Source organism: Pristis pectinata, chromosome 13, assembly GCF_009764475.1.
Source record: "Pristis pectinata isolate sPriPec2 chromosome 13, sPriPec2.1.pri, whole genome shotgun sequence".
Classification (NCBI taxonomy): Eukaryota; Metazoa; Chordata; class Chondrichthyes; order Rhinopristiformes; family Pristidae; genus Pristis; species Pristis pectinata.
The window spans coordinates 30,697,857-30,842,035 of record NC_067417.1 but is presented as its reverse complement, the minus strand read 5'-3'; the positions used below and the strand labels follow the sequence as shown (position 1 = coordinate 30,842,035).

At 40.8% G+C, this 144,179-nt stretch overlaps 1 protein-coding gene across 2 annotated transcripts; it reads left to right on the top strand.

Annotated features, from left to right (window-relative positions):
- Positions 1 to 27,156: 27,156 nt before the first annotated feature.
- On the top strand, positions 27,157 to 141,641 carry si:ch211-212o1.2 (uncharacterized protein LOC492735 homolog). Of its 2 annotated transcripts, none has more exons than XM_052028772.1 (6): positions 27,157 to 27,466; positions 45,899 to 46,018; positions 87,550 to 87,641; positions 102,919 to 103,063; positions 129,156 to 129,368; positions 139,498 to 141,641. In XM_052028772.1, exons 1-6 carry the CDS (start codon positions 27,304 to 27,306, stop codon positions 139,617 to 139,619), a joined length of 855 nt encoding a protein of 284 aa, XP_051884732.1. In that variant the 5' UTR covers positions 27,157 to 27,303; the 3' UTR covers positions 139,620 to 141,641. The 2 variants fall into 2 exon arrangements, with proteins under 2 accessions (XP_051884732.1, XP_051884734.1); XM_052028774.1 differs by lacking the exon at positions 139,498 to 141,641 and adding an exon at positions 131,516 to 131,727.
- Positions 141,642 to 144,179: the final 2,538 nt, after the last annotated feature.

Below are 144,179 nucleotides of genomic sequence, written 5' to 3'. Positions count from 1 at the left end.
ATATAATTTGGTAACGAAAGGCATAATTATTAGGAGAACAGGGCAAGCAGCCTTGTGGAACCAAGGTAGAGATTAACACATTCAGTTTTGGATGAAAGTTTTTGAGAAGGTTCCACCGACAACAGGGGCTTTCTCATCCAAGAGAATTAATTCTTCTACTTTCTGCAGCACATAATTTGTACAGTAAAGAATACAGTGGCTAATTTTGAGATTTTTGCCATCCCTTTGCACCTCTGAATCCTCATTTTCACCTATCAATGACTGCATTTTGTTGTAGAAGTAAGATACCAAGATGATATTTCATTTGGGCAGAAAATATTTTCTGTATTGAACATAAAGTACAACAGGAAGTCTGTAAATCCAGATCTACATAGGTAATGACTGCTTATAAGGATATGGGCTGGCTTTTTAACTACCAAAGCAAATTTCCAGGGAACAAGGGGGAAAAGAATGCAATAAACTTCTTTGTCACTTCTTTTCGTGGTGGGAATTCTACAACTGTTAGAGAAAACAATTTTAAATCACTTTTTGCCCCAACTTAAAGAGACTGTATTCTTTGACAACAAAGGATGTCTGTTTTTTCCCCTATAAGAATTGAAGCACTATAGAATAACAACAATTTACACTCATGTAACATCTTTATAAAATGTCCCAAGGAGTCTGATAGGAATATAATCAGATGTAAATTGTTGCCAAACTAAGAAGAAAATGTAGGAATGTGTGCCTAAAGCTTGATCAATGAGGTGGGTTTTAAGGAAAACTGTTCTATTTATTTATTTAATCTCAACTAATTGTCAGCTGATTTTGAGTGATGTCCTTAGGTTATGTACGAAAGTAGACAAACTGCTAATAGATTCTGCACCAAACCCAGATTTTATTCCTAGAGCCTTCACATTTGCATGCCAAGACACAGACATAAATTGGATGACTAAATCTCGCACACACACATGCACACAACATGAAAAACCACCTGTTTATACCTTTTTTTCAATATACTTGTCATTTGGCTCAACAATCACTGGCTGCCAATCAAGCGCCATTCTCTAACTGCAAGAACAGCACATCGCAGTGATTTTAATCCTGAGCCCCCTAATATCAGTAGCCTGTTTGTTGGAGGCCCCAGCCAGTTTGTTTCCATAACAATGAAATTCTACATTCCTGACGCATCTAAATTCTGTCTCTCAGGTGAGGAAGCAGTGCCTCTACACTGTACGGCATTCCAACCAGAATAACCTTGGTTGTAATTACAGCTAGCACTTTCTTTTTGTGCCAGTGACAAATCCACAGCCCATTTAGTCCTAAGCATGTCTGCAACTCTTAACTGTTTATTGAGGTCAAATAGCCCAGCTTTCTTATATGACAAACTAACTTACTCTCTCCACATGTTCCAACAGTGTCTTATGGGGAGTTCCAGACCCTTGTCCCAGACAGCTGAGGACACACCACCAATAGTGTGGTGAACAAAGGGAGGCCGGGGGGAGGGGTGGGGGGGGGGGGAAGGCGGGAGTGCACAAAGCCGATTGAGCAATGCAAAGTTCTTGGAGGACTGTGGAGATTACAGGCACAGGAAGGGGGCCTGGCCTTGGAGAGATTTGAATGCAAAAATGAGACTTTAAAATGAAGGCATTGCTGGACCAGGAACCATTTTAGTTCACCGAGCACAGCAGTGACAGGTGAGCAGGGGTAGATGCAATTTTGGATGAGTATAATTTTGAGGCCAGCCAGGAGATTTGGGAATGATCAACTCTAGAGTTAAAAACTGAGGCAGGGATCAGCTGAACAATGTTACAGAGGTGCAATTAGGAGCAGAATGTTTGTGGGTTGATGCTCATTTCAAAATCAAATTGGAGACTGAGGCTGTGAATGGTTTAATTTGAACCTGAAGCGGTTGCTAGGAAAAAGGATGACATTTTATCCAGGCAATGGAGTTTGTTGCAAGAAGCAATCAGAAGAAAGTGTGGTTCATCTAGATATCTCTGGGGCAGCGGATCATGTAAATAGAAGTGATGTTTTTTATTTGGTGATATTGCCAAGCAGTAACACGCAGATGAAAAGTAAAAGGGAATCAAGGATGGGTCCCTGGGAGATGCCAGAGGTGTAAAGTGAACCCTTTGCAGGAGGTTCTCCAGTTATGGCTAAATAAGTAAAAGTGTCATCGGGCATGGGCCAGCCCACTCGGCTCGACAACAAGGGTGAGGCATCAGAGAGGTTGGTCCAATTAATACTCTGTTGCTTATATCAGTGCCCCCCTTACTTGAAAGCATTACAAATATGGCATTATTTGTCCGCTTGGCTTGCTGAATGGTCTGACTGTGGGGATGGATTGGAGAAACAGCTCAAGTGCTTGACTTTGGTCTCTTAACATGTAACTTTATTTCCTGGGAAGTCACATGCACGCATTTCGTTCACCGATGTGTTTTCTCTGCTACGAAGGAAGAATCTGCAGTAAGTGTCAAAGTAGGCGATGGTTCATGTTTGTGGGCACTTGTTTTTATTTCTTGGCATCCACCAGAGGGAGACCAGGGTGAAATCTGCTGTCTTACAAATTTTGATTGGGGTTGTGGGAGTGAGGTTGCTGTGCACCTACATCGAAGATATCTTGTGAACAATCCTATGTGTTATGTCTCAAAAGTAGCTGTGGTTTTTGTTTGTGTCACTTGTGAAATTAGCTTACAGAAATTATGATCCTATCTCGAGAGAATGCAGCATGGTGGAGCAGCAGTTAGTGCTGCTGCCTCACAGCTCCAGGGACCTGGCTTTGATCCTGATGTCGGGTGGTGTCTGTAGAATTTGCACGTTCTCCCCATGACCGCATGGGTTTCCCCCCGAGACTAGGTTTCCTTCCACATTCCAAACGTATACTGTAAATTACCTCTTGATATAACTAAGTTGCAGAAGAATCAAAGGGGAGTTGATGGGCACATGAGAGAGAATATGTTAAGGACTGCGGGAAAATAAGTGTTGGGGAATGGGACTTAGGAGCTGGCATAGACCTGATGGGCCAAATGGTCTCCTGTGTTGTAATAATGCAAGTGAGGCAAGCTGCTATTTCTGTCTTTCTGGCAAGGAAAATTTTATGCAGACTGATTCATTTCCTGGTCAAATACGTTTACATATGTTACAATTTTCCATTGAGAAATAGGTTAATTCCCTCTCCAAGGTTACTTCAGAGAGGGGAAGGAATCAACCATGTATTGTGGACCATTCCCAAGAGGAATTGCATGCATGGTATCTTTACCACTACAGGCAAGTCATCTATAGATCTGAAATGAAAACAGAAATTGCTGGAAACACTCAGCAGGTCAGGCAGCATCTGTGGAAAGTGAAACAGAGTTATGCATTAGGCCGAAGACCCTTCATCAGAACTGAAGAGTTTTAAGTTGCATAAAAGGTGGGGGAAGAGGGGGTTAGGGAATACCACTTCAGTTAAAGGTCTTTTGTGTTGAGGCTAGAGCAAGGGGACCATAAAATAAGAGGCAATTTGGGAATGTCACCCTCCCTGAATGTAGCATAATTAACTATTTGGATGATTGACCTTTGCCAGTATTGATTTTGTGGAGTTATGCATGCATAAACCTGTGAATTTTTGGTGTTTGATTTAGAAATGCTATCATTTGCAAGCACATGATATAGGTTCATAAAAGTTAGACTGTGGAAGATTTGTAAAGATCGACAAAATTTAACAGCTCCACATGATCGGGCGACAGAACACATGCAGGTATCTTTTAATGCAAAATCTGCCTTGTGCAAGAGGAGCCTGTATTTGTGCCTTTAATGTAAAGATATCTCAAGACACATCACAGGAGCATTAATACAGTGGGGTAATAGTTCAGGAAACACTGCCATTTACATCAAGAGCCTAAGGAGGATTTAAATATTAAGCACCAGAATTCTGTGGTGACAAACTGGTAATTATTTAGTCACAGAGAAATGCTGAAAGTGGAGTGGAGCAGCTTTGTCAATGAACGACTGGGATAATGCTGGAAATTAGCAGCGAGGCTCTATTTTGTATTCCATAAGGGACAGGGTCAATTTTACAGTCTCAGTTTTTCCTTAATAAGCAGGGACTTTGGTGCTGTCATTCTAGTTCTGATTTATATATCTGCTATCCCAACTAGTAGAAAATGACCATGACAAGTACTTCACTGAATTCACAGAATTCTCACGTCCTTGCAAATTGTGTGATGAAAAAGTGAAATAACTTTAAAATTTGCTGCAACAGACAAAATAAATAAAAGATCGAAAACTTCCCAAATAAGTTACTTGACTGAAGCCTGATGATTTATTATATTAATTATAGCAAAACAAAAGCATTTCTTCAGCCTGGTCAATAATCTGACTATCAGTGGATTCTCTATTTTTCTAGTCATTATTGTTGGCATCCCTAGCACTCACCACCTGGATTCTGAGGGACTTCCTGTGGCTTTTCCTGATGGCTATGTGGGAAAAGGTTGAAGATTTGAGATCAGTGGCTCGTGGCCAATATGTTAGACACATTGCCTGAGTGATGGTGAGCAAAGTCACCATTTTCAACCTTCACTGCAGAAGAATCTTCATGAGTAAGCTGCCACAAAAGGCAAGTTAAAAGTGTTTCAAGATGACGTGATGGGAACCATAAAGATTCAGAGATTCCCTCATGGCCGATCCCTTGTTAACCACTTATGAAATAACTCAGAACCTTCACATCGTCACAAGCTCATTGCTCCTCAGTGGAGGCTGAACTGAAATTTTTGCGATTCAAAATCCTCGCTTGAGCCTGTTTGCCTCTGCTGGCAAACAGGTCCTCACCAGCTGCTGGTCCCTGCAAGGGCAGTGAGTGCGTTTTGGTTCAAGCAGCAAGCCCACCTTTCTTCCTGATTTCTTTGAGAGTTAATTTTATCTTGCTTTACCCCAAATTTAAAAAGTAGTAAACAGCTGTTTGTTTTTTTAAAGTGTACACATGTTGCTACACTTAATTTTCATGCAAAATTAACAGATAGATAAAAGAGATATTATCTCTACTATTAATATGAAGCAGGTTAAACTGGGAACCAGTGATATCTCAATATCATGAGGAAATGACTGATTTAGAGTTGGTAACCCTTATCTATGTAACACAGTATTTTCCACCTTTTAACTTTGGTTTGAAAATAAATTCATGACTCTAGATGTGTTTGCTTAATCTTTATTTTCATATCTCAAGACTTATGTGATTAGTCCAGTTACATTAATGAAAAATATATCTTCATTCTTTCCCTTTAATTAAAAGCCACAAATTACATTCTAATTTTACATTTTTATGTCAAAGTTGTTGATATTTATTCATTACTTGGGTAAAACAGGGATCTCCTGCCATCTTAATTAAACAATGGCTGAGATGTGTATCGCTCACTGAACAAGGTGTGCATGCAAAGTGAAAGTTATGTAAAGATCACTTACAGAATTTCAACACCAATTCTGACTAAAAGCCAAGCAGGTTCTCCAGGTCAAGTTGCGTGACTACAAAATTAATTCATGTTACATACATCAGGTGTGCATTTTTATTGATGTAGGAATTAAAATAAAGTAGTGGTGACACAGTTCCAGGACATGAAAAGGCATTTCACAGCCAATGAAGTACTTTGAAGTGCAGTCATTGTTCCAATGCATGGCAGTCAATTTAAAGGAAACAAGGTTCCATAAACAACAGTGAGATAAATGACAACACAATGTTTTAATACCGTTGTTTGAATGATTAATGTTGGCTGAAACACTTGAAAAACCCTCCAGCAAATAGTTCAATGCCATGTTTTAGATTCATCTGCGAGTTAAGAAATGACCCCAGTTTAATCCCTCATTTGAAAAATTGATCTTCCAACAATACAGAACTACATTGAAATGTCAGTCCCAATTATGTGCTAAAAGTCCTTGAGTGGGATTTGAACCCTCTATGTTCTACCTCAAGCAAGAGTCTTACTACTGAGCCAAGGCTGATAAAGAATAAGGTTTTCATGTTGGGTCGTAAGTCAGTAATTGTACCTTTTTCTCTATGCTGCATTTATTAAAGATTGGAGATTATTCCATGAATGTGAATCAGGTGCTCTATTTAAACTGTGCTGAAGGAGATTGGGGTAGGCAATTTGATGGCATCTTGGTGTCCTGTACTGGTCATGTGGAAGCATATTTAGTTCACTTGTTGAGTGATTTTCGGAGTATTGCACATCCTTGTAATAAAAGACTGTTGGTGGCGCTATATTCCAGTTAGCTTTATTTCTGAATGGACAAGAGAAGTCATATTTCACTACAGGCAGCAAAGCACCAAAATCTGCACTTCTAATTCACAATACTGTTTTGATTTTTAATAAAGTGCCTCCAGTGTCAATGTTAAACTTTTTGATAATGGGTTCCTATATTTTAATGAACTATTGGCATGTTAGGTCCCAAGAGCAGATCCTGAGCATCCAGAACTACATGATCTAGGGATCATAATGTACCACATTGTCAGTGTGAATATGCATGTTGGAGGTAATAGTATAAATTCCAGCAGTTGAAGGCAGCATTATGAATTGAGCTGCACAATGCAGGGGAGAGAGTTTGCCCATGGATTCTCTGTTACAGTTCACCAGGATCCCATTGTCTCTGATTGTGATCTGCCCCACATATTGAGGATAGTGTGTAAAATGTTGCTTCACGTCAAGTCAGTGAGCATGCTAATTGCCTTGGCAAAGATTTCGATAGGGCACCTGGTAGAGGAGGGGGGATAGCAGTTTCCCAATTTCCATCTTTATCTGTGTATCTGTGGACACCTGAAGTTGCCATCAGGACAGAGCGATGTCAGCAAAAGCTGACAGTCTCATCACTGTTACAGTTGCAGATTCTGCCCCTTTGATGTTCCTTTTTGCAGGGGGAAATCCTTAATTTAAAATTAAATGATTGTTGTATCTGTAAAATGATTGGGCCCTGTTTCAAATGTGCTGGCTCAGTACATATTTGAGCTGTTTATATTTTATAATTGGGAAAAGAATAATTCTTAGTGACATTATTTAAAGAGAGTCTTTCTTAATTCAGCACCTTGAGGTGATTACTCAGGATTTTTTCCAACATTCTTCACTGGAAATGGTTTGCACCAGGTCAGAAATAATGTTAAAAAATGTGGCATTGCTGATTAATATTGTGTAAAGTTTATGCAGCACACAGATTTTTTTTCGAGTGTTTTGGGCTTTTTTAAAAAGCAGCTTGCAGATGGCACACATGATGTATTGTACTCTGTTGTAATTTCTCCCCCTCCCATACATCAGACAGACTGTTGAAAACAGCAGATGGGCGAAGTGGTCAGCAGGAGGGTGGTGACTATGTCAGTGCTGGAAACTGCTCCATCCCCAATAAGGTAAAGTGGAGGAGCAACATATTTTCAATAGATTGTCTATACAATACAATTACAATGGAAGACAAAATAAAATTGTGCTTTGGACTTAATTGACATGTGTACTGTGGAACATGGAAAACGGTTGTAGATCTTTAAAATGGTCAGCATATTACACTGCAGAAACTGAAGGCAAATACACAATGGAGTAAAGTTCATTTTGCCAAGTAGACGAAGCAGTGACAGTGAATCTGCAATCCGCTTTTCTGCAGTGAATCAATTGAAAAGAGGAATTGGTTGTCAATTCATCTGCGCTTGTTTAGTGCCTGAGATGAATTTTGCCCCGTTAACACAAAAGCCATTCATTAATAACACAATTCATCGCATTTATGTCAGCAGTTCAAGACTTCAAACCTATTGTTTGAATGTAATATAATTCTATAAGTTGTAAAGCAAATGGTGAAGAAAATAACAGTGTTACAAAGTCCCTTACACCTCAGAGAGAGCATACCCTTACTGAAAGTGTACTCACCCCTCCCCCAGCTCCATCATATCTCGCAGTCTGATATCTTCGTACAGTCAGCAATCCGGTGACCGCTACACAAAACTGAAGAAATAAATGTCTCATTGTCTTATAAATATTGTAAATAGCATCAACAATTGCACAGTAATCAGTTCATGTCACCAAATGATGGCTCCATTCACCACCCTTTTTTCATTTGTGAATGTCATGCTTGATTAAATCTCCTAAATGGGAGGGAGAGAAACCAGAGAAACCAGACTATAATTATTGAAAACCATTCTTTAGGACAGTCGGTTACTCAAATGCTAAGACAGATTACAAGCTGTAAAAATGATTCAGGAGGTTAATCTGAAGGCAAGAGTTCCTGACCTCCCTATTCTGTCTCCTTGATTACCTCAGCCAGAGTTCCCTAATGAGAATCATTTTAAGTTCACAACAATAATCAGGGATCTTGGCTTCCAGTTCCTTTTATTACAGGAGTGTTGCAAAAATGTTATTGTAAGACAGAATAAAATAGCTAGATGTTAGATTTTAAATTATTAAATACTTTAGTACACGTTTTTATAAATCATATAATGCTTTGAAACAAATATGATGAGGTTCAAGGTTAAATTTCATAGTTGGCAACAAATTCTGGCAAAATAGAGCCAGATTACAGACAGAAATGTTGATGTCCCAGCTTCTGTGGTTGTAATGATCAGTGGAAGTACTGACTGTCAATACTCCATGAAACTGACAGAAAGCTCAGGATATCATGCCTGCTTAATTGAAGATGGAAATCCCAAAGATGGTGTCAGTGACTCGACACTCCTCCACAGCTGTACTGTTTGCATTCTTCACCATAACCAGTGAAGATCGCTTGAAATGACAAAAAAATAAGCAATTTGCGGCCTGATGCCGCTATCAAGTGCTTTGAAAACCTTATGGTTTTTCTACATGAGATCTAAATGAGGATTAAATGATATAAGCATATTTTTTGCTATGAAGTAGTTTTATTTATGTGTTGTAATTCACACACACACATACTTAAATGCATTGTTTTTAAATAAAAATGTTAAATTTTATTACATTTTGGCTTCTATGGTAATCATAAGTTTCAATGTTTTTCTTTTTAAGACTTTGTAAAATGTTTCAAAAAATTAATTAAGAATTACACTTTTTGCTTCCTGGGATGCTGCCTGTGAGAATTCTTGAATTTAATTGGCTTCTTTGACATTTTTCTAACATTGCCGCTGCAGGAAGCCAAGGATGTTTTTGAACTGACAGATTGTTCTGGCAGACATCAAAAGTGGAGAGGTTCTGATTAGATATTTGAGGGGAGATTTTCCCCAGATCAATGGCAAAAGCTATTGCTTCTTGTGACGACAAATTCTGAGCCTTTAAGATGACAACATCCTTCTCTTACGTGATGAACCCCTTAAAACAGAAAATGGCTTTTCTTTGTCTTACTTAAAGTGATGATTTACGCTCTAGCTATCATTGCCCCCTCCTTAAAATAAAGTAGGATTGCTATAATGGTCCCCATCTTCGTTTTCACTTTACAGTGTGGAGGCTTAGGACTGCAAAGTGCAGGTTGAGTCTGAGTGCCAATTCTGAGACACTGGCACTGTGCTGGTAGAATCCTCAATGGCATCCAAAGGAGCAGCACAGATTTCCTCATATCTCTTACCACTGAGTCTCTCCACAAAATCATAAGTGGAAAACAGTTTCTTTTTATTTGATTTAATTCAGTTGATTTAAATTGTATTTAAACATGCAGAGGTGTTTTACTATTTTAAATATTTAAATAGAAATTTGATTGTTGTAACCATGCTGAGTGTTTATGGATGGTTATGAATTTCAAAGACATTTACAAACATTTGGGAGGGGTCTCAACTGTTGTCAAGGCCACTCTGGGAGCAGAACCTGGGCTGCACTCATTAGCTGGGCCCAGCCTTCTGGCAGGAGACTGCACCCGAGCGACATGCTGCAAGAAAGTGGTCACATCAAAGTAGGTGAACCATCAGCTCAAGTGGTCTGCTGATCAGTGGTAAATCCTTTTCATCTTGTTCTAAACTTGAATTATCTGAAGGATGCTGAACGAAGATCAGAAAATTACCTGTCATTTTTATAGAGTATCCCATCAATATATTGTATCCACAGTTTTACTTAGACTAATGCAACACCAATGTAGAAACTAATTACCTTGTGTTACCTATGTAGCAGATTTAAAGCATAAGTTAACGGTTAGGCTATGAGTTAAACATATAGGCTTCTACATTGACTCATGATTAATAAGTCGTAATGAATAACTTGAGCCATGGTGCTGACTTAAACAGTAAACACAAATAATCAGACACAATCTTATGCCTTGTCGATATAGCAATCATCATAATTACAATGACTTTGGTGAAACTGGGTCACTACAATGACTGCACTGGTATCATCAGGTATGCTTATTTTGGCCACATGAAAGAGCTAATATTTGTCTTTTGCCAATGTTGACAGTAATAAAATGGTTGAGTTTATACAGGCAATATCAGCACAATCTGGGCAAACTTAAAAGTATAACATAGAGGCTTCTGCAGTTCACCAAGAAAGTGTCCTGCAACACAAAAAAACATGAATAATATCTAATGTTTGAGTGTAGAAGCAAACAAGCAGGAGCACAAAGATAGGTTATTACTTAAGGATTTGTAAAAGGGAGACATAGCAGGTGTAATAAAACCAGAAAGAGTAAAGTTTGCTGAGGACACTTTACAGTATAACATTTAACACCCATTATCTTTTTTTCCTATTCAACTCCTATTCAATGAGTTAATCATTTAAAATATATAGGATAATTGAACCCTTATTTTGATTGCCACTTCAGAAATGAGGCATTCTGTTGTGTTCCACTGTCAGTGAGTTTTCATTGTTGAACGTTACAAGCTCCACTCTCGCTTTGTTTGGAGAAAAGAACATGAAAAGTTGTAATTAGTCACTTTCTGCTCTTTACAGAATAGTAATTGTTTCAGTAAAATTTTTGGTGTTAACTAATGATTAATCTGTGTGCTTGATGTTCTTTCTCTGGCATTAGTATCAATTGAGTTCAATTATCTTATTAGTGTGAATAAATGCAAATGAGTGTGCCTGATATTCTTTCTGGGATGAAGAGGAATTGTTGTGATGACTAACTTAGTTTATACCTTGCTAGAATTGAAAACAGAAACTGAATCACTGGGGGAAAAATCAGGTGATTGAGCTCCTACATGTGACTGTAAACAAAGGAAATGTTATTCTGGCTTGAATAAAGCAAGCACCTTTAACTGTGATGGCCCTGATTTCTATGAGCAGATTCAAGTGCTTCACATCTTGTTTGGTATTGCTTGAATTGAATTTCTTTCAAATATAAGCTCAGTTACCCGAGTAAGATGCAAAAGGTTTCTGCTATGGTTATCTTCTATCATCTAAGAACAAGGCTAGCAGTCTAACAACAATGGCCAACATTAATTTTGGATATGCCAGAATTTCTGTTAACTGAACATCAAGAAGACCATAGCCATTGTTTATACCTCATATCCAAACCTCCTGCCTTTCCTTTGGGTCCATTCACTCTCTGCTTGCTTACACAGGCCGAACCAAGCTGTTCAATTTACAACTGAGCAACAAACCAGTTACTGAATCAAAAGGACCAAATAAAGTCTGTGTCTGCTATATTTTTTTCTTTTTTGTTCACGTTGGCTGCAATCTCAAGGAAAGCCAACCAGCCTTCTCTTCATCACATATTCCCCTTGCTTGATGAAGGAATGGTCTTCCCTTCCAAATCTTTGTCCACACACATAAAGATTTTGGTGATTCCCAACTCTATTTAAAACAATAACTCTGTAAATACTTTAACTAAGCTGACTGATAATGTGGTCAGCGTTATCTGTTTTCCACATTTTTGATTAAGTAATCCTAGGTTCCACCATTTTGCCATCTGCTGGTGACCTCATAATGCTGATAGGATCTTATTAACAAACTAGTTCAGCAGGCAACAAGCTTTTCAGTCTGTGACTTCATGCACTAAAGTCTTTTCATGTCAACCAACCTTTATACATTAATCCTTCAGCTGATTTTTATATTTCTCCTTTAAATGATAAAGGCATCTGCAGCCATGGACATCTGTAATTATGAAACAAGTGCAGCTACTGGTTTTTTAAGGTATATTCTATTCTTGAAAACATCTTTGTGGGTGTGAGAAATTATCCAATGAAGGTTCAGGATAGTTCCAGTGAATTGAGTAATTGACTGAAAGTGTTGCTGTTTATTATCTGCAGCATGTTACTGCAAGCTTTGCAAGTTATCAGGGTTAGTGAAGATATTCTGGAGGTCATCCTTGGGGATCTCCTGCGGATGTAAAAGTCTTTATCTAAAGCAGCAAGTCCAAGGGAGTTGGGACTCACGCATGACACTGATTTAAAATATATTAGCCAATAAGAAAGCTGGAAAAGACACAAAGCTGTAATCTTTACACAAAATAATTATTTTGTTTTTAATTTGCTTTGGTTTCCCATGGGGTTAAGACTAATGTTCATATCTGGAAGAAAGATTAGAACACAGGTCCCAATAGAAGAATGTCATTATTTGGTAAACTTGTTAATTCTTGGCGTATATTGAGACATGCTCATAAGTGTTTGCACATCTACCCCTTTGTTATCAGTGCTGTTAGTTCAAGACCAGTTTCTAGTTTAGTTTGAATCTATCAGTGAATGCTCTGTGGAACCACTCATTTCACAAATCAGGTTTCCTTTTGTCTCTTTGTTAAGTTTTAATGGTCATGAAATTAACTTATTTTGTATTCCACTGTTCAACGGGGTTGATCAGAGTGATAGCTTGACATAAAATCTGTTGAATTATTTTTATGTATTTTGTCGATATTTTAGAAAGTATACAAGTTACTGATTTTGATTTTGTTTGTTGCAAATGTGCATTATCATCTTGTGTTAGTGAGCAGTGATTGTTAGAAGCAGAGAACTGTAGAAGTCTAAGCTGAGATGTGCTTCACTCTGGATAATAGTTGAAGGTTAGCTTTCTGTTTATGAGTGACATTTAATTGTCTTTAGATGCTCTAAAGATGCAAGTCAGGGCTTGCAAGAACAATCTAACCATCTCTCTTCTGTTTTCATTTCTCAAGCATACAAGTGCAGCCTTTCAAGAGGTTCACAAATCGGCCAATGGCAGACATTTAAGGGGATTTTCCAGAGTACAGAATAGATACGTTCCAATGAGGAGAACATTTCCAAGGGGAGGACATCTGTGGTCAGTTCCAAGGGGAAGTTAAAGGTAACATGAAACTTAAGAAAAAACATATAATTGAGCAAAAGTGGGCAGCAGGGCAGATCTGATGATTGGACACAATACAAATAAACAGCAAAAAGTGCCCAAGAAATGTAAAAATAAAAAAACCAAAAAACTTAGTGTATGAGATAACATTAGTTAGAAGTGTAAGAACATAGTTTCTGCAGATATTTTAAAAAGAAAGGAGTTAATAAAATAAATGTTGGTCCAATAGAATGTAAATCTGGGGAATGAGAAATAATGAGATTACAGATGAATTAATCAGACATTTTGCATTAACCTTCACAGTCGAGGATACAAGTAACATCCCAGAAACAGCTATAAATCAGGAATTGGGGGGAACTCAGGAAAATTACAATCCTCAGGGAAGTGTTCTGTGCAAAGTATTGGAGCTGTTGCCTGACAAGTCTCCAGCTCCTGATGGACTTCAACCTGGGATCTTAAAAGAAGTGGCTCATGCGATAGCTGATGCATTGGTTTTAATTTTTCAAAATTCCTTAGATTTCGGAAAGGTTCCATTAGACTTCTTATACTTATCAATAGATTTCCAGCTTTCTTATTTCAAATAGGGAGGGAGACAAAAAGTAGGGAACTACAGACCTATTAGCTTAATATCTGTCATCTGGAAAATGCTAGAAGCTATTGTTAAAAAAGTGATTATGGGGAACTTAGAAAAAAATTAAGCTGGTAATCAGGCAAGGTCAACGTGGTTTTGTGAAAAGGAAATCACGTTTGACTAATTTATTGGAGTTCTTTAAAGACCTAATGCGTGCTGTGGGAAAGGGGAACTGGTGGGTATATATACTTGGACTTGCAGAAAATATTTGATAAAGTGTGGCATCAAAGGTTATTATGGAAAATAAGTTTTATGGTCTCGCAGATAACATAGTGCTTTGGGTAGAAGACTAGCTAGCTAACAGGAAACAGAAATATAAACAGGTCTTTTTTCTAGTCGGCTGGGTATAATGAATGGTGTGCCACAGGGATCACACTGAGGTGTCAACTTTTTACAATTTACACAAATGATTTCTACATCGGCACTTGAGGTGTGATTACTAAATTTGCTTATGACACAAACAATGTAAGTTGTGAAGAGGATATGAGGAGACTTCAAGGGGATATAGATGTTAACTGGGTGGACAAAGATCTGGTTAATGGAGTATAATGTGGAAAAATTTAAATTGTTTATTTCAGCAGGAAAAGAAAGCCCATGTAAACGATGACTGATTGCAGAGCTCTGAGATGCAGAGGGATCTGGATGTCTAGTGCATGATTTGAAAAGGCTGGGTATCAAGTAATTAGGGAAGCTAACAGAACATTATTGTTTATTTTTAGCAGAATTGAATACAAGAGCAGGAGAATTAGACCAGTTATATAAGGCATTGGTGAAACTGGAGTATTGTGTACAGTATTGGTCTTCTTACTTAAGGAAGGATGTAAATACGTTGGAAACAGTTTGCAGAAGGAGGATACCTGGAATAGGTGGGTAGCCATCTCAGGAAAGATTAGAAAGACCAGGCTTATATGCACTGAAGTTTAGAAGAATAAGGGGGAAATTGATACAAACATATTGAATCCTTGACAGGGTGAATATGGAGGGGATGTGTGAGAATCCAGAACCAAGGAATCAGGGGTTATTCAAAAATAAAGGAGGCAGTTTTTTGTTTTGTCTTAGAGCATCGTGAGTCTTTGGAACTCTCTTCCTCAAAGGGTGGTGGAAGCAGAGCCTTAGAATATTGTTAAGGCTCAGTTAGGTAGATCTTGATAAGCTAGAGGAGGAAAAGTTGCTGTGGGCACATGGAAATGCAGAGCAGAGGTTAGATTCGGATCAATCGTGATCTTATTTAATGGTCGTGCAGGATTGAGGGGTTGAGTGGCCTATTCCTGATCCCAATTTGTAGGTAATGATATATCTTTCAAGGGAGTCATCATTCATTTCTGCATAATGGTAGAGCTCATGCCCTGAAGCATGCTTTCTCTTTGAAGTTTGTACTAAACTTCCATTGAGTGAGAAAAATTCCTTATGTAGAATACAATCCTTTTATTCACTCTTTGAAAGGGAGAATAAGACTACACCTGTGCGAATCTCCACAGCATCCAGTGATCCTGTGATCTCTGTCTTGGAGGCCAATGTCAGAACACCTTCAACCAGGTGAACCCTCACAAGGTGTCAGGCCCCAACCATGTACCTGACCAGGTACTGAAAACCTGTGCTGACCAACTGGCTGAGTGTTCAAGGACACCTTCAACTTCTCACTGCTGCCGTCTGAGGTTCCCACCTGCTTCAAAAGGGCAGCAGTCATACCGGTGCCCAAGAAGAGCAGGGTGAGCTGCCTCAATGACTATTGACTGGTAGCACTCACACCTACTGTGACGAAGTGCTTTGAGAGGTTGCTTATGGCTAGAATTAACTCCTGCCTGAACAGGGACCTGGACCTGCTGCAATTTGCCTACTGCTGCAACACGTCTACAGCGGACACAATCTCACTGGCTCTCCACTCTGCTTTGGAGCACCAAGACAACAGCAAAACATATGTCAGGCTGTTGTTTATTGATTGCAGCTCAGCATTCAACACCATCATCCTCTCAGTATTAATCAACAAGCTTCAAAACCTGGGACTCTGTACCTCCCTCTGCAACTGGATCCTTGACTTCCTTATAAGGAGACCACAGTTAGTGTGGATTGATAACAACATCTCCTCCTCACTGACAATCAACACATGATGTGTGCTTAGCTCACTGCTCTACTCTCTCTACAGTCATGATTGTGTGGCCAAGCATAGCTCAAACACCGTCCATATATTCACCAATGACATTACTGTTATAGGTAGAATCTCAGATGGCGAGGAGGAGGCGTACAGGAGTGAGATAGATCGGCTGGTTGAGTGGTGTTGCAACAACAACCTCGCACTCAACGTCAGCAAGACCAAGGAATTGATTGTGGGCATTCAGAAGGGGAAGTCGGGAGAACACACATGAGTCCTCATTGAGGTGTCAGCAGTGGAAAGGGTGAGCAGCTTCAAGTTCCTGGACGTCAACGTCTTGGAGGATCTATCCTGGGCCCAACATATTGATGCAATCAAGAAGAAGGCATGCCAGCGGCTCTACTTCGTTAGGAGTTTGAGGAGAATTGGTATGGCACCAAACACTCTTGCAAATTTCTATACATGTACAGTGGAGAGCATTCTGACTGGTTGCATCACAGCCTGTATTGGAGGCTCCAATGCACAAGATTGCAAGAGGCTGCAGAGGGTTTAGACTCAGCCAGGTCCATCACGGGCACAACCCTCCCCACCATCAAGGGCATCTTCAAGAGGCGGTGCCTCAAGAAGGCAGCATTCATCATTAAGGACCCTCACCATCCAGGACATTCCCTCTTCTCATTACTACTATCGGGGAGGAGGTACAGGAGGCTGAAGACCCACACTCAGCGATTTACGAACAGCTTCTTCCCTTCCCCCATCAGATTTCTGAACGGTCCATGAACACTACCTCGTTATTCCTTTATTTTGCACTATTTATTTTGTAATTTACAGTAATTTTATGTCTTTGCACTGTACAGCTGCCGCAAAACTACACATTTCACGACGTATAATTCAGTGATAATAAACCTGATTCTGATTCTGACCAACTTGGCTTTGCATAACTAACACTACAAACTAGAATTTACAGTCTCCCATTCAAATCCTTTATTAACACCTTGGAAAGTTCACAGCAGTCCATGTTGTACAATGTTTATTTATAAATTAAACAATGTATTATCAAGACTTGGCAACATACTACACAGCATAAGGCAGTGTTTATTATTAACAATCATTGGGCTTGCTCACTTAAGAGCTAGTTTCTCAGCTTATTTCCTTTGGAAAACAACTATCTTCACAAAATCTGTTTTCACGATACACAAGGTTGGTTCATGTGCAGAGCTTCTTGGAACCCAGCAAGTTTACTATAGGACTGCCAGCTGCTGTGCAAGATTCACACATTGGCAACCAGCAGCACTAGAATGGGCCTTGCACAATGTGAATGCAGCATTAAAGTCTCTCGGAAAGTGGTTTTATATTGTGCGGGTTCCCCTGGTCTAAATGCTGCAGGAGCCACTGCATGCCAAATGTAAAACTGCCAGGACTTGTTAAGAGTGACAGTTCATGGTGCCAGTATAAAGAGATGTGGCAGCATTCAATAACTTAGTCACTCAATAAATATTTAATTAAGGTTGTGCCTGCTGTATTATTATGCAATAATGATTTTGCCATGGCATTCATATACTCAACAAACAAAATGCAGTGCATTAATAGGCAGAAAAAGGTCACTGGACTGTCCTATAAAGCAAGAATGAAGGTAGAGTATAACTTTGTCTATGCACTTGAGCAAGTGACTGCACCTGATTGTACAGCACATTAATTATGCCAGGGAGATATGAAAGGTTATCTTCACATTTTGTAATGAAGGTGTCCATAACAATGGAACCACACAGGTATGGCTATAGTACTGATAGTATTTCCTCAAACAATCATGATAACTGTTCAAATGGGAGTTAGACCCAAAGTGCAGGACCCTCATTCGAATTGGATTTTCAATATTTTTCCATAATTTGTGATGCTTCAATGGAGATCTGATTCAGTGCAGTGGATGCTGCATCTCTAGCTCTAAACAATGAGAAATGCGGGTTACACAATGGAGTCAATGGAAACAAAATGTCAGAAGCAGAGCACAACATGCATTTGCTGCTCATGTCATTCATCAGGCCCATGAGACTGAGGACAAATTTCTTGTCCTGGATCCTGGGGTTTTTAGTGGCAGGCACAGTAGTGTAGCGGTTAGCGTAATGCTTTACAGTGCCAGCGACCTGGGTTCAATTCCGGCCACTGTCTGTAAGGAGTTTGCACGTTCTCCCTGTGACTGCGTGGGTTTCCACCAGGTGCTCTGGTTTCCACCACATTCCAAAGGCGTACGGGTTAGGAAGTTGTGGGCGTGCGATGTTGGCGCCGGAAAGCGTGGCGACACTTTCGGGCTGCCCCCAGAACACTCTACGCAAAAAGATGCATTTCACTGTGTGTTTCGATGTACATGTGACTAATAAAGATATCTTATGTCTCTAATTGGTATTGTTGCCTTCCAAATGTGGTAATCTAACATACCAGTCAAACGTATTGTAAGTTGTTAATGCTCCAATGTTATGGGTATCCATGCCGTGAGTTTCAGCAGTGGTTGTCATTCTCCCTGTTGATTCAGCCATGGTTCTGTAGGCCAGCAGTTGTTGCGTTGTTTTCTATTCAAGTGAACAGTTCTGCCCTACAGGTTTGCAATCTCTGGAAAACAAATAACCCCGTGGCCAGTGCTCAGTTCTCCTGGTTCAGACATAGAATGCCACCACATCATTTCCTCCTTGTTCCAAACAACCACTGAAGTAGCATTATCTGCTCTGTGAAAACAAGCTTTCTGGCAAACAGTGTTGCATCCTTTCCCTCATGTTTTTCTCAATGATTTTGCAGTTTCGAAAAGGTTCACAGATTTTTTTCTTGTTTATTTAAAGCTACACCTGTTTACTTTCCTCACTCAGTTAAAAACTTCATTTGAAACAGGAGTTCTATCAGTGTGGTTCAGCCATCACATGACCAGCCAGTTGATAACCTCACATCATAGGAAGGAATCTGGAGGAAGTGGACCAGGCACTTACTGGAATAATGCATTTAATTAAAAGACAAGATAACACAAATTAGGGTTTTATTTGTTGGAATCTAAAGGATAAGGGTGATCTGGTTGAAAATTTCAAAGTGTCAAGGCAAATGATAAGGTAAGTAAAGGGAAACTATTTAAGTTGGATGGAGAGTCTGGGACTAGAAGACATGGTCTAAAAATTAGAACCGGACCACTGAGGAGCAAAGCTTGGAAACAAACACTTCACTGTACTGAAGGTGCCAGAAGTTTGGAAACTGCAAATGGCAGTCGATGCTCGGTCAGTTGCTAATTGTGATTCTGAGGTAGATGTTAATTCTGAGACTTATTTTTTGTTAGCTACAATCATTAACAAAAGTAAGTGCTCTCCACCCCAACATGCACCTGGTAAACCCATGTTGGGTGTCCCAAAGAAATATTAAGATGCATCAAATTTCCCAAAACATAGATTAAATCACATTATTTCTCTATCCCATTGCTTGTTTTTTCAAATTTTCAACACTTTCAGCTCTGTTTTTGACTTCAACCATTAACAAAGTCCAATGTTTAAAACCCTGATTCTGCTGACCTCCAAGCCACTGACTTGCTGAATTCTCCCCTTTAGTAAATCATTAGTAGAGTTTCTGAAGTTCTCTCCCATTCTCCAGATGATGTAGCAAGTCTCATTTGACATGTGCCCTGAAGACCAGGAAGAATTTGCTTATTTGAAACAAAAAGGGCAGCGTGGTAATGCAGCAGTTAGTGCTGTTGCCACATAGCTCCAGCTTTCTGTGTTCCGTCCTGACCACAGGTACTGTCTGTCTAGGGCTGTGACTACATGGGTTTCATCCGGGTGCTCTGATCCTCCCATGTCCCAGCCAAGTGTTGCTTAGATAATCGATTTCTATGAATTAGCCCCAGTGTAAGTGGGTTCCATGTGGGAATTCATAAGAGATGAAGGGGGAGGGTGAGGAAATGGGATGGATGGATTCGCTCTGAGAGCTGGCACAGATTTGATGGGCTGAATGGCCTTCACCTTTAAAACATGTGAGAAATGTATGAGATTTGGCTGGCTTCAGCCAGGAGGAAGAAGGAGCAATTGGTCTCAGTCCTAGGTGCAAGAGAGGGCAACCGGGAAAGAGTTCTGATCCTAATCCTTGCTGGCAACTGCTCCTGGAAGCTGAATCATGTCGATACTGTAGATGCCTCAGTTAAATATCCTGCCAAACCTCACTATCAGTCCCAAAACAGGAAGAGTAAGGTACTGCAAGTTGTTTCTCAGCTACTCACTGGATAATGTACTGGCCAGTTTACTTACAGGAAGGCAGGGAGGAAACAAGTGTTGGTGGAGGGTGGAGTGTGACGAGGAGGAGGTGGAAGTGGGGGTAGTGGTGGTGCAGTTTTCCATTTAGTAAATTCCAAAGGAACAATTCTCCTGCCAATTTAACAGCATGACCTAACTACTGTACTACTTTGGAATCTGTTTCCTAGCTTCATGTTGCCAGGTTGACTGGCCTTCACCACCAGACCAGAGGTGAAAGACTTTGGAGAGGAATGAAGAAATTATAGGTTGGTGAACGGAGGGAACGTTGATGAGGGGTGTAGGGAGATTGGGCTAGAGTGAGTTGTGGAGAGAAGGGAGCAAGATCTAAAGCGCTGGAGAAATAAAGGGAAAAAGTCCAGGAGTTATTGGAGGACATGTTACCGGAATAGATCCAGGGTGGGTGCGGGCAATGGCATGGATGGGTTTGATGACTGGACAGACATACAGATTTGTTTGGAGGGCCTGGGGAAGGCCCTCTTCCTCCACCTGACCCAGAGGCAGAACTGGAACAACTCTTATGTTTTCCATCAGCAGACTTCACCTGCCTTTAGGTGTTTGGCTCCTTGGGGCCCAGGAAACCCATTTGGTCATGCAACTTCAATGAAATATTTAAATAAGAGGGTCTCCTGAGAGCATATTTGTCACCTGACCCAGCTCCATTAAAACCAGAACTAATTGTTTTCAGCTAGGTTTGGGTTAACATATTATTTATTCATTTACTTTCTGACTCAAACACGCATTTTGGAGAGTTAACGTTCCTCCTCTGTCTCAGCCAGAAGTTCACGTCTTCAGGAGGGAAGGAGAAGAAAATCTCTATTTTATGAATATTAGTTCATGCTTTATATGGCGCAGCTGTGTAAATGGGGTTTCTGTCAAAAACTAATGGATGAAAAGATGGATATGCAAATTCATCAACTGCAGGAAAATGTCTCGAGCTAACAATTGTTCAGGAATTCTCAAAATTTCCCAATAAAGCTTTGTTGGTAGATTGACAAAAAACCTGTGAAACTATTGAAATAATGAGGAATAGAAATTTATCTGCTGGTAATTAGCTGTCCTGGGTAGAACCGATGTGGTCGTAATGCATTTGAGGACAGACCTCTGCATTAGTGCTGATGGTAATAGTCATCAGCTTTTGTTGCAGTGGGGAATGTTCTGAGGATTCAACAGAACCAGGTGGGGATCATGGAGTTCACCTTTGGCCTGTTAGTGTGTGACAGCATGGAGGATAGGGTGGGGGGCAGTTGGGGGAGGGAGGGGGGAATAGCTCTTCCTGTTAACAATGTGGAGGAACACCTCTGTTTTGCAAAAGCTGTGTTTATTGGAACTGGAATCTAACACAACTACAGGGATGAATGTGAGGTTTAGGTTGCTGTTGTATTTAAGAGAGACACAAGAGACTGCAGATGCTGGAACCCAGAGCAATAAACAATCTGCTGGAAGAACTCAGCGGGTCGAGCAGCATCTGTGGGAGGAAAGGAATTGTTGATGTTTTGGGTTGACATCCTGATGCAGGGTTTCAACCTAAAACTTCAACAATTCCTTTCCTCCCACAGATGCTGCTTGACCTGCTGAGTTCTTCCAATAAGTTCTTTGTTGCTGTTGTATTCGAGGTGTCTTGAAAGAATGACAAGGTATGAAGCTCATAGCACTGATTGCAGAATATCAGATCAGGGCAGCACTGGTTTGTGACTTTGTTAGAGATCCCTGTAAGCATCGAGTATTTTGTGATTGGTTCCTGAACTTGTGTTTCTGTGTTTATTTCTTCCTCTTTCACACATGCAGCTACAGATAATCCGAGCCTCCCAATTAATGACCTTTAACAACAGACAGCAACTGGAGATTTCAAAATTAAATGTTTATTTTCTGTATGAAGAAGAAAACAAATTAAATGAGAAAGACATTGGTGTGGATTTTCCTCTTTCTTTACATTGATGAATCTCTGACAAACAGCATGATAAGTTTACATTGACAAAACTCATGATAAATACTCGCATTGAAATTTACAGGGGGACAACACAGCAGAAACATAAGAACTGAAAATCAAGCTGTGCAATTGGGAAGTCCATGTGGTTGTAAATTCTTAGTGATGCCTACTTACATACACAATGAAGAATTAACCTGAAGATCCTTGATGATAATGGCATGACATCAGAAACTTGCCATGGGGTGAACAGGGAGTTCTTGGTGGCTCCAGACAATATCCTTTCTCTATATTTAACATTTTGTGCTTTTTCTGCTAATTAGGGCAGAAGAAAATGGCTGGCAAGAAAGCATAAAAAGAAAGGAACAGAGGTGAAACCAAGCTTGGAGGAGGAAAGAGAGCAAACTGGTCCAGCAGTCTAACAGAAGTCACTGGAAAGCAGGGATCAGGAGAATTTTAAGCTGGTCGTAATTTAGCTCCAGGGTTTCAAGATAACACAGAGGGAGCAGAAAATCTGTGAGGAGTCAACAGAGTAAGTTAAACAGTCTGAGACTGATTGTTTCCAGTAGTTGAACTGGAAAAAAAGTGCAATTAAGAGAATCAGTCAGTGTACAGACAGAGATTAGGTGTTACATGACTGGAGGCACTGGTTTCTACTGATCTATGAACAAATTCTTCTGTTCCTTGTGGGCCAAACAATGGAATATTAGTGCTCTGATTTCCAGTGTAGGTGGAAAGTAATTTAATTACAACAGGAGTGCCATTACAAGATAAGTTAATTAGTATATTGGAATTTTTCACTATATTCTTCTACATTTAAATGAACCGCATATAGGTTCCATTCTATATTAATACTTCATATACATGTGAAAAACCTTCAAGCTACTGCAACACAATGGAGTGTGTTGGTGATTATAATGCAATTGATTGGATTTGCAGACATACCTAGCCTTGAATCATTGTCATGAGATGAGCGTAGCGGGGTTTAAAAATTAAACCAGAATCCTTGTCTACCATGGCTCAATGAGTATATGTACTACATAATGTGTTACTGCTCTACAGAGAAGGAAGGTCAAATATTCAATTCCAAGCTTGCCTTGAGACTAACAGGTCTCAACCTAGCTGGTAATAGCCTTGCACAACTAATCTTGATAGCATAGAAGGATTTAAAAAAAAGACCAAAGTTACCTTTTCAGGTTGTTACCCAGTGCATGTGCATTGGCATTATCTGAAATCTTATTGTTAAAAGCTCCAAATTTAAAATCTCTGCCTTGTATTTAAAGCCTTTCAAGACTTCAGTTTTTCCTTTCACCAGTATTCATTTTTGTTTTGTGAAGTGCCTTGGGATATTTCTTTTTCAATATATTGAGGGCATTGTCCAGATGTAGTATGTTGTTTTGATTTCTGCCAGTTTGAATTTTCCACCTTATGTTTCTGTGAGTGAAGATATTTTCCATCCTCCAGATGTGGCATTCTCTCAAAAGGGCTAATTGTACATTCCAGATACTTGTTGCTGCATTGGGTGAAAGGGTTTGACTGTGCCCTGTTATATAAAATGTGACACTTCAAAGATAATGAGAAGCATGCTGGAATTTCTGAGATTGGAGGTGGATTTTCATTAAGGGCTGTTGCCTGCTCTTAAAGTTGTCCTGCACGATGTGAAAAATGGCTGGGGGCAGTATGGCTCAGTTAAACAACCAGGCAGATACAGGGAGTCCTGCTCCAAATGATCACCACATTTGGAGGAAAATATAAGATATCATCCTGTAGCAATGCACTTTTGGAGATGATGATGGCCTGAGCCTGGGGAACAGATGAAAATAACATTTTCTGTCCTACTTACAATTTCTAAGCGTTTAACCAGCATTTAAATCGGTTATTTTCTGAAACCCATTGATTTCCACTATAAATGTGGTATTCTGTCATAAGGAGAAAATGTGTTCAATTCACTAAATGCTTGGGCATGCACATTTTCCTTCATGGTGATTTTAATGCAACCATTTCAAAGTGAAGATTATATTTCCCATGCATGAAATTGTCTGCTGCACAATTTCTGTTATTCTTTAAAATACTTCTTAACCCTCCTCTGCTCATGCCTCTAATATCTGCACATTCATGGAGTATAGTCCATCAGTGGAGTCACAGTGTGAGATGGGCAAGCATGGTCATATTGATGCAATAAATTATGCCATGTGTTTATTGGAATCCTACTTCTTAGTAAAAGTGGAGGTTTTCTTCACAAGTTTCTCGCTCATGCCTAATTGCCCTTGCATCACTTGCTAAGTCATTTTAAAGGGCAGCTGAGAATCAACCACTTGTCTGTGATTTTGAGTCATGTCTGTGGTGTCGAGTTGTATGTCGATCAGACTGGACAAGGGCAGCAGATTCCATCTCCAAACGACAACAGTAAACGACAGTTTTTATGACGAATCCAGTGCATGGTCATCATTATCAATACTAGATTTTACTTTATTTCATATTTATTCAATTGAATTAGTAAATTTCACAGTTGCCAGTGTGGGCTTTGATCTTATGTCTCTGTTTCAACAGTCCAGGTTTCTGAATTGCTAATTTCGGTTGCACAACTGCTCTGCTATTGTACCCACACGCTGCTGATTGGTGAAAGGGAGTGGCAGGATTTGAGCTTGCTTCTTCTCCTGTCTAAAACCTCAGCCAAAAGTTAGGCCAGTCAAACAGTATACCTGGCTATGGGATGCTTTTCATTTTATCATTTGCTCTCTCAACGTTACTATTCACCAGGACTGAGATCTCCTCTCATTTTTATAGCTCTAGGCCTGGTCTATTCAATCTCTCCTCATTTGAAGACCCAACATTCTAGGAATCAGTCTGGTAAATCTTTGCTGCACTCCCTCTGAAGTATATCCTTTTTTTGTAGATAAAGCTATCATAATTGTACACAATATTCCAAGGCGTGGACTCAATAAGGCCCTTTGTAATTTCAGCCATTCTGCCATTCAGCCACTCTTGCACTCAGATCCTCTTGGAATAAAGGCAAACATACCATTTGCCTTTCTCTTTGCTTGCTGAAGCTACATGTTAACTTTCAGAGGCCTATGTAATCATATTCCTCTGAGCATAAGCATTTCCCAGTGCCTCACCATTTTGTCCAATTGATGGGCTCTGGTTTGGGCATGTTCTGTGTGAGAGTGACCAAAATGATTTTCTTTAAAACATAGCTTTAAATTTGGGCTTCCAATTGCCAAAAACAGTGTTTTGGAGTAGGTATTCCCCATTGTAGATCACAAGAAAATTTCTGTTTAACTTTGGAAGTCCAAAACAATGGTGAGAATTGTAGAATGAAAATATTAAAGGACTGTAAATTAATCTCAAAGTACATATTTAATATGCCAACAGATTGATAATGATCACACACTTCTCTCTATTTTAATGTGCTCTGCTGTAACTATTTGCACACATTTGATTCCATTGTAAGTTACATTGGAACTTTTAAGACTGGACCTGTGTCAAATCCATTCTTAGAATAAACATGCTGTGGTAACAATTCAGTGAAGATACAGGCTGACTTGCTAAAGCTTTTTCCTCCCTTCTCCTTGGACCTTACAGAAGGAATCTTCACTCTCTCTCCCATCCCCCAGATCCCCATTCACTCACTGATGGAAACAATCTTTTAGTTTCCACGGAGACACAAGAGACTGCAGATGCTGGAATCTGGAGCAACAAACAATCTGCTGGAGGAACTCAGCGGGTCGAGGGATGGGGTCATGGAAGGAACATTCTGATGCAGGGTTTTGATTTGAAACATCGACAGTTCCTTTCCTCCCACAGATGCTGCTTGATCCGCTGAGTTCCTCCGACAGATTGCTCGTTGGTTGAGTTTCCATGTTTCAATTCCCCATTTATGTATGTGTTTCTCACATGATGCTACATCTACTCATCACACTGCTGCTACCCCTGGTTCTGCAGACAATTTTGCCGCCCATAGTTCCTTACACGACCACATCCCTCAGACCCTCATCCTGTTGGTTCCCTCTCCTCATTCCTCTGATCCCCAGTCCTTGGGTTTTCTATCCCTTCATCCCTGTCCTCAAGTTTCAGATGATTCCCCTCCTCCTGACCACTTCACTCCATTCCATTATTGGGCAGCTGGGGAGAACACAGTTACACGTGTGTTTTGGGGAATGTCTGGGTGGCATTGTTGCAGAGAGAAGATTACAGTGTGTATTGATAAGATAAAATAAGATAAGGTTTCTTTATTAGTCACATGTACATGGAGCAACACAGTGAAATGCATTTTTTGCGTAGAAATGTTCAGGGGGCAGCCCACAAGTGTCGCCACGCTCCCGGCGGCAACATAGCATGTCCACAACTTCCTAACCCGTACGTCTTTGGAACATGGGAGGAAACTGGAGCACCTGGAAGAAACTCACACAGTCAGGGGGAGAACGTACAAACTCCTTACAGACAGCGGATGGAATTGAACCCGGGTCGCTGGTGCTGTAATAGCGTTATGCTAACCGCTGCACTACTGTGCCTGAATGGAATCTGATCCTGTACTGGCACAACTGAGGCACCACTTCCTCAAGCAACACCTTGAGATAGAAAGTGTCCTTCTGTGAGCTTTTTTGATTCCATTTACATCAGAGCCTGAAACAAAGTGACCATTTAATGTCTGAAACATGAACTCTATTTCTCTGTCCACAGATGCTGTCTGATCTGCTGAGTTTTCCCAGCATTTTCTGTTTTTTTTTAATGAGATAGTCATTTAATGCGCTGCTCCCCCCAAATTTGAAAACCCATTCAGCAAAACTAACAGGTTGGGGGCAGGAACTCTCGTGGACACAGGCAGTTTAATCACCTGGGCACATTTACCTTTGTTACATTCTGACCTTTGGCAGGTGGGACGAAGTTTGTTGTTACTTCATTGTTGGTGTGCGTGTAACTTCTCGCTGCATCCTGTGCTCGGGCAGTGAGCGGGGTGGAGCGCATTCAGCCTGTGCTGGAGCAGGCAGCACGCCTTTCATTGCACGTACGGGGCTGCACGTCCTTCCGTGCCGAGAGGCTGGGACTCCGCTCGCCTCTCGCCGGCCCGCCCGCAGCATATCCCGGCGTGGGCTCGCAGGCAGCTGCAGGGAGTGGGCTCTTGTCCTCCGGCTGCTGCGGGCTGATCACATTGAGCCCCGGGCTGCCCCGAGCTGGGTCCCGGCTCCAGGCATCAGATCCCCGGGAGCCCGAGCCCTCGCTGCCGGCTTTTCCTCTTCTGCGAGAGGCGGGAGATGGCGGCCGCCTTGCTGTCGGAGGCGGAGATGGAACAGCGGTCCATGGCCGAGGAGGACCCGAACGGCAACGAGCACGGCGCAGGGGCCAGGAGCAGCACGGTGCCGCGCTGGGGACCGCAGCACGCTGGCGCCAGGGAGCTGGCTCAGCTCTACTCGCCGGGTAAGCCGCGCCAAGGTGCCAACGGACACTGTCTGGGCGCATCTAATTATAGCTGGGTGAACCACGCGTCTCAGTACCACTGACATCTCTGATGTAGCGGGGAAGGCCAGGGAAACCACAACAACGCAGAGAAAGTACAGTAACAAATACTCTGAGGTTTATGCCATAGGACGAGGCCATTTGTCTCTCCGTCTCAAAACCCATCCCAGTGACCCTATTTTTCCCTCAGGTAATGTTCCCTGCTTCAATCATTTTGTCAAACTTTCCCTGAAAAGTTGAACCAGTCTGTCCCTCAACCATTTCTTGTTGCAAGGTATTTATACTCCAACTGTGTATGTAGTTTAGTGCTCTGATTTGCCTTTGACTTTGCACGATCTGTCTGGTTGGCACGTAACCGAAAGCTTTTCACTGTATTTGGATACATGTGACAATAATAAACCAATACTAATACCATTTCCATTATCGTATTGTTGGGACTGTGGATCCCTTGCTTCAGTTAACCCAGTGTATAGCCTGGGTGACACGACTGCAGAGGGTGTCCTGGTGTGTCAATGGTATCACACTGCCTCTGAATCTGCTTTTTCTAAAAAAAATTGCTGACAATACTCAACAGAGCAGGCAGCTTCTGTGGAGAGAGAAACAAAGTTAATGTTTAAGGTGGCTGACCATTTATTTTCTGTTTTTGTTTCAGATTTGCAGCGGCTGCAGTGTTTTGCTTTTCATTTACTGTTCCCACTTCAGAGCCTTGCACGCACAATCCAGGCAGACACTCCAGTGTACAACTGAGTGAGTGCTACCCGGATAGAGATCCACCTTTCAAATGAGATCCTAAATTAAGGCCTGTCTGTTGTCTCGGGTGTGTGAAATGTCCTATGCTGCTCTCTCAAAGAAAAGCAGGGGTGCTGCCCAGAACCCTGGCCAATACTTACTAATCATGCAGCAAGCACCACCAAAGCAAATCATTCAGTCATTATCACATGGAAGTTGGCCAAACACAAGCGAGAACAGCTGTTGGGTTGTATTCCACTCGGGTGGTCTACAACCCAACAGCATGAACATTGAACCTGCTTCCCCTCTGTCCCTTTCTCTCTCCCTCTGATCTATCCAGGTCCTCGCACACAGCCCCTTCTTTCCAACACCCCTCCCCCCCCCAGCCCCTGATTACCCAGTTTCTTTCTCTTCTCCTACCTAATCCATGTGCCATCACCCCCACACTCCTCCCACTGGGTCTCCCCCATACTGTTCCGATCTGTCCACCATCCTTCTCTTACTTGCTTTCATTCTTCACCTTTCTTTCTCATGAGATTCCATAATCTGCAGCCCTTCATTGTCTCCACTTATTACCTCCCAGCCTCTGTCGCTGCCTCCACCCTTCCCTCCCCAACCTGATCATCTGCCAGTCAACCCGTCCGCACCTGGATCTACTTATCACATGCCAGCTCTTGTCCCACCCCTCCCCCTCACCTCTTTATACTGGCTATCTCCCCTCTATTCCTTCTGTCCCGATGAAGGGTTTTGACTCAAGATATCGACTGTTTCCCTTCACAGATGCTGCCTGACCTGCTGAGTTCCTTCAGGAGCTCATTTTTTTGCTCCAGATTTCAACATCTGCAGTCTCCCGTGCCTGTAGTCTGTAGGTGCTTGATGCATAAAAATTGCATTATTTCCTGCAATGCATTGATGATGATACTTGAAAAGTATTTTTCGTACTTGATATGTAATTTCATTTAAAAGATAAAACAGTTCTCAACACCAATAAAGAACCTTAATTTATTCACTACAAGGAGTATTTGTCTTGCACTAAATTTAGACACAATGTTTAAACAAAACTGTTTTAATTTTAGGCTCTTTAATTAAAGTTTGCAGCTCCTATTTAACTTTGCAGTCAAAGTTGTGATCATTGCTATAAGTGTATGCCTTTCAAAAATATCCTCTGTATTTGTGCTGACAAAATTACATCGAAAAGCATAGAAAGGTTGTCTTTGGTATTTAGCTTCTTTGATTGCTAATTTAAAACCTTGAATATTTCATGCACATATAACATATAAGAAAGAACTGTCACCTTTATAAACATTGAATAATGTATAAAGAATTCTAATAGAAAGCCAATTTTGGTAAGAATAGCACACGATCTGGCAATATAAATTTCTAACTTAATATTTTATACAGCAAGCATCTTCATAGCTGCAATGTGATAATGGCTTTTGTGATGTAGGTTAAATGATAAATAATGATAAATGATAAATTAATTCTGGGGAATATCCCTTGCATTTCCTCAATAAATATATGAGCTGGCAGGCATTCATTTGAAAGTTGGGACCTGCAACAGGACAGGGCTCACTCAGTGATGTGCGGGAGTGTCTTCATAAGTTTTGTGCTCAAGACTCTGAAGTCTTACTAACTTAATGGCCCTTGTTCATGATATGTTTCTCTATATCTCAGCTTCCCTTCCTATATGTATGTGAAATACATTCATTCCATTGATATTATGTTGATGCAATCTGATTGGTTTGCACTCCTTCGATTTTCCCCGTTTTATCAGTGGTGGGGAGTGGATTAGAGCCTTTTTAGTTTTGTAAAATGCTTCCTCCAGTGTGAAAGTGGAAAATGTACCAACACAAGACTCTGTAGAGAATTACAATAAATTTAGTGGTTTGTACAACAAATATTCCTAATAACTGATTGGTAGAGGTAAGGCTTGGAGATACTTCAGGCTTTTTGAAGTCAGCACTGCAGCTGAGTCACTTTCTTGAATTGAACATGCAGATCACTCCCTTATTGTGGCCTGTGACATCCCTGAACTGGCATATCAAATATTCTGGCATTCAAATGTGACTGAATATCCAAAATGGCACAAAGTTATTAGATTTGACTTTGACTATACATTTAAATGAGAGCTGCAAACTTTATTTAATTAATGAGCCTAAAATTAAAACAGTTTCATTTAAATTCATTATCTAAATTTGGTGTGAGACAAATACTACTTGTAATGAATAAACTTCATCAGGAATAAGAATTGTTTTGCCTTTTAAGTAAGATTAGATCAATGGTATTTTAAATATAGTTGGAGGTGCCACTAACTAATTACAGGGTAGTAATTCATTGTTCATTGTGGAACTGAGGTCACAGACTTTAGGTTTAATCAGTGATGAATTAGATGATTTCTGCTGGATGACTACTGGGGCCAATGATTGGCCTCAGCATCCTTCAGTTAAAGGGAGGAAAACCACCAGAGGTTCTTGTTGATGACTGCAATTCTATAACCCCTGTCAGTGGAGTGGATGTGAAGCAGAGAAAGGACCAGGTATGCTGTGATGCCTCTAAGATTAAATAACTTTTGTGGAGCAATTACTCATCAAGTTCTCTAGTAGTAGTTGTGTAGTGAACTGGGAGAAGCAAAAACATGTTTTAAAAAAACAGGCTAATTTAGGGGAAATATTATTTGGGAAATTCAACTGCAGACCCTGAAGATGATCAAAATGAGATCCAGGAGATCACAGTGGCAATGTGTTACATCACCCACCATCTCACCTTTCATACACCGTGGTATCAGTCACAGCAATCAGCTGAATGTGTGTAGAGTCCAAACAAACTGTAGGAACTGGCAACTTGTTTTAATCATTCACCACCTTCTACAAAAGGAAGCATTTGCTGCTTAACTTATTTCTCTGTTTACACAGCTTAGGCACATTACCAGCCCTCTCAACTAGTTTTGCCTTCCTTGTTTAATTCAGATCATTTGTCAATACAATTACAGTTTAACCTGTTCATCATTTTCAATAATTAAATTATTTCCAAATCTGTGCTATTCCAGAGCAAATAATTTCAGCCTCTGATGTCTATTGGATAGTTCTCATGTGAACTTTTAGCAGGGTCTCTGTTGCGCTCTATGTGAGGGGAGCAAAGCTGAACACAGTATTTCTAATGAGGCTGTACTTGGGGGCTAACCAATGATTGCCATTAAAAAAAACACTTACCCCTGGCAACTCTCCCAGACTGAGACTGTGGTGATCACGGGAAGGATTCTTCTTGTTGAGGTTCTCTGAAGAAAGAACCTTCAGATATGTAAGGAGCATTAGAGGAGAAAGCCATAAACAAGCCTGCCTGCAGAGGGTATAAAAAATAGACAGCTGGCTAATTTAATGAGAACTGGTAAGCTATCAAATTTTTTAAAACACTGGTGTGTGAGAGACATACCAAAATATTCAGAAGCTAAGATGTTAAAAGAAAGCAGAACTTAAGTATCGTTAATAACATAAAATCCAGTAGATGTCCGGCTGAAATGTAAATGACCGCCCAATTCCAATTTTGGGAGTCTCGACAACAACCAGGCCTGGGCTGATAAGTGGCAAGGAATATCCATGTGACAGAAGTGTCGGGCAATGGCCTTTTATAACAAGAAAGAATTGAAGCACCTGCCCTTGACATTCAGTGGCATCACCATCTACATCCTGGATGATATCATTGACTAGAAATTCAATTACACCAGCCACCTAAATACAAAAGCAGGTCAGAGACTAGGTAATCTTGAAGGCTTTCCACCATCTACAGGTTAGAAATGTCATAGGATACTCTTCATTTGGTATTGGTTTATTATTGTCACTTGTACTGAGGTACAGTGAAAAACTTGTCTTGCATACCGTTCGTACAGATCAATTCATTACACTGTGCAGATACATTGAGTTAGTACAGAGGGCATTGAGGTAGCACAGGTAAAAAAAACAATAACAGAGTAAAGTATCACAGCTACAGGGAAGTGCATTGCAGGTAGACAATAAGGTGCATTTGCTTAGATGAGTGCAACTTCAACAACTTTCAAGAACCTTGACACCATCCAAGACTAAGTAGCTCATGCTTAGTATCCCTTCAACCATTTTAAATATTCATTCCCTTCATCACCAATGCACTGGGTCTGCAATGTGTGTAGTATCTACAAAATGCACTGCAATTACTCACTCGGGCTACTCTGAAAGCTGCTTCCAAACCTGTGACCTCTCCACCAAGGACAAGGGCACCAGGTGCATTGGAATGTCCCCACCTGCAGGTTCCTCTCCAGGTTGCACACCATCCCAATTTGAAATTATTTTACCACTGTTACTGGGTCTAATTCCTGGAACTCTGTATCCAATGGCACTATGGAAGTACTTTCCCCAGTAGGACTACACTGGCAGTTCACCACCATCTTCACATGGTGGTGAAGATCTTCACTGATGCAAGATCCTAAAAAGTGAAATTAGAAAAAAGTGATTGTAGAGTCACCAGTCCGACAGTGGAAGAAGGGAGGGGTGAGATGTGCAGTGTCTGAGCCATGGTGCAGAGTTGTATGTAGCACTGTTGATGATGTGACCCAAAGTTTGTGAAAACCTACTGATATTTGAACCGGAGAATAAGTCACCCTTGCACTTAATTGAGTCCGCACTAAAGTTCTGTTAGTAGTAGGAGTTCTTGTAGATGCAGAAATCACACAATCTCAATTTCTCTGTTGATGTTGGCTTTGTCAGACTTGATCCACATCAGCTCACTGCAGTAGCTCAGCTTCAGCTATTGTTTCCCACCTTGTTTACAGACTCTTTTAGTGGCACAGATGTCTTTTTCAAACTTCTATGAACTGGTTCTCTCATACTGTTCAACAAATTAAGGCACTTCCTCTGAATTGTCTGCCTTTGAGGTTTCTGAATAGCCCTATTGTTCTGAGATTGCCAATTTACTGTCAAACTAACACATCTACGTTCTGCTACCTTCTACATTCCCTGGGACAGCTCACTTTAGTACAATCCCCTGACCAATTTATTATCTTAGTTTTCCATTGGCTCATCCCATCCCATCCCATCCCATCCCATCCCATCATCACCTACCAGCTTCTGTCCTACTGCCACCCCATCTCCTGCCTCACCTGGTTCCATTTACCTATTATCCCCTCCCCTTCTGGTCCCCCCATCACCTACTAGCCTCTATCCCACCCCCCTTTGTTCTGTTACATACTGGCAACCTTTACTGTTCCCTCTTAGTCCTGATGCAGGGTCTCCACCTGAAACGTCAACCTACACCTTTTTGCTTGCACAGATGCTGCTTGACCCACTGAGTTCTTCCAGCGTTCTGTTTTTGTTATATTACCTTGTGCTCCAGGTCTGTTTCTCAACCTCATGGTTGCTTTTCAATGCTTCTATTCTCAATACCTTCAGTCAGAGTATTTCATGCCACTTTGATGCATGTCTACTTCACCTGTTGACCTGCAGTGATGTGTATACATGCCTAGTCTTTACTGTCTGCCCCCCAGCCTTCTCTTTGCTCTTTATGTCTTTGATGTTGGACCCTATGTTGGATCCACTCTCATTGCATACTTCTGAAGATATCATGTTTCTATTTATTGCCATGTTGCATCACCACATCTCTGGGCCCAATGCCACAAGAATTTTCTTGTTTCCTTAGTGCACAACTTCTGCATATTCCAGCCAAACCATTGTCCTACTTCCTCCAAAGGAGATCTCACACTTAGTTGTTTGTCTTCTTTTCAGCCCGAGTCTCATGTTGCCAGTCAGAAGGACTGCTGTCAAACTCCAGCCGTGTTGGTGCATCACTACCTGTGCCTCAATTATCACCCCCGTCCTTATGGAGTGAGCTATCTGTACTCACTGCACTCTCATCCCACCTTGCACTTTCTCTCACTGTCCCTGGTCATTACTTAGTAGTTACTGAACTACCATTTTCTTTAGTTATCTTTTTCCAGCTGCATCCTGTAACCCTGGTTTGTCTGTGTTTGCTAATTGACAAATCCAGTGGTCTGCTCAGGTGGGGCCAGTGCACCCAGAAGTTTGTGTGTCTCCTAGATTTTTTTGCACCCCAATGCTATCATCCTTTTAATGATGCCGTCATTCAATCCAAGATACTCCAATCTATGCTCATGAGGCAACTGACACCTCCATCTCTCCCAGAGGCTCAATAGTTCACTTCCCGTCTAACTTGGAGGGTCCCTATTGCAAAAGAGCCCAACATCATTTTGCTCTGACCTGTTGAACACTTACATGTTCTGGCCTGTGACAGATTGTTTCGCCTTAGTATCCATGCACAAATTTATAGTTGCTTTCCGATTAACAAATTGGTGTTAAATATATTGTCCCTACCACCCTCCTTGGTGTGCAGTAGATACCGTTAAGTATTTCCACCTCCTCAACATCTGATTCTACTGTTGTATATTACCCCTTTTTGAACTGTAGCATCAATTTGTCCCCAAAACACATCCAAATCATATGTGAACTATCATCTTTGATAACTGTTGCCATCATCAGTTATTCAAGCCCCTTGTGAAATATGCTCCACTCTGTGACATTTGTTGCACTTGGCCATCTTGGCCTTCTGAGGTGTAGTGCCTCGTGTAACATCCATGCCAAGGACTCTCATCATTTGCACTCAGGTGACCTACTGGTTTCCTCATCTAATGTACGTGACTTGGCCACAAGGAAGATCATACTACCAGTATCATCTCTGTTGGCTTTTCCCCTGCTTACATCTTAGAATTGTGCCCAGAATGAACCAGCCTCATGTTTTTAACTGCCATCTCTGTACTGGTGGCCCTGCTACTTGCTCCCTCAAACGTTAGATTCACTGTATTAAATAATATTGCTTGAATTCTCTGATCAGCCAGCATGTGCACTAAGTGATCCTGCAATGGCCAATCTGAAAAGGTCTGGAGAATGCAGCATCCTGCCTTGTCTTACGGCTGACCAGGCATTACCAGTCATTTCTTCTGGTTCCTGGCTCATGTGCCAAACTTGTAGCTCTTGAAAATCTCCAAAGACACAGGACCAAGTTGTCCCTCGAGGGTTTCACTCTGTGCTTATGTGAGACTCATCTGTATGTGGTGCGAGTGGACTCACCAACCTCTCAAATGTCTCTGACCCTACCACCAGCAACAGCACCACCATGTTTCACTGTTCTGTGCCCTCCCCCAGGACCTAAATATATGGTTTGCCTTCATGAACATCAACAGACAGGGTAGTTAGTGTCTGCTGATGCCTCTCAGGCTCCCCGACACATGTGACATGTCTGCTGTCTGCCAGCATCACTGCTCTGCTTAGTGGACCCTGTCTCTATTTTCTTCACATTAGATCACTGTCCTGTTACTCAAGCAGCAACATTGCAAAGTCAGTGCCAGTGTAGTGACAGAAGGTTATTTTGTGCTGTTTGTAGAAGCAAATAAACAGAGATAGAGCTGCAGACAGAGCATTCTTTTTAATTAAGCTGCAGTGTCAGGGTACAACAATATATCAAAAGTCTTAAGATAAAGTACAGCCTGGTTCCTAAAGCTATGCTTTGCTGATCATGCACATTCAAAGACTTCTGTATGACTGTACAAGGCTCAATTGGTTTTAACTTTGTGCCAAGCATGATGTATACATTTGGCATGCATCTCATTCTCTAACGAGGTGTTATATTGCTCATGAAGAATAGTTACTTAGGTTAAGTACCAATGATTGCCAAACGCCTGTGAAACTGTACACCAACACTAATCAGCACCCTAAAAAGTAGAGAATAATCAATGAAACACAAGAAAATTTCATTTTGACAAAGTACAAACTTGCATATATTCAGGCATTCAACAACTGAGTTTACTCTATAATAAAGCAAGTTGGAATGTCTAGGACTTCAGATAGTCCTTCAAATGGGCTGCAGCATTTGCTTACCTTGATTCAATGCACATACTTGCACTGCAGCAGATTGATAACCTTTAACCTTTATATTTGTAAACTGATTAAGTCACTCAGTTGAAAATTTTTCAGTCCAATTCTATACACAAGAAATCGAATTTGATGTATTTATGTTTGAATTAGAATTTAAAATCGACATGTTAAATATGATACATTCAAATACATACTTTTGAAGGCAGTATTTTTTTTAAAGATTTACAATTTGCTCCAGTGAATGTGTTGTACACGAACCACTGTTTATATTATCAGTTTCTGTGTTAGGTAATTAACCCTAGGATAAAGTATATATCTAACATTTTAGTTCCAAAGTCTGACAGTGGAGTTTTTTATTTTATCTAACAAGGACAGTGAATTGAATGGTTCACTGTATTCTTCCCAGATGTAAAGGAGAGTAGAATCACGTGGTGACCCATGTTTGTTTTCAGTAGAGTGTAAAGGATCCCTAGCACAATCAATTACTTTTCATTAAATACTGGGTAAGTAAAACTGAGAGAAAAATTTGGTGTCTAAACGAATTTGACCGAATTTATTCTATAGTTGTTTTAAAATTACATGCACTGTATGCAGATTGATTATTATAATCTCTGCCCTTCAGTAGTCAAAGTAAAATTATTAAACAACTTTTAGTCAAAGTTTTATTTCAATAGAACAGTGGTCGGGACTGAGGAGTTGCAATCTGAAAGCCATCTCGATGTAGCATGAAACAAAATGTGGGGAACCCTGGATGTTGAGAGATATTGAGGGTTAGATAAAGAGGAAAAAAAGAAGCATATAGGATGTATTAGGAACTAATGATGGGGGAGGCCCAAAAAGACTATAAAAAGTGTAGGAAATTATGAAGGCAAAGAGGGTTCATGAAATATCACTGGCAGACATGATTGAGGTAAATCTGAGGTGTTTTATAAGTATATTAAAGACAAAAGTTTAACTGAAGGAAGAGTAGTGCCCATTAGAGACAACAGAGGCAATCTGTGTGTGGAGCCAGAAGGTATAGATGAACTCCTAAATGAATATTTTCATGAATATTCACAGATGGAAACATATTTTATAGTTGGAGAACTCACCGAAGGGAAGATGAAATTCTAGTACAAGTCTCCATAAGTAAAGAGGAGGTACCTGATGCCTTAGCAGACTTAAAGGTGGATGAATCCCCAGGGCCAGATGAGGTTTATCCCAGGCTGCTATGGGAGGCAAGGGAAGAGATTGCTGGGACTCTGGCTGTGATCTTTATATCTTTGCTGTCAACAAGTGGGGTACCAGATCACTGGAGGATGGCAAATGTCCCCCTTTTCAAGAAGGACAGCAGGGAAGAACCTGGCAATTTTTGACCTGTGAGCCTGCCACCAGTAGTAGGAAAGTTATTGGAAAAAATTCTGAGGGACAGGCTTAATGATCATTTCGAGAAGCAGGGACTAAACAGAGACAATAGGCATGGTGTTGTCAAGGGCAGATCTTGTCTGACCAATCTGATTTTTTTTTGAGGAGGTAACAAAGTATATTGATGAGGGAGGTGTAGTAGATGTGGTTTACATAGACTTCAGTAAGACTTCTGACAAGGTCCCACATAGGAAACTGGTCCAAAAGGTTAGAGCCCGTGGGATCCAGGGAAGTAGCAAGTTGAATCTAAAATTGTCTTGGCAAAAGGAGACAGAGGTTGATTTTGTGATTGGATGCCTGTGAGTCAGGGTGTTCCACAGGGAATGGTGCTGGGACCTTAGTTGTTTGTAATATGCATGAATGATTTGGATGTGGATGTTGGTGGCATGTTCAGTAAGTTCACAGATGGTACTAAGATTGGTGGAGTTGTTGATAGTGAGGAGGGTAGTCTTGGGCTACAAGGTGACATCATTGTGTTGGTGACACAAGAGACTGCAGAAGCTGTAAAGTCTTGACACAGGGTTTTGACCCAAAACATTGATTATCCCTTTGCCTCCACAGATGCAGCTTGACACACTGAGTTCCTCCAGCAGTTTGTTTTCAGTGTTGGTGAAGTGGGCTGAGAGATGGCAGATGGAGTTTAATCCATAGAAACATAGAAAAACTACAGCACAATTCAGGCCCTTCGGCCCACAAAGCTGTGCCGAACATGTCCCTACCCTAGAAATTACTAGGCTTACCCATAGCCCTCTATTTTATTCAGCTCCATGTGCCTATCTAACAGTCTCTTGAAAGACCCTGTCGTATCCGCCTCCACCACTGTTTCCAGCAGCCCATTTCACACACTCACCACTTTCTGAGTAAAAAACTTACCCCTGACATCTCCTCTTATCCAGATGAGTGTGAGGTGATGCACTTTGGGTCATGCATGGTAAGGTCCTCGGGAGTACTGAGGAACAGAGGGACTTTGGTATGCAAGTTCAAAGATCTGACAGCACAGGTAGATAATGTGGTTAAAAAGGCATATGGGTTGCTGGCTTTCATTAGTCGGGCCATTGAATGCAAGAGCAGGGAGGTTATGCTCCAACTTTATAAAATATTGGTCAGATCTCAGCCTGAGTACTACATGTAATTCTGGTCACTACACTTTAGGAAGGATGTGATAGCGCTGGAAATGGTGTGGAGAAGATTCACCAGGATGTTGCCTGGAATGGAATATTTTAGTTATGAGGAGACACTGTCTGTTTTCCCTGGAGCAGAGGAGCTTAAGAGGAAACATGATTGAGTACATAAAATTATGACGGGTATAGATAGGGTAGACTGTAGGAATCTTTTTCCCTTATCAGATATAGATAAAACAGAGGGTAAGGAGTAAGAGATTCAGAGGGGATATGAAGTGGACCTTTTGCACCCAGAGAGTGGTGAGTACCTGGAATACACTGGTGGAGAGAGTGGTGGAGGCAGAGTCGCTGGCATAATTTAAGAGGTATCTCAGTGAGCACTTGAATTGCCTGAGCATTGAAGGCTACAGACCAAATGCTGGAAGATGGGATTAATACAGATGGTTACCCACTGATCAGCATGGATGTGGTGGGCTGAATGGCCTGTTTCCATGCTGTATGACTCAATGACCTGATTTCTAAAGATCTGAACCTTTGAGTGTTGTGGAGATGTAACTTTACGTTATGGTGATCATAATCTTTGAATATGTTCTGTGACTTATCATCATTGTGCAACCATTTCTCCTTCTGACAATTTTTAGGAAAAGCAATGCAACCTGAAGCTGCTTTAGAACAAAGTTAAGGAGTGAGCCAGCCCAGTTATATGAGGCCTGAGTTTGTGATGAGGTCACCACATTTTTTTTTAATGATGACTGCCTAACATACTGGGATGGTATCCTCCTTTTGGAGATATGTGCTTTTTAAATTATTGACTCAAATCAAATTAACCAAACACTATCTGCCTTTGACAAATTCGTGTAGGTAATTATTTTTTTCTAAATGATGATTTATTTTGTCTTGGATTATTGTCAGACTGATGTCAGAGGTGGGCAAACTTTTCAGAGATACAGTAATACTCTGAAACAAAATAAATTATTGGGGTTAGAAAAAAATGACAGCTTGAGTCACTTGATTTCTTTTAGGTTCTTTGATAACAGAGAAGCTTGACAATGGCTTTATTATGACCCTGATTGAGCAGGCATCCCCAGTCAGATGAATCTCTTTAGCTAGGTCACAAGAGAGAGGGGTGAAGAAATCAAAGTCAGATTCTGTGGTTTGTGAGGCTAAAGGAGCCAGCCATGCTGTTCCTGACTTAAGAACTTTACTGTAAATTTTCCATTTTTCTCCATAAGCACCCTGGAAAATATAATAAATAAATCATTTGCTTGGAGGTATTTATTGAAAAAGTTATCTATGGAGAATAGGAATGGCTCCTTGTCAGATTAGATAAGAGCACCAGCTTTGGCAGCAGACTTGTTTATGAAAATTAGTTGGGCATCTTCCGGTCCAGAAAATCTATGTGCAGATCTCAGATCGCTTCTGTCAGCACTTGCAAAATGTTATTGCAGTCTAATCCATCCACATCCAATTGAGAAGTTTGTGCAAAATCAAAGTATCTGAAGGAGATGTAGAGATTGTGCAAATATAGCTTTAGATTTATCAAAAAAGGTTGTCAGTTTTTCCCATCCCCATTACCAATTGTATAAGGCACATTGTTCTGTCTGCAGTTGAAATTGTTGGGTGTTTCTTTCCTCACTGCATCGTTGTTTTGAATTCACTAAGTAGGCTAATGAAATTCCAAAGTATTGTGATACTTCTTTCAGGCTGAGTATGTCTTAAGGTTCTGCAAAAAGAGCTGAATTATAACCATTTTACATAATAATTTGAACAGCTTAATGAAGAGAGCCCTCTGACTTCAGCCACAGCGGCTTTTCAGTTTTATGCTGTGTGAGTAGCATTACGAAGACTCCCTTGAGACAGCACAATACAAATAATTTGGGTTTTGTAGTCAGTGAGGAACAAATGATATTCCCATTCACTGCACTTATGCTGGCCATGGGCTTTACAAAGTGATTTGTGATAATTAGAGAAACTGCACAGCACTCAGCGGAAAGCTGGACTTGCGTGAGCTGGACAAGAATGGTACATCTCCTAACCAATCAAATTGAAGAATCTTTAATAAGCTACTCACGCCTGGTAAGACTTATTGAAACAGAATTCCAGGGTGGCCCATAAGGTATTGTCCTGAGGACCTACTGTTGCAAAATTCCTTTGTGCACAGAAGTATTGTGTGCTTTAGAACTGGACTTCTACATGTTTGGCTATTGAAAGGCTTTTCCTTTGAGTGCTCCACCATTGAGCAGTGTGCAAATTTGATGGGTCTGCTACACAGAGCATAGGGGAGGGTTGCTGTGGGTACTGAGAGTTGGCACGGCATTCATAGGGAGGAATTGGGTTCTTTACGTCTGGGCTAGGATGTGGGAGGAAGCGGGCTGTGGATTCCAGTAGGCTACTTAAAACCAGGTACCAATGCTGGATTCAGTGGCCTGGGACCACCTCAGTTGGGTCCCCATTTAAAAACACAGCCTGTGAAGTCCTGTTTATGCATGTCATCCACAGGCCACACTTGTGTGGACAGAAATCACAGCAGTGGCATTGAGGTGTACATTATGAATTGTTGACACCACTGTGCATGTCCAACTGTTGCCAGCACATCAGGCACATGGAGGATCTGGAAAGAAAAGCATGGGTATTGCTGTAAGCCCATGGGTTTCTTTAACTGTTGCCTTTTCATAGAAATTGTATGATGCAGCACCCATAAATGTTATACTGTGATTGAATTTCTCAGAATCTAAAGCAGAAAATGTAAGTTAAAATACATAGTTCATTGTAAAACATGGACCAGAAGGGAAGTAAATAGAAGAAAAGATAGAGGGGATTAGGGAGAGAAATATCATAATAAAATAAAGAAGGAAGAAGTAAAAGGAAATCTCCATAAATAATTACAATCTGAAGTAATGAGATTGCACGCTTGCAAATATAAATTTTCACTGCCAGAACATTTTTTGCCAATGAACTATGTTATTTAGAAATTCACTTGCATTGGAAAGGATACGTTCCAACTTTTTCTGGTACGTACAGTGGGCAAATAATGAAGGTTAAGGACCCTAGCTTCAAGAATACTGCAGTTCCTCGTGAAATGAAACTTGTAAACGAACAGTGCAAACCAGGCAGCAACTTTCTGATTTCTGCATTTAATTGCTTATGCATGGATACTATAATATGCACCTCAGTGAGAGATGCTGAGACTTACACTATTACTCAGAGAGCAAAACTCCTGTAAATACAAGAAGAATTTTCTGGGATGATCTGTTTCCGTGGCCTTGGATATGTGTGGCATGTTGAACTATTCCAAGTCCAGATGGCATATAGAGTCCTCTTAGATTTCCTATTACTATGGCACCAGGAGATACTGTAAATATTGAGTACCAGATCTCCTCCTTTTTCCTTCATTAATATTCCATACAGACACTGGTTCCAGCTGGCCCTCCAGGTGAGGGTTGATTCACACTAGGCTGTGAATATAAACAGGTGATAAGTCTATAGTCAGAGTAAGTCAGAGATGATTGCATCATATTTTCCAAGACAGATGTAGGAATAATATTATGTGTGAAATAGAGGAGTTTAAGATCAGTTCATGGTATTATTCCACGTAACCAGATGGATATTGTATTTTGAACTATAATGGCAAACTATCAGTGAATAACTTGGATTCATTTATGGGATGTGATTATTGTTGGCAATGCCAGCATTCATTGTCCATCTCTTATGCCCCTGAACTGAGGAGGCAATTAAAAGTCAACCCTATCTGTGGATCTTGGAGTCACATATAGGCTAGAATGAGCAAGGACAACTGGTTTTGCAATTTAGAAAGTGTACTGTGGGCATTTCAGTGCAGTGTATTCTTATGGATGGAGAGGGGCTATGGCAAAAGATGGATTCATAAATTGAAGGGTCAGTGGTGTTATTGTGAAAATTTGTAAATTGAATGTAAATTGAGCAACTGCTCTTTATAAACAGACATGTTGTAATTCTTTAAAGTGAACTGCAGTGTTTAAAAACGCTTATCACCCAGTCCAAGTCAGTGCTTCTGCTATGTGAACCCTTGATCAATCTGTCAATAATCAGCTAGTTAATGCTGACTGTTGGCCCTTCTGTTAAGGTGACCTTGGTACTAACTGTTGTGTGGCCGTTTTCAGAAACTATTTGCTGCTCTTTCTCAAGCTTTCTGGTGATTATTGCAGTTGGATGCTGATCAAATCATTGGGAGCTGGAATTCACGTTTCAAGAGGGTCACTGTATTTTGGGTGGGTGTCTTTACCACCGACTCATTAGATGCGGTAAAAGTCATCCCCTCGTGATTTGCGGAGAAGATAACCATCTGGGGATTTTAATCAGTTTTTGAGTTACCCAAGAAAATAGAACTGCACAGAGAGAACATTTTAATAAAATTGGCACAGGAATTTTCGCAGTTCGAATGGAGCACATTATTATTGGCCCATGTGAATTGAATCAATCCGTGATTTGGTCACAGTGTTAGTGAAGCTGCGGAAGAGTCTATTTTGATAGATTGTTTTGAAAACAGTAATTTTATTACAGAGTGATTGGCTATCTGCTTTGGGGCCTGTTCAGAACCAAATGTATGACTAATGAGGATGTTAACACTCCAATTCTGTTACATATAAATTCATCTGAACTTTGCATAATGTTTAAAAAAAATCCTTGCCTGAGATTGACATTGTGTTTTAAAATTTAGGTTTTGCTATCTATTGATATATACTTCAGTCAATTAATATCTTGCTTGAAAATTAAGAATTGTGTAGTTAAAGTATATATTTGGATTGCAACCCTAAGAAATTTTATATGGACTTGCTGGATAACATCTTTTTGAAATTAGATTTTTGCACAGAACTAAAAGCAATTTGGCTTTCATTTCTCTTGAGTCTGAGAGTTGTTTGTTAGTGAAGGGTGGAGTCTTGGCCCTCCTGCAGGAAGACCATATCTAGTTTTGTCTTGTAGTATCCCTCAGGAACAAAACTACAGAGGAAGTAGAAGTGACCCAACAAAGTTCGCATGAGACCAAATAAATTTGCATTTCTTTAGCAGCCTCCGAGATGAATTTGGATGAAGATCTTTTCAGCTAATTTGAAAATGTGTAAATTCCTACCTGCTCCAGTTGTAACTTTGGAGTCCATTACTGTAAGTAGCAGCACAATGTGTTGTGCACATCCCCCTGCTATTTAAAATGATTTTCATGTCCAGTTTGTGAAGCAGAACATTGCCAACATTTTGGAAAGAAAATACTTTCAGCCTTGTTTCAGTGATCAGTTCCCCAGGAAAGAACTTCATTAATCCCTTGGTTTTAAATGCTGCACTTTGAAGCAATTAGATAGTCGTATCAGATTTTATATTTGGACAGCTAATAAATTGAGGGTTATTCTTTACATCCTGGAATGACATTCTAGTTACATAAATTGTGGGTTGATTCTTGCATAATTTCCAACTGCTTTTGACACAGACTGTAAGTAGTTCCTTCTGGTAAAACAGGAAGGAGTGTAAAACATCTGAAGATACGTAGGTTGAATTTAAGGACCAGTTAATTAATAAATTAAAGTGTTTAACAGGATAAGACTTGGTTTATTCACTGGAAACAATACCTTTAGTGAAATCCACACCCTCTATGCCTCTGATCATGGAATTCTTAATCTAAGCTAGTCTGACCTGGTTTGTCAGTAACCTTATTCTGTGTATTTTCCTTGAAGCTCGGTTACATCAGGCTTTGTCATTAGTTTTTCTTGGTGTCAAATGTGACTTCAGTAGGAGGCAATGGGTGTTGTGAGGCAATCCCTCCACAGTTGTTAATTTGGGATATAGTTGTAAGTTTCCTTTAACCCTGGTACAAATGCTCTCAATAGGGTATGGAAGCTGTATGATGCTTACTTCACATTCTGGGATTGTTGTATTTTTTCCGGTGCAGTCCCTTTGGATTGAGGATGATTTACTTCCTCTCCAGTTTTGTGGTTTCTGAGGTGGCCAAGGAAGCCAATGCAGGAACTTCAGATTTTTCCACAGACAGGGCAGGTGGTGGCTGGATGGGTGATTTGTAGGGTGGTGCGCACCTTCTGTCACCCACGTAAGGTCTTTGTGTCCTCCCGAAACACGGCCACAAGGCTCTCTATATATCATCACGAATGCTCCTTTTCTACTTTGAGTGGTCAAGGATCAGAGGTTCCCAGGAGTCAGTGGGGATGTTGCATTTCTTCAAGGAGGCTTCGAGCACACACTTGAATCCTTTTCTCTGTTGGCCTGGCAATCTCTCCCTGTGACAGAGCTCAGAATAGAGTGTCTGTTTCGGGAGTCTGGTGTTGGGCACGTGAATGGTGTGGCCTGCCCATACTGGTGCATTCTGGGATTGCGCCTAACAAGCCATACCACAAAGGTAAAAATATGCTTATTTTATAAAAAGTAGAATAAAGGGGCTACCTCCACTTTTCACCAACATTCCATTCCAACTCCATACAGCAGGATTTGATTGGTAACCACAAAAATGCAGGAAAAAAATATGTTCCTGTGTTTAACCAGCCCACACCAAAAGCTGGAACCCTTAAACCAACAACTATATTTTCCCTTCACAAGCATTTTGGAAAAGAATCTACTGTTTCTGCATTGAAGGTAAAGCCAGTAAAGTGATGAAACATGACATAAATCAGGCCATTACTGTGGCTGGGATATTTGTGACATAGTTTGTAAACTAATTTAAGTAACTCTGCAGAGAAATGTTTAGCTGAGTAATGAAGTAATTGGTCCAGGAACTGCAAGGATTTGTGCTTCTTCATATATAAATGCAATGGTTGTGTTTTGCAATTATCTTGCAGATTGCTTAAAGCAGGCAATCAAGAATCTGTTGTTTGATCATAAAATTAATTCGTATGATATAAAATATTTTCAAGAAAGGCCAGACCACCGAAACTCTTGATATGTAAATATTGTCTGAACTCATTGAAAGGATCAGTTGCAATATTGAACTGACTACAATTTTTCATCGGTCAGTACGTTTTTAATTGCTATGGTTCAGACAAGGTAAAGAAAGTAAGTATAATTTCACATCAGCACTAAACACATAAATAACAGCAGTAAAATGAAGTGAACCAAAAATGAATGCATTTACTGTAGTGTTTCCTGCTTCTTTTTCAAAGGAATTATTTGTTGTTATGTTGAATTAACATGATTAAGATTATACTGCTTCAGTACTATGGTTTCCAAAACTTTTTTTCCCCCTTTTTTCCCAGGAAAGCGATTACAAGAATGGATCTGCGTCATCTTATGTGTGTGTTTGGTGGCCATCAACTTCCTGTTCCTGATGCTGCATTTTTCCATGGATCACTTTTTCAAATTAATAATAGCCATTTGTAAGTATTGTGCATGCATTGTTGATCTTACATTGTGTACCAATCAGTTAGGCAAATTATTACTGGTAAATTGCAGGAGGCAGTGTGAATGAATGCTGGATTTGCACAGTTTAAGGGTGAGGTTGCACTTGTAGCTATTCGGCATCTTCCCATTGTAAATGTGAATCTCTGGTCAGTTTTTCCACTGTTTGAACATTTGTAGCTGTGGAATTACACCGAAGGATACAATATATTACGTGACAGCAGTGGCATTGGTGTCTGTGCTAACCTGCAGCTGGATTTTGAACAGAATTCTGGTGATCACTTTTCACTATTAATCAGTATTTTGAGATCTTTAGGTGTTGCTCCTGAGATTTTTTGGTATTAACAAACCTAACAGTTAGATGCATTTGACCCTTTGGTCTATAATTGCTACAGAGTGACTCTGGGTAGAAGAGGCACAAGGTGCTGCCAAGTAGCAGTATTAAGAGTATGAATAAAGCGAAAAAGCTATATACTCCAAACAAGCAAGCCTTCTTTTAACAAGTTATCTTACCAGTTTTCATCATTTCCCAACAAGAATCTTATATATTTCAACACTTCATTGGAATAGGAAGTATCTCCATTCCCATTAGGATCCTACAATTCCTCAAGTCTGATTTGGAATTGCAACTAAATTGGATGAGGGTGCTGAAGAAACTAATTGCTGCATGTACTCAGGAAGATGATAAAACATTTACACTTTTGCAGTAAATGATGGGAATACTTGAAAAGCAAAATGTACATTTCAAAATTATCTAAATGTGCATGTTTTACATTTTAATATCATAAAACAGTTTCTGCTAAGAAGTACCCTGATTGTAGAGTGAATAAGTTGCTGTCTTTCATTTCACAATTTATATTGGGCCTTGTTTAGTGGGATTGTGTTAACAGCCTGGCAGCTCCCTGTTAGCAATGTTGTGTCCTGATCTCTGTTCCGATGTCAAAATAGTGTCTCTCTGATCCTGTCAGTAGGAAAAGGGAGTCAGTTTTAGCAATATGGGCAAATATATATACTTTTACACAATAGGAATCACTAATTGCCAATGCAAGACTGTTGGGAAAACTCTGCATCACCTTCCTCCTAGTTGGTGTGAACATTAAAATATTCTGAATCAAATATACAGTCCAAACTTTAGGGTGGAGGGAAGGTTGATTTTTTCGCTCAATCTCCTCCTGAACCTACAAGATTTCCAAAAAGTCAGTTTGCTAAGTAGCCAGTCCTAGGACATTGATACTGAAATGAATTAGAAGTAGCTTTCGATCCTTAACCAGTAGATGTACATCCCTCTATCACTATATCTACCAGCAGGTGCATACATTCTCCTACACTGTACCCATACATTGTATCTTGCTACAATATATCTTTTATATTGTGTACAGGCTATCTGCTAATAGAACTGCTGCCTCACAGCTCTAGAGTCCTGGGTTCAATCCTGACCTCAGCTGCTGTCTGTGTGGAGTTTGCACTTCCTCTCTGTGACCACATGGGTTTCCTCTGGATGCACTGGTTTTCTCCCACGTCCCAAAGGTGGGCAGGTTGGGCACTGTAAATTGTCCCTGATGTGTCAGTGGTAGAATTGGTGGTGGGAGGGGGGACTTGATGGCGAGAATAAAATGGATTTAGTAAATGGTGTAAGTGGGCTGTTCTTGGTTGGCATGGACTTGGTGGGCTGTTCTGTGCTGTATGACTTTATGTATATAATCAACTTTTATGGCATGTGGCCAAAGATTGATGATTCAGGACTTTGGTGATGTGGGACTGGCAGGCTTTCTACATTATTAGATGTTATTCCTATTAATACCCTAACTCATTTTAATTTCCTCTTTCTAGATGTTACAAAGCAGCATGATAAATTTTCCAGTGAACCTGATAAGTTTAAAGGGAGCATGGGAAACAGGGCCCTGTCAGTTTAAAGGGAGTGTGGGTAATGGGGCCCTGGTGAGTTATTTGTGAGCATGGGAACTGGGTCCCTGGTCAATTTAAAAGGGGCATGGGAAATGGGGCTCCAGTGACTCTAAAGGGAGCGCAGGAAACTGGGCCATGGTCGGGTTAATTGGAGCGCAGGAACTGGACTTTATGCTGCACTCCCTTACAATTACGAGTTAGTTGAAAAGGATTGCAGAACCACCGATTTGAAAGGAAGCACAGCAAATATCATCTGATGAGTCAGATGACAAACCATCAGGATTTTGGAATAGTCAGAAAGAGGATTATCAGTTTTATTGTATTTCTTCATGTATTTTACTAAGCTACATGGAGAGTTTGAGTGAAGAACCATGATGGGTTCTGGCACCAAGCATATCTAATTCTCACAATACTCTGGAAGGGGCCAGTTCACAATATTGGCATAAAATTTCAGTTTAACCAGATAAAAATGATAACCTCTTTTAATGTACACTGGAGTCAGTGAAGAAGTAAGAACAACTCTACAGGGAATACCCCTGACTGGTGAAGATAACTAATGCAGTAAGTGTCTAAATCATAATTACCTGGCACTGGCACACTGATCATCTGTGGAATTCACCACTTAATAGATTGCCTTCACATTTGAGGTAATTGCATCTCTGTGTCATTGTGTCCAAAGTATAGGTGTTTAGATGTGCAACATCTGTAAAAATGCCAATCATTTTCTGTAATTTAAACTTATTTTCTTTCATGAGATTGAGACCAGGTGGGCAGAGAATTACTTTGAAATACAGAAGTAACACAGTAAATAATTATTTTTAAATGACGATATACAATGAATGTTGAACATCCTTTTGGGGTTCATTGTTTTGCTGCAGCTGCTACCCTTGCTTGAACTTTGGAAAGTATAGTATAGATGTGCATTCCCTCTCTCCTCCCTGCTTCGCAGCAGCCCAAATGTGAACTAATTATTATTGAAGACACTTGCTGCACTAGTTAGCTTCACTAGTCAGGGTCATTTTTTTGGAGAGTTGCTCCCACACCATTGTTGACTCCAGTCTATTGTTAGAAACCAGAAAGGGAGCTATTAGTTTTAGTTAGATAGTCTGAAATTCCATGGCAACATTTTGGAATGGCTCTTCCCATATCGCTGTAGAAATGATACCAGAGCCCCAATGATATCCTCTCAAATCCCCTAATGATATTGTACAGAGTTACTTAAAAATAACCTTAAGCCACAGGCATAACACTTGGTTGCATTATACATGATATATACTGTGACCAAGGTGCTCATGTTATAAATGGTTTACTGTATAGCCAGGAGTTCAGACTTCTGATACAATGTATACTGTGTAACTTATTCTCTGTTAGAAACAATGTTCTAACAGTAAAGTTTGCATAATCAAAATTGTATATCATATAGCTAGGTGCTTGTTTCTTGATATAAGTGTTATGCTGTGTACCAAAGTATACCCTTTCCTGGTCTCAAGTGGCATACTGTATAGCACCCCTCCGCTTATCGCCCCTTCTTTGCTTATCACCTCCCAGCTTCTGTTGCTACTTCACTTATCATCTCCCAGCTTCTGTCACTACCCACACACTCCTCCTTCTGGGTCCCCTATCCCTTCCTCTCACTGTTCCTACCTGCCCACTTTCCTTCCCTTATTTGATTCCACTGTTGGAATTGGAATTGTTTATTATTGTCACTTGTACCGAGGTACAGTGAAAAACTTGTCTTGCATACTGTTCATACAGATCAATTCATTACACAGTGCATTAAGATAGTACAAGGTAAAACAATAACAGAGTGCAGAATAAAGTGTAACAGCTACAGAGAAAGTGCAGTGCATGTCGACAATAAGATGCAAGGTCATAACGAGGTAGTTTATGAGGTCAAGGGTCCATTTTATCGAACTAGAGAACTATATAATAGTCTTATAACAGTGGGATGGAAGCTGTCCTGGAGCCTGGTGGTTCGTGCTTTCAGGCTTTTGTATCTTCTGCCCGATGGGAGAGGAGAGAAGGGAGAACGTCTGGGGTGGGTGAGTCTTTGATTACACTGGGTGCTTTACAGAGGCAGTGAGAGGTAAAGGCAGAGTCCATGGAGGGGAGGCTGGTTTCTGTGATGTGCTGAGCTGTGCCCACAACCCTCTGCAGTTTCTTGCGGTCCTGGGCAGAGCAGTTGCTAAACCAAGCCGTGATGCATCCAGATAGGATGCTTTCTATGGTGCATTGATAAAAATTGGTGAGGGTCGACAGGGACATGCCAAATTTCTTTAGTTTCCTGAGGAAGTAGAAGCACATGTGAGCTTTCTTGGCTGTGGCATCTACGTGGTTGGACCAGGACAGGCTATTGGTGATGTTACTCCTAACTTGAAGCTCTCAACCCTATCGACTTCAGCACTATTGATGTAGACAGGAGCATGTGCACCGCCCTGCTTCCTGAAGTCAGCGACCAATGCTTTTGTTTTGCTGACATTAAGGGAAAGGTTGTTGTCATGGCAGTTTTCTTACCACACTTCATTATTTGCAGCCCTTTGTTGCCTCCACCTATTGCCTACCAGCCTCTGTCACTATATCCACCTCTCCCCATCTGCCAATCACCTCTCCTCACCTGGATCCACCCATTGCTTGCCAGTTTTTGTCCCGCCCTCCTCCTCACCTCTTTACACTGGCTACCTCTCCCTCGACTCTTTCAGTCCAGATGAAGGGTTTCGACTCAAAACACCGACTGTCCATTTCCCTCCACAGATGCTGCCTGACCTGCTGAGTTCCTCCAGTAGCTCATTTTTTACTGTATAGCAAGGAGCTCGCATTCTGATACTAGTAGTATACTGTGTCATATTTCTAATATAAAAGATGTGCTTCGAAGCAAAATGTTCATGCTCCTGATGTATGTTGCGTGGTGTAGAAGCTCCTGATATAAAGGGTGCACTCCATGGAAATGGTGTTGTGTATAGCAATATGTTTTTGCTCCTGATATAAATTGTGTAGCGTATAGCAAGGTGTTCAAACTCCTGATAGAAGTTTTATACTTTACAACAAAGTGTTCAAACTCCTTCTAAAAAGAGTACATTGCATGGCAGGGTGTTCATACCCCCATATAAATAGTATAGTGTCGAGCAAGGTGTTGATATTCCTGATATAAATGGTATAAGTGTATGGCCAGCTATTCAAGCTTCGGGTATAAATGGAGACACAAGAGACTGCACATGCTGGAATCTGGAGCAACAAACAATTTGCTGGATGAACTCAGTGGGTCAAACAGCATCTGTGGGGGGGAGGGGTGGGGGGAGGAATTGTCAAAGTTTCTGATGCAGGGTTTTGATCCAAAATGACAATATTTCCTTTCCCCCAACAGATACTGCTTGACCCACTGAGTTCATAGAGCAGATTGTTGCTCCTGATGTAAATGCTATAGTCTACAGCAAGGCCTTCACATTCCCATATAAGTGTATGGTGTATAGCAGGATGTTTAAACTCCTGATATCAATTTTATACTGTACAGCAAAGTACTCACACTTCTCTGTCATTTTCACTCATTGAATTAGTTTTGTATTCCAGAAGTTTTTCTGCTTTGACTCTTTCCCCTGTGCTGTATCCCTGAACTGCTGGTCTCTTACAGCTGCAAAACATGCATAATTAAACCATTTCATATATCTAGTGTTGTTAAAACTTGTATGAACCTATGAGCTAAGATTTTATAAATATAAGAAAACTGCCAGTCTCCTTGTTGGTACAGTGGATTTCATCTGCTTCCTTTCTCCATTGTAAGTTCCAGGAAGAAACCCATTCCCCTCTCTCATTGACCATGATTTCTTCACAACCTTGAGCTCCTCCCTAGTTTCTCTCAGGCTTCCCCATGGAGCACAGCCAGCCAGCAGCAGCTCTTCCTTGATCTGTTCTCTAGCCCTGAAATAAAATTGCTTTTGGAATGAGCTGCCATTGAGCACACATCTCGAGGACTCAGTGAGGAGTCTACTCTATTCTCACAGAGAGAGCAAAATGATTAAAGCATTTATATAAAAAAAATTCCCCCAATGAATAAAATACAGATAGTAGAAATGGAATATCCTTCAGGATGGACGGACATACACACACACACACACACACACACACACACACACACACACACACACACACACACACACACACACACACACACACACACACACACACACACACACGAAAAATAGTCAACTCATGACCAGTCCTACATGTAAATATGATGTTATATTCAGCAGTGGCTGCAGGATATCTATTCTCATGTGTACTGAGAAATTACACTGCAGAGAGAAAATGCCACTTGCAGTAATGAGGGGTTGTGGGGCCAAGAGGTGGGGGGAAGGGGGTAGGTGGGAGCGTAAAGCAAAATCATACAAACAGTCTTTGCGATTTGAAGCATTTATTGCTGGGAAATTTGAAAAATGTCAGGCTCCAGGATATAAATGAGTATGATGGAAGAAATATAGTTCAGACATGGAAAAATAAATTACTTGTAATTAACCAAAGGCCAGTGTGAAACCTGCCACCTATTGACAATGTGGTCCAGAGTCTGAATTGTGCTGACCCTAAATTTTAAACTGCCTTTTCATTAGGAGGCATTTACCCGAAGCTGACTGTGTGTTCTTTTAAATATGAGGTCTGGATTCCAGTGCTTCTCTGGTTTTAGATGCCTCCACTGTGGAGAAACGTTTCTCACTGATCACTCTCCCTATGCCCCTCATCATTTTGTATACCCCTATTAGGACCTCTGTCAGCCTCCTCTGCTCCAAGGAAAACAAACCCAGCCTGCTTTTATATTCTGAGCCCCAGCTAATGAAGGCTAGCATCCCATGTGCCTTCTTCACCACTTTATCTACCTGCGCTGCTACTTTTGGAGATCTGTGGACATGTACTCTAAGGTCCCTATGATGTTCTATACTCCCTTGGGCCTTACCATTCATGGTGTATGTGCCACCCTGATTAGACCTCTCAAAATATATCACCTTGCACCTATTGGGATTAAATTCCATTTGTCCATTTTACCAGCTGATCAATATCGCTTTCACCTGTGAACTATCCTCCTCACTATCAACAACACCAGCAATCTTTGTACTACCTGCAAACTTACAAATCATGCTGCCTGTGTTCATATCCAAATCATTAATGTATATGATAATCAACAAGGGTGTCAGCACCAATCCCTGTGGTACAATACTGGTCACAGGTTTCCAATCACAAAAGCAACCCTCCACCATCACCCCATCAAAGGCCTCACTGAGGTTCATGTCGACAACATCAGCCACATGGCCTTCATCATATATTTTATTACTACTCCAAAAAAACACAATCGAATTAATCAGACAGGATCTCCCATCAATAAAGTCATCCTGATTATCCCTGATCAATCCCTACCTTTCCTGGATTTATCCTGTCCCTCAATCTTTTTTTTCCAATAACTTCCATACTGCTGATGTTAGACTCACTGGCCTTTAATTACCTGGCTTATCCCTGGTGCCCTTCTTGAAAAAAGGCACCATATTTGCTGTCCTCCAGTCACCTACCACCTCACCTGTGGCCAGTGAATATTTAAAAATCTCTGCCAGGGCCCAGCAATCTCCTCCCTTGCCTCCCATAGTAGCCAGGGATAAACCTCATCCGGTCCTGGGGATTTATCCACCTTTATGCCTGCTAAGACATCCAAAACCTCTCATTTGTGAGAGATGGTACAGTTGAAGAGCATTGTGTTTGGTGTTTCTCCATGCATGGGTCACTAAAAGCTAATGCATTAACATAAGAAGCAATCTAAAAGACAAACATTGTTGGCTTTTATCTCAAGGGAGCTGGAATACAAAAGTACGGAGATGATATTTCAGTCACAGTTGGAGTGTTGTATTAAGATTTGGGCTCCAAGCTCAAATAGATGGTATGGCTTTCAAAGGGCTGCAGTGCAGATTCAGCAGAATAGTACCAGGGTTTAAATTACAAGGACATGTTGCATAAAAATCACTTCCTGCATATTTGGAATGTTCAGGAGGTGATCTAATCATTGAAATTAGTGAGAGGATTTAACAGGGAAGATGAGCAAAACTATTTCCTTAAAAGAAAATGAAGGACATGGGTTAGCAACCATTGTAATCAGGAAGTGCCCTTACATACAAAGGGTAGTGGAGATCTCAAGCACCTACCTTACAACAGGCAATAGAGACTGGGTTAAGAGTTCAGAGGCTTCGACTATTGAGTTTGAATCCCAGCATATCAGTGGGAACTTAAATATAAGTAATTAAATAAATTTAGAAGAAAAAGCTAGCAATAGTCATGGTGACCACACAACTACCAGATTATCATAAAAACCTGTATGGTGCACAATGTCTTTTAGGAAAGGAATTTGCTATCTTTATTACCTGCAACGTCGACAATTCTTTTCCCCCTACATATGCTGCTCGACCCACTGAGTACCTCCAGCAGGTTGTTTGTTGGTCATGTGTTACTCCGGATTCACCAATGTGGTTGACTCTTAATTGACCCTTGAGAGAGCCTGGGGGGCAATTAGTGAAGGACAATAAATGCCAGTCATTGACGGCCAAGTCCTGTGAACTAATGAATGAAATAAAAATTGTAATTATCAGTCGTGGGATTATAAGAGTCATGTTAATTGACAAATGTGAATAAAAAGCAAATTCATTAAAAGACAGACAAGGCTCTGGGCTGGCTCACCCACTTCAGTTCCTGTGTTTCATTCATGCCTCCTTGTTGTCGTCTATGAAGACAAGTTTGATCAAATGTTCCAATTAGAGAGGAGTTGTGTTCTGTCAAAACAATCTTTTATTCCTGTTAACTTTGTCCTCTTAGTAACCTTGTCAAACATTTTCTCTTCCTGTGCCCAGTGAAATGCCACCAAAGAAATCTCTGCCACAATGTTGATGGCAAAGTGAGTTTAACAGAATCGATAAACCCTGGCAAAGTTCAAAAATAAGACTGGCAAATGGACAAAAACTATATTATTTTCAAAGTGCAGTGATTGTATGATGGTCCTGTGTAGCTGCAACTGTTCTTTTACGTTTGGTGGAAATTCAGTCGCCTCATGACATCTTCCAAGCCCTTTGATTGTTCTGCAATTTCGCCAAACTCCTTTCTATATTCTATTGTGATTTCACTCATTTCTCAGATAGAATTGATTGGTTAATATTTCAAATCTTAGAAACATTTAATTCTCTGGATTTACATGCAACTGTATGAAACTAATTTTGAAATCTCAACTTCACATTTAGTTCCCCACACCCCTTGCAACTATTGTAATCTCTGACGTGCTGTGATCTATTCCACAGGAGACGTTCCAGTATCCATAATAATATGCACTTCTCACCTTGCAATCAACTGTTAATTATTTTGTGATTAAGCATACCGTGATTACATCACTGTCAAAAGTTGTGTGGTTGTCTTAGCACAAGAATGCCATCGAGTGTTCTGGTTATTGAAGTCACAATGAAAGCAACTGAGTTCTTAAAAGTAAACCCAAAACTGACTAAAATTTCCCCATGGTGTTAATGGCACATATTCCAAAAATCAACTGTACTGAAGTGAGTTCAAGGAGTCCCTGATGACTACACCTGTGAGAAGTGCATCCGGTTGCTGCTCCTTATAGACTGCGTTAGGGAACCGGAACTGGATCTGGTGCTGGATGAAATCCGGATCATTCGGGAGGCTGAGGGGTATATAGACAGGAGTTACAGAGAGGCAGTCACACCTAGGCTGCAGGATACAGGTAGCTGGATGACCATCAGGAGAGGGAAAAGTGATAGGCAGGCAGTGCAGAGTACCCCTGTGGCCGTTCCCCTCAATAACAAGTATACTGCTTTGGAAACTGTTGGGGGGGGGGATCGACCAACCAGGGAAAGCCACAGCGGCCAGGTCTCTGGCACTGAGTCTGAATCTCTGCTCTGAAGGGAAGGGGGGAAAAGAGAAGTGCCATAGTGATAGGGGATTCATTGGTGAGGGGAACAGACAGGAGATTCTGTGGATGAGAACGAGACTCCCGGATGGTATGTCGCCTCCCAGATGCCAGGGTCAGAGACATCTCGGATCGGATCCACAGCATTCTTAAGGGGGAGGGTGAGCAGCCAGAAGTCATGGTCCACATCAGCACCAATGACATAGGCAGGAAGGGTGACGGTGTTCTGCAAAGTGAGTTTAGGGAGTTAGGTGCTAAGTTAAAAGACAGGACCTCCAGGGTGGTGATCTCAGGATTGCTACCCGTGCCATGTGCGAGTGAGGCAAGAAATAGGAAGATAGTGCAGTTTAATGTGTGGCTAAGGAGATGGTGCAGGGGGGAGGGCTTCAGATTTTGGACCACTGGGCTCTCTTCCAGGGCGGGTGGGACCTGTACAAACAGGACGGTTTGCACCTGAACTGGAGGGGGACCAATATCCTTGAGGGAAGGTTTGCTAGTGTTGCTCGGGGGGTGTTTAAACTAGAGTTGCGGGGGGGGGGGGGGGGGGTGGGAACCAGTGTGGCAGGGCAGCAAGTGGAGTGGCTGTGGGGAAAGCAGATGTTAAGCTTATAAGCAGAGACAGAAATTGACTGGTTGATGAGCATGGTGGGACTAATGTTCTGAGATACATCTATTTCAATGCAAGGAGTATTGTAGGTAAGGCAGTTGAACTTAGAACATGGATCAGTGATGTTGTAGCCATTAGTGAGACTTGGTTGCAGGAGGGGCAAGACTGGCAGCTCAATGTTTCGGGGTATGATGTTTTAGATGTGATAGAGAGGGAGATTATAAAGGGAGAGGGGTGGCATTACTCATCGGGGAAAATGTCACGGCAGTGCTCAGAGAGGACATATTGGAGGGCTCGTCTACTGAGGCAATATGGGTGTAACTGAGGAATTAAAAAAGGGATGACCATGTTAATGGAACTATATTATAGACCTCCCAGTAGTCAGTAGGATTTAGAGGAACACATTTGTAGAGAGATAACAGACAGTTGCAAGAAATATAAGGTTGTGATAGTAGGTGATTTTAACTTTCCACATATTGACTGGGACTCCCATACTGTAAAGGGATTGGATGGGATAAAGTCTGTCAAAAGTGTTTGGGAAAGTTTCCTTAGTCAACATGTAGAGGTCTCAATGAGAGAGAGTGTGATACTGGATCTCCTCTTAGGGAACGAGACAGGGCAGGTGACAGAAGTGTATGTAGGGGAACACTTTGGATCTAGTGATCATAATTCCATTGGTTTCAAGATAATCATAGTGAAGGATAGGACTGGTCCTCGGGTTGAGATTCTAAATTGCAGTAAGGCCAATTTTGATGGCATCAGAAGGGATCTGGCAGGTGTGGATTGGGAAAGGCTGTTGTCAGGCAAAGAGATGCTTGGTAAGTGGGAGGCTTTCAAAAGTGAAATATTGAAAGTACAGAATCTCTATGTTTCTGTAAGAATAAAAGGCAGGATTAACAGGTTTAGGGAACCTTGGTTAATGAGGGATATTGAAGCTCTGGTAAAGAAAAAGAAGATGGTGCATATCAGGTATAGGCAGTTAGGATCAAATGAGGCGCTTGAGAAGTATAAGAAATGCAAGGGAAGACAAGATAGAAATCAGGAGGGCAAAAAGAGGACAGGTTGCTCTGGCAGACAAGGTGAAAGAGAATCCCAAGGGTTTCTATAGTGATATTAAGAGCAAAAGGGTAGCAAAGGACAAAATTGGTCCTCTTGAAGATCAAGGTAGTCATCTATGCATGGAGCTGAAAGAGATGGGGGAGATCTTAAATACATTTGTTGCATCACTGTTTACTCTGGAGACAGACACAGAGACTATAGAACTGAGGCTAAAGAGTAGTGAGGTCATGGACCATATCCGGATTACGGAAGAGGAGGTGCTGGCTGTCTTGAGGCAAATGAAGATGGATAAATCCCCAGGGCCTGACAAGTTGTCCCCTCAGGCTATTGCAGAAATTGCAGGGGCCCTGGCAGAGATATTTAAAAGCTCTTAGCCATGGGTGAGGTGCCAGAGGACTGGAGGATAGCTAATGTTGTTCCGTTGTTTAAGAAAGGCTCTAAGAATAAGCTGGGAAATTATAGGCTGGTGAGCCTGACCTAGGTCACGGGTAAATTATTGGAAGGTATTCTCAGGGACAGGATATGTAAGTACTTGGATAGACAGGGCTTGATTAGGGATAGTCAACATGGCTTTGTGTGTGGTAGGTCATGTCTATCCAATCTGATAGAGTTTTTCGAGGAGGTTACCAAGAAGGTTGATGAAGAAAGGGTGATGGACGTTGCCTACATGGACTTTAGCAAGGCCTTTGACAAAGTCCCGCATGGGAGGTTGGTCCAGAAGGTTAAATCGTTTGGCATTCAGGGTGAAGTAGTTAACTGGATTCAACATTGGCTTAGCTGGAGAAGCCAGAGAGTGGTAGTAGATGGTTGTCTCTCTGACTGGAGGCCTGTGACTAGTGGTGTGCTGCAGGGATCGGTGCTGTGTCCGTTGTTGTTTATCATCTATATTAATGATTTAGATGATAATGTGGTAAACTGGATCAGCAAATTTGCAGATGACACAAGATTGGGGGCGAAGTGGACAGCGAGGAAGGCTATCAAAGCTTGCAGCATGATCTTGACCAGCTAGGAAAATGGGTTGGAAAATGGCTGATGGAATTTAATGCAGACAAGTATGAGATGTTGCACTTTGGGAGGACAAACCAGGGTAAGACTTACACAGTGAATGGTAGGGCTCTGAGGTGTGCAGTAGAACAAAGGGAGCTGGGATCCATAATTCCTTGAAAGTGGCATCACAGGTAGATTGGACTGTAAAGAGAGCTTTCGGCACTTTGGCCTTCATAAATCAGGGCATTGAGTGCAGGAGTTGGGATGTTCTGTTGAAGTTGTACAAGACGTTGGTGAGGCTGAATTTAGAATACTGTGTGCAGTTCTGGTCACCTGCCTACAGGAAAGATATCAATAAGCTTGAAAGAGTGCAAAGAAAGTTTACAAGGATGTTGCCAGGACTTGAGGACCTGAGTTATAGGGAAAGGTTGAATAGGTTAGGACTTTATCCCCTGGAGCGCAGGAGAATGAGGGAAGATCTTATGGAGGTATACAAAATTATGAGGGGTATAGATAGGGTGAATGCATGCAAGCTTTTCTCCCTCAGGTTGGGTGAGACTAGAACTAGAGGTCATATCTTTAGGATGATAGGTGCAATATTTAAGGGGAATCTGAGGGGAAACTTCTTCACTCAGAGGGTGGTGCGAGTGTAGAACAAGCTGCCAGATGCAGTTTCAATTGTAACATTTTTGGATAGGTACATGGATGGGAGGGGTTTGGAGGGATATGGTCTGCATGCAGGTAGATGGGACTAGGCAGAAGATCAGGTTGGCATGGACTAGATGGGCCGAAGGGCTTGTTTCTGTGCTGTATCTCAACTTTGGGTACAGTAAGAAGGTTTTTGTAAAAAGTGCCTGAAGAATGAGCTCATCGATTGTGAGGTTCACAGAGCAGTGTTGTTGGGTTTCCATGTGTAATACAGCAGTGAAACCGATGTTGTTGGTCTCAGCACGGCTTTCTCTGCTGATCTCTTGCAAGTTCTTGCATTTGCTGGTATTTAGCCTCACAGGTGCAATCTCTGCAGGTAATTCGATGTAAAACACCACAAAACAAGCATGCTCTTCCAGCCACAGGGGTGTGTTGTTCTTGAATGAATCGATGGTGCAATGAAGGAAGGGTGTGGTCAGAGGGACTGGTCAGGCTGGTGAAGGCTGTTGCCCAGAGGAGAGGAGGCATATTCTTTGTGCATGGGGGCCAGTGAGATCTTTGTGTAGTTAAGAATGCCGTCTATGGTTGCCTGCACATTAAGGAAGCTTGTAATGCAGGAAATATCTGTGCCTACTCTTTGTGAACCTGTGGGCTGAAGGAAAAGTAGTTGAAGTTTTCACTCCTTGAGCATTGGGTTTGGATGAGATCCCTCATGAGGCAGAGAGTAGCAGATTTGGAGATGTAGCAGACATCAGCAGAAGCAGCCTGAAATGATCCTGAGGAAAGTAAACTGACGGTGACTGTGGACATGACCTCCAGAAGCACACATTCAAAGCACACATGAGAGAGCCAAGAGACGGCAGATGGTGGAATCCGGAGCAACAAACAATCTGCTGGAGGAACTCAGTGGGTCGAGCAGCATCTGTGGGAGGAAAGGAACTGTCCTGATGCAGGATTTCGACCCCAAGGCACGTGAGGTTGTGTTTGAGGCCTTAGGAGGATAACTGATTTCAGTGAGGACAAAGAATACAGTTTGTCTGTTATCCTGTTAACTAGCATGGTTTCAGGGGAAACAGAAGTTGTAAAACCTTAAATAAAAACAGAAAATGCTGGAAAAACTCAGCAGGTTGCATCTGTGGGAAGAGAAACACAGCTCTGTTTCTCTCCCACAGATGCAGCAGAATCTGTTGAGTATTTCCAGCACTTTTTGCTTTTACTTTAGATTTCCAGCGTCTGCTGTTTTTTTTCAGCTTTTCAGTAGTAAAACCTTGTTCTATGAATAAATGTTTTTTTTCAGACTAGTTGAATCTCATTGCTGATGAACTATGTCAAAAATCAGGGACAATCAAAAAAGAAGCTGCAGACGCTGGAAATCTAAAATAAAACAAAAATTCTGAGGAAGGGTCTTTGACCTGAAATGTTAAGTTTCTCTTCCCACTTGACCTTCTGAGTATTTCTGCCAATTTATTTTTTTATTCAAAATTCAGGGAATTGTATGTTGGAAAAAAAATGCTAGGCAAATTCAAATCCTGACTAAAAGGCAGGAGTCAAATTAAGACACACAGCAATGGGCATTGAATTTTTCTACTCCAAGTAAAATAGACTCCAGTAAAATACTCCAGGAAAATAGACGAGGGAGATTCAGTGGATGTTGTATACCTCGACTTTCAGAAGGCATTTGATAAAGTGCCGCACAGGAGATTGGTGGGTAAAATTAGGGCTCATGGAATTGGGGGGCGGGTATTAACATGGATAGAAAACTGGTTGGCGGATAGGAAACAAAGGGTAGGGGTGAATGGATGTTTCTCAGAATGGCAGGCCGTGACTAGTGGGGTGCCACAGGGCTCGGTGCTGGGACCACAGCTGTTTACGATCTATGTTGATGATTTAGATGAAGGCATTGTGAATAACATTAGCAAGTTTGCTGATGATACAAAGTTGGGTGGCAGTGCGACATGTGAAGAGGAAGTTAGGAGAATTCAAGGTGATTTGGATAGGTTGGGTAAGTGGGCAGATACTTGGCAGATGAAGTTTAATGTGGATAAGTGTGAGGTTATCCACTTTGGGAGCAGGAACAGGAAGGCGGATTATTATCTGAATGGTGTGGGGTTAGGTAAGGGGAAAAACAAAGGTATCTAGGAGTCCTTGTTCATCAGTCACTGAAAGTGAATGAGCAAGTGCAGCAGGCAGTGATGAAGGCTAATGGAATGTTGGCCTGTATTACAAGGGGAATTGAGTACAAAAGCAAAGAGATTCTTTTGCATTTGTACAGAGCCCTGGTGAGACCACTCCTGGAGTATTGTGTACAGTTTTGGTCTCCAGGGTTAAGGAAGGATATCCTGGCTATAGAGGGCGTGCAGCATAGGTTTACGAGGTTAATTCCGGGGATGTCGGGACTGTCTTATGCTGAGAGGTTGGAGAGACTGGGATTGTACACGCTGGAATTGAGAAGATTGAGAGGGGATCTGATTGAAACATACAGGATTATTAAGGGATTGGACAGGATAGAGACAGGAAATATGTTCCAGATGTTGGGGAAGTCCAGGACCAGGGGGCATGATTTAAGAATAAGGACTAGGCCATTTAGGACAGAGGGGAGGAAAAACTTCTTCTCCCAGAGGGTTGTGAATTTGTGGAATGCACTGCCTCAGAGGGCAGCGGAGGCCAATTCTCTGGGCACTTTCAAGAAGGAGCTAGATAGGTTTCTTATAGATAGGGGAATCAAGGGATATGGGGACAAGGCAGGAACAGGATATTGATTGTTGAGGATCAGCCATGATCTCAAAATGGCGGTGCAGACTCGAAGGGCCGAATGGTCTACTTCTGCTCCTATTGTCTATTGTCTATAAGTTATATCGGTTTTCAACTGCTCAGCACTTTTTTGCTGGAGTTGTGTGAAGGAATTTCTCAGCCTTTGTCTTTCTTGTCATGGTTTAAAATGTTGCGTCAACTCTTTAGTTAGATCACTATCTTAATATCACTCTCAGGTATCCATTATTCTCCACTTAATATGGTGAAGCAGATGTTTTTGCTTACCTCTATTTTTATAATTTCAGAAAGCCCTTTCATAAACACTGATCACTCAGAAGTAAGTTATATAGTTATCTCAAGTTTATGGTACAGAGACAGGCCATTTGTCATCTGACCATTATTCCATGGGAGCATCCTACTTTAACATTATAAAATCCTATTAGCAACTCCCTTTGTTCCTTTCTTCTCATTTTCATCAGGTTTACCTTAAGTGTATCAATAATCTGTCTCAACTACTCCTTGTACCTCATTCTACATTCTTTGCACTCTTGGGTGACTCTTCTGAATTCCATGTTGACCTTATTATCTTCCTTTTAATGATTTCCCTTTCTGGAGTTTGTAAAGTCTTTCCCGATGTATGTACCCTCTCAATTTTTCTTTATCATCCTTAAAATCACGTTTTTACTTTTTCAAATGTCTTTAATCCTGCTTATAAAAAGAACAAAACTGTGCACAGTACTCTGAAATATGGGGCTACCAAAGTATTATACAAGTTTAACAGAACTTCTCTGCTTTTCAATTCTTTCTCTCTAAAAAATAAGCTCCTATGGTTTGATATGTTTAATGCCCTTGTTAACTTGTGTCACTGTGTTGTGATTTGTGTATGTGTCCCCAGTTCCCTCTGATCTTCTAGCTCATTACATTTTCGAAGCAGTATGTGGCTTTCTTATTCCTCCTACCAAAATGTATCACCTCACAATTAACCTATGTCGAAATTACTTTGCCAATTATATGGCTACTCTGCATGTTTTCTTGTAATGATCCACAGTAATCACGGTGCCAATCCTATGGACCATCACTTCACACCTTTTTGCAGTCTTGAGGAGCTACTCGTAACTCCTAATCTCTGTGTTCTGTTTTGTAGCCGGCTTTCTTTCCATTCTGCTGCATGCCCTGACTTGACATGCTCTGACCTTAATTGTGAGCCTAGTATGTGATTTCTTTTCAGAGGCCTTTTGAAAATTCAGATATATTGTGATGAAGATCTTGTTGCAATGAGGATGTTTCACTATTTAAATAAGACAATATGAAAATACAGTACAACCTCAATATAACACATATTGTCATGTTGTGAGTTTGGATATAGGGTGGGTATTATCATCCCAAAACAGAAATTAGGTAAATGTTAATTTCACTTCTAAGTCTTTTGGTTCCAAAAAAAATGATGTTGGATCTAAAATTAGCTCAGCGACGGGAAGTATGTTTGCATTGAGGTTGCTCAAAGCTTCGTAGTTATTGCGTTATATATCAGCGATTTCGAACTAAATGCAGGGACTATGACTGAGACATTTGTAATGTTGATAATGAGGAAGAAAGCTGTGGTTGCAGGAAGATGTCAATGCACCGGTTGGGTGAGTGGTGAAATAGCAAATGGAATTCGATCCAGAGAAGTGTGTGAGGTAAAACATTTGAGGGCAAACAAGATAAGGAATGCACAGTGTGTGTAGCATCACTGATAAGTGAGGAAGAGACAGATCTTGAATACACATCCATGGATACCTGAAAGTGGCAAGACTGGTTTATTGGGAATGGTATAAAGATGAAAGCAGAGAGGTCCAAAGTGCTACTGACCCAAAGAAAAACTGCTGTGAAGGTCTGGCATTCCTGTCCTGGACTTACATTTTCCCAACATTGGCTTCTGTCAGGCATCATCTTGTGGGAGTGTGTGCACTAAGCAGGCTAAACAACCAATCATAGTGAGAATTTCCTACAGAGGGGAGAGTTCTCAATCAACATTTTGAAGAGGGCAAAGTAAAGGGTGGGGCATACAAATAATATTAAACTATAAGTTGAAATTTCATAAACATTAAAAAAAAGCAGGTAAAATTTTGAAATGCTTGTTGAAAATGCTTGTTGGGCGGCACGGTAGCGTAGTGGTTAACGCGACACCACTACAGCGCCAGCGATCGGGGTTTGATTCCCGTCGCTGTCTGTAAGGAGTTTGTGGGTTCTCTTGTGTCTGCGTGGGTTTCCTTCGGGTGCTCCGGTTTCCTCCCACATTCTAAAGACGTACGGGTAGGTTAATTTGGGGTTTGAAATGGGCGGTGTGGACTCGTTGGGCCGGAAGGGCCTGTTACCACGCTGTAAATAAAATTTAAAAAAATTTTTTTTAATTGAAAATCTACAAATGTAAAATTAGTTTTTTTGAACCTGAGAGGTTACTATATAATAACTCTGCTGTGGTAATCCATTAAGATCTTGGTTACACCTCATGCAATAAAATATAATTTCAGGATTTTTTTAATAGTGTGATTAGTTCATAAGTACCTTATACTCTCATCAGTTCACTGATTTCTGCTGATGACACTAGAGAAGGCTACATTAGCACACCAGATATCACTGACAGCTACTTCTGGATTTCCGTACTCTGGAAGCAGTTCTCATATTTCCTCTATTATAATTGTTATCCCTGATAGTCACATCATAATTTCCCTTTACAAATTCTGGCCCATCAATAATCTGGAATGTATTTTTATGGTAGGTAGATTTCACAATACACTGGAAATGTGCCTTTATGTTGAAAGGTAGAAAATCTGCACCTTAGTATCTGTGTTATAGGATCCACTGGAAAATTCCTTTCTGTAACTTAATGTGCTAAAGAGTTACCTGAGGGTAATTTGGACTATCACACTGAACATCATGATATTTGTTACTAGAACAATCCAGTGTTTAGAAACTGCAGGGCTTCTAGCAACTGAATTTTTATATATATCTAAAAATGTTGTATAAATATGTTGTGAATACTGTGATCATTAATAGCATTAATCACCATTCTTACAAATGGACATGTTGTCCCCTTTGTTCCTTGTGTCTGTACTGGGCAGGTCCTGACCTTGTACATCAGAATTCACTGTGTAGTTCTGTCCCAATTGCAAAATAATTGGTTGAGGCCCACAGCCCTTCAGCATTATCACTGCAGCAGAATCTGTAACTGGTCCCATAATCACATATATGTTGTGCTTGGTTTTGCCAAACAAGTGCAGTTGAGGTACTAATAACCCAAGAATTTACAGCTGTGCATTGTGAATAGCTGTTATGCCAAGTTACATTTTAGCTTCATTCCTCGTCTCCCTAAACCATACATTACCACTAACTGAGATCTGATATTGTGACTTGCTAGACCTCAGCAAAGAAGCTGTCATGTGACAGGTCTCAAAAGGCACAAAAGCAGTGTATGGATGATCCTTCTCTCCATTTAACTTCCTCCTTGTGGAAAAATACAACATTTACCCAGTGCCATGGTTGTGTGATAGGAACAAGACCCCAGCACGTTGAGAAATGTCCGTTGAAGCCATAGAACTGCGGAGCACGTGGGGGTTAATTAAATAGGTTTATTTGCCAGAAGCTGGTGTCAGGTAATGCCTTTGCATATATATCACAGGATTGGCAAAATCCTTCATCAGTAGACAAAGCATGTGTGGAAATGCTGACATGGCTTCTAGATCCAGGCTGCTTATGCAACCTTTCGTTATTTGAACTAAGTTTTATTATTTTTTTAAAATGAGGATTTCAGTCATACTGCTTTCAATTCCTTTTAGATGATACATTTTAAAGTATAAAATATTGTTGTTATTCTCTTGTGTTTGATGGTGAGATCAAACACAATGATCAAATTCTTTCCAGAGAAACAAATTGAAGAAGTACTGAAAGCTTTTAAAGTAAAAATCAAAGGTGGCAGCCAGTCCCTTTGGGGATGTTGCTGCTGCATAAGATGTTGTCTATTTGTGTTAGGATGAGTTTTTGAGTCTTCCTTAATCGTCTTTTTCTTTTAAACTATTACCTCTGTCTCTGAGCAATGATCTTGGGTGAAAAAGATGGAAGTAGTGGCTTCCAGACCAGGCATTGTGTGCTGGTGAATGGGTAAACTTTAGCTGCTGATTTCAACAGCCACCTCTGTAGCAGCATAGTGGATCTTTTAATTTTCCCAAGTTATATACCAGAGTGAAATATGAATGGTAGGCTTCCTCAATGGGTAAGTAATTATATTCTGAGAGTAACTGAGCTTCACTGAACATACAGTCCAAGAGGAGTTCTATTCAGCTGATCTCAACAGGGGCAATGGTAGTGGTGCTACAATCAACCATGGTACCCCTGTGATAAAGAGGAGAAAATTAGCTAGGATTCCCACACCTGACTGCTGTGAAATGGTCTCTACTAGAAATTTGAAAGTATGGATATTCTGCGAGGATGTGAATGGACTTAGTCGGGGTGCCACACTCACAATGGAAAGGTATGGATTCACCATAATAATATCATGGTTTAAGAGGTTAAATTCTGAAGAAAGGTTGGTAATCTTGGTTTGTATTCCCTTGAGTTTAGATGGTTGAGGAGTGATCTAATCAAAGGCTTAAAATGACAAAAAATATTCCAAACAGATGGAGAGATGCAGAACAAGGGGGTGTGATCTTAAAATCAGAGAGAGGCCAGTTTAGTGTAGTGGTGATCTGAAATTCTCTTCCCTGAAAGGCTGTAGATGTAGGGCCAGTTGAAAATTTCAAGGCACATCAATAGATTCTAGGCTCTAGAGGCTTGAAGGCCTACTTCTGTTTCTATAACTTGACATTTGCTGTCAAAGCTCACACATGAAGAATGGCCACTTTGGCAAGGTTCCAAAGGGCAATTGGTGCCTATGGCACTGCACCTGAAAAGAAGCCAACACATTCAGAACATGAGAGGTGGGAATGTAGAAAAAGAAATTCCACTGTATAATTCCCAGCTCTATGAGCCTTGTTTTGCTGTTTGCCAGGAACAATACACATGAGTGCATCACCCTGTGTTATGTTTCTGATTCTGAAATAAATAAAGATACCATATCTTGTGTGAATAATAATGCATTTTATAGCATTAGTTATTGTTTGCTCTCTTGCTATCTATCACTTGTCTCTTATTTGATTATTATATTATGAAGAAATCTGGGTTTGTAAATTCAGTATTTTTTTAAAGAGCAGGAAATCAGATCATTAACTAAAAGCAAAAAAAAATCTCAATATGGTGAAAAGAGGTCACATTGCCAGGCTACTTTTTTTTTCCATTGTCTCAATCTTGTCTGTATCTGTTTATATTAAACCTAGTGTAATCTGACCCAATGTTCACACAGGAGACGGCAAACTTAATGTTCTGTTGACTTTGTATTCAGTCGGCCTATAAACCCTTTAAAAATGGTGACAGTGTTTTCACCTGAAATCAAGTGTTCCCATCCCCAACAGATGCCGCCGCTGTATATTCGGTGTATGATAGACTTAAAGAAAAGGTTGCTGCTTGTATGAATTTACTGCCAAAACCAATTGTAATCGTGAAGGGAGAGTGCTTCCACCATTCACAAACTGACCAAGGTTTGACAACCGACTCCCCTTGATACATTACTTGCTTTATCCCAGTAATGCTTAGAAACCAGGGTGTCTGTCACTTTGGCAGGAGGAAGGAAAAGTGCAAGTGAATCTCAGCCTTTTAAGAGTTTACGGCATGCATATTGTGTAGTATTTAAACTTTTAACAGTGTGATGCCTCTTGCAGTATCACTGTATCATTGGCACCACTGCAATATGAACTTCACTCCACTACTAATGAAGTGTGTACGTACTGATATGGTACCTGGGTGACCTTGAGGTGCCATCAGTTATCCAGCTTGTTGTAATACTGGAATGTCTCCTATTTCTATATATAGTGCAGCACTGTAACTATGTTGTAAATTCAATAGTTACAAGGTCTCTGAGAAAATATTGTTAACGCAAGCAACAAATGCACTCGATGTATTATCTGGCAAATGATCAATGTAAAGTACAAACGTATTCAACAAATTTCAATTTATTTCATTTACTTTGCTGATGGAGCAGTAGTAGTCTCCTTTCTCTGTTATTTGTTTTTATTATGAAGTGTCAGAAAATTTAAGCATGAAATCAGCTATCTGTCAAAGCATAGTTTGCATTGATAAAGACGAGTGTGCCTTTCAGGAGTTGTTGGCTTACAGGACTGTCGTACCTTCACCTTTAAGCACAAAGCCCATCCATCCTGTGAATTAATTCCTCTCTTCTCACGTTGCTTTGTCTGAAACCATTTTGACAGTTTTTGACTAGACTGCAGTTGGTAGATGGAACATTTCACAACTTGTCGAGAGACTCTTTTCACTGGGGTAAAGGGATAATGATGTGACCTGTCTCATTTCCCATCAAATGTTTGTTAGCTAAATGTGGATTGGCACTGTGGTGACCAAGGCTGAAGGTGGTAGGTTGATAGAACACTGTAAATTGCCCCTAGCTGTGTAGGTGGGTGGTAAAATCTGGGGGGCTGGGGTAGAAGATGGGAACATGAGGAGAATAAGATTGGATTAGTACAGGATTATTGTAAAAATAGGTGTTGAATGGTTGGCGTGAACTCAGTTAGCTGAAGGGCATTTGTTCTTTCTGTATCTCTCTATGAATCTGTGCTTTCCAGGATGGAAAGCTCAGTGTGACAGAAGGGAGCAAATGGGAGGAATATCTATGGAATGATAGGCTTGGAATTGGATTAGGAAAACAAAATATTTTATTGATTTTCTTAGGTATAATATGCACCTAACTATTCTTATTCAATTCCTGTTGAAGTTCTGCCCAATGGGAACTGAACGGTGCACCTCCTGTTGCGACTCACCTCAACACAGATGTCAGTTCCACATTAGATTCTGCGAATGTGTTCCTAACTTCCTATCAGAAATTGGCTCAAGTCATCATCACCTGTGACCTAGAACCTTTATTCACTCACAGTAGAACAAGAAGTCCATCATGCAGAGAGCTGGGAATTAAAGGGACCCCTTTGGGACATGATTTTACATTCACTGACTCCCCCACACTGATTTATAAATGCTACCCTTTTGGGTGGTTTTGAGAAAGATTGCAGATCCTGTGAACTCGATGTTGCAATCTGTGACTTCAATGATTGCTGAGACATCAGCCTAGTCACGGCACTGTTCCTGTCCGGGCTGCTCTATATCGAATGGCACCCCATAACTCACACCTTTGTCACCTGTGTGAAAGGAACTTTTGAGCCCAGATTGGTCTGATCAGCCATTTCTGTACACATTGCAACACTATAGACTAGACGTCATGGTCTTCCTCGAGAATGAGTGATGAACAACAAATACTCAACACTGTTTTACCTAAGCCTTCCTGTTTTACATTGATCCTGTTTTACAAACCCCATCTTTTGCCCCTTTTCCTCTTCGATTTCCTCTTCTGTCTACTTTTCCCCTTCTCTCCCTGATGCTCTAATTTTCCTTCATTTTTGTCTGCCACAGAAAGAACTCTTGAACAGTGCTGACCTGCTTTCTCAAGGACAGGGTGCAGATTAGACTATAGTACACGTCAGTGTGGGTCGGTTTTTAACATTTTAAAGCGGGAGAAAGCCAAGGTAGAGGATGTCTCAATTTAGTGATTTTGTTATTTTGGTTACCCCCTAATGGCTATTAGTCATTTAGTTGTGGTCTTGGAGTTACCCACTTGCACTTCCATTATGGCATGGATTGTTAAATTTTCCAAGATCTGAAGAGTGCAAGGGAAGAATAATTTACATGTGGTAACTTTAAAAAAATCCAACTTCTTTCATTTTTTCTTGTGATTTGATAATCAGCGACAAGAGGGAGATAATCTCCTGGATCCTGCAATTGGTTGAATCCTCCCTCAATTTTCCCTTCCAGAGAGCAACCTTTAATAACTTAAGCAAACTTGGAACTCAATTTTTAGTTCCTAATAAACTGTGGGGCACCAGATTGTGACAATGTTGGATTAGTTGTTGTAATCCATTTCTTACACTGGAATGCATAAAGGCTTTGTATTCAGTTACATGTAATTTAATTCATTTAATGCTCTAATATTTATGTGTAAAATAGCTTTGTAGCTGCAGGTAACTGGAGTTGATATGGAAACATACCTAAGCCTTATTGTTCTTGTGCTTTGAGCCTATTGATGTGCCACTCCCTGACTAGTGAGCTAATTCTTTGCACAGGTTCAGGAATGAACTTTTAAGACTGAATTTCACTTTTATTTCCTACCCTTAAAATATTAAACTGCTTGGCAGACATTCATTTCCTGTTACCAAATAAAATTCAGCGTCCTTAAGATTTGTCTCACTTTCTCAGATTCTCTATTTTTTCAATGTTCTCTATGCTATTAGTTTTATTCTGGTTTGTACACTAAGTCCTTGTTGGATACCACAAAGGCCACTGACAATGACATTGAAGCTGCAATGATGTAAAATGGTTCTTCATGGATATAATAACTTCTACCTAAGTTTCAGTTTGCAAGTTTCCATTTCAGTTTGGGTATAAACCTACCCATGTTCCTGACCCGTGGTGCTCCCAATCCCAACCCTGATCCACGTTCCAGTCCCCAGCTTTGGCTGCACATCCGACCCACATTCCTGAACCCCGGTCCCTGATGCTGACCTCACAAGATTTCTGAGCAGGTGATTAAATATTGGAGAATTCTGTAAACCAGAGTTTCTAAGTTTGGTCTGTGCTGTGCTTGCTCATCAAATGAAAGGGTAGCATAGTTTTTTTTGTTTTTATTTGCCTTTTGGAGTTGCTACTTCTGGACTGGAAGAGGATAATTAGCTGGTGTCTCTGTTCCTAACTATAATCCAATGACCATATGTTGGGCAAGGACAAGAATTTGCTGTGCTTCAATATCCTCTGGAGGTATACAGCCTATTGGCATCCACTGTCTCAGCCTAAATGTAACAGGCACTGGAGTTTTCTGTTGCCTCCCACATCATTGCTCAGAAAGCATGGGATCTTTAGGGAAAGAGGAGAGAAAAATTTGCTAAAAATTTGACGATGAAGGAAATGTCATGTACAGTATTAACCACTGTTTTGGTCATCGGATAACTAATAGTTAAGCTTTGCAAGATCAAAGTTGCTTCCAAGATCATAGTTTCATATGGATGAGCCAGTGGTCTGTATGACCACTCAACTGGTCCCGAAAAAATCCCAGGGTTTTTTTTCCCTGTAGTATCATAGAATCATATCATACAGAAATATGCCCTTTGGCTCACCAATTCCACGATGACCATCAAGCACCCTTTTACACGAAACGCACACTAATCCCATTTTATTTTCCCAACATTCCTATCGATTCCCGCACATTTGACCACACACCTATGCACCAGGAACAATTTACAGTGGCCAATTAACCTACCAACCTGGACATCTTTTGGGATGGGGGACAAAGCATGGTAACAGAGAGCACCATGTATATTTTGCAATACTATTGAACCCGGCTCACTGGAGCTGTGATGTAGCAGCTCGACCAGCTGTGCCACTGTGCTGCCCTTGCTTTAATTATTTCTACCTGTTGATCAGGCTCTGTGTGAGAACACCCTGGCAGTATGATCATACTTGCTTTCTACAACTTTGAAACTTTGCCACTTGTCTTGCTGCCAGCATTTACACTTGATGTGGTGCTTGAAAATGTTTTCTGTCATTTAATATCCCATTTTAAGCCAAGGGAATCTTTGCAGAGTGTTGGACCCAATCTCACTTGCCCCCATTGTGAGTCCTGCCACACACCCACCTTCCACCCACTCACTGGCCACCCACCATTACATTCAGATAACCATATTTCATCTTTGAGTGCAGCCACCCCTTCTCTTCCATGACAGAAACTGCTTTTAATATTTCTCCAGTGCTGTGCTTGTTAGCCTTACAGTTTATTTGCCTCCACTCAACAAATTGTGGTTCCCTAATTAGTCCTGAGAACAATTTCTTTGGAATTTAAAGAACCTTTTTGAAGAACATTCTCCTTAACTGACTTTTCTCCTCCACGCATCTCCCCCCCTCCCCCCCCCCACCCCCCACCTTCCTGTTCAGTATCCTGTGCTCGTAAATGTGCTCTGAGATATTTCTTTGTATGTCTGGAGAGCTATAGAAGTATAAGTGGCAGGTTTTATGTACTTCTAATAAGGTCAGCCCTCAGTTTCAACTCCCATCAAGGATAAAAGCTGAAGTTTTCTCTCATCTTTTCTTGGAGCTCACTGCTTTGATGCTGGGTTCAGTCTCAAAGAGTGTTTCTCAGAAAGTGCTCCAAGGGCCAGGACTTCTCCCTTGGTGTGTCTGCTGACCAGCACTTGCTGGGAATGTCTGATCAGAGCACTAATCAGTTTAAGAATGACTGCATTGTTGTTGTACTCTGTTGTTTTGGTTGTATAAAGTATCATTCTATTGCCGACTCCACTGAAACCCCTGGAGTTCTTTTCATTAACATTCATAGAGTCATTATGCCACCCATTTTCCTTCCTGTGAATAGCACTTTTTACTTGTTTACCTTAAATTTAATCTGTCATTATTCTGCCTCCAGTTAATTTGGTTTGTAATTTCTAAACTGTTTCCCCAAAATATATTGCTCATGTTGGCTATAGTCTGAGAATTTGACCAGTTTATACTGAGCCTTAAGTCAAGTTTATCTGTATAAATTTGAAGATTAAAGATCCGAAAACTGGTCCTGGAGTCCCATTAACATCAATCCCAATAACTATTTTTTGCTTCAGGTCCTTAATTTCTTATCCAAGTGTGTTTGATCTGATCGATGAGAAGGTAGGGAAGTGCGGTACATGGCATTGGATCAGACAGGATGTGAAGTGTTGCATTTGGTATGGTGAAAGTCTATGCTTATTTTGAACACAGAATACAGTGTAAATATGTGTGCTGTGAGTGTAGTTAACAAATACCCCATATTTATCATCCACCTGAAATTGCATACAACCCCACCATAATTCCCACCTATTCTGAAAAGCCACAGTGCTGTGGAACATAGTTCTGCTTTACTGCTATTGATTGAACATAAGAACATAAGAAATAAGGAGCAGTAGTAGGTCAGATGGCCCCTCGAGCCTGCTCCACCATTCAGCAAGATTGTGGCTGCTCCTATATCTTTAATCCACTCTCCCACCCAGTCCCTAGTGTCTAAAAATCTATTGACCTTAGCCTTGAATGTTCTGAATGATTGAGCATCCATGGTCTCTGGTGTAGAGAATTCCAAAGATTTTTCCTCTGAGTAAAGAAATTGTTCTTCATCTCAGTCCTATCAGTCGGCAGTACCTTACCCTGAGACTCAGCTCTCGTTCCAGGTTCTCTAGCCTGAAAAAACAGGGATAAATTTGGAGAGGAATGATCTGTTCCTTCCCCCTTCCCTGCCCCCCATCCCACACCTCATGAAGAGTGTGATGGGAACCTTACATCTCCTTAAGACAGCAGACAAGGCTTTGATTTAACAAGTCCTGCAGAGGATGGCATTGTTGACAATATAGCACATCCTCAGTACTGCACTGAAGTGTCAGGTTAACAACTTGCTGAAGTCCCAGGAATGGGACTTAAAATCACATTCTTCTAACTGAGCCACAGCTGGCTTTGTGTGTGCGGTTCTGTAATGCCAGGATGAATTAATTTAAGATATAGTTAATATTGTTTTGCAGGCAAATGCAGTGGTATCAGATGAATGACCAGTTAATCTGGAATAGGTGGAGTTGTTTGAAGAAATAATATTGGCCATAAGGCTGAGAGGATTGTTCTCTTTTACAAGTTCTACAGAATTACTGTGTTGATTTTATGACTTTTTCCTTTTCAGATGCTCTTCCTGCCCTCCGTCATTTCCTTCGGACTTGCTTCAGTCCCTTTCTTTATCTTCCAACATTGGGCACCTGACTCTTACATTATCCTGTGCACTCTTATCCCTGTTTGCAGCTCTGAAGCTTCACCTTGCCCCTCTTCTTCTGGTATAAACACTGCCCAATGTCTGTTTCTCTGTTCCTTACAATACTCCAGATAGCTGACCTATTTAGTTGTAGCCCATTATTCCTATAGCATCATTTATCTCAGGGGGGCTACCTGATGGAACTACTGACTGACTAAAGGCCAGTAATAATTTTCCCCTTGATTTATGATTAAAGAGCAATCTTCCATCATGCAGGTGTGGTTGACCAAAGTGTCCAAGTAGGGAAAGTGTTTTGATGAGGTATGTTGAGCAACATCTTTTTCCACTTCTAATTTCACTGAAGACAGACAATGCATCTATGAGGGCCTGTAAATAGACGTATTTATTGTCTCTGCAGGTGGGAACTTATTGTTGGCCTGACATGGAAAGTTCGCTGGAGTCTTTCTTGAAAGGCCTTGTAGCAACTGTGTTCTGTTAAGTTCTCAACCACCAATATTTCAGACACAGCTACTTTGCAAAGGAAACACAGTTATTGAGCAATGTTGGAAGATGAAAGCAATAGGATTTTGGGGTTCCAGTCCAGGATGGTCTGATGGTTACAACCTTTGGTTGGCGAGCACACTACACCCCTCTGAGCTCCACACCCAGACCCTGCTTCAACTGGTGCACCTGCGATCATTGAGTGGACAAGGGGAGAGGGGAGGGAGGATGGGGTGTGGGGAAGCAAGGAGGAAATGGTGGGCAAGGGTGTCTGAACCTGAGCCCATCTGTGAGGTGTGTGTGTGTGTGTGTGTGTATATATGCATGCATACACAAGTGCGAGTTAGAATGAATTTGAGCAGGAGTAGGCCATTCAGCCCTCAAGCCTGCTAGAAAATAAAGAACAGGTGCAGGAGATGGCCAGTCCAACCCTCAGGCCCATTCTGCAATTCAATAAGATCATTGCTGATTCAATTTTGGCCTCAACTCCACTTTCCTGCTCTCTCCCCATACCCCTTGACTCCCTTGTTGTTTAAGTATCTGCCAGTCTTCTCATGAATACATTCAATGACCCTGCCTCCACAGTTCACTGGGTTAAGGAATTCCAAAGATTCATGACCCTCTGAGAAGAGGTTCCTCCTCCACCTCAAAGCTCATGAACATGATAGAGCTCAGACTATGACAGAGCTCATGGCTGTCAAACACCAGAGATCTGTGCCCTCTTGTATACTCTGAGACATGGATCATCTGCAGCAGGGACCTCAAAGGACTGGAGGGGTATCACCAGCACCATCTCTGCAAAATCCTTAAAATCCATTTGTGGAGAACAGGTGAACCAAAATGCCCAGCATTAAGACTCTGATTGCATTCAGTCAGGTTTGACGGGCAGGCCATGTTATTTGAGTGCCTAACACTGGACTCCCGAAACGGACACTCTGTTCCAAGCTCCGTCACAGCAAGAGGTTACCTGGTGGACAAAGGAAGAGATTCAAGGATGTTTTCAAAACTTCACACCAACTTGTGGGAATCCCTGGCCCATGACCACTCAAAATAGAGAAGGAACGTTCATGATGGCATTAACCTCTTGTCCATTTGTTGGGAGCACACAGAAGCCCAGTGTAAATGGCAGAAGGAGTGCACCACCTCTAAAGTCGCTCATCTTGTCATGCCCTTCTGCTCCCCTTGTGGTAGAGTCTGCAGGTCCCACATTGGCCTGATCAGCCACTTCAGAAACCTCAGAACTGAAGTGGAAGCCAGTCATCCTTAACCCCAAGGGACTGCCTGAGAAGAACAAGAAAAAGAAGCTATTTCAATTTGCAGTGATCCAAGCTTCCCAGCTGCTTCTTTCATAAGATGTAAGCTGTTGATCGACAAATGAGATCTAAGTGATTTCTGAGGCATTGTAATAGAGGGAATGGGGTTTGGCAAGCCAAATTCACATACCACTCCTTTGCATCTCAATCTTATGATCAAAAGATAGTCCTCTCATATGTACTGTATCAAAATCTTAAAGGAATGAGATTGCTCAGAATCATTTAAATGACTTAGTTGCCAGTCTATATTGCTTCAAAATTCTAAAAATCTTTATTTAGACTTCCAAAACTAATTAAACAGAAAAACCAGAGTTGAAATGCTCTGTATTTGAATATTAACTCACTGCGTTCACGACTAATCATTGGTTTTGCAGTGGTTAGGCTCATGCAGTGATCCTGTGCTTCTGCAGTGTGATTCCTTGAGTGTCAAATTATTGATTTAGCCATGTCATCCGGAGGAAATGGTGAGCAGAGACTACTGCTTCTCCATAGGAAGTGAGGAAACATCTGTTGCTGAATCAACTCTCGCTCATCTTCTAGTGACCAGGTCAAGATTCGTTGAATTAGCTGGAGAAGTGTGGTTGTTGGGAGAGGGTAGAGGGATGGTGAGAGGGGGTGGGAGTGGCCACTGAATATTAGAAGGGGAACAGGAAGAAACCTTTAAAAAAAAAGTATTTTTTACCCCACTTGACAAGTGTCGTATTAAACTTTTCAATCAATTTATGTTAGAGATTCTGGAAACGGTTTGCTTATGCTGTTGTGTTTGCAAGGGTGGACTTGTTACTGGAATAAGTCAATGATTTAAATAGATTTTTAACCAAACATAAAGGTAGTTTTTATTTGGTAATTTTTAATGAAAAAAAGCAGGATGGGACTTCCTGATCCCTTAGACAGCATGCAAAGTTGTTAGTTTACAACAATTCAGGCTCCCACTGGATATTTTTTTGTATACCTAATACTTGAGATCACTCCCATAAGCAAACCCATTCTTAGCAAGCAGCAATACATGTTCTTATGCCCAGTTTACCCCCTGTTGATGTAGCATGCTCAAAGTGAGCAATAGGCTCCTTACACTACTGATAACTCAAAACAGCATGAGATCCCTCCTACCTCTGTGTTTCCTCTGACAGATAATGTTTGCCAGACCAAATATCTTGTGGTGCAAACTAGATTTGTGAAGATTGAAAAACATCAGAAGAGTCAAATAACAAGGGAAAGATAATGCATAAATAATTATCTGTCTTTAAAACTTGCTGCACAATGGTTTACAATGCACCTGCCTCAGATCATCAGTTGCTTGGCAAACCAGATGTTCAGCAAAGGAACCTTGATATGGAAATCCCATTCAGAACCCTTATCACTATAAATCCCAAACTGAAATAATTAACAATCAAAAAGATGAACTTCACAATGAGTAGAGCTACTGATCAACATAGAATTCTGAAGGATTGGTTGGCCTGGAAGGATTTACAAGGAGAAATTTGACAGCTTTGTGACAAAGTAGCTCATCCTACACAGAGCAGGACTAGATCTTTCCTCAGATATGTCGGCACTAATAACCTAACAGCTTCTTTTCCTTACAGAAAACACAAACAGCTGGGAGGAACTCAGTAGGTCAAGAAGCATCTCTGGAGGCAAAGGGATGGTCAACCCAAAACGTTGACCATCCCTTTGTCTTCAAAAGGATGGTCACTGAGCTTGGTCCACTGAGTTCCTCCAGCTGTTTGTTTTTTGCTCCAGATTCCAGCATCTGTAGTCTCTTGTGTCTCTAGCTTTTTCTCCTTGCAGCATTGTCAAAATATTAACCGTTTATGTTAGCTGTGCATACTTGTTAATATTCATTCAACATATCTTTGGGTCAGAGATAATTCAGCTCCTCTATTTGAATAACATTGATGCATACATGAAACATATTTGATAAAACATCTCTCTCTCTTTGATATATGAACACATTAAAGTGGCAAAGTACTAGATTCATTGGGAAATATATTTTAAAAGTGCTTTTTGTGAGTTAAAAACAGACTTGCCTTCAGTCTATTGTGTAGCTATGGTTGACTTTTTTTTTACAGTTAACAGACATTCCCACTTAAAATGGCATAGATGCATTTTGCCACACACACTTCTAATCTGCCATTCATAATCTGCTTAATTTCAAATTATTTAATGTCCAGAGGCATCTCTTCACAGTGTTTCAAAAATTTTTCCATATTTTCCAACTAACATGTTAACATGTTTCTTGTGTGTTTTGTGTACTCTGTATGTTCTAGCTTCCGAGAAACTGTGTCTTAGTCATCCCTACATTCCTGAATGACTGTTGGCTGCAAAACTTACTTGGTAGTTAGAAGTGATGAATGAACATGGTTTGTGCACAATGAACAGTTCATAGTTTTTTGGGAATCATAGAATTTTGAGCCTGGTTATGGCTGTCAATGCAATATTCACCATTGTTATCATGGTTTTCACATGGAGGTTACTTAATGCTACCTCTTGATACTAAATAGAAAATTACTCCATTCCCCAGTATTCTTATTACTTAGTTTGATTAATGCAAAGTAATATCAAAACAAATAACAAGCTTTGGAATTTTAAATATATTTAACTTGGAATAGAGGGATTGAAAAGACACCTAGATTGATTTGAGCTGACACTTTAACACTCTTTCTCATTACAGATGCTGTTTGACTTGAAGAACATCTCTTAAGATTTTCTGTTTTATTTCACACTTCCAGCATCTGCAATATTTTCCTTTTCCAAGATCCATTCAGTTTAGTTCCTGCCATCCTGTTAATGAAATGACACAATGATAATGGAGTTGTTGACTAATCATAGCAATCAATCTTCATCAGTTCTCATGTCACTTGCCACATCGTGTCTCAAATTACACACGCTGTAACCCAAAATGCTATTTTCTGAAATAAGTCTATCTAATTTTCATTTGAATTTAATCAACACCCAACTGCTTCTCCCACCTTCTTTGGGAATCTGCTCCAAAAATTTACCACTCATTAGATTTGAATGCACTATTGTTCCTTCACAGAACATAACCTCTGCCCTGGACGGAGAGAAAGAACTTGTCATAATCTACATTACCTAAAGGCAGCAATTGATATTGGTATTGGTTTATTATTGCCACTTGTACCAAGGTACAGTGAAAAACGTCTTACAAACCGATCGTACAGATCAATTCATTACACAGTGCAGTTACATTGAGTTAGTACAGAGTGCACTGAGGTAGTATAGGGTAAAAGCAATAACAGTACAGAGAAAGTGCAGTGCAATAAGGTGCAAGGTCACAACAAGGTAGGTCATGAGGTCAGAGTCCATTTCATCATATAAGGGAACCGTTCAATAGTCTTATCACAGTGGGATAGAAACTGTCCTTAAGCCTGGTGGTATGCATGTCCAGTTTACATAATTGCTGCTCACAATCCAGTACTCCCATCTCAAACATTCTGGTTGCTCTCTTTGATCTCCTTTCAATAACTGTGTTGTACTTTTCTGCACTGCAACAAAATTGCTATGAAGTCAGAATTATTTTGATCCCACATTTTTAATGAGGAATAATACCACGATGCAATCCAGTCTTGGATCCCTTACTCAGATTGTTCCCTTACAGAGGGAACGTTGAGGGAGGATGTATTATAAGTTGCAAATTAAAAGCCAAGTATATCTGTGCCAGATTTCCATTCCCTGCTCTGTCATTGTAAGTGAAATCTGATATTTGATCTCTCCCTAACTATTTTCTTGTTGGTTGCATGAGGTATTACAGATAAATCATTGTATATCTGCCTACCTTATCAAAACTAAAATGGTTTATTTCTCAGTATCTTGTGCATGGCTCTCAAGAAGTTAATAAGTTTTTACTTGTCATTTTGTTGATTGTAAAAACATTAAAACCAATGTAAGTGGTATAGTTTTGCTGTGTAGCTCCATGCCATCAATTTTTCAGTCCGAATATTACAAGGCTATTTCACAGGACTCAGTCCCTCAGTGTCCAGTTGTGGGAGAATGCTCTACTATGGTCTTTCTCCATGGGGCCTTTGCAGTGGTTGTACCAAACTCAGCGTGTCCCTCAGCATGTAGTCCTGAACCTTGGAGTGTGCCATCTGAAGCACTTAGTTATTAACACTTCCTTGCACTGGAAGAGCAATAAATTTCGGGTAGACCAAGGTGAGTCTTTCACTGAGTTGATGATCCTTCAGCAGCAGTTAATGTTTGTCTCACTAGGTGTTCTTGGAACAGCCCATAGAGCACAGAATCCTGAGTTGTGATGCTGGATTGGTCACAAGGACCACTGTATCCCTTTTCAGACATTATTGAAAACAGACAGTCTTCAAGGAGGTGGATGACATTCTCATTTCCACCTTGGTGTTACACTTTGGCTGTGTGTGAAAGATCTGATGGGGAAAGCCCTTCTCACCACCATCCAAATGAGTCCATGGTGCGTGTTTTGAGAATTCTGATGATGAGATATCCTGGCAAATGACACTGAGTGTCTTCTCAGGAACCATCCAAAGGATCCACTGTCTCCTTTTCCCTCAAGGATTCAATGGCATCGTACACAGACCATAGCCTGACTGATGTGGTCAAAGGTGTTTTTCTACAGAAACTTCTCCATGAGGGTCAGGTGATATGGTACTGTCCATCTGAATGGAAAGTTTCTCGGAAACACAGCCACGCCCATTTACCACCCCCATTCTTCGCAACACAAGGGACAGGCAGAATCTCAGGATGTAGTGATACTTGGTGTTGGCATAGCCAGACTGTGTGCACAGCTTTCTGCATCCACACACAAAGTTTGGCCATCAGGATGAGGGCTACATTGGGGTCATTTTTCTCCCTTTCTCTGGAGACTTGTATGTTGCGTCCCTGCAGAGATGATCCATTTTGGATCTCCAGGTAAAATGGAAGGTTGCTCCGGTGACTTTTGCAATGTGGGACTGGGATATGGTCCCTAGTTGTGCCACATATACAGCATGATAATGTGCAAAGAGATAGCAATTGTGGCTGTGCCTTCAGCTGAGTGCCTCTGTTGAGTTTGCTACTTAGTTAATGTTGCACTTAGACTTATAATTTAACATGAGAAAATGTAGGTCAGGGAAAGATTTTACTTACATACAGAACTCTGAAGGTTTACAGACTCATTGGGGCTGGCAAAATCATCGCTTCAGGAAAACAGATACGTGCAAGTACATTTACTTAAGGTCTCTCAGGTAGTGCTGACATGCCTAAGGAATGTGATTTGTGCCTGCCAGCTACCTAATCATCTTTTTCCATTAAATTCTCAAAATCTTATGTACAATTATTGATTCACAGTTGCATAAGTTGCACAGTTGATCAAAAGCGTCAATTCATGATCTCATTGTTCAACACCATTATTCTGTGTAATTTCCCCACATTTACACATCTATGAGAGGAAGTAAAATGTACCTGAAAATGTTTCTAAGGTAATTTATTTTAATAAATGCATACCTAGTTGCAGATGCAGCTTTGCCTAAGAGTTGACTGGCAAATTTAACAGGATGTAATCACTTTTGCCATTAACATTTTCAAGTAGTAAATGATTGCCACACAACAATGTAAAACTTGTAGGCCTGTTGATTTTACTGGTAATACATTGTGGGGTTCAGCTTCATGATGTAGATGGGACAGAGCAAGCATTAATTCCTTCACCCAGCTGAAGAATGGGAAGACAGGAGGGCTAGCTACAGATTCAAGGAATATTAAAAGTGGTAAAAATACCCTAGTGGTATCTCCAATTAAAGAAGAGAATGACCAGATATGACAATATCTGAATTTTGCAGACGACACCTGAATTACTTTATCATTGAAACTCTCACAAAACAATGGTGCAAAGAAGAAAGTGAAAGTTTGAGAGAGCTATTAATTTTAGAAAAGGTACCAAGGAATTTTGGTGATAATAGAGGTTTTCAGCCTTTATGTGATGCACACAATTTGAACAACATTTAATCGTTCACCAAAGGAAGTACAGACTCCAATCACCAACTTGGTAGCTAAGCTAAAATATTTTAGAACATAGAACACTACAGCACAGTACAGGCCCTTCGGCCCACAATGTTGTACCGACATTTTATCCTGCTCTAAGATCTGTCTAACCCTTACCTCCCATGTAGCCCCTTATTTTTCTATCATTCATGTGTCTATCTAAGAGTCTCTTAAATTGTGTGTGTTTAGAAACTGAAATAGGTTCAAATGTATATTATCCATTGTTTTTTTTATATTCATTGTGAATTTTAATCATATCATAAAAATCTTAAACTTAGAGCATAGAAAGAATCCGCACTGACCAAAAATGGATTTTAGATTAACTCCATTTCCACTCCCACACCGTAGTCCTACAGGTCAAATGCTCCTCCAGCTATTCCTTTACACAAGGAAGCTGCTTCCTGCATGTGCTGCTCAGAGGTCTGTGCAGGTCTGTCTGCTGTCCTTGGGGGGACTGTGCTCCTCCCCCATATTGCAGCACACCCTGCCACCACTCCTCAGTTGCTGCCTGTAGAGTGGTGTGCAAGACCTTATGCAGCAAGGGCCAGCAATACAAACCAAGCCACTTTCTGAGGGCCACTCTCAGGAAATATATTTAATGTGAACCATGCCTAATCAGGTGCTGATAATTTGAGTCATGTTTGAAGACACAACTGCCCCAGTTCTCACTGCTCCCTCACATGTTATCACTGGTTCACTCACTGGCTCCTCACTGCTTCCTCCTTGTTGCACTTACTTCTGCTCTTCTGCTTCCAATCTATTGTTGACTTCCTCATGCTCTCTTGCTGCTTCACAACACAGATGGTCCTTTCCACTTCAGTGGACTTGTGCCCACCAGTGCTGTATCCCATGTTATACAGTCACAAACCTATACTCACCAGTCATGTTGATGGGCCTATCGGTAATGTACACTTGGGACCAGGGGTGGATATCAAACTGGATCTGGACTCGGGGCCCAGAGAGCCAGACTGGACCCAATGTGGACACATGGTTTCTGGTCCCTAGGGAACACGTTACAAGTCCAATTGGGTCTCTGGTCCAGGGTCTTGTTTTGGGTGGGTCCTGGAAAACTGAGCTGGTGTCAGTGGGCCCTGAGTAACTGTGCCCAACTTCAGGTGGCTGTGGGGATGATGAAAGTGGTGACGATTGGCCCATTCTGTGGGCTTTAAGGCCTACTGCCTGAGGTCAAAACTGTGAGGAAAGGTGCTACTAATGCGGCAGATTGTTGGTGTTCTCACGTTCTGCTAATCTCTGTTTTGGGACTGGTGTTAACAAACCTCATGATGTTTCAGGAGTCTTTTTCAACAATGTGAGGAAGATAACTGACACTGGAAAAACAGTGACAATGAATTTCGAAACTCAGATTTCTTCAAAACTTCCAAACATTTGTGACAAATCAATTTTACTAAATTGTTTGGAATCTATTGAATTTTTTTGCCTCGTTTTTTAAAAAAAACTTATTCCTCCATTTTCAAATTGCAGATTCCCGATCCTGAGCACATTGGTTGTGTGACGTACATTGAACTGATAAGCTTCTCTCATTGTTACAATCTTGACAAGTGCATGATGTCAGCAAGAAATATATTTTGCTGTATTAGTAATTATTATTTTTAAATGCAAAATTAATTATTTGATGAATATTTGACCCAAGTGTGGCTGTGCTTACCTTCAGTGGTACTAAAACATAGAATTTTGAACTGCTTTTGAAAAGGGGCCCAGATAACAGAGCTGATTTGGGAGCAGGCAGAGTACTATGCACATCTGAATCATTTTAATGAAAATGATAAGAATCGGAGCAGCATGGCGGAACGAGAATGCTAGTGTACCAGCAGGGAAGTTGTGGTGTCGTGCAGATGTAGGATGCAGGTTGGCGCCCACGATTCCTACACAGTTGCATGTCTCATTATTTTAAATCTGCGTAACTCCTGCAACTGGCATTTTTATTTCAGAATTCCTCATTAAAATAATGAGCTATTTTAGAAATAAGAGCAACAAAAATTGGCGTTCTTTTAACAATCTACAATTAGCTCTGTAATAAAATGCATTTGTCTTTGTTTTATAAATTGAGTGGACTGTAGTTGGAGAGTCTGACCCAAGTCTCCCTTCCTTAGAGCTTCTTTTATGTCGTAAACAATAACATCATGGGTTCCTTCCCTCCTTCCTTTGCCAGAAGGACCATAGTCAATTATCCCTTGATTATTTTGAAATGCTAATAGATCTCCTGTGGCACTACTCACAGTGTATCTGACTGCTCTTTGATACAAGTTACAGTGGCACTATAGCTCCACCTAGTGCCTGAAACATGTAAATACAAAGCCACCAGGATCTGTTTACATAGGAAATTAGCATTAAACCCGATTACATCAGCATTTGCAGTGTAAGATATTTGCCCAAAAATGTGGCCAGGTCTTATGACACCAGTAACTTCTTTGTGGGGAAGAAATGTGTTTTGAAAGAAGATTCTTAATACAAGTGTTTTAATAAAAAAAAACTCCAAATAAACACTGAGGCCTACATTTTTCACCAAGCACCATATCTGTGTACTGCTCAAAGGAATTTAATCTAAAATTTGATTACTAAATATGATTGGCTCCTTTGTGCACAGGCAGTGTATTTTGCTAAATTCCTCTGGGTGTGTGGCGGCCCCCTTACATGAGTAGTGAAACTGGCATCTCTGGCAGAGAATTTTTGCATGGGCCACTCTCACAGCAGCAAGCCAGTTGAGGGATGTTTCTGCAGTAATTAAAGCTGATTGGCTCTAGCCTGTCCACTGGCTTTTGAGTGTGACATGTGGACCTTCTGGCTGCCAGGTGCTCAAACATTTCACTCACCATTTGATTCTGCCTTACCTGGCCAATCATCAGATCACATGCTGATTACGTCCCCCTTCCTGACCCTCACACACCCTCAAAGGTCAAAAGTCCCAAAGCAATGCTCAATCAACCTCCCTCCACAGCCCTTCCCATATTCCTCCCCATCCCGCTCAACTTTCCTAGTCTCAACGAAACCTCCCGAGGTGCTTGCTATTGACCTGAAAACCTTTCTCATATTTGCATAGCCAAGACCTTTCTGTTGCTTACAATGTGTGGTACAATAGTTATGGGGGATGAGGTGGCCACGCAGAAACAGGTATGAACACCCCATTGTGCAGCAAAGCTTTAACCTTCCCTCTGAAATGCAGAACCAAAATGTTTTTAACCAGAACTATTTGAAAGGAAGGTTTTCAGTTGAGAGATCAGAAACAATAAAGTGGTTCAGATTATGTTTAAATTCATCAATATTACTGCCCAGTTTTCAAAAGTCTTTTATAAAATACTTCAGAGTCGTGCAGTGTGAAGCAAAAGCCAAACTGTTGGAGGAACTCAGTGGGTCAAGCAGCCTCTGTGGAGGCAAAGGGCTGGTCAACATTTGGGGTTGAGACCCTGCATCAGGGATGAGAGTGTAGAGGGAAGATCGCCAGTATAAAGAGGTGAGAGAGAGGGGTGAGACAGGGGCTGGTAGGTGATAGGCAGAACCAGGTGAGGTGGGAGATTATGGCAGATGGAGATAGGTGGGAAAGGGGGAGGGGGATAGTTTAGAGACAAAAGCTGTGGGCAATAGGTGGAGGGACCACTTTCTCTGTGACTCCCTGGTCCGCTCATCCCTCCCCACCCACCCTTCCCAATGCCCTGGCACTTTCCCATGCAATCATAGGAGGTACCACACTTGTCCCTACACCACCTCCCTCACCACCATCCATCCAGGGACCTAAACAGCCCTTCCAAGTGAGGCAGAGATTCATGTGCACCTCCTACAACCTCGTCTATTGCATTCAGTGCTCTCGATGAAGCCTCCTTTATATTGGCAAGACCAAGCATAGATTAGGCAACCATTTACCTTCCCCCTCCCCTTAAACAGCTGGGCTCTCTCTGCCTAATTTTTTTTCTCCTTATCTGTTTTCACTTATCACCCACCAGCCTCTGTCTCTGAACTCCCCCCTCCTCCTCCTCCTCCACCTGTCTCCTCTGTCCATTAACCCCAGCTCTCCTGCATCCACCTATCACCTATTAGTCTTTGTCTCAGCCCTCCCTTTCACTTTTTTATACTGGCTATCTTCCCTCTACAGTCCAGATGACCCGAAATGTTGACCATCCCTTTGCCTCTGCAGGTGCTGCCTGATCCACTGAGTTCCTCCCGCAGTTTTGTTTTTTGCTCCAGATTCCAGCATCTGCAGTCTCATCTCCCCAGTGACCAATGTGAATATTGGTGAGTGTGCAGGAAAGGTGATCTTAAGTTGTGTCCTTGCACAGTGATGTCATTGTCAAGTTGGCAGAGTACCTATTAATGCAGGCAATGGATATGTACTTAGCATTTCCATTTCATGACCAATGTGTGCTGGGTTGTGGTGTGGAGTGAACTCTGCATGCTACTTCAAGCAGATGAGGAGGAGGAAGAGGAGGCTTAAACATCATCTTGGCCATTTTACTACAGCTTCTGTGGTTAGCATGTGCTGATGGCAGATTGGAAATTTTGGACTCTTGAGTTACTGTCAAGCTGAGAGAGCTGGTGACTACTAAGGACCAGTGCATGACTGGCCATTATTCAGTGACTTGTGTTCTGAGTTGCAACTATAGAAGGTGTTTATACATTGGATCTAAAGCCTATAAATTGCTGGGCCTATTTAAGAATGTTGCAGGTCTTTACACATTGAGAATTCACACTACTCAGTCAAATATTAATGAATACTGCTTGGTCATTAAAACTACAGAGCTCTTACAGAGCTTGACAAGGGTGGATGCAGAGGTGATGTTTCCCTTGGCTGAAGTGTCTAGAAGTAGGGGGTCACAGTCTCAAGATCAGCGATTGGTCATTTAGGAGTGAGATGAAAAGAAATTTCTTCACCCAGAGGATAGGGAATCTTCAGAATTCTCTATCCAAAAGGGTTATGGAGGGTGCTGAGTGTTTTCACATCAGAGATAAACAGAATTTTGGATGTTAAGGGCATCAGGAGTGTGGACTTGGTGCAGAAACATAGTGCTGAGTAGAAGATCACACATAATCTTATTGATTGGTGGAGCAGGCATGTAGGGCTGAATGGCCTATTCCTGCTTCTATTTTGCTTGCTCTATTTACTACTTTTGAGAAAAAAAAGTGCACCATTTTTTATAAAAATATTTTACACTTTCTTTACACTAATAATGGTTGAGTGGATTTCCAATCTCAGACCTACGGCTGAACATTGATGACTCTGTCATTCTGCAGTCTTGCAAACGAGCTCCACACTGCCAGCTTGAAAATACTTGCTGAGATCAAGAATTTACAAAGGAAGAAAAACACTAAATGTTGCAAGAATGCAGCAGATTAGTCAGCATTTGTAAATAGAAGAAAAAAGGGATGATATACTAAATTACTAATTAGAGGGCTTGTGGGTGGGGGTGGGGGGGGAGCAGTGTTTGTTTATAAGGAGAGCAATAACCCATGTCAATGCTTCACCAAACTAATTGTGTCACGAAGTTAACCAATTACTACAAAATGTCTTTATCTTTAAAATATTGTCTTTGGTTGCACGAAACCTTTGCCTTGAAAATGTCTGCCCATCTTAACCACGTTAACTTGAAAAGCATAAATCCATTCTGGTTTATAAAATAATTTTGATATATAATTTGTGAAAAATAAGATTTCATTGTCCAGTCACTTTTTTTGAAGATTATGCTTTTTATGCCATGGTATTAAGAACAAAATGAAATATGTATAAAAGTAATGTACTATTTTTTAGAAATTTGCACGTAGATGTAGGACTTTGGATTTAAAAAATCTATCTGATCGTTTTTACTTTCAGTCTGTGAGCTCATTATGGATCTTCCAATCCTTTCCATATTTTCCAGTTGCTGGGATTGTTACTGCAGATTTTGCCTCCGGCCTGGTTCACTGGGGAGCAGACACCTGGGGTTCTGTTGATATCCCTGTCATTGGCAAGGTGAGGGCCGACTGGATGAATAGCATTTAATATGTGCATTGTCTTGTGAGCGTGCTGACATCTGGGCCACAATTAAAAATTGTGTCTAAAAATAAGTGCATTGTTTCTGTGACCCATTCACAATGTTACTCTTTTTCCTGACACACAAACACACTGCAAATGTTTCTGATCCCATATTTACACTTGAATGCAAATTCAGAGGGTTTCATTGTAAATTGGGCATGAAGTAATGTGAACCAAATGTGCTGGTGACTCCTAGTGAGCTGTGCTAACGTCAGAATCCATTGAGAATTGCACAATATAGAGTAAGGTCCTGTACTGAAAGGATCCTTCTAGAATGAGTATTTTAAATGACCCAAAGATTTTGTCTGAATCAGATTAATTGAAATCAGCTGGTGGCTTAACTGGACACAGCTGAGAGCCGCTAAAGCAGCACTACCAGAATGTAGTGAAGGTAGGATGCAGCTTTTTAAAGGGGCAATGTTATCTTTCAAGCCACACTCCCAGATCTACATTGCAGTGGCACAGAAAGGATCCAGAAACAGAATTATTACAAAAACAAACATGTTGTGTTTCTCTTGTTTGAAGACATGATGCATTTTTTTTCAAATTTGCAATGTTAATCTCGTCCATATCTTAAAATTGGATTGTGGAATTTTTCTCTTGTTCTGTACTTCTGCACTTGATTTCATTTGAAATGTTTTGTGTACAGTTATTATTCATCCAATAATCTAATTGGGTAGTAAACAGGCACTAATTAATCTCAGTTGTACCATGTCAACTGTACCTGTCTCAATTGTACCATTAGGGGAAGTACTGAGTAAAGGCCCCCATAGGGAGGGAAAATTAAAAAGTGAGTCATGCTGGACCATTCTCAACTGCCTCCAATGGGCTGATTTCAAGTGTTGTTGACAGAGGCCTGGAAGCAAGTTGTTTGCCCCTCCCCCGCCATATTTTCCAGGGATGCTGTGCAGCAATGAGGCCCAGGAGGGAAGGGGAGGAAAATAGCTTGAAAAAGGAACGCTTCCTTCAAAAAGTGGCAGCTGAGACAGAGGGCAAGACCGCTTGGACTCAGTGCTCTTCCCCCAGCAGGACAGCGCAGAGCATGTTTTTGTAAAGGGCGTGATCATGTTACTCACCCAGTCGAGGGGAATAAAAGTTTACAATGCAGCTGAAGGGCTAATTAATTTTCAGAAAAATGTTTACATAGCAAAGCCAGAATTGCGGTCCCCAAAGTCAGAGATCTTTTGTTGTTAGGAATGAAGAAAAACTGAACTAAAGTTCAACATGGGACTAATCTTTTCTCTTCTGGACTCCAGAATGGTCCCCAGTGTAATGTCTGACTCGAAGGACGTGGTGTACATTACAGGCTGGAATGCCCTTGATTTGAGCTGAACTGGACCCCACCTCATTGCTTAGAAATTGAATCTAATTACACTCAGTGGAGTGTATGTTTTGGCTGTGGGATACTATTTGGTGAATACTTCTTCCTATTTCTATAGCACAGCTGCTGCATCAGTTTCTTCATTGGTTTTTGTTGCTCCAGCAATGTTAAACCTGCATAAATTGAAGCTTAAAGACAATAACTAGTTCATATTAGTTCATACTAGTTCACAGACAGTGGTTAGCATTTTATGGCTAAACTATCAGACTTCATTGTGACACTGACAACAGCTTTGGGATTCACACACATCTGTAATTTAACATAGTATTAGTGATTTAGCTTAAAAGCTGCCTAGTATTTCTCTTGCATGGATAAATGATTTTGCTTATCTGGACTGTGGTTCCCTCTGAAATATTTCAATGAATTTTAAATAATAAATACTTGTATTTTTTATAAGCCTATTTAAGATATTTCAGTTTCAACATTTTATGTGGTTATCTGAATATATATTTAATGCTTGTAAAATACTTAAAATAATAACTTTATACCTTTGTTTTCCATTTTGTTATCTGTGGGAATTTTTCAATTTGATTGGCTGCTCAGCCAGCTTGACTGCTGTTGGATGTCAGGTTTGTGTTGAACTGATACCAACAATGGAAAAGATTAACAACACACAGGATGCTGGAGGAATACAGTGGGACAGGCAGCATCCATGGCGGGAAATGGACAGTTCGCGTTTTGGGATGTGACCCTTCATCTGGACTCGTAGATGCTGCCTGACCCGCTGAGTTCCTCCAGCATCTTGTGTGTTGCTCCAGGTTCTGACATCTGAAATCTCATTGGAAAAAAGGAGGTCCATTATACAGAGGTTGTTAGATCTCTGTGCCTAATTTTGTTCAGTCAGTGGCGAGCCCTGTTATCTCACCACTGATGCAAAACCTAGTCCTAAGTTTTTCCTTCTGATTCCTCCTGATGATGCAGTGTTGATGAACAATTCTCAGCCAGCAACAGACAATTTCTTTTTCCAATCCATTGCATTGATTATATTGAAATCAGAAAGGACATTGAGCAAAGGAGAATATTTACCCATGGGATTTCTCTTAAAACTGTACTTGTTCATTTAAAAATGTTAATTACCATATAAGTATTGGGTATGCTAATTGACCAACCCAATGATAACTCTTTTTAACAAAATGCTATTTGCTGAATGAAACATCTTGATTCTTCTTGTTGTCCTGACCCAGTCACAATCTCCAAATTGGTATATCTAGTTCTGGATGAGCAGAAATTTCTGTGCATTAAGTACTGGAAGGGCTGTTTCTGCCCCAGACTCCATTACATGACCATTGCCTTTACTTCTTTCCCTGGGAAAAAAATGGACTGGATTGTTCACAAGCATAATATCACATATCACCCAGCATTGAAACGGTCTCTTTCCACCTCCAGAATCTCAGCTAAATCTGCTCTACTGCCAAAACTCTCATCCATGCCTTTGTTGCAGGTACAGGTGACTGTTCCATTGCTGACAGCCTTTGCTTGCTCTGCACTCAGTAATCTTGAGAAAACCTGAAACTCTGCTGCCATTGTCCTAACTCACACCCAAGTCCTGTTCACTCATAGCCCTGGCCTTGCTGATTTACAGTGGCTCCTGGTTATGTAGTGTGCAGATTTCAAACTTTTCACCCTTACTTTGAGTTCCCTCCTCAGACTTGCCCCTCCTAATCTTTGTGATCCCCTCCAGCCTTAAAACCCATCAAGAAAATCATGCTCTGCAATATTGACCTTTCATCCCCAAATTTAATCATTCCACCAGTGGAACTATGTCTTCTGTTGCCAATTTTCTAAACACTGGTGTTCCCTGCTTGCGTATGTGGACTGTGGTTCCCTCTGAAATATTTCAATGAATTTTAAATAATAAATACTTGTATTTTTTATGTCTATTTAAGATATTTCGGTTTCAACGTTTTATGTGTATATCTGAATATATATTTAATGCTTGTAAAATATTTAAAATAATAACTTTATACCTTTGTTTTCCATTTTGTTATCTGTGAGAATTTTTCAGTTTGATTGGCTGCTCAGCCAGCTTGACTGCTGTTGGATGTCAGGTTTGTATTGAACTGATACCTGACAGCAGCCAACAATGGAAAATAGCAACAACACACAGGACGCTGGAGACCTGAAAAGCCCTAATTCTGCCTTGGACTATATTTCCTTCAACTTGCACTAAGGTCGTTATGTTATTTTTGTTTATTTTGTCGTGTAAGTTATGTGTAATTTATGTAAATTTAAACTTGTGTTTGTCATGTTTATAATGTACTGTGCTGCTGCTGCAAAAAGCTAATTTTCATGGCATTTATACCCTGGGTACGTATGCCCATGATAATAAACTTAAACTTGAACTCACTGCAGGAGTTACTCAGGGCAATATCTTAGGCTCAACCATTTTCAGTTGCTTCATCAGAAGTACGGATGTTTACAATGTTCAATTCCATTTGCAACTCCTTAGCAAATGAAGCAACAAGACAATATTAAGGCATGAGCTGATGTGGCAAGTAACATGCATGCCAGAGGCACCAAGCAATGACTATCTCCAACAAGTGTGAATCTAATCATTTATCCTTGATATTCAATGGCATTATGATTGCTATGGCTACAAGAGCAGGTCAGAGGCTGGGTATCCTGTGGCACATGACTCACCTCCTGACACCACAAAGCCTCTCCACCATCCACAAGCCGTAAGTCAGGAGCATGATGGAATATGTCCACTTGCCTGGATGAGAGCAGCACCAACAACTCTCAAGCAGCTCAACCACACCCAGGAATAGTAGTCAGCTGCATCAACCACCCTAAACATTCATGCACCCCATCACCAGTACACCAGTGCATACCATCTACAAAATACCACTGCAGTTACTCACCCAGACTACACTGACAGCACGTCCCACAAAACCTCAACCTCTACCATTAATGAAGCCAAGGGCAGCGGCAAGTTTCCCTCCAAGTCACACACCATTCCAACTTGACTTGCTGGCTCTAAATTCTGGAACTTCCTTGCCAATAGCTATCTAGGGGCTACTTCCACCAGAAAGTCTGCTGCTGTCCAAGAAGGCAGCTTATCACTATCTACTCAAGGGCAGTTAGATTGGACAATAAAGCCACATCCAGATCCCAAACATGAATATATTAAAAAAAAGTTGTAGTTCTTGAAAAGATATGCCAATCCTACAGCCCATCTGTGAAATTCTGCCTTCATTCCTTGACTTGTGTCTTACCAGAACAATCTGTACAACTTATAACAGCAAGGGATTGATGGTATTTCCTTAGGCCTCTCGTCTAATGTGTGGTTTGAGCAGTGCTGCTGGACCATCATTGGAATTTCAACTGCAGCCATCAAACAGCACTCACTAGGGGGAGAAAGGCTACTTTTTTAGTTCTGGTATGCAAAAGGCTCTCTTAGGTAACAGGGGAAGAACCTTTGGGTGACAGTGTAATATTGATAAAACTTACTTCTGCACTTTTTGCAGAACAGTGACCTAAAGATGGAACTGGGAAGTTTCATGACAACTTAATGTGACTGAGTGCCATATCAGCCAGTGATGAAACTGGGAGTATGTGGATAAGCAAATCTTTATAATTCAGATGTTTAATTCATTGTATTTATTCATAATTTTGCACTTTAATCAAGTGTAGCATCTGCTGAGTCTTGCATCGTTAAGAGTTAGGAGAATCTCACTTTAAAGGCATGCAAACAGACTCACATGACTGACCTACAGCTATTCAGGTTGAGGACCCATTGATGTGATATTGGGTGGTGCTGAACCTTGGAGCTTTGGCGTGACCTAAACTGCAGAATCAAAAATGTGCCTGCAGCTACGGCAGTCAGGAGTGTCGGTATTCCTTGGCTTATTCGGGGACTAGGGGCGTAGCATCAATCTAAATAGCAACATTGAAGGTGGGGGAGGGTTGTATAATAATTGGAGACCCCGAAGATGAATGGGATTGGAGTTTCATGGCAACTGTAGTTTGGTGGTAGGGTGAGGGATGTTGGATTGAGTGATTAAGGCATCAGGGGCTGTGAATCGTGGACCAGGGAGGGGGCGGGTGCAGGAGATGGTTGATTGGGGGGGTCAAGAAGGGGATTGTTGTTTTAGGGGACATGGTATGAGTCAGATCTTGGGGGACAGGGTTTGTGATTGGGGCTGTGATTTTGTGATGGGGAATTAGGTGTGTGGGGGTCATTGGAAGTAGGGACCTGTGAGGTGATCCAGAGTCGGGGGTGTTGGTGGAAGTGGGGGCATTAATTATGTGTGAGGTTGACTGTGGTTTACAATGGTCAGAAGAGAGCCGTATATGGACATTCCCTCAAGCATGCCATCAATAAAACATGGTTGTTCTGAAAATGACTGGAACTATTGATTAGTGTCGCTCCTGGGTAAACATGATTCAGTTTCCAATGCAAAGAAACATGCAAAAATTACATGATTGGAATATGCTGATCACATGATCAGCACATGGGTGAATCATGATTGGAAGTAGCTGGTCAAACTTCTGAAGCTGCATTGTACCCAAGAGAAAACATTTGTCTTTTACCTACCATATTGGATCTCATTCTTTGGGGGAGAAAAGACAATCATATCCTTGTCGGCTGACTTGGATTTATGAATAACTGACTGGCTTGACTGTACAGTGCTACATTTGGAAAAATTAGCTTGCATTCAAGCAATGCATGCTATTCCCTAGAGCATCCAAGTACTGTTGGTCAACACAGTGAGGATTTAATATGACTCCTTACTTGTCTCATAAGAACTACACTACACCAGCTTTGCTTGGAGTCATTAGACTCTTTCATATGTTAAATCCATACTTTAAACAATTAGACTCCAATTGCAGATTAGTTTTAGTTACAATTTTGGAACAGTATCACAGCTGGTTTTAAGTCAAAAATGAACTTGCTGTGTGAATGATGTACTGATGGACATTATTCATGTTCCTGACATCAGACTCCCAAAATAAGCACTGTACCCTGAGCTCCATCATGGCATAAGATTGTCAGATGGACAGAGAAAATGTCTCAAAGTCTCCTTGATAAAGTGTAGCATCCCCATTGACTCGTTGGTTTTCTTGCCCATGCCCACTCAAAATGCAGAAGCATTCAGGATGGCACGGAATCCCTTGAAGCAGTTCAGGAGCACATAGAAGCCCAGCAAAACTGGCAGGAGGAGCACACCACTTTCCAAACTATCCAGCTACCTGCTGCACCAAGCACCTTCTGCTTGTGTGTGGACCCCATATTGACCTCATCAACTATCTCCAAACCTACAGAACTAGGGAGGAAGCAAGTCTCCGTCAATCTCAAGAGACTGCCTGTGAAGAAGACTGATAAGTAGTCAATATGAATGCACTGGAATGTGTTTTGAGAACTGTTATCAAAATGGATCACTTTATCCCTTCTAATTGATGAATAATATCTTAGTTTGAATATTGAGTAAGATTGTTGGCATCTGTCTTCAAAAGGAGATTGATGCAATGGACGGATTTTAGTGAAGAGTTGCAAAGATGAAACTTGTAAAACTGAGTTGTTTATTTGGAGAATTGGTCAATAGGAAGTCTTCAACACAGAGTAAATTTAATCAACCTATTTATCATTCTGAGAAAATAGCTTCAGACTGCAGATGAGAATTTTTTCCTAATGGCATTTTCATGAACATGTTAAGTGGATTCATAATAAGTAGCTGATATTATGTTGGTAATCATTAAAAGTATGGGATTAATCTGTGCTTAAAATTGCATTGAAGATTTTAAGATTGGACTTAGGATGATCAAAATTAGTTAATTTTTTTTGCGAAATCCTGTTGGTTAAGTTTGGGTGGTTGAGTAGTAATATTGAATAAATACATTGCTGTTTTCATTCTATAGCTTCTGAGGATTGGGACACATTTAAGAGCCTTATTTTCCTCTATCTGTGCTAAGCCATCTCCCTTAAGAGATTTGGTGGTTTGCATAGATCCCATGGCAAGACAAATTGTACATGATGTATGGGGTTGGGAAGATGCTGGGGAAGGCTTTTTGCCCTTTTATTGTTTCATAACTTTTTCAATTATCTAAATGCTACCGTTATTGCTTGCATTGGCATTGGGATTTGGAATAATAACATTCAAAATTTAATTTTGGACTTGTTTATCGGGCAGATTAATGCTTCTACAGGCTGGAAGCAGCCTTCGGCATAAGCATGGGGACATTTGTCTTGTGACTCCTGACGTAACTGAATGCTTCTTTGGCCTGAAGAAACTGGCTTGTGAAATGTTTTCCTATTTTAAATACTGATAAAATGATATAGGGGTTATAGTTCTGAATGGACTAACACAGGGTATGTTAGTGTTCTGTTATGGCCTCATTATCAGTCCCTTCTTTTGACATTCTAGTTTTCACTTTGTCTTTCACTGTATTTAGTTTTACTTGTGTGTGAGCTCCAATGTGTTTCTGCTTTTAGTTTGCCCTTTGTGTAGTGATGGATCACTTTTTATATTCCATATTTTCTTAAGGGGCTGGCTGAGAACTTCCTTAGAGAACACCACCTCTTTGTCATAGTGACATTTAAAAAGTAAATATGTTCATTAAAATAGAATTGTTGCAGGAGGTACATGCTCTATTTTGAAGCAGGAAGGTGAGGGAGAAGGTTACTTGGATTTTTTTTAATATTGTAGTACCACATGAGATCTACGCTCATCCAGTTTGTTTACTCCCTCTTCTCCTTTCATCAATTGTTGTTCTCATTGATGTCCATCCTGATCTCAAGTTCCTGCTGGGTATTTTCACCATCATTTCAGGAGGTACCAACAAGCCTTCATGTTTATAAAGCTGAGGAATGTTTTGTTGAAGCTCCTAACAAAAAAAGTCAGTGAGCCTAGATTGGCTCTTGTAAGCTGAGAATGGATGCAATACATTCCATTTACATTTCCCATTAGTGCAGGTTACTTTCTGTACGCTGGTGTACCTTCTGTGCACAATAAAAACAGAGAAAGCAGGCTAGAAATTCTTCAATGTAAGTTTTTTATTTGTCATTCAAAGGAATAAATGCGGTAGGGCCCTTGAGAACTGATCAGGCACTTCAGAGAATTTCTTCTGGATCTTCCATTCGTATGATACACACATGCATGGAGGATGTCAAGCATGTGCACAACTGTTAAATGGAACACAACGCGTGTCTTGATGTCACTTGTACAAATACCATTGGAGCGGTGAGGCATGCTTCAGTTAGAGGGGAACCCCTGATGGGTAGATAAGTATTTTGCTTAGTGTTGAATCCACTCCTTCTTCCCACATTCATCCCACAGACAATGTTATTAGGGCCCCTGATCACATGCTGGGCAGCACGGATGCGCAGCAGTTAGTCCTGCTGCTTCACAGTTTCAAGGACCCAGGTTTGATCCTGACCTTGGCTGCTGTCTGTGCAGAGTTTGCATGTTCTCTTTGTTGCTACATGGGTTTCCTTCAGGTTCTCTGGTTTCCTCAGACATCACTGCTAGTAGGTTAAATGGCTGTAAATGATCCCTTGGTGCATGTTAATGGCAGAAAGAATCAAAGGACAGTTGATGAGTATGTGAGAGAGAGAATAAGTTGCAGGGATACAGGGAAATAAGGAGAGAGGAGATGGAACTAAGGGGATTGCTCTATTGGAAGCTGGCATGGATGTAATGAGCTGAATGGCCTTCTATCTTGGAGTAAGTCTGCACCCTATATTCCACCTACTCATCATGTGTCTGGTAGTCCCCACCCATCCCCGATCATGTCTGATCACCTATCAACCTGTCCCCAGTGCTAATCCTTTCTTGATCACCCTACTATCCATCCCCTGAGAATGCACAATCCATTTGATTTCCTCTGGCAGCTCAGCAATGTATATCTGGGCACTTTCTATCCTGAATAATGCCTTGGACTGCATCATGACAGATAAGTGCAGCTGGGAAGTCTCACATTAAGCTGGCATGTGCTTCCACACATTGCTGCTTTAACACAGCTTTAGGCTTTGAAGACTTTCGAGGCCAGCTCCACTTATTTCTGCTCCCTGGCAGGATTGAAAGTTATTTTAATCAGAAAATAAAATGGCACACTGTCATTTGTAGCACAGGACTGTGACATGTAATAAGTGTGGCTTTTTTATGGCAGGAAAGTTAAATGCAGACAGTTAATTCACGTCAATAATTTACATTTTATGTGGAGTGTGTGTTGTCAGATTTAATTCACCACCTCCTGTCCCTCTTTCCCATCACTAACAAAAGTACAACGTGGATTTGCTTCCACTTCAGCATTTAAGCGACTTAATGATAACTGTTGCCAGATTCATCACTAATTCATGAGAGTGAATAAATAAGTGCTCCAGTTAATTCTACTTGAAATAGAACCTGTCAACATAAGGTCCTCAGATAGATTGCTCGTTAAAATTAAACTTGTTCACAACTAACTTTAGCTGTTTCACAATGAATCCACCCCTTGTAAAGCAATAGCATTTGGGTAAATATGTGAATCTGTTCTGTTCTGTTGGAAAAAAGGGGCAAAAAATTCAGTTCATTGTCAATTAATGTTGATGGGAACAATTAGATGTTAGAGAACAATGGCCCGAACCATTTGTTTGGCGGTAGCATGGCCAGTACTTAAATCAGAATTTCTCTATTTCACTGATAAGTTCCTTAACTGGTTTAAAGATGGCTATAACCATGGACACACAGTTCTTGTTGTGGCTTCAATTTCTTGATGATCTCCTAATTGCGTGCTATTCCCCAAGGTGGGATTTCAATGGTACAAAAATACCAATAATAACATTCTACATGAAGTGAAGAGACCTTTTCAACTTCATTTTTCAGGACACAGACATCACTGGAAAAGCCAACATTTATTCCCTATCCCTAAATGCCCTTGAGAAGGTGATGGGTCGCCACCTTTTTGAACTGCTGTAGTCCTTCAGGTGAAGATACTGCCGTAGTACCATTGGGTAGGGAGTTCCAGGATTTAGACCCAGAGATGACAAATGAATTGTCTTGCATTTTTAAGTGGGAATGGATGGTGTGTGACTTGGAGGGGCAACTGCAGGTGATGATGTTCCCACAGGTTTGCTGCTCTCGAACTTCATGGCAGTCGAGGTCAATGGTTTGGGAGGTGTTGTTGGAGTAGACGAGGTGACTCATTGCAATACTTATTGCAGGTAGCACACACTGCTGCCATTCTGTGCTGGTGGTGGTTGGGTGCTGTTGGATTTGACTGTTTTAAGTAGTCTTTTTAACATGTATAGTGTTTAATACACCTCAAGTGGCTGTACAAGGTATAATCGCTTTACAGCTTATTGGTTTGTCCATCAGGTCAATACACGTTTTCTGATTGGTTGGTTTTGACACTGGTATCTAATAGGTCTTCTGATTGGATTATTGTTAGCTAAGGAGTACCTCTTATCTCAGGTATAAAAGGTATCGTTTTTTTGTTAATCACTCTGTTGCTCTCTTGCTTATCTTGCTCTCTAGCTCTCTTCCCCCTCCCCCAGCTCATTTTAGTTCCTTTGACTCAGCTCATCTCCTCATAGTAAAGCTAGTGCCAGGTGCTCTGTGACTGTTTCTTTGTTTTAAACTTTTCCAATAAAACTTTGTGAAGCACCAAGTTGTTTTCAACTCATTCTTGGACTCCTGAAAGAACCTGCAGATTTGAAAATAACCGGATCCAACAGTGCCAAACATGTGGGCTGCTTTGTCCTGAATGGTCTCAGGGTTCCTGAGTTTTGTTGGTCCTGTGCTCAACCAGGCATGTGGAGAATATTCCGTCATGCTCCTGACGTGCCTTGCAGAAAATGGAAAGGTGTGAATGTCAGAAGCTGTATCACTTGCTGCAGGATACCCAGCCACTGACATGTTCTAATAGTGTTTATGTGGCTAGCTGATTTGAATCTCTAGTCAATGCTGGTCTCCAGGATATTGATGACTGGGGACTTGGCAATGCTAATGCCATCAAATGTCAAGGGTGGATGCTTAGATTCTCTCTTATTGGAGAGGATCATTGCCTGGCACATGTCCAGCATGAATGTTACTTGTCACTTATCAGCCCATGCCTGAATGTTGTTTAGATATTGGTGCATACAGGCATGGACTGCTTCATTTACTAACAGGTTACAAATAGAACTGTAGGAAGTGAGAAAACATCTCCATTTTTAACTTTAAGATGGAAAGTCATTGATGAAGTTCCTGAAGATGGTTGGCCTTAGGTCACTGCCCTGACGAATTCCTGAGCTGGGATGATTGGCCACAGACAATCACAGCCATTTTCCTTTGTATGAGCTGTGACTCCAGTCACTGGAGTATTTTCCTCCTTATGTGCATTTCATGACCCATTCAAATGCTGCCTTGATTTCTCGGGAAGTCACTCTCACCTCACCTGTGGAAGTCAGCTCTTTGGTCCACGTTTGGACCAAGGATATGATGAAGGCTGGAGAAGAATAGTCCTGGCAAGAACCTAAAACTGGTTTTTGGTGAGCAAGTTATTGGTGAGGTAGTGCAATTTAATAGCACTGTCAATTACACCTTCCATCACTTTGCTGATGATTGAAAGTAGACCAACTGGGCATTAATTAATCAGATTGTTTTTGTTCTGCTTTTAGTGAATAGGATGTGCCTGGGCAATTTTGTACAATATACTGGTGTTGCAACAGCTTGACAAGCAGTGCAGCTGGTTCTGGAGTTCAGCTCTTCAGTACTACAACTGGAATGCTGTCTGGTCCCACAGTCTTCACTGTATCCAGTGCTCAAGGCTGTTTCTTGATATTATGTTCTGTGAATTAGCAGAAGACTAATGGTGGGGATCTCAGGAGGAAGCCCAGATGGACCATTTACTTCTGGTTGAAGGTTGTTATGAATTTTTTAACCTTGGCTAAGGCAGTCAGTTGCTGAGCTCCAGCACTGAGGGTGGGGATTCTCCATTCACTGTTTATCTATCCACCACCATACAGAATAAGATGTGTTAGGATCACGGAGCTTTGATTTGGTACATTTGTTGCGGGATCACTTGATTCTGCCTGATGCATGCTGTTTTGCTATTTAGCATGTATTCCTATGTTGTGGGTTGGCCAGGTGATGTCTGTTATGAACTAGGTTAGTATTGGTGAATGTCCCTTTAAGATAGAGCGTTGTGTGTGTGTGTGTGTGTGTGGGGCGTGCTGACGACAACAGAAGTTAATGGATGTAATGATGTTTTTGAGGCAGTCAGTCGGAGTCAGTGGAAGAGAGAGACAGCAGCCTGCTAGTCTCTATTGATGGATGAAAAACAGTAACTGTGTCTGTCACTACAATCCACGTTTGGATTTTTGGAGTAATCCGGTGGAGTCCACTTTGTCGTTAACCTGTAGAAGGAAACAGGTATTTGTGTGGACGACCACATCTCGGATGCTTTTCGGGGTGGCAGATACTTCGGAACAAAGCAGTGGAGTTCACTTTGTTGTTGACCTGTAGAAGGAAGCAGGTATTTGTGTGGACGGCCACGATTCGAGTGCCTTTCGGGATGAGGAAGATGCAGTGGAGTGGTCACTGCTGAGTAGACACTGAGGTGTCGTATGGGTTCCATCGTGGAACATTTGGATTTCGTAATCTCTATTTTCTCTCTCTACATCTATGTCTTATCTTCAGTCAACGGTGGTTGTTGAAGAAGCCTTTGCTCATGTTTCACCTTACGGCTTGCTGAACTGAACTTTGAGAATTATTCCTGGACTTGGAGTTTGGGAATTTGCCACACACACACTATGAGTTTAGTTTTGGGGTTAATGTTTAAGATTTAACATTTTTACTTCTAACACTCTAACATTTTTACTTTTATTTTTCTTATTGTTATAAGTAGTTATTAATAAAGTAGTTGTTTTAACACTGATACATGACTCGGTGTATTTCTTTTGTTGCTGGTTCGTAACATGTCTCATTGTCAGGTGGTGCTCCAGGCACACCCTTCTGCAGTCGTCATTGAACAAGGGTTGATCGCCTCACTTGATTGTAATGGTAGAGTGAGGGGTATGCTGGGCCATGAGGCTACTGATTGAGGTGGTGTACGTTCCTGCTGCTGATGTTGATCCATAGTGCCAAATAGACAGTCAGTGGATCTGTTCTGAATTGGCCCATCCCATTTAACGCAATGTAGTGCCACACAGCATGATGGAGGTTGTGCTCGGTGTGAAGTCAGGACTTTGTCTCCACAAGCTGTGTTTGGTGGTAATTTCTCCAGTGTTATCAATGACAGATGCATTTGCCACAGGTAGACTGGTGAAGACAATGTCAAGTAGGATTATTCCCCATCTTAATCCACTCACTACGTGTTGCAGACCCAGTCCAGAAGCTCCACTCTTGGTGCTGGATGTTGAACCTTCCTCCCAGAGTATATTCTGTGTCCTTGCTACTTTCAGTGCTTCTTCCCAGTGTTGTTAAACATGGAGGAGCATCAATTGATCAGCTGAGAGAGGAGGATAGGTTGTAGTCAGCAGGAGGTTTCGTTATCGATGTTTGACCTGATGCCATAAGACTTGTTGGTTCAATGTTGAGAAGCCCATGCCCATCCCCTCCCATCTGTAATTGACTCTATCACCCAGTACGTAGCTAGAAATTATGATGATGGAGTCTGTCATGTAAGGTATGAAAGTGTGAGTACAACTGTGTTAAGCTGCTCTTTGACTAGTCAGTTGAACAGCTTTCCCAATTTAGGCACCAGTCTGCTGATACTCGTGATGAGAACTTTGCAAGGTCAGCTGGGTTGGAGCAACTCTGCCATGTCAGTGCTTGGTGCCAGGTTGTTGAAGGGTGTTCTGCCCACATTAATCCTTCCCTTGCTTCAATATAATGGATAGGATACAAATGAATGGCTTGGTAGGCATTTCGAAGAGTCACAAATCAACCATGTTGCTGTGGGTTTGTTGTCAATAAAAGACCAGACTGGGTAAGTGAACCCACTGAGTTTTCACAACAATCCAGTAGTTTCGTGGTCACCGTACCTGAGACTAGTTTTTTTTTGTTAAGCTCCAGCTTATTTAATTGACTGAATTTAAATTCCGTGGTTGCTGTGTTGGGATTTGAACTTGCCTCTGGTTTGTTTAGTTCTCTGGATCATTAGTCCAGCAACATAACCACTGCATCACCACCAAGAGAGAATAAGCAGTATTCAAGGAGATGAATAGAAGCATAATCGGGTAACCATAGATTAGTCAAGGGCAAACCCTTGAGATCCATAAACTTTACTTCAGGAGTCAGTGCTGGCAATGTTTCTGCTAATGCATTTTTTCTTTCTATTTACCTACCGTACCTGCCTATCTACTACCTACCTAGTTAAATACTTTACTTTTCTAGCTACTTACTCATGGGATGAGGAAATTTCTGACACAGACAACCTTTATTACCCATTCTTAATTGCCTTTGAATAACTGGCAGTGAGCTCTCTTCCTGAACCACCTCTGTCTTTCTACTGAAAGAACTCACAGAATGCTTTTGGGAGGAAGGCTTTAGTCTCAGTGTTGAAGGACCAGCGATATATTTTCAAGTCAGGATGGTGTGCAATGCAACTTGGAGAGGGACCGACAGATGGTTGTTGTAATGCAGTGTTGGATGATTGATCCACTCAGAATTTATTGTCACTCAGAGACACCAGACAAGTAATTTGTAAAATATATTTCATATATTTTAGGTTTGCACTATAAATTCAAACATCTCTGTCAAAAATTATTAATTATTGTGACTCATAACTTTCCTTTCTTGTAAGCAGTCCATCCCTGGAATGAGTAATCTTGACATATTTTGAACGTACATTTTAATCTTTGTTTAAATGCATTTTTAATACAAAATGTTTAGTGAAAGTCAAACATTTCTTGCATTTTTTTGTGTGCAGGCATTTATTAGGCCTTTCCGAGAACATCACATTGATCCAACTGCGATAACCAGACATGACTTCGTTGAGACTAATGGAGATAACTGTATGTTTGCCATTATTCCACTGGCCCATATGACCTACAGGTTCATCAACAACAGTCCAGGTGAGATTATGTTGTTCTTGTGTCCTACTTATTGATTGGACAAGAATGTCTTCAATGTCATGAACACCAAAGGTTTTGAGTTCTAGAACTAGGATTACCACATTCCCAGTGACTCAGTTACAGGATAGCAAGACTTGAAGGAGCTTGTTGGCACGGCAGTTAAGAGTTTTGCCCAGGATTGTCCTCCTTTTGGATTGGTTGTCCCTTTCCCACTTGCTCTGGAATTAACCATTTGATGAAACATTTATCTTTATCCCCTGCTCCAGTTCCTGTAGTGTGCAGTGGATTTGCAAAGAATTTCAACCAGATAGGCTCATTGGCTCACCTTCTCAACCATGGAAGCAGCAATGATTCATTTCAAACTTGGTCCACCTTTCAGACTGTGCCACTATAAACTGTTGTGTTGGATGATCTGTGCTGTACCCTTTGTTGAACCAATCCACATGCTTCTTCAGCAGATGAAACCTGCATGTTGAAAGTTCAAAGCTCTTAAAAATGAGAATGTTTTTGATGACTATGTATCACCTTCCCTTCATCAGTTCTTTAGCTATCAGCATTGTCATTGGACATTCTTTGCCCGCTTGGATGGGACTGTCCATCTTTCTTTGTCCAGCCTAATGGAACATCCCTTGATTCCAGTCTTGTCCCTTCAGACATATCAGTATCTCCAATGGTGTCCTGACCTTCCCCTGCATTGTCATATCTACCTCCCTCAAGCACCCTTGGAAATGGTCAGCAGTGGATCCCTCCATAGCATGCTCATCACTGAATCAGTTGGTTGTGGATTGAATGCTCCCTCCTCAAGATTGAGCACCATAATCTAAACTGAAACTGCACACTCTAATGTAGTACTGATGGAGCATGCATTGTTGAGGGTGCTGTTGTTCACATGAGATATCAAAGCGAAGTACTGTCTGCTGTCTCGGGTGTACAAAAAAATCCAACGCTATTTTTAAAAAGTGAGGGAGTTATCCCAGGAATCTTGGCCGATATTTACCCGTCAGTCAATGTTACTAAAAAAAATAGATTCTCTGGTCAGTTAACGCATTGCTGCCTGTGGGAGTCATTGGCAGCTGTGTTCACTCCATGTGATTTGACTTGGGCATCACTTGAGGTTGTGAAAGCTGCTACATAAACTGAAGTCTTTCTTTACATGGCCTCGCATAATAAAAAAATCCCAGATTTTAACGCTACTTGCCGAATTCACCTCCAGTGCTGCAACCCCCTCTTTTTCCTCTTCTTGTGGCCTCTCGTGGATCTTCCTCGTGCATCTTCTGCCCTGTGCTTCAGCATGAGTGCAAGTGCTTTCAGCTGCAGAGATCCCATGCTGTGGAATAGTTTATGTGTTCAAATCCTGTTTCAGTGAAAATAGTTCTGAGGGAATGTGTATCTGTGCATGTTTGTGAGATCTATGCTGTTTGGACATTAGAAAAATTTACAATGAACTGGGACTGTCTGGAAGAAGCATATGAAGCTGGGCAATTCTTGAACTAACTTTTTTTGGTATTTACATTTTATGATGCAATCCTCAATTGTTGCCCATTACTTACAAGAGCAGTTCATCAAGATGAAAGATTTTTTGCCAGGTTTGTGATTTTTTTAAACCACTCAAAGCCCTGTGGATTTAAATGGTATTTACTTGGATCTTTTGGAATTAAGTGAGGATAATGAACAAAGAGTCTCTCCAGGTGCAGAGGCTGAAGCAGTCTCATCTAGTTTATAGCCTCACCAGGGACCTGCTGTTTCCTCAGAGTGAATTGACCTTGTGATCAGTGACAATTGCTGACCAAGTGACAGGAAGATTCTGTTTTCCTTTAGGCCATTGTTGCCAAAGATTGGTGGAAGTGGGTCCAGTCCAGATTTGGCAGCTGAAAATATGAGCAATCATATTAGTTTATTTGAAGCCAGCTGATTTTTTTTGTTTGCAAGCACTGATAATTTTGTAGGGTTAATTGGTGGACAAACATTGCACCAATTTAGCAAATATATTTTTGGTCAGTGTCCCTGTCTGTGGAGAGAGGATTAGTTTTTGGGTGCTTAGAGAGAACTCTGTTTGGACTCCCTGTTGGAGAGTTTATGGGAAGTGGAAGGACAAATACAGTGTTAGCATTGGAATTGTTTTCTTTGTTCATTGTGCAAGAAACTCCTTCAGGAAACACCTGAAAGAGAAGCTGTTACTTTTTCACTTTGTCCTAGTTCTTGGGGGAGAATACATTTTCAGATATAGACCCTGGGGATTAGAGCTTCCTAATTGGACAGCTAGTTAGATCATGACTTCAGTGGCAATTTGTTGTTACACTATGACTTTCAGAGAACCATTGCAACTTATGGAACAGAAGGTGGCCATTCAGCCCATTGTGTCCAAGATGGAGCTGTTGAGCCCCCATAATGCATTACCCCACATTTCTCCGTATTGAATTTTCTTTACCACTTTTATGCTCACCTACTCAGTTCACTGATATTTTCTTGCAGCCCAGAACTTCCAGTCAACCACACTGCCAATTTTGATATCATTGGCAAACTTCCTAATCATGGCCCCTGCATTCTGCCAAGGTCATTGCTACATATTTTAAAAGCCCGAGATTTAGTACTGATCCCTGTGGAGCCCTATTGCACACACCCCTGCAAGTCACTGATTCTCCCATTGACCATTAAGCTTTTTGCCACTGAGCCAATCTTTAATCCTCCTTGCCACTTGCCCTTGGATCTTGAAGGCTTTTACTTCCCTGTTCAATCTGCAGAGTAGAACTAAAGAACCCTGAAGGAGAGAAGAAACTTGAAAATGTGATGAGGTTAGGGGAGGAAATTTTCCATCTTAGAGCGTTGACGGATGAGCTCTCGATGTTAAAAGTGGGGTATTCAAAGCCAGAATTTGCAACGTAAAATCAGATCTAAGATTTGAAGGCTTGAGTAAATAACAGATAGAGAAGGGCAAGACCATAAAGAAGTTTGAAAACAAATATGTAATTTAAAAAATAATGCAAGTCTTTAATTGACAGGGAGCCAGCATAAAGGAGTAGGCAGGCATGGGTGATAGATGAATGGTACTTGGTACGAGTTAAGATGTGGCAAGAAGAATCTGAGACAGCTTTGAATTTATGGTGGTTAGTATGTAGAAAGTCAGCCAGGAGTGTGTGGGAATAGTCAAGTCTTGAGATAATAAAGACATGGCTGAGGGTTTCGGTGCCTGATGAATAAGATGATGTTGTGGAGGTGGAAACAGATGGTCTGGTAATGGCATGGATACCTGATTAGAAACTCTGGGTCAAATGTGACACAAAGGTTGTGAACAATCTGGTGCAGTTTCAGACAGTTGCCAGTGAGAAGGATTTCGACAGGGGCTAGGGAGTGGAGTTTGTGGCAGAAGACAAGGGCTTCGATCTTTCCTGTATTTAGTTGGCGCATATTTCTCCTTATCTATACTGAATGTCAGACAAACATCCACTACCGACGAGCCACAAACCCTGATAGTTTAGAGACCGTGGAAGAATCGAGAGGTGAAGTGGAGCTGGGTGTAGTCGGTGTGCATGTGCGGTCAGACTTTGTGTTTTGGTTAAAGTCACCAACTGAAAGCAAGCAAATGAAAATCAGGAGGGATGCAAAGATGTATCTCTAGGGATGCTGGAGCAAGTGAGGGGGGAATGGGAAGAGATTGCATTGCCATTAACACCAGAAGTTAGATGTACTTTAACACATGTCTTTCTTAAAGGTCAGAATTCCTTTGTGATATTTAGTGCCAGATGTTGCAGTATTTTGGGGACATGACTTCTGTCCTAACACAGTATGTACACTTGGCAGTAGCTGGGAGCTCATAATAGTTTAGCTACTAAAAGCTCTACAATTTCTCATGTTGTTGCCAAAAATCTACATGGTATATGTAGCACATTCTTCTATCTCTGGGCCAGTGTCTCAACTGCGAGTGCCTAGATTTTTGGATAAGAGTGCGCCTGCCTTCAGTATCGTGGAGAAGAATTCAAGTGCAGCTAATAGCCAGGGAGGTCTATTAAACCATTGGTTTAGGGGATGCAACGGATATGGTTTACTGAACAATTTTTTTTTGCTGTTTACAAAGTCTATGTGTGGAATCTTTATTTTTAATGTCATCTACCATGTGAAATCAGTTGATTTCTGTTTCTACTAATATTATGATTCTTAGAGTATATTAGGGCACATGCTTTAAGCAATTACACCAGTTTTTTTCTTCACAGGCCAACTGTTCACTGATATTCCTGAAATATGACTGAAGATTTCTTACTAAGCATTTTGTAGAAAAGTCTTGTTTGTTTCAAGGTTTCGAAGCCCACATTATATTCCTGAATTGATTCAATGGTAGTTACTGTTACCCTTTTAAAAAGGCAGCTTGTCTGGAATGTGCAAGATTGAGTTGACCTGTAAAATTTAATCAGGTGACCCTTTTAAAATATAAGTAAAGCACCCAGAGTTCAGATTCAGTGAAACACTACATGTTATGAAACAGTTTTTGTTTTCAGTTTATTTTCACGACTTCCACAAAGTATGACAAAGACAGTGAACTCTGCCTCCCCGACAGCCCCAACTGCATCAGTGCCTATTCTATCCTGGCTGCTTATCTGACGTGCAATCCTGCAGTTTCTCTATTTAAACATTTGGAAAAACCAAAGCCATCTTCTTCAGCCCCCTCATACCAGAATGATTGCAATCTTGGTGCCCCATTTGACTCTGAGCAGGGCTCCTGAACCCATGTTTTCTCTTGTCAGAAAGGCCTCTTATTTCCATCTGTGTTATATCACTTATCTCATTCCCACTTCAGTTATCTTCCACTGAAATCTTCATCCATGGTCAGAGCTAAACACATGCTCCCTTGGCTCGCACTCCAACTTTCACTTTCTATTTTTCCAAGCTCAGCTGCTCATGTTCTGTCCTGAACTAGCTTTCAGCAAGTCTTTCCTGACTCATAATGACCTAGAAACTGATGCTGGCTACCAGTCCCCCAACACTCAAGATGTAAGATGCGTATCCTCATGTTTAAATCCAGTTATTGACCTTCCCAGTTTCCATCTCCCAGGATCTTGTCTTCTTGGGCATTCCTCCTTCTATCATTGTATACAGTAACTGGCAGCCTGACAAGCAGCTGCCCAGGTTCTACACCATGAAATTATCTTCCTTTCCTGCTGTTAAGATGCTTTCTGAAACATGTTTCTCTGATCAACCTTTTATCCACTTCTAATATTGCTTCCTCTAGTTCACCATTATTTTATCTCTTTGGCAGAGTAATTAAATCAGAAAGTGCTGAAACACTCAAAGTCAGGCAATATCTCTGGATAGAGAAACAGAGTTAATGTATCAGACTGATCATCTTTTATTAGAACAGCTGTTTCTTTTATATCTTGGGTTTATTTTCAGATTTTCAAAATCTGCACTATCATCTTATATTGTGGTCATTGTTATTGTTGAATCATGGCGACATATTGAAGTCCTGGAGATTATGAAGCTTGTCTTGATGGCCTGAGATTCTATGTGGTTGATCACCCCTGGAATTGAAATTTTTAAGTGTTATTTCATTATATGCCATTTCAGATGAGGTCTGTTGGTAAAACATAAATTGCATTTTGGAGAAATTCTCTTTCAGAATGGGTGAAGGAGTGAATTTAAGACAATTCAAATCTGCAGTGGAATACAAAACTATGTAGTTCTGATGAAATATTACTGATGCAGTCTAACTTCCTGAATATTTCCAAGGTTTTACTTCAGATTTTCAGGGTGCACAGTATTTTATTTTGGTACAAGTAAATGCAGAATGTGTCGGATTCCGTTTTATTTAATTTTATTCCACTCTATTCATGTTAATTTACAAGGTTTTGAGTAGCTGGGGTTCCCTGTATCACCATCTGTTTGAAAGAAAAGGCAAAGAGAGACATAAAAGCCATTCACAATTCATTCCAAACACTCGGTGGGGGTTTCATGCTGCCGTCATTGCAATAATACTCGCACTTCATCCAAATGCTCAACAGGAGGACCATCATGCTGCCATCATTCCAGATTGTTTGTGCTCACAGCCATTCCAGATTGTTTGTAAAACCTTTCATTTATATGTAATCAGACTTCAAACAAGCAATGCTATATTTTTGCTGGCTGTGAGTGTGGATAATCCTGAACAGTTCTGGTTCTGTTCCAGATCTTCTTGGAAAGATGTACACAATTATGCAGCCAATGAACAGAAAGCTGATTTGAAGTGATCTGTTTTTAAAATTATGTTAGGACCTATCGCTATAATGCAATGAGACTTTCTTACCCACCTTCCTCTTTATTTTCACTCTCATGTTTTTTAAAATTAATATAATTTTTATCCTCAATTCTTCCAGTTTATTTCCTTTTGTTACACAGGTAAAAGCTGCACCTGATTTCTCCATCACGTTAAAGACCCTCCACTAGAGAATACAATGCAATCCAAAAATAGTTTTTACGCAGATGTGACCTTTCTAGGGAAGGAGGAACAGATATAAAGGACTAATCTTTCTTAAACAAAGACCATCCCTTGCTTAACCCAGCAAAGTCGACAAATCATTGCATCCAAAATAGAAAGTTGGCTTTCAACGACTTTGGATAGTTACTGAATTACTTGACTTAGGAACATTCAACATGCATATGCAATAGATGCATACTCATAAGTCAAAAAATTAAATATAAAATTCTGCAGATATGAGCTTCTGTTTTTGCATTGTGGAGCTACTTCAATGTGTCTCAGAATAGATTTATTCTATTTAACCAACTCTAGTGTTCGAATATTTGTTCCTAACACATCCATTTTTTATAGAACAGCACTGCAATGTGTGTGAAAGGACAAACTAAGAGATTCCTGGGGAAGCTTTTTTTGTGTGGATCAACATAGCAGTGTACTTGAAGCCATAACATTTTCAGCTGACTGATGGATCAATGCAGTCATGAACTGGTTCACATATAATTCAAGAAGGATGATGTGAGATATAATTCTTTGGAAATGAAATTATACTGAGAATAATAGTTTTTAGAAGAAGTTGAATATGAATGGAAATACACTTTATAAATGAACAAAATCTGGATGATTAGCTAGGTATTATTTTCCTCAACATCAGTTGTTTTCTCCCCCTCCCCACCTCCTACTCCTTTCTTAATCATTGCACCTTTAATGCAGTGTGCATCAAGGAGCCCCTGGTAAGACTGAAGTCAATAGGTATCAAGGAAAAAACATTTCACTGAAGTCATACATCACACAAAGGAAGATGGTTGTGATTGTTCAATATCAATGATCCCGAGCCTAGGACACCACCCCAGGAGTTTCTCAGAGCAGACCCAACCATCTTCAGCTGCCTCAACAATGACCTTCCTTCAGCAGAAGGTGGGATCATTGGCGATGATCACACAACATTCAATTCCATTTGCTACTCAGCAAATTAAACAGTCCATGTCTGCATGCAGTAAGACCTAGACAACATTCAGGCATTGACTGATAAGTGACAAGTAACAGTGCCAGGCAGTGACCATCTCCAAATTGAGAAAGTATAACCTCTAGTCCATGACACTCAATGGCATCAATGTCCCTGTTGTTCATTATTGACCAGAAATTCGAATGGACCAGACACATAAATAACAGGACTGCAAGAGTTAGTCAAAGGCTGGGCTTTCTGCAGCAAGTGACTCAGCTTCTAGCACTCAAAGCCTTTCCACCATATTCAAGGCACAAGTGTGAGGGAATACTTACCACTTGCCTGCAACTCCACCAAGACTCAGGAAGCTGCAGACCATGCAAGAACATATCACGTAGAAACCACAGCCAAGAAAGCTCACCTGTGCCTCTACTTCCTCAGGAGGCTAAAGAAATTTGGCATGTTCCCTTTGACACTCACCAACTTTTATCGATGCACCATAGGAGGCATCCTATCTGGATGCATCATGGCTTGGTATGGCAGCTGCTCTGCCCAGGACTGCAAGAAATTGCAGAGAGTTGTGGAGACAGCCCAGCACATCATGGAATCCAGCCTCCCCTCCATGGACTCTGTCTATACTTTTCGATGCCTCTGTAAAGCAGCCAGCATAATCAAAGACCCCACCCACCCCGGACATTCTCTATTCTCCCCTCTCCCATCGGGCAGAAGATACAAAAGCCTGAAAACACGTACCACCTGGCTCAAGGACAGCTTCTATCCCGCTGTTATAAGACTGCTCAATGGTTCCCTAGTATGATAAGATAGACTCTTGACCTCACAATCTACCTCGTTATGACCTTGTACCTTATTGTCTACTTGCATCGCACTTTTTCTGTAGCTGTGACACTTTACTCTGCATTCTGTTATTGGTTTACCTTGTACTACCTCAATGCACTGTGTGATGAATTGATCTGTATGAATGGTATACAAGACAAGTTTCTCACTGTACCTCGTACAAGTGACCAATTCCAGTTCCAAGATAAAAACAGCCCACTTGTTTGCCACCCTGACCACTACCCTAAACATTCATTCCCTGTACTACCATTGCACAGTGGTTGTGGTGTATATTGGTACAAAATGCACTTTGGTTATTTGTCTCAGCAGTCAGCTACTCAGACAGCACTTGCCAAATTTGTGAGCTCTGCCCCCAAGAAGGTCAATGGCAGAAGATGCAAGCAAACACCATCATTTGCATTTTCCCCTCCAAGTCACGTTATTCTGACTTGAACATCAGCATGCCTTCATTCTCATTGAGTCTGAATCCTGGAACTCCCTCCCTCACTTTAGCAAGGACTTTGACAAGGTCCTGCTTGGTACACTGGCCTGGAAGGCTAGATCACATGGGATCCAGTCAATTAGATACAAAGTTGGCTTGGTGGTAGGAGTCAGAGTGTGATAGTGCAGGATTGTTTTTCAGATTGGAGGCCAGTGACCAGTGGTGTGCTGCAGGGATTGGTGCTCGGTCCCTACTGTTTGTCATATATATTAATGATTTGGAAGAGAATGTAGATGGCATGATTAGTAAGTATGCAGATGACACCAAAATTGGTGGTACAGTGGACAGTGAAAAAGCTTATTTAAGTTTACAACAGGATCTCGATCAACTGGGAAAGTGGGCAAGGGAATGGCAGGTTAACTCAGACTTGCAAAGTCATGCATTTTGAGAAGTTAAATGAGGGCAAGACATACACAGTGAATGGCAGGGCCCTGGGGAGTGTTCAACAGTGCGACCTAGTGATACAAGTCCCTGAAAATGGCGACACAGGTAGACAGGTTGGTGAAGAAGGCATATGGCATGATTGCCTTCATCGGTTGGGGCACTGAGTACAGGAGTTCAGATGTCATGTTACAGCTGTACAAAACGTTTTGAGACCACACTTGGAGTATTGTGTGCAGTTCTGGTTGCCATACTATTGGAAGGATGTCATTAAGCTAGAGAGGATGCAGAAAAGGTTCACAAGGATGTTGCTGGGACCGGAGGGCTTGAGTTATAAGGAGAGACTGGATAGGCTGGGACTGTTTTCCCTGGAGTGTAGGAGGTTGAGGGGTGACCTTAGAGAGGTTTCTATAATCTGAAGGGCATAGATAGGATAGATGGTCACAGTCTTTTTCCCAGGATGAGGGTGTCTAAAACTAGAGGGCATAGGTTTAAGGTGAGAGACGAAAGATTTAAAGGGATCTGAGGGACAAGCTTTTTACACAGAAGGTGGTGGGTATCTGGAATGAGCTGTCAGAGGAAGGGATAGAGGGGGTTACAACTACAAAGTTTAAAAGATATTTGGACAGGAACATGGATAGGAAAGATTTATAAGGATGTGGACCAAATGTAGGCAAATGGGACAAGGTTAGGTAGACACCTTGGTTGTCAAGAACAAGTTGGGCTGAAGGGCCTGTTTCTGTGCTGTATGACTCTATAACTCACCAAAAGCATTGTGGGAGCATCTTCACCAGAAGAACTCCAGTCCTTAAAGAAGTGGTTCCCCACCTCTTTCTCATTGGTGTTTAAAACTCAGTAATAAATGCTGGCCTTGCCAGCGATCTACAGATTGCAAAGCAGGAATAAATTACAAAAAAGTAAATTATACTCTTCTGATAAACCCGTCTGATCTACTTCCATTCCACTTCGATTTGACCCAATAATTTACAGAGGACATGTGGTACAGAATTTGGCCATTTGGCTTAGCAGGTCCATTTGATCCTCCACTTTAATTCTGCTCCACTTCATCCTCCTCCCATTTTCCCCCATCTTCAAATATCAGTAGTAGGCTCTGTTTCCTTCTTCCTCAGTTATACAGTGAGTGCATTCCTAAAATAATTTCTCTTCAAGTGGCCATGTGGTCAGCTTCAATGTACCCCAAGGTTTCATTCTGAAGCCCTCTTCACCTTCTTCAGTGGTTGCCCTTCAATGAGGTTAATGAGTATGACATGGATATCTCGCTCTTGCCCTTCACATGACCTTTTTCTTGCTTTGATTCCAAGTTTCTTGCTTTGCTATCAGACTGCTCATCCAACATTAAGGTGTGGATCAACCAGAATTCCTTGTAATTTATATTGACAAGAAAAGGGCTCTTATTTAGCCAATGCAGATAATGTACCTGATTATACCTATGAAATCTATCATACCCTTTTCTCTGATCTCACCTCCCTATCAGGATATCTGCTAAAGCACAACCCAGCAGTTTGCAATTTCTGTGTGTTACTTGTCTCTCCAGTTCTCATAGGACTACCCACCCCCATGATATCACCCATCTCTGCCCCCATCATACCTTAGGTGCTGCTCAAACTTTCATGCATGCTCCAGATGTAACTTTTCTAAATGCCCTCCTTTTTGGTCAGTCTGACTTTTCAACACATTCACAGGCAAATTTGCTACAGATACTAGAATTTTGAAATAAAAGCTGAAAATACCCAGCCGATCGGCTCAAATCAATGAAGGGAGAAGAACACAGTTTATAATTCAAGTCAGGCCCTTTCTTCAGAACTGAGAAAAGTTAGAAATGAAGTAAGTTTTAAGGTGTGGAAATGCAGAAGGTACAAGAGAAGTCTGCGAGAGGGAGGGAATCAGAAGAATCTGAATGACACCAGTACTAATGTTGTCAATGAAAGAGGGTGGTGGAAGTGTGTCTGGAGTAGGTGTCAATAGGAATAGGTAAATTAAATCTGAAGTATCAAAAGAGGGGAGAAAAAACCTGAATGTTGAGAATGTGAGTTAGCAGAGGTAATGACTGATTATCCAAAATTATTGAATTCATTGTTGAGTCCAGAAGGCTATAATGTGCTTGATTGGAACGTGATGTGCTATTCCTCAGCATTATGTTGAGCTTTAGTGGAACTGTGCAGAAAACCAAATATAAAACGGTGAGAGTGGGATGGAGAATTAAAGTAACAGGCTGCTGGCAACTCAGGGTTTGAAACTGAATTATTTGTATTCTGCAAAGTAGTCACCTGATGACCTGAACTACATTTGATTTCACTTGATCTAAAGTAGACCACATTTTGAGCACCAAATCAGAGCATATCTGGGACCATCCATATCAAAGACAGGGTCAGAACCTTTTCAAGATGAGGATATAAAGTCTTTTTCTCTAACCCCTCTCCCCACACACCACACCACACCACACCACACTGAGGAAACCATGGACAGTAAACTGGAAAATGTACAAATAAATCACTACTTCACCTGGAAGGAATGTTTGAGTGCCTGAAAAAAGTTTTAAAGTCTTTGTCCTTCTATTCAGACCCCTCCTGCCTCACTCCATCTGGCTTTCAGAACATTTTCCAATTTTCTTTTCCAACTCTTGTTCACTGCCCTTTGAACTCTAGTTTGCTGGTCACTGCCCCCTTCTCTTCTACCATCTGTGGTTAAAATTTCTGTCGTCCATATTTTGGAGCTTGTTTGGACGTACAAAAGCCTTCATAAAAGCCTCTACTTCAACTGTACACTGGTTCATCAACCCCTCTTCTGCTAGGTACAGATTCCTCACTATGGGTGTATGTTTTACTTTATTGAAGGATATGTGTAAATATATATTATGTGTCAAATAATGTTTCAAGTGGAATTCATTCTGTATGCCCTACCTAGGTAGGCTGTTACAACCTACTTTTTTCCTGTTTTTGCCTGATGGGACATTAAGTTATGAGGAGAGGCTGAACACATTGGATTTGTTTTCTTTGGAGTGTAGGAGGCTGAGGGCGTACCCGATCAACATCAGGTTTATTATCACTGACTTATATGTCGTGAAATTTGTTGTTTTGTGGCAGTAGTACAGTGCAAAGACATAAAAATTACAATAAATTAAAAAAATAGTTCATGGGTTCATAGACCGTTCAGAGATCTGATGGCGGAGGGGAAGAAGCTGTTCCTAAATTGTTGAGTGCGGGTCTTCAGGTTCCTGTACCTCCTCCCTGATGGTTGTAACGAGAAGAGGCCATGTCCCGGATGGTGCGGGTCCTTAGTGATGGATGCTGCCTTCTTGAGGCACTGCCTCTTGAAGATGTCCTCGATGACAGAGAGGGTTGTGCCCATGATGGAGGTGGCTGAATCTATAACCCTCTGCAGCCTCTTGCGATCCTGTGCATTGGGGCCTTCATACCAGGCTGTGATGCATCCCGTCAGAATGCTCTGCACCGTACATCTGTAGAAATTTGCAAGAGTCTTTGGTGACATGCCAAATTTCCTCAAACTCTTAATGAAGTAGAGCTGCTGGTGTGCCTCCTTCATGATTGCATCAATGTGTTGGGGCCAGGGTAGATCCTCTGAGATGTTGACGCCAGAACTTGAACCTTCTCACCATTTCCACACTGATCCCTCAATGAGGACTGGCGTGTGTTCTCCTGACTTCTCCTTCCTGAAGTTCACAATCAATTCCTTGGTCTTGCTGACATTGAGTGCAAAGTTGTTATTGCAACACCACTCAACCAGCCAATCTATCTCACTCCTGTCTGCCTCCTCGTCACCATCTGAGATTTTACCCACAACAGTACCCTGATAGAGGTATACGTAATTATAAGAAGCATAGGTAAGGTGAATAGTGAGAAACTTTCTCACAATAGAGACACCTAAAGCCAGAGGGCAGAGATTTAAGGTGAAGAGTAAGGGGGTCGGAGGTGATCTGAGGAAAAACCTCATCGCTTAGAGGGTGCTTGCAATCTGGAACACAACAACAGAAGGAGGTGTGAAGGTACATTTAAAAAGTATCTGGATGAGCATTTGAATTGTTAAGGCATAGTTGGCTATGGAACAGGTGCTCATAAATGGGATTAGTATAGATGGGTTCTTGATGGTCGGCATGGACATGGTGGGCCAAAGGGCCTACCTTTGTGCTTTGTGACTCTAGGTGCTAAAACATTTAGCTACCCATATTTTTGCAAGCTTGTTCACTTCTCTCTGTCTACCAAATGTGCTGTTTAATGGGAAGCTCAACCTGCATCCTGTTGGATTGAACTGCAAATTCTCCCCACTCCTTACTCCTGCCCCAAGTGATTCTTCCTTTAGGTCTCAGGATGGGAGGGGCAAAGAGCAACAGAGGTGGGTGATGAATAATGGAGGAGAATCAGAGCATATCTGGGACCATCCATATCAAAGACAGGGTCAGAACCTTTTCAAGATGAGGATATGAAGTCTTTTTCTCTAACCCCTCTCCCCACACAGCACAGCACACCACACCACACTGAGGAAACCATGGACAGGCACTGAGGAGGTTAGGGAGGGTCCTGTCCTGTTCTGAACTAGAGATTGGAATTGTGCAATAGGTAGGTGGGGTTAAAACTGTATTCCCCCACTTATTGATATTAAACATTGGTTACTTCAGTATGCAATGTTGATGCATTTCATTCCAATACTGAAAACATGTTCAGAAGCACAAGAAACAAAGAGAAAACCCACAGGCCACGTCGGAAATGTCCTTATCCTTGTGCATGCAATGGAATGACAAAGGAAAGGAAGATTTGGAGCCTGCCTTAATATGGGCTGGCATTAGTCTGGTTTGTTTGTTTGAGATATGTAAGTCACATCCATGGAGATTATTAGATTCTGGCGTAGGTCCAACTTGTTTATTCAGTAGAAAGAATCAGGATGTGAATTGGAGCAGGGAAATGAGCTGGTGCTTGTCTAGTTTGCTTATTTTGTTTGAAAAGACATTGTGTAAGATGGGCCTTCTTACAGAAATGTTTATTTGAAAGCAACGTGCACAAATATGCCGCTTTTGTATTCTGGTGTTCCTGTATTAGGGAGCCAAGTGCCAACGCATGGGTCCAGTGCATCTGGCGGTAGCCCCAAAATAAACTTGTTGAATTTGTTAAGACCATTACAGAGCCAGGTCTTTCCTCCCACTGGTCTCAACAAATCTGACACACTGACTTTGGGCTTGCTGCAGGCTGCACAAGACCCATGGCATTGGGAGCTGGCAGCACTAACGTGACATAACAGCAACATAGAAGGAGCTATAATGTAAGCCAAACCTGCAGGGATGCATCTTACTAACAATAGCTGCTTGCTTCATTATTCTAAGGCATTTTAAGTATTCAAAGGAATCCAGGTCATGCAATTTTGAGAGTATGAATCCTTTTTACGCTTTGACAAATACTGTTCTATTCCTCTTAAAGAAAGACCAAGCTGTTTACTTTTGAAAGGTTATTTGATTTTCTATTGTTCTCCTCTGCAGTGTATTGTGTGTCATTGAACCTTTTTGTCTCCCCTGTAGTAGTCAGTTTAAGTAGCAGTCCGTTGGTGAAAGCATCTCCCACCGAAGGGAATGGGTAGTCATAATGAAGCTGGCACTTCTATTAGCCCACTGTGTTCGGAGAGATTGCTGTGGAAATACTTTATTGGCACAATCTGATCAGCTGAGTAACAGCAGTTCAAATAGACCCATTATGCCAGCAGATGATGTCAGCTGATACAGGATTTTAAAAGCTTTGCTAGTCTGATGTAAGTGACTGTGAATTGCAAGGAACGTACAATGTTTTTATTATTTTTAAATAATAGCTGAATGCTTCAAGCCAGCAGATCCTACTCAGTTGCACTGTTAACTGCTTTCTAGCAGGTTTCTCTGCAGTTCAGAGCTATATGTGACACCATATAGAATATAGTTTAGGTCACACAGGAAAATTGGGGTGAGTCTTGGTGCCATTTCCTGCAAGGAACACAGGGTCATATCTATTGGCCCATTAACAACCAACAGGGGATGCATTCTCAATCAGATGTCCAGCTGCTAAGGCCTTTTTCCCAGGAGACAGGCATCCAGATGGTGTTGTTTGAATTCTGTTCCCTGGGGATAATCCAGTATGTGCTTGGAAAACTCATTCACCACATGTTCTTCCTCCCCTCTAGTTTCAAATGGACTTTTGATCTGACCCCCTTCTGTCTCCCACTACTCTTTGCAGGAAACATTATTAGGACCCCCCAGTAAGCAAAGTCTATGTAAAAAGTCAGCACTGTTTTGCCTGCAGTGTTATGGAATTCTTTTATCCAGCTCCCAGATGGGAAAGTGGATATAATATTGGTGGTCCCATTCCTTCTTCTTGCTGTGCTGACTATACAGATTTGAAACAGCTCACAGACTTGTGCTGAATATTACAGTTACGTTCCCTGGAGAACAAACTTTGCTTTCAGAGCCGGTCTGCTTTGATTTAAGAATAAGAGCATCATCTTCAACAATGTCTGTAAAACCAGCTAACTACCAAGAGGGAGCTTTGAATTACATAGTGCATATTCTTTGCATGGAATAATTAGGTGATTTTTTTTTCAAATGAAGGCCAAATGCCCAGCAAGCCTCAGTTTCCTATTGCAGCTTAGGAGGAGTACTTGAAATTCTGGAGAGCGTGAATGTCCACAGAGGATTCACTCCTTCCGAATTCCAACTGTTTGGTCAGTCCAGAGCATTCAGATAATCTATGCAGAACCTGCTGAGAAAATCTGCTTGAATGAGAGGGGAGTGGGTCAGCAGGTCATGCAAAGTAAAAATCCACGGTTGCTTGGTGATATTTTGATGAGGATTATTTGAATTTGGGAGCAAAAGAGCTTGATGGAAATTATTTTTCTGAAATGCTGTTGAAAAGGCATTGTATTTTTTTGCTAAATCAGTGGGAATGCTCAAATCTAATGTGTTCATTACCATTTTAATCATGTTTTAACTGGCATGTTTGTTCATACTAACTCAGAAAATGCTTCTAATATGTAAACTGTTCACAAGGTTGGCTCTGCAATGATAATTGCATTACATTAGTTTCTGGTCAATTAGGATATCTCGTAAGTACTTCAATTAATATCCTGAGATTTCTATAGATGTCCTTGGAAATGAAAATGAAGAATGTGTTTAAAATATGAAAGCAATTCATTTGCTTGGTTTACTGCTCAACAGTTGAATGTGAGGGTTTGCCTTGAAAAACATTTTAACAGTGCTGGTTTTGGGGAACAGTAGTACATTTGATTTTGGCACTCACCTGGAGGTTTGGTGGTGATGGAAGTCTGGTTAAATGGAGAATAGCAGCAGCATAGGAGGGTGGTTTCATCAAAAGGTTTTCTCCAAATCTCTGCTTGGCAGACTCAATGACATCAGGCACACTTATTTTGAGGACCTGAGCATTTCTGCTTCCCAATTAACTGCTGATATCTCCTGATGATGTTGGCCACTCCCCAACATAGATCATGTTCCCCACCACTGCTTAACCACTTCGACACTTAGCACCTTCCTCCACCACTGTCAATATTGCAGCGTCCCTTCCTCTCACTGCCTCCCAATCATCATTGCTATACCCATGACCCATGACCAATGACTCAACACTGCAGGGTAACTATCTCAACGCCCATGACTCTACCCCTGCTCCATACAACCCCAAAAGCCCACGCTTTTCCTTCCTGGAAAATTTTCTCCTGCAGCTTTTCTGAATCTTACAATTTCTTTAAGCAAAAAACAGCAATTAACTGCTGAGTTAAACTAACCCAATAATTTCCATGTGAACTATGGATATAGAATTTATACCAAACAATTTGCTAACAAATCTATAATCTGCATTGAATAAAAGCAATTCTGTTAATTCAATTGGTGAGTAATAGACAGGAGCAGGTATATTGATGTTATGTGAATAAAGCAGTGTTTACTAAGTAACATTGAGCAACACCAGGGAAGATCAAAGATTTGGAGACACAAAGATTTAACAGTTAAACCATCAAATATACTTGTTAGGAAGTATTGTTATGTCGTCTTCTTTCTTTCCATTCAGTATCTGAGTCCCACAATGCTTAATATTCTACGTGCATTGCTGATTTGAACAGCTGGTTTGAGCAATGTGTAGGTTGCTGCAAGAACACCGGTTAGATACTTGTAATAGTGTCTGACAGTGAAGCTGATAGGTGTGTTTACTAAGGATGCCCATTGTTGAGAAATTTTCCCTGTGAACTGAGTGTTTGTTTGTCGGCAGTCAAAAAGTGAAAATACAACAATCAATTTGTAAGATAGTCAGGTTCTGTTAGTTCATCAGTCTACTTGAGCCAGTATAATGTATTAAATGACCATTCACGTCTGGTGACCTCAGAAGTTTGTGCTCATAGAATATTTCATCACAGAGACGAAACACTTTCCATATTCCAAATCCATATGGGCATCCTTCCAGATGGATCACAATCAGAAGAAATCCTGTCCATTTTTGCTCCTTTGCTCCAACAGTACAGTGCTAAACCCATTAGAGAGCCACTACCACTGAATGACATTAGTCAATCAACAAACCAGAGCTCAGATCTGGCACTATCTGATCTATCAGCTCAGTCATTTAATACCTATTCCTGAAGAATCATTAGGGGAACTCCTTCTTCCATTGTTAGAGGAGGACTCCATCAGTGGGAAAAAGTACATATAGCGGACCTAACTGGGCGAAAATGAACGTGTTTAATTCATTCACTGGCTTGACCCTCTTTCTGCAATGAATGAGGGAACAGGTTACCCTTGTATGATCTTCTGTGCCTTCTGGTAGCTCAAATGACTGACATAGGTTGTGAGAAAACATCTATTTTGTATCATTTTCAGGAGTGGCACACTAATCATTAGGGAAGAAACAGTGATTCATCAGGTAGACACTAAAATATTACCTGATTCAGGAAAGGATTACCTTTGTCCTCACCTTCCACCCGCCAATCTTAATATCCATAGGCTCATCCTCTACAATTTTATACACTTCCAACATCACATCACTCCCAGAAACATCTTGCCACTTCTCCATTTTCAGCATCCCACAGAGATCATTCCCTCTCTGATGGTTCACTCTTCCACCTCCATCAACACCCACTAAAAATACCATTTTAGAATTGCACCCTAACAAAGCAGCCAATAAATTATTGCTGCCATCCTGAATGTTTTTAAAAGTTCCAGAATTCTACAAAGATAACCAGGTGCCTATGATCTGTAGTGATTAAAAACGTACTCTTGCGCCTCACAGACAACACCAAACTCCCACCTTGTCTGTTTGATCATCTTTCCTGTGCACACACATTCAGGCATCTGTTCATACCTCCTGCACTGATTTGTTGTCTATGTATTCTTTCTTACACAACAACCTGTTAACTTTGTAAAGTTACGGTAGCGTAGTGGTTAGCGCGACGCTATTACAGCGCCAGCGATTGGGTTTCGATTCCCGTCGCTGTCTGTAAGGAGCTTGTACATTCTCCAGTGTCTGCGTGGGTTTCCTCCAGGTGCTCCGGTTTCCTCCCACATTCCAAAGACATACAGGTAGGTTAACATGGGGGTTTAAAATGGGCGGCATGGACTCGTTGGGCCGGAAGGGCCTGTTACCATGCTGTAAATAAAATTAAAATAAAAATTTTAAAAAAGTAAAGTTGCAGTTTATGAAAAAAGCTTTAAGATAATTACATTAAAAACTGACACCCGAGAACAGGAAAGGCTGCTCAGCACGTTTAGCTGTTGCACCATTCTACGAAATAACAGATGATCACGGATAGCTTGGCCAAGCCATCTCCACCCTGGAGGATGCTGCTGACCAGCGATTCAACAAGACCAGCCATGTAAATACAATGGCAGCAGTAGTGGGACAGAGGCTGCATGTCCTCAGCTCCTGACCTTGAAAGCTTTTCCACAGTCTACAAAGCACAATTTAAGAGCTTATGAAGCTGCAGGGAGGCTGGGGGAGGGGAGGGGGGATACCCCCGGTGGGGTAAAATTGGGGTGACCAGGGGTATAAGCTCTAAACAAGGTTATTGGGTCACTGAGTGAATGGGACCAGTTAGAGAGCGACAGCAGATAAAGGAGCCCAGACAAAAGAATGCAGGAGTTGTGAATTGTGTACCTGCTACAAATGTGTTGCAGTTACCCATCTAATCTATAACAGCATTTCTCAGATTCGGAGGACAAGGGCAGGAGGTGCCTGGGAAACCACCACCCGAACCCTCCCCTGCAAGGCCACACTATCCTGACTTGGTAAAATATTGCTCATGCTTTATCATTGCTCGGTCTAAGTAGAGTCATAGAATTATGCAGCATGGAAACAGGCCCTTTGGCCCATCTCGTCGATACTGACAAAATTATTCAACTGAGCCAGTCCCATTTGCCTGCATTTGGCCCATATCCTTCTAAATCTTTCCTATCAATTGTACCCGCCTCCACAGCCTCCTGTGGAGGCTTGTTCCATATATTCACTACCATGTGAAAAAGTTGCCCCTCTGGTCCCTTTTAAATCTTTCCTCTCTCACCTTAAACAGGCCCTCTAGTTTTAGACTCCCCTACCCTAGGAAAAAAGACTGTGGCTATTCGTCTTATCTGTGCCTTTCCTGATTTTACATACCTCTATAAGGCTACCCCTCAGCCTCCTATGCTCCAGGGAAAAAATGGCCCAGCCTATCCAGCCTCTCCTTATCTCTCAGGCTCTCCAGTCCTGGTAACATCTTTGTGAATCTTTTCTGCACCCTTTCCTAAATCCTGAAACTCTCTACCCAAAATCCTTCTGGTGAAGGAGTTCTTTCACCAGAAGGACTGCAGTGGCAATAGTGATCGCTCACCACCACCTTCTCAAGGGCAATTATGGGTCTGTAATAACTGCTGGCCTATCTGGTGCTGCCCAAATGTTGAAAAAAGGAATTAAAACAAAACTCAGCTCCATTTATAGCCATTTGAATCAAATTATTTAAGGCTTTACTACAGGTAACCTCATGAAAATATAGATTCAACTTTTATTCACTTTTCTTTTATGTTTCCTTTATTGTAGGTAGACAGGACAGTTATGATATGCACATATTCTCCTTTCAATTCTGGGCAGGATCTTTACAAATTAATTATTTTTCTGCGTAAAAAGAAAATGATGTATTTTGGTATAGTATGGAACAATATACGTAAAATCAAATTTTATTTTAGATTTTCTGCTTTTTCTCGGTAATGGGTTGTGGGAGGTATTTAATTCGCAGTCAGCTGCAGTCTCGCACGAACGCAGTTGATGACCGAATGCTGACAATAAAAGATATTGCGAGAAAGGTCAAGAATGTAATTAACACAACCAGTTTGGAGAAGTGGAATCATGTAATATTCAAAAATAACTAAAAAGATCAAAATGAGACAGCATGAGATTAACCCTCGAAACTATGATTATCCGTGCTTCCAAAAAGAACAAACAAGAGTCAGAGAAAATCTCTGAGAAAGATGTAAATCCGAATATTGACAAGGATGTGTGAAAATCTCATGTGGGTCCACTATCTGATGTGGATGTGTGTCAGGAATAATCAACTACTCTGATAAAATAGCTGATCATCTTTGACAAACTTGATATTGATTGGTGGAGTTAGGTTGGGGTAACACAGTCAGATGTGACATGAACTGTCAGTGGGACATAGCATGAGATAAGGCACAAGCTGGCAGGCAGTAAAGGAATGAAGAGATAAAGAAAAAGCTGCTACAGTCTTGCCTGACTAGGATCAGGCATCCTTTGGTGCTCATTAGAAAATGCAGTAATTCTGAAAGAGGATGATGGCTCCAGTGGTTTCATGCTCAGCTGCAAACCACACCAATCTATGTCTGATTCCAAGGGATGTCTGTCACTCAAACTTGTTTGCCTTGGAGGATGAATCTTCATTTTCCTTAGGTGAGCTGCTAGAGAGGATGTATTACAAGACTGATTTTTGCCATGGGGAAGAGATAAAATATGCCGACGTACCCAGTTTGAATTGTCTACTGCAGGGATGATCTCGGCTGTTAGACAGGGCTCTGCCTACCACAATGCATGCTGCTCTGAAACAACAAAATACTTGCTAGGGAGATTGGTATAGTTAGCAGGCTGCAGATCATGCTGCATCCCTTCTAATTGTGGAGAGATTTTGCTATACAGTGGTCTTCAGCTGGTTATACGTAGCCTGCCTTATCTGCAGCCTTCACTACCGTAAGCACACAATCAGTGTTCAGACCTTTCCTCTGTTGTCTAGCTGGGCTGCCGTCTCCTGCTTTCATACTTACCGATCCGGTTATAGCCAAAGAATGTCTTGTAGTTACTTCTCTTTCTGTTCCCACGCTGTTATCTCTGGAGTCCCCCCAGGAGCAATACTTGATTTCTCATCCACTTACCTGGTGAAAGCAACCACAGATGTCGCGTTCCACTCATGCACTGAGAACGCCTACCCCTCCACCCCTCACAAACCCTCTGTTGCTACTGTGTCATCAGACAGCTCTTCCAATGTTCAGTTCTCGATGAGTCACAGGTTGTTCAAAGTAAACTTTGTGAAGATCAAAGCCATTGTCTTCAGCCCTCAACACAGCCAGGTTTCCAAGCCAACCATTCCATCTTCTCGCCAGCCACTAGCTCAGATTTAACCAGACTGTTCTCAACCTTGGTATTAAAGCAGAACACTTGTCAATGCTAGAAGTCTGACATAAAGTCAGGAAATGCTGAGAACACTCAGCCAATTAGACTTTCTGTGGAGGGTTAAAGCTTTGACTTGATGATGTTTCATCAGATCTGGGATTAGATAAGAGATATCTTTATTAGTCACATGTATATCGAAACACACAGTAAAATGCGTCTTTTGCGTAGAGTGTTCTGGGGGCAGCCCAGGAATCAAACAAGTTCAAAGATTTAGAGTAAACAGGGGCAGGAGAACGAAAAGGAAGGCCTGTGATTGTTTGAAAGGCAGGAGAGAATAAATGACAGGAGGAGTGTCAGCGCAAGGTGAAAGAAGTTAGGAGGAAGATGTTAGTCTACAGGAAGTCTACGTGCAGAATAAAGATTCGAATTTACCAGAGCAATGTCGACTGAGTGCTGGAGATCAAGAACAATAAGCTGAATACATTGATTAACTGAAAATGTTGAATTCACTGAATCTGGTGCTGTTCCTCCAGCTTACATTAAGCTTTGTTGGAACGGTATAGGAGACTGACAGCAGGGAGATGGGACTGGGATGAAGATCGAAGGTGACAAAAAACTTGAAGCTCAGGTGATGAAGAGCTTACCTTATGAGGAATGATTGAGCATTTGGGTATGTACAAGCTGGTGCTTGGGAGGATGAGAGCTGATATTATTGAAATGTATAAGATTCTGAGGAGGCTTGCTAGGGTAGATGTTGAAAGCATGTTTCCCTGTGCAAGCATAGATCATTTTCAGAATAAGATGTGGTGGGGAAGAATTTCTTTTTTCAGAGGGTCATGACTATTTAGTCTTCAAGAGCAGGAGAGCTGTGGAGCCCAAATCATTGAACAGGGGAGTAAATATCTATGGAGAACAGGCAGGGAAGATCAGCCCTGATCTTATCAAATTGTTGACCAGACTTTTGTCCTGCCCCCATTTCTTGTGTTCCGTAATGGAGAGGAGACCAATTATTCTGTGCTGCTCCTGTAAGCTTCTGAATTTGGAGTTTCTCCTAGCTGTGAACCATTGAGTATATATAACATGGAAATACTTTGAGAGAGAAAGTATTCTGACATGTATTGCTTTGAAGAAACCCATGAAACTTCTTCAGTTTGGATGAAATTTTGGAGCCACATCCTAAAAATAGAATTATCAAAGGTAAATAATAGCTTTGGGTTTGGTTTAAAAATGCTCAAGGTCAAATCTAATTAGATGTTCCACTGAATTAGAATAGATTTTGCTCTATTAAGTATGTTGAGCAATATTTTCTGTGCATAAGAGCAATGAGTATTGGTATTTTGCAGCATTTATATGGGCTGTTAGTCACAAAACTTTGCTGATACTATCATATCCACAGGGAATTCTGGGTGTGGTGTTGAGAAAACTCTGTGATTTGTTTGTCTCTTGCATTGACTAACGTTGGGAACAAATAACTTGCTTTTCTCTTGGAAGTGTGCAACAGCTGCTTAACTCACTTACTAACCAATAACTGTTCAAACCACCATGACTACAAGGTAAAGTCTTCAAACTGATGTCTGCAATGAGTTGCCCCGACTTCTGGGTGGAATATTTGCTGGAGTGCTCAAAATATCATCAGTTTAAACAGTCTTGCTGTCAAATTACTTCAATATTTTTTGTCAAATTGGAGAGATCCTTGATTTATGTAAATTTACAATGATAGTTTGTGATGAAGAATCATCGACCTGAAACAAGAGCTCTCTCTGCAGATGCTAACTGACCAGTTGAAAACTTAGTATTTAGTTTTTAGTTCAGCAGGCAAGAAGTTGCAGGCTTCAGTTTATGCTGTTTTGAATTAGTTCACAGTTAATTAATTATCAGCTTTTTAACCAGATACTTGCATATGATATATTTCAAGGATTTATTCATGCCAAGTTGCAAAGTGCAACTTACTCTTTTATACCACCATCTAGTGGTGATGTGACAACACACCATGTTCTAAAAACAGCCATAAGATCAAAGTTTTAAGAACTTTTCTATTAATTATTCATCTTCTTAAAGGACTTTTCTTTATTTAATGTAGAGCCTTCACCAGTCATTTATCAACACAAAATGATGATTGCCAAGATTTTTGACTGTGAAGCACTTAATGTGAAGAGTGTAAAGTGTTAATTAAAGTGATGTGATTTGTAGTCTGCTTTGGAAGGCCCATTTTACAGAATTGGTTAGTGTCATGAAGTTTATTAATTGATAATGCTATTATAGCTATTAAGTCTATAATAACCTGTTCTCTAAGCCTGTTGCTCAAGGAGTTGTTAATATAACAACTGGGTTGGGAAACTTCTGAAAATTGAGAGTATTTTGAATATTGCAAAATAGATAAATTAACCTAATTTCATAACTGAGTCTAATTAATTTCAGAAAGTTGTGTGTACCCTGTTTGTGATTTTCTGTGTTCCTGGACTATTACGAGCTTCATATTCTGCAGTAACTCTAGCCAGAAAATAAGGGCTCACTCAAACTTATTTAATGGCTTTGAATTATTTTACTGATTGCCCTTCACAGCTATTAAAATGCATATCTAATTCCTATCAGATCAAATTAATGGAATGGTTTCTTCATTCTAAAACGATCTTTATACTAAAGCAAAAACTGAGAAATGGAGATGGGAAAGTGCATCACTAAATAATAAGTCATTATAATCTTGCTGTAATTACAGTTTTCTGGTGTAACAATACCTTCGTCCACAGTGATAATAATAGGTTTATCTTGTGCTCACTTTCATCTTTTCACAACTTCTAGTCACAAAATGCTCCAAGTTATTATTACCTGCTCAGGTGGCAAAAGTTTTGATCTGTCCAGTCCTACTGAATAAGTACCAGGCAATGGTTACCTCACCATATTGATTTGAAATAGTTTGACGTTTGAAGGGGTGTTAAAATCTCAGTGGAGACTCTCCTGCCCTTGAAGACTAAAGAATTTCACAGACTGCGACATCACTGTTTTAACCATTGTTCTGTATGGCAACTGCTAGATATTATAATGTTTTATTAAAGGACAAATACCACGATGAATCGAATCCAAGCCTTCAACAAGAATGGGAATTGCGGGAAGGATTTTGATTCAATTCTATTCACAATGCAAAAGAGTTTTATTTTGGTTTATTCTAGGAATTGCATATTTCTGTGGAATTTAATAGCTGAGTATTTTGATATTAAATGTTAGAAAATTGCAGTCTCTTTTTACATCTGTTGCCTGACTAAAAAACATTTGGGACTGTTGAAGGCTGCAAAGGACGTGAGGTACTCAGTAGGTTAACCATATAAAGCATTGATAAAGTGGGCCTTTTGCTTTCATCCCAAAACACTGTGCAGGTCAGCAACCTCTTTTTTCTCCTCATGCAGACCCTCCCGACAGGGAAAGTGCTGTTGCCAGGAAAGGAATTCATCACTTCTGGTAAAGCACACTATTCCACAGACTTGTATTTTGAGATTAGCAATAAAGTAGACTGAAACTTGTGTTTAAATCACTTTCTGTTCCTAAAGTAAATACAAAATTCATTGAGTATTTATTACTTCAATCTCACAAATGGTTGATTTAAAACATATAATTTTTTACTAGAAACCCTTAATTTTGAAAACAAAGAGCAAATTGTGACTGTTTAATTTCACCATCTCTTACAGGACAATGAGTGTGGCAATATGGCATGTGCCATTGTAACTTAGATTTGTGGTCCTGATTCACCACTGTGGAATTTTTGCTACATTTTGTTTTGCAATTTGAATTTTTATAGAAGAATCAATCATCTTCCTTTTCCATTGTGGCATATTTCTGATTTCAGAAGATTATGCCCACCATTTGTGTCTGAACAGAGAGTTACTTAGTTACATATTGGAAAAGGTGTGCTTAGAAATGTAAAGGAATTACTGGTGAATTTTCCTGCCATTCTCTAAAATGGAAGCCAGTCCATGTTAATTATATCTATCTGAGCTTTTATTTAATTATAGCAGACCTCCTATTACTCTTACTGAGCAATGTATAAAATTTCATTCTGATCTCATTCCACTATCTTAGCAGGAAATCCTAAAGAGGTTAGAAATTGTCCTTTAGATTCTTTTAGCTTTGTTATTATAATAACTTACTGGATTATGTGCTCCATTTCTCATCACAATATCCCATTGATCATCATAAATCATTGCAGCTAGATTTGGAAACCATATCCAACTGAAAAGAGTTAAAAGAATGATAGTAATAACAATTTGTCTCATAATTATTAGCTAAAAGGAAATTTACTTCACTCGTATTAGCAAATATTTAAGTGAATACAAATGGCATTCCTTTTTTTTTGTTTTCTTTTGCAGATGCTGTCTATGAAGCCTATCCCTGGGACTGTTACTTATTCTGTTTAAGCATATTTGTGACAATGACCAATCAAATTCACAAATGGTCTCACTCGTACTTTGGTTTGCCTTGCTGGGTCAGCATCCTTCAGGACCTTCACATCATCCTGCCTAGAAAGCATCATCGGATCCATCACATTGCCCCTCATGAGACTTACTTCTGCATTACCACAGGTAGGAGCAGACTTGTAAATGTTATTTAATAGCCCAGGAATAGAGGTAGAAGACTGTACAGTCAACAATATTCTTAAACCATCACCATTAAATTAAAACAGCAAGCCTTGTTTACAATACATTTATTGTTTAGTAATTTGCTTATGAATATTTTAGCAGTGGAGCATTTAATCTGTAAATTTAATCTCACCCAAAAGTCAAACAATTTTGCTAATGTAAATGCTCACTGTGTTGAGCAATGATGTTGATATGAGACCTGTAGGACGGATTAGAAAATTCATTCATGGCATTTTATTCTTGCTACTATAGTTGCAAAAGAGAAATCGGTCCTTAACCTACTCTGAAGAGACATCAAAAGCGGCCTATATTCTATTTGATTTTGTTTTCATGCCTGACTGTGAAATATTGGTGGCTCAATTTAGGTGCTGGCGATACATTTATCATTTGCTATTGAAATTCTTGACCAACTCTTGCCAGCCTAAAGGCTTACATTCACATAACTGGAAAGGTACTGTTTACTTCTCAAAAGTGAGTGATTATGCTGCCTAGTTCCTACCTGCTATAGAATGTTCAGACAAGAATTGATTATTTTCCATCTTTCATTTTCCAAGCTCAGTGGAGCTGTTACTAAATGTTCTTTTGTTTTGGACAAGGCAAGGGCCACAATGCCTGGGTTACCCGGAGGCCTTGTTTCAACCAATAGTTATGTCATCAGGGGATATCCCATTCTGCAACAAAGGGCAAGTTCTTCCTTGGGTTTCCACATCAGGAGTGTAGTGCAAGCAGACAAGAATGTGAAAATGGTCATAGCCAATCATCTCATATTGAGGGCATTTGGGACCTTAACTGCACGTTTCCCACTTATGGTTGTAGTTCTTTTTCAAACTGCCTCATGAAGACCAGGCCCATGTTTTACGTCCAGAAGCATCCAACTCCAACTTCCAAATTGTTGAGGAAACCAGGCTCACTAGCAGCCATCGGAAAAAATGATGAGTTGTTTTGTAGGACACCAACGATGAGTGTATTTATGAACAATCCACATGGGAGAGCATCTGTTTCAAGGGAGAATATGGCCTAACAGCCCTCATCTCTCTCAGGAATGATATGTTCTCAGTTCTCAGTAAGCAACACTCTCCACATTGAATTATTAATAGCCTACTGTCAGTAGTAACAAATAGACTTGAATAAAACAGAACCAGTAGAAAACAAGAAAAATTGGCTGCGCAGGGATCAATCAGGGTTTTGAGGTAGCCTTGTAAAACTGTTTCTTAGTTACAGTGTTTCAAAAAAACCATTTGTTAAAAAGGATATGCTTTACACGCGTCATTTACTCAGCTTCATTCGGGTTAGGGTTATCATGAAAGTCAGCTTCAAAATTGGATTGTAATATTCTACAATACAGCAAATGCAAGTGCCAGTAGGCCTTATTTGTTATTCTAACACCATAGCAGCAATACTAACTCGATCATTAAAGCTGTTCATTTCCTCTGTTTAACACATTCATTCTCAATTTTTAAATAATTGATTGTAGTTAAATGATAACATTTGAATGTTTCCTCATTGACAAATCTAACCACATTTTTCCAAGTTAGTTGGCCTCTGAAGAAAACTGATACAATGATGAGGTCCAGATGTTGGGTGCATTACAGGATATGTGGATGGATGTTAACATATATGTTAAGGATTGCATCCATCAATAAACAAAGTATCTTTAGCTGTCATACTTAACAGTAAAGGACCAAAATATCAGGGTTCTCTGCTTAAAACCTCATTAGATGTATATACCAGTAAAACTATTGTCATGAATATGGATGTGGAGTTTCTGTTTTATCACTCTTTGTTATTCTTTGTATTGTGTAATATCTATTTATCTAAAGCTTGCTTTCTCACCCCTTCACTCCTGACATTCTCAAGACTACTTACGCAAACTACTCTTGGATTATATTATTTGCTGTGCTTGACCATACTGGCTTTATTACAGTCATATTTTTGTTTCTTGTTGCTGCTCTTCCTTGTAAATTTAATGTGTAAGTGATGCTCCAAATTAATATAATTTGTCAGACTGTATGTAAGTACAGTATTATGCAACATTTGTACACTGTAACATTGAGAGTTCAATCTTGATTCAGGCTTCTTTGTCATTCCAGAGTTCCTCAGATATTGCTTATGCAGAATTGCATGAATCTACCCAATTTAAAGGCCCAGGGTCTGTCGTAGCCAGGAATTTGTTTGTTCTCTCCCACGCTTGGAAACCAACAAGAAACGTTTGAAAGCCACTGAGCAACTTTAGAAGGAACAGAGAGAGCTTCCTAAAAACTGACAACCTGAAAGCCTATGACAACACCACTGCTCAAATACTGCAAGGCAAATTCAATTTTTAGGGATAATATTTTTTTAAATTTTTTAATTTTTTTTATTTACAGCGTGATAACAGACCCTTCCGGCCCAATGAGTCCGCGCTGCTCATTTTAAAACTAAATTAACCTACCCGTACGTCTTTGGAATGTGGGAGGAAACCGGAGCACCCAGAGGAAACCCACGCAGACACGGGAGAACATACAAACTCCTTACAGACAGCGACGGGAATCGAACCCCCTTTGCTGGTGCTGTAATACCGTCGCGCTAACCGCTATGCTACCGTACCGCCTTTATTATTTAATCCCTTTTTTGGTTTTTTGCTTAAGAACTAAAATACAGTGGCCTTACGTTGACTTATGAAGAATAAAATGAGACTGCACCTGCACCTGAACCTTTACAGTGATAGCCCAAAAAAGTGACAGCTAAGACAAATTGCTGGAAGAACTCAGTGGCTCAGACGGCATCTGTGGACACTGCAGTGTAGAAGAAAATGCATGTGCACATTTTGAAGTGGTGTATTTAGATTTTTTTTAAATGGGAAATAAATTCCAATGATGTAAAATGTATTACCTAGGAAGATCTGATCTGATATCCCACCCAAGAAGATTATATTTTTACACATTCTTGGTGCTCTTCCAATATTTAGAAATCTACTGTGATTTGCCAATTGAAGCCAAACATTCTAGAAAGTTTAAATCTAAAAAGTAGTTGTGTGTTACATGTGACTCATGGTTATTAGTTCATTAGACAGTGATGTACAGTTGAGATTACACAGGAGACTGATGGATCAACATAAGGAAGAGGTGATTTGATCCCTCAAGCTTGCCCCACCATTCAATATGACCATGGTTGATCTACCCTAAGCCTCATCTCCCTTTCTGTGCCAGTTTCCCATAGCCACAATTCCCTTGTGTGCAGATACAATGACCTGCTGTGATCTTAATGGTAGGTGGTTGAAATAGACAAATGAAATTAGCATGTAATTCCATGGAGCTCTTTCAGTGCAGGAAGATGTCTCATTACATTTAAATTAGGAGGATACAACATAATAATGAGTGAGTAAGTTCTGACTTGAGTTGTTCTCTGACATCCAGCACTGCATTTCCTAAATTTACAAAGGATTTGTGTCCCCTCCATACCAGGCTCGGGGGTATCACACTTAATCCTAATCACAAAAACACATCTTCCAGATTGACAGAAACCAGAGAGGTGGCAGTGTGATGTAAAGGTGCAAGGGCTCACTCATCATCCCCCCCCCCCACCCCCACCCCCACACACTTTCATCTGCAGTCTGACTGTGGAGCAGTGGTGACCAAACCAGACAGGATCAACCGAAAGGGTAGTGAGAGGATCCGTGACAATCGAACCTGACGATTTTTTTTCAGAGTGAGGAAAGGTTAGAGGTAAACATGTTTTAAGATGCAAGAATAAGAGAAAGGGGAGAAAGGAATGTCGTGACTGGGTGGAAGGCAGAGCAAATTAACTGACAAAAGGGATGACACTGCAAGGTGAAAGAGAGTGGAGGTGGGACAGGTAAAGAAATAAAAGATTGGTGGTGACGAGGTGTGGATGGGAGAAGCAGAATCATTATCTGAAATTACAAATGCGGAAATCTGAAATAAAAACAGAAAATGCTGGTGGTGCTCATTGCCTGAAATTGTAGAACTCAGTGTAGAGTCCGAAAGGCTGCAATCTGCCATTTCGATGGTGAGGTGCTGTTGAGCTTCATTGGAAATATGTAGGAGGCTGAGGACAGAGTGAGACTGAGTGGAGATTTAAAGTGACAGGGGACTTGAAGGTTAGGCTCAAACTTGTTGACAGATGAGGTGTTCTGCAAAGCAATCTTTACTCTGCATTTGGCCTCCCCAGTGTAGAGGAGACCACATTGTGAGCAGGATATATAGAAAGAGAGTTTAGAACCCTGAATGGCAGGAAAGGAGATGTTAAAAGGGCAGCTGCAGGTCCCCTGTACTATTTCAACTTACTATCCTATCCTTGCTATGATGTGATGACCAGAGTACTCCAGCTGTGGCTTTACTGGTGTTTCTGCAGGTCTGGAATGACTCCTTACTCTGATATGCCTTGGCCAATAAATTAAAGTATCCATAAGTTTTCTGAACCACCATATCTACTGTCCTGCTCTATCCAGGGAGCAGTGGATATTCACTGTTCCTCAGCATTGTTCAGTATCCTGCGATTTGTCCCATGTATTCCTTTGGCTGTTTGCCCGTCACAAATGCATTTCCTGATTTTTCTGCATTCAATTCCATTTCCCACTTTCCTGCCCTCCAACTCCATCCATTAATCCTTTTATATTCCACAACTTTCTTCTCCATTAACAAGATGATCATTATTTGAAACATCAGCATACCTTTTAATTATGGCTGCTACATATGAGTGTAAATCATTGATACATACCACAAAAAGCAAAGGACCTACGACAAACAGCTTTTTAATCACTAAAATGCCCATAGTATATTACCTTTTTTATATCGGCCACCAAGCCAACTTCTCACTTTCCCTTGGAACTTTTATTTGTCTTGTCGGTCTGCCTTGTGTGACTTTGCCAAACACTTTGCTACATTAAATGCTTTATCCTCAAAAACTGTCCTTATTACCTTGTCAAAAAGTTCAATCAACCAAAGACCACAATTGTATTCTTTTAGTTCTTCGGTGCCATACCTCCAGCCCAGATGGTTTCCTGTTGTAGTTTGGCAAACATTTTATCAGGCATGGAGATTTTAAAATGCTAAAAATTTTAATGGTTATTGTGCTCAATAACATTATTTTTCCTTAACTCCTTTGTGAAGACCGTTATGTGGTACTTATTTAGAAGCATGCTTGTTTTTTTTAAACCTCCATTTATACATTGTCTTTTTAGTGTCTAATAATCCTTGCTATTTCCTTTGTTATTAGCCTTCATGTTTATAAAACATCTTTGATTTTCCCTTGACTTTATTTGCTAATGTTTTTTTAATGCACTCCCTTTGCCGCTTTAATTTCTTTTCTAATTTCACTCCTGCTTTTTCTATACTCCTCTAGGCTTTCTGTAGTATTGATTGTGTTGCATCAAACCTAAGTTCTCCTGCTTCTCAGTGTCCAGTGTTTGGCATGGGTATGGGGGATGTGGTACAAGTTTTGCAATATACATTGCATTCCTATGAGATTCAGCCATTTGAATTCAGTGGATCTTGAGACTTCTTTCTTTAACAGTTGCATTAGGATTTCAAAATCAAGGAGGTAAATTACATGGGAGGTTAGTTGGTCTGTTCAGTCCCTTTGTGGCTATCCATCTGATTCAAACATCTCAGCTTCAACCTGGGATTAAATTAAGGAGTTTTCAAGATTTGGATAGATTGTGACACATTAAGTACTTCAAGAACAAAATAAGCACTTTCACAAAGTTGCAGTGAATCCATTCATTTACTGTACCTGGTCTAGCTCTAGGAATTAGTGACCTGATCTTGTTGGGAAGTAGCAGTGGTTCTGAATGGAATTTTACCTGTTTAAATGAAACAAGTTAGGAAACTCTGGACATGCACTATCAAACATGGAAGTCCTGAGCTCACTAACCAATTAGGAACAATGAATGTATCAGTTCGTTCCATGTGGAGTCCACTGAGATTCCCCATCACTTTGTGGCTAGGATCACCTCTTGGATCCTGCCCCAGGTTAAATTGTATTAGGAATTATTCCAGATTAAAACTGTGTGCAGTTTTGGGCCCCATATTTTAGGAAGGATGTACTGATGTTGGAGAGGGTTCAGAGGAGATTTACGAGGATGATTCCTGGAATGAAAGGGCTTACGTATGATGAGTGTTTGTCGGCTCTTGGACTGTACTCACTGGAGTACAGAAGAATGAGAGGGGACCTCATAGAAACATTTCGAATGTTGAAAGGACTGGACAGAGTAGATGTGGCTAAACTGTTTCCCTTGGTGGGTGATTCCAGGACCAGAGGGCACAATCTCAGAATTAGAGGGTACCGGTTTAAAACAGAGATGAGGAGAAGTTTCTTTAGCCAGAGGGTAGTGAAATTATGGAATTCTTTGCCATGTACAGCTGTGGAGGCCTGATCATTGGAGGCATTTAAGGAGGAGATAGATAGGTATCTAATTAGTCAAGGTATCAAGGGATATGGGGATAAGGCCGGAAATTGGGGCTAGATAGGAATAGTTTTAGTTTAGCTCATGGAGCAGACTCGGTGGGCCGAAAGGCCTACTTCTGCTCCTTTGTCTTGTGATCTTGTGAATTTAGTATTTTTAATTGTTTATCTGTTTCAGCTATTTTTAAAAATCTAACTTTAATCATCTTTGAATATTGGGGACGTTCAGTGACATGTAAAAGGCTGCACTGAACTTTCATCAGGCTGAGGCAGTGCTGGTTGGAATCTGCTATGCTTCCGGCCAACTAGCGAGGCCAACTGCATCAGGATCTGATGAGAGTGAGTGTAGCATGATGCCTTCCACATCAGGATCTGGTGTGTGTGAACATAGTCAGTGAGGATCGCAGTGCTTTCGTGGCTTAATGACATTCGTTAGTCTTCAAGTTGGATCACTTTCAAGAGGTTCCATTTGATCACAGAAAAGAAAAACAGTACTATAGTGAAAATTCTTCATTTACATAGAGAGCAGCACAGTGGTGCAGCTAGAAGAGCCACTGCCTCACAGCTTCAGCAACCTGGGTTCAATCGTGACCCCTGGTGCTGCTTGTGCAGAGTTTACCTGTTTTCCCTGTGACTGCATGAGTTTCCTTCGGGTTTCCTCCCACATCCCAAGGATGGGAGCACACAAGAGAGACTACAGATGCTGGAAATCTGGAGCAATGCACTTAAAATGCTGGAGTAACTCAACAGGTCAGGCAGCATCTATGGAGGGAAATCAACAGTCAACATTTTGGGCTGAGACCCTTCAACCTTTTAACTCCCTCCCCCACCTACCTACCTTCCCCCCTCACCTGGGTCCCTTTTACTCCCCCTCCCCCACCTACCTACCTTCCCCCTCTCACCTAGACTCACCTATCACCTGTGAGCTGGTGTTCCCTCCCTCCACCCTGTTATTCTGGCTTCTGCCCTCTTCCTTTCCAGTCCTGAGGAAGGGTCACGGCCCAAAACATCGACTGTTCATTTCCCTCCATAGATGCAGCCTTACCCACTGAGTTCCTCCAGCATTTGTGTGTGTTGCTCCAAAGTTGGGAAGGTTGGTAGGTTAATTGGCCTCTTTGTGTGGGTGAGTGGTAGAACCTGGTGGGAGGTGGAATTGATAGGAACATGGGGATTGTGGGAACATAGGAAACTGTAGGATTAGTGTAAATGAATGGTAGATGGTTGGGATGGATTGAAGGGTTTGTTTCCATGCTGCATAACTCTATGATATAACCATCATTATTTGTTAATCAAACTTAAACCATTCTATTGTCTTGTTAGAGTGATGTTTCTTTTTATCTTTAAATCTCTCCTTATAGGTTTGTACAGATCTTCATACAGACATATTCTTGTTGTCTGGGGAGTGATAAAATAAAACAAGTGGAATTTGTCCACATATTGAGAGTGGGGGGAATGATTGATTATAAACACTAATTGAACGGCTGTTGTTGACCGGATTGACTTTCTTCTGAATTTTAAGAATGCTTTAACCAATCTAGACTTGATTGTCAGGAAGCAGACTTTTCAGGGAAGTACCTTTTTGGATCTTCTCAGTTCCCCAATGTCTTTACAAAGTGCCTTTCAGTAGTTGATGTCTGCACGCTTACATCCTTGGCATATTCATTTGTCCTCAGAGACAGCTGAAGGCCAAGCCAGGATGGTGAGCTGTTGATCTCGCAGGTAATCCAAGGCTGATGGACATTGGACAGCTGCAGGACTTTGAAATGGGTAAACTTACGAGGCACATTTTTTTGACAATTAAACAAGGATCCTCACTGTTGGCAGAATGGGCAAGCCATAGTCTTGTACTTTCTTAATTGTCTATTCCTAACAGCTCTTGAGTTAAGCTTGCTCCTGCAGTCATGTCCCTGCTGATTCTCATCTGGTTCATCTGGATAAGAGATCAACACTGGACTGGGAGTGATGGAAAGGGAGTGATGGAAAGGGCTGCAGCAGCTCCCTCGGGTTCTGCTTTGGCTCGTCCCCACTCAATCCACAATTTTACCTCCACATTGTAATATGAGGAAACTAAGCCCTGAGACAAACAGCTGTAGGCTGGCGGATGTCAATGTAGCCCAATCACTTGGAATCTCAAGCAGGCAGGTTGTTGGACACTTTGTCATTGGCTGGGGGTGATGATTGAGTTGGAAATCATAATAATGATCCCTATGTCAATAGATGGAAGAAGGGGGAATTCATTGCTATTTTGATATGATGTGGATTAGAGTATGATGTTCAGCCCAAGAACTGCCCCTCTATCCAATTACCTGTTAGTAATGGATGACATGAGGATTCCCCCTGTAGGTTTACTGTCCATCTACAGTCATGGATAAATTTTCCTGAATTTGTCAAGACAGTTTTTGCAAATCAGTTTGAACTGTCAGCGGACACAATAAATCTTAAACTCTTGACTCAGGGATAACTGCTGCATCTTACAGAAGAGAAAGAGTCCCTTTGCTCCAACAAATCCATGCTGGCAGTAATGCTGTACATGAGCCTCCTCCCACCCTGACCATTCAATCCCAGCAGCATAAACCTCTATTCTAATTTGTTTCCAGTGTGCTCACCCTGCCTCCCCGTGAATACACCTTTATTTGACACCTCAATTTCTCTTTGTGCTGGCAAGTTTCATATTTTAATCACTCCCTTGGCAAAGAACTTTCTCTTGGATTTACTAGGTGCTATTTTATATTTAAAGCCCTTCTTTTATCTTTAAAGCCCCTTTTTCTACTCTCACCCAGAAGTGTAAATATCCTCTCAATATCTGCCAGATCAAACCACTCATCATCTTGAAGATCTCTTCAGGTCATGTTTAATCTTTGTAGTTCAAAGAATCCTAGCCTGTCAATCTTTCCTGAAAGGTATAATCTCTCAGTCTTGATGTTCTTGGAAGCCTTTTGTACTTTTTCCAGTGCCTTTATGTTCATTTTATAGACCAGAACTGTTCACAGTGATCTCGGTGTGGTCCAATCATAGTTCAATATGCTTAACATAACTTCTTTCTTTTTCAGTTCCATCTCTCTAGGAGAACTTAATGAACTGCTTTAATGGAAAGTTATGATGCATTCTTTTGCTTTACTGATCTAATAAATCATTCATTTTGGCTAGGTGTGCACTCAGATCACCCAACCTTTCCTTTTGTTTCTTGGAGTCTTGCAATTTTCATTGTGAGCATTCATGGAGTGTTCATTTTACCTTGATCTCTTCAATAACATTTTAATGGCCAGAGACAGCCCATTTTCTTGGCTGCTGCTCTTTTTCCACTCACCCTTTCACCCAAGAAGTGTGTTGTCTTGTGAGTGAATAGTAGTATCTAGCCTTTAAAGGTATTGCAGGTCTTTAACCGGCTCTCCATCAGTGTTTTTGACGCTAAAAACTCGGTCACCCATGTTAATGAGGCTAACTCTGAAACTGCAAAGAGGATCGAAACATGGAGTATGGAATAAACTAAATTAGAAGGTTTCACTTTAATGGCATAATGATTGATAGAGAAACACATGTTGTTTATAATGGAAATGAACTACATTTGACAAAGCTGCTGAAGTTTTGTTGCACTGAAGGTCAAAGTGTTAGTGATATTTTTGTGGTGTACATTCTGATGGATGTAAATCTTCTTTGTTGTACTCAGGATGGCTGAATTATCTTCTGGAAAAGATTGGATTTTGGCGGAACCTTGAGTATCTCATAACAAATATAACTGGACACAAGCCAAGGACTGATGATATGAAGTGGGTTCACAAGGTGGAATAAAAGACTATAAATGGACTAATGGTGTTGTGGGAAACTGAAGAGTCTCGGCCATGCTTAAGAAGTGAAGACGCATATAATTAATTTTCCTTACCCTTGACCAGCACTTAGAAACTTGCATTGTTACATGATGTGATATATGTTTGAACAACTTTTTATTTGCAAATCATTGCTGCCATTCAAACAAGCTGCCTATGTAGGTCCAAACATAAGTTTAACAAGTGATCCTTTGTTCTCCATTCTACTATAATGCAAAAGATGCTGATCATCCATATATTATTTTGTACCTAGTATATGGTCAGAAATAGCACCAGCAACACTGATAGCAAATAGAAAGAGCGGGATACCATTTTAATGGTGAATTTAAAAATCTTGACAGAACTGACTGTGCCCTTATCAGCCTTAAGCACTTTTAAATTGATTATAATCCTGGTAAATGGAATGATTCTGTACAGGAACTTATATAAAAATTATCTGAGTTTTAAAGTTATGTGAATTTTAGTTTGTTTTTGTGTTCTGCATTGTTTGTTAAGGTACACATCATAATATAGAACCAAGTCAGAGAAACCTTCACACTCCTGATGCAGCCTCACAGTTGCATAAATTTATGAGAGCATCACTTGAAAACTCTGCTGTTTAGTTGTATAACCAATCTGGTAATGGACTCCTGGGCTGAGCTAATAGGTCTGGCTGGCAATGGTTTATCTTCTATGGGGATAGATTTCATGTCGCACATACCTTCTAAGAATAAATCATTTGATCCCAAGGGAAAGGGCATACACATTGTATGTAGTCGTCCACATTCGTTGCAAGAACCTGCACCATACCATCACCAATCCCACTCCCTGCAGAAATCACATGTCTCATTTATGTTGTAGAACCACATCCAATTAAGCTGATTCTATTGTGTTTTTTGTCTTCTATTATCCAACAATTGGTTCAGTTTATGCATTAGAATAGATGTCTGTAAATAAGTGCCAGTGCAAACAGCTGCTCATTTTGTCCTGACTGCAATGTTGTTTCCTGGCCATTGACTGTCAATGAAGATCTGCATAAACCAACATCAGTGCAGCCAGAAGCATGACAACTTGTTGCCTGCATTTCTGGTGGCAGATTTTGCACTTGTTCTGACAGTTCACAGAAATATTGCCTGACACATTGACACCAGATGGCTCTTGTTCAGTTATAGTGCTGTCCAGCAACTAAGTTTGGAGATGCTTCTGATGATGATCCTGAAATGTAAATTTAAATCTCTTAAGTGATTAAGATTCTGAATCATCACAGTATCACTCTGGCAGCCCCCCTCTCTCATTTTAACTCTTTTTCCTGCGTTGTCTCCTGTATGTCATTGTTGGTCTTTGAAAATTCTCTTTAGTTATCCAGTAAAGCTTTCTTACTAATTTCACACAAAAACATTTGCTTTTTGGCCCAATGTTTATTATCTTTTTAATTTCGGTATTTTCCTTAACTGTTTGTTAACCTTCATCTAAGTGCTATTAATTTCTCCTGCAGTGATGATTTGGACTAGCAAGATAAACCTCTTTATTCTCCTTTTGACACTTTAGTTTCCCACATGAAACAGACTAAATGTAATTAAAATTAAAATATTCCAAGAGTATCTGAAATATTGCTCCATGTGGAGGGATAGGATAGAATTACATTTCTACTTCATCCCTATCGAGTTGGTAAGTTATCGAGTTATATGACAGAATCCGTATCATAGTTCAGAAAGGATTTGCTTTGTTCTGAGGGATCATAAAGTATGATGAGTCCAGGCTGCATTTAATTTCTAAATCAAAGTGACACAGGTAAAGGAACTTGATCATTATTTATGAGTTTTATCTGAAATATTATTTTCTTGCAGTCTTACCAGGATAACAAGACTGCCTGTATTAATTGGGAACCCAACCCATCCTCTGGTATCACTGGTATATTAGGCAATACTTTCCACCTGTTCTGATTTTTAAAGCCACAAATGCTGCAAATGTGCTACTGGCCTTTGGAGCAGCTGGGTTTACCGTTACACTTTGAATATCCATCAGTTATCCTCATCAGATTAATAAACATATCTCACTCTTCTCTGATCTTGAAAATTCAAGCTGCTTTCTTATTTTCTTTGAGCTAAGATGATTTAAAAATCCAACTGTAATTACTGGTCTCAGTTTAAAAAAATATATTACTGTCCAGTAAAGTTTGAGAAAGATTTTGCACTCTCATTGATGTTTTCTATTTCCTTTGCATAATTCATATATTTGACAGTTTGGATCATATTTAGGACATTTATTTGGAGTTTTTTCACTCTTGAGAAGCTGCATTTTTTGTGTTATTTTGTACAATAATCCAGATCGATCCTTCTGGTGAAAGCACAGTAGTGGTCACAGTTGGAATTATTGCTAAACAATCATCCTCTTGTCAGATTTACATTTTTCTGCCTCAGCCCATTCACAGCATGCGTGAGCTCACTATAAAGCTAAAGGATGGTGGAATGGAGGGTATCACCTTGGGGCAGGTATGTGCCCATGTAATGTGTATGTAATGTGGGGCAGGTATATGCCCAGGTAATGTGGGGAAGCTATAGAGGAATTAGTGTGGATGAGAATCTTGACTCATTTAGCTGTGTTACTTGGACCAAATAAAGAATGTGGTGGGGTCTAATTACCCTCTAATTACCATCTAATTACCCTGTATTGTTGGTGAGATGTTTATGGGGCCAAAAAGCCTTATACTCCTCACAAACCAATTATCAGAAGAGATGAGAAAAGAAGAAAGTGCATGGATTAGCAAATTAAAGTGCTTGATTCCTGCAGCAATTCATTGCATTCCTCTCATTTCCTGTAGTAGATTACCATCATATTCTGCAATGCCGAGCTACAGCACATTTATTTCCCTTGGGCTTTGCTACAATGCAGCTTTTACTCCCATGGGTGCTCTCATTTCCTGCTGTGACTCCTTGGGATGCACTGTTATATTGCACAGTATCTTGCTGTACAGTTGTTAGATCTTTCAGTCTTTTAAGTTTCTTCAGGTGCCTTGTCATGTCCTTATATTTTTGACTCTTTCTCTTTCTTTTATTGAAACCATTTGAGTCCTGCTGGGTTTAGCTTCTACCTGCTTGGAGTGGTCCACTAACTTGCCAAAGTGTTTTAATTTTGTTTGTGAGCCTAGGCCGTGATGATCAGCAGGCTGTTTAGCCATGGAAGATTACAGAACCTAGTTCAATGCAATTGGCACCTGATTGATAAATAAATAAATACATAAAGGTGCAATTTAATGAGACTCAGGAATTAGAACCTTGAATGAGTTTTCCCTCCCACAGCTCAAGGGACAGAATGATAATAATAGTATTTTACCCAGCAGAGATTAGCTAACATAGCACAGACTAATAATGAGTCTTTATGGTTTAATGCTTTTACCCATCAGGCTTTTGGGGGCAGATGTTTGTATCTTTTGCAATGAATTTGTATGATGATTATACTTCTTCTCAACAATGTACTCACACATAGGATGTTTGAATTACTTCGTATTTGTCAAGATATGCTTTCCATCTAAAAGCGTTTGGTACTTCCCATGAACTTGGTACCTCGACCCAGTCTATTATGAGACTCTCCCATTGCGCTCATTACTCACATGTAGTCACCTTGTTCATCATAGAAACGTGTGCATGAGCATTTTTTCCTCAAATAATGCATTAGTAAATCAGAGAATTTATCCTATTTTCTAATTAACTACTTGAACGTGTAGCAAGTAGAAATGATATTTAATGCTGATGTTGTGAAACCAGTCGTGTACATGTGCAGCTGTATCCTTTTGCTTACTTTTCTTGGGTAGAATGGCAGAAGATTATTAGACCATAGAAATGAACGTGAGCTTCAGCATTGGCATGATGTTGGATTGTGTGAACTCTAAATGGCAATCGATGGAGCAAACTGCCACCAGTACTCTACTGCTGACAGAAGTTGAGATGAAGAAGCATATAGTTCATAGCTATTCTGAAACTGTACCTGAAGTAAATAAAGTCAGTCAAATATATTAAATACCAAGAAAGGAGTAAACATCAACAACAATGCATGGAATCATGCCATACAATGGAAAAAGATGCTTCACAGGGAGAAGTAAACAGAGTCCCAAGTGGCATTGCAGACCAGCCTCAGCAGTTCTTTGGCAGGAGAGCTGTAGGTGCGGAGAAGGTTGTTCCATGAAATGCTGCCGGAGCTAATTTCCTTCATCCCTATGGGGCTTGAGGTGTCTCCTGATGATTGAACTTTTTGCTGAAGCAGCCAGGACAAAGACAGTGAACAATATATGTAAACAAGAAGAAAAGAAGTTAAAGATTAAGAATGTGCACATGAATTTTGAAGTGGATTGGTCTGGCTGACATGAGGTATGTCTATCACACCATGCCTTTATTGGGGTTTTCCATTCCATAGTGTGTAAACCTGCCTGAATTGAGCAGGTGATCTTGGAATAATGCCTCTCAACAGATTTATTTTAGTGCAGGGGATAGGTGCACAGTACTCTCCCTGTGTTCTTATCGGAGTTAGTGGATTATTTTGTATAGAGTAA

Bases quoted from the DNA above. Each gene is read 5' to 3' on its own strand.
- si:ch211-212o1.2 (XM_052028772.1), top strand. From the start codon at position 27,304: ATGGCGGCCGCCTTGCTGTCGGAGGCGGAGATGGAACAGCGGTCCATG. The intron at 46,019-87,549 runs GTAAGTATTGTG...CATATTTTCCAG, and splicing joins CAAATTAATAATAGCCATTT to TTGCTGGGATTGTTACTGCA. The intron at 129,369-139,497 runs GTAGGAGCAGAC...TGTTGTACTCAG, and splicing joins TTACTTCTGCATTACCACAG to GATGGCTGAATTATCTTCTG.